General features: G+C 38.8%; 4 protein-coding genes across 5 annotated transcripts; 1 reads left to right on the forward strand and 3 right to left on the reverse strand.

The window, feature by feature from the left end:
• Window positions 1-5521: 5521 nt before the first annotated feature.
• On the reverse strand, window positions 5522-21641 carry LOC311208673 (ADP-ribosyl cyclase/cyclic ADP-ribose hydrolase 2-like). Its single transcript, XM_084285537.1, has 9 exons — window positions 21421-21641; window positions 17638-17767; window positions 16279-16414; window positions 15768-15850; window positions 15076-15152; window positions 12168-12260; window positions 11069-11155; window positions 10543-10602; window positions 5522-6780 (listed from the first exon to the last, which is right to left on the reverse strand). The coding sequence occupies exons 1-9, from the start codon at window positions 21606-21608 to the stop codon at window positions 6666-6668; spliced, it is 969 nt and encodes a 322-aa protein (XP_084141663.1). The 5' UTR covers window positions 21609-21641; the 3' UTR covers window positions 5522-6665.
• Window positions 21642-25608: 3967 nt separating this feature from the next.
• Window positions 25609-61330, forward strand: FBXL5 (F-box and leucine rich repeat protein 5). 2 transcript variants are annotated; one of them, XM_084286094.1, is made up of 11 exons: window positions 25609-25766; window positions 38551-38766; window positions 40545-40640; window positions 42023-42206; window positions 44360-44542; window positions 46966-47091; window positions 48052-48200; window positions 48390-48472; window positions 49935-50657; window positions 52721-52869; window positions 60702-61330. In XM_084286094.1, the coding sequence occupies exons 1-11, from the start codon at window positions 25683-25685 to the stop codon at window positions 60776-60778; spliced, it is 2070 nt and encodes a 689-aa protein (XP_084142220.1). In that variant the 5' UTR covers window positions 25609-25682; the 3' UTR covers window positions 60779-61330. The 2 variants fall into 2 exon arrangements, with proteins under 2 accessions (XP_084142220.1, XP_084142221.1); XM_084286095.1 differs by having other exon boundaries at window positions 42023-42137.
• Window positions 61331-63555: 2225 nt separating this feature from the next.
• CC2D2A (coiled-coil and C2 domain containing 2A) lies at window positions 63556-120027 on the reverse strand (the record flags this gene model as incomplete). Its single annotated transcript, XM_084285882.1, has 35 exons — window positions 119932-120027; window positions 112892-112980; window positions 112289-112387; window positions 110414-110515; window positions 109428-109598; window positions 109102-109252; window positions 107571-107707; window positions 105926-106057; window positions 104385-104594; window positions 102363-102469; window positions 98549-98689; window positions 97998-98154; window positions 96113-96348; window positions 95047-95224; window positions 93614-93770; window positions 92433-92580; window positions 89760-89898; window positions 88908-89111; window positions 86503-86595; window positions 84451-84542; window positions 82712-82879; window positions 81145-81250; window positions 79602-79711; window positions 79384-79480; window positions 78031-78129; window positions 74791-74967; window positions 72583-72603; window positions 71310-71513; window positions 70761-70850; window positions 69324-69437; window positions 68014-68148; window positions 66076-66198; window positions 65357-65415; window positions 64697-64874; window positions 63556-63744 (listed from the first exon to the last, which is right to left on the reverse strand). The coding sequence occupies exons 1-35, from the start codon at window positions 119999-120001 to the stop codon at window positions 63556-63558; spliced, it is 4683 nt and encodes a 1560-aa protein (XP_084142008.1). The 5' UTR covers window positions 120002-120027.
• Window positions 120028-131223: 11196 nt separating this feature from the next.
• On the reverse strand, window positions 131224-132571 carry C1QTNF7 (C1q and TNF related 7; the record flags this gene model as incomplete). Its single annotated transcript, XM_084286190.1, has 2 exons — window positions 131224-131855; window positions 132334-132571. 2 exons carry the CDS (start codon window positions 132569-132571, stop codon window positions 131224-131226), a joined length of 870 nt encoding a protein of 289 aa, XP_084142316.1.
• Between the last annotated feature and the right edge of the window lie 11608 nt (window positions 132572-144179).

Raw genomic sequence — 144179 nt, forward strand, 5'->3', positions numbered from 1 at the left:
AATGATTTCCATTTAAACTGATTTATTAAAGCAGGAATGGTTGTGGGCTCTTCAGTTCCCTTTGAGTCCGAGGATACAATCTCCATCTCACCCTATTCCATCCTTCCAAAAGTCCTTAATCTCAGATGGAAGGTAAAAGAGCAATAACGGAGCCAAATATCTTCCCCTCATCAAGCAAGGAAGATAGGAAGATATTAGTAAGGAAGATAAAACTTTTATCAGTAAGTGATAAATTTTCCTTATTAGCAAATAAGTTTTCCAAACCTTTCTGATTGCCCACATAGGTAAGGTTTGTTTGTCTCTGTATGGGCAATTATTGCTGTTTGTTTTCCTGTGAAGTTCTGCAGTCCAAAGTAATAATTCAGGGATTTTTTTTTAAAGGCTCTTCTAGTTGTAGTTTTGTTAATTTTTAAAAAACCTTTCTAATAAGGAAACTCCTACTAAACACTGCATAGAAAACTAGCTCTGATCTTTTCATGTTATTGTTTCGAAAGAGACTACAGAGATAGCATGAGGGATGAGTGCTTTTCAGGCCTCATAACAGAGCTTAAGATCCTAAAATTAGTGGCTTGCTTTTTCCCTTAGTGTTGTACTCTACCAAAATGGCACTGGAACTACTCAGTTTTAAGCTGCTTCTTCCTAGGACATGATTTATGGACTCTCAGATTTATTCAGGAGCATCAAATATCCAGTGAGATAGGCTGACAAGAATGTAGATGCACTCCGATCTTTCTCAGAAGTCACGGCGTCTGTTCTGCAGCTCCATGTTTCAAACCTTGCTACAGTTTTGACTGCCTTACAAATTAACATCCTTATGATGGGAAGTGCCTTTAAAGCTGACATTCTGGGGAGGAATGTTTGGGGATAGCTATTCTTTAATAACTCGTCATACTCTATTTCCTTTCCCAGTGTGTGATTAGCACTCCTTTCTTTACTTGTTGCTGCGTGAGTTCGCCTGTAGCTGGTTGGAGTCACAGCAGCTGGGGCTGTATGTTCAGGGTGAGGCAGGGTAACAGACACTAATGACCAACATTTTTCCTTGTCTATTGCAATCAAAGGTTTCAAATGGTCTAAAATGTTCTCCCCCTTCAGACCAAGCTTCTTCCTCCCATGTCTGTGCTGGTTTCCCTTGCCAGCTCTCCTGAGTGTCAGGCCATCTGCTCCTTCCCCTTCACTTTGAAAGCTTGGCACTTTTACAGGTGCTTCATAAGCTTTTCTGCTGTCTGAAGAATTTCCTGCTGTCACCAGTGCCGCTTTTCACATTTTTCAGTTTTACAATTTCTTTTGCAGCCAAAATGGCAGGTTTTTAACAAAACAAATTCATTGCTAGGGCTTGTGCAATGCACTAAGAAATCCCCTGCATACATACACATTGCTGGTGGAGTGGACACACAAGCCATGGTAGCTCCAGAACAGCAAGGGAAACAAGTCATTTCATTCTTCTGCATCATCTTCACCTTTTTTTAATAGGGCTTTCTACTTAGCCATGTCAGAAAATAATGGCCTAGATGAATTTTTAAAAAATACATTCAAGAATATAGTCTTTAAAGCACTGATCTGCAGAGTGGGAGACGTAAGTTTAATGAATTGTGCATTCAGCATGAATCAAGCTATCGAGAAAATATTTTTTACCCAATAAATGTTTAATTTATACAAAATGGAACAGCTGCAATATAAGGGATTGCAAGAAAGGGAGAGCTATACTGAAGCTATCATCCAGGAGTTAGGGATCTTCTGATTGCATGAGCAGGCATCAAGCTTGGGGCTACTTAACAGTCTGATGAGCTTGCTGTAATTTTTTTTACTGCTTTTACTTTTCAAAGATTAGGTTAGTGCAGACTGAAGACAAATGCAGTAATCCCACCGACTTTCAAGTGTTTCTTTTCTGGCCAGTACCAATTATTATGCTGCTCACACGCTCTGGCACAAAGTACCCAGCTGGCCACCATCCCACTGAGGCGGCCAACAAAACAAAGCTGATCTAAAGGTATGGTAGGCAGGCACAGGATTGTACACATTGCAGAATTCTCCTAAAAGAACTATAGGGAGTAGGTCTGCCACTTGGAAGGGGTCCATGTGAAAGAAAAACATGAAACCTGAAAAACAAGATCTTTATTGGTTGCCATCTATTTCATAAAATATGCTTTTGTATATATGTGTTTAAATATTTGTCCAGGATTTGATGCTGTGCCTTCCATGTTTATTAGTTATTCTTACTGTGTCTTACTGTAGATTCTTTTTGTATGATGCATGCCACACACTTTGCTTTTAATCACTCTTTCCTTCTTTTATTTAACCTCATGCTTATGGGCAGTGGTGACAAAATGTTCAAGGTGACAGTCAAGTGACTTTATTCTCCTCCAAGGAAATACCAGCTCTTGATTTTCTTGCATCTTTCATTAAACTAGAGGGAAAAGTAAGAAGGAAGCATGACATACATAGTCCAGCATGTCTTACAGTTGTGATTTGAGACCACACGACTAAAATTTGGAAGGAAAAGCTACTTCTGCTCAAAACAGAGTGTGACCTAAGGAGCTTTTCTACATCATTACCATAACTTAGTTAAGAATATGCAACGCCTGCCATTTTCTTAGCACAGCTCTCTTGACTACCTGTTGCAAACAGGAAAAAGTCTTCCTACAATTTGGTGGTCCAGTGTTTGCCAAATTCTTGACTTATCATCCTGGTTTATACCTACAATACCTGACATTCCTTGTTAATTATTAATGGAAGCACTTGTTAGTATCTGATACCAGACCATATCATGTATATTCACTAACAGACACCCAGGAAAACACAATTACTTTGTTAGTTATTGTAACTTATGCTATAACTCAAGTTACTCCAGACATATGGTTCGGGAAGATCCCTTCTGTCTGCACTTTGGGAGCTTACCAAAGCATCGTGTGGAGGTATTCCTAGTCACGAGTAAAGGACTAATACTTTGGTAGCTATTAGCTAAAGGAAATGCATATTATTGAATATAATTTCCTGGTTCTTTTTCCTTTTATAAAATGTCCATTGTCATACATTTTCAGTCATATTCTGCTAAAAATATGAAATAACTGATCTGAACTGAGACCAGATTCACCTTTGCTGCAGATGGCAGGAAAGAGAGCAGAAGGCAGGTGACAAGGGGGCTGCCTGGACAAGGTGGGTGCTCTGGCACGGTGTGAGGGCAGTGTCTGTGCTGGGCTCCGAGGCCACAGTTTCCTCAGCCCCTCTGCCTGCCAGCTTGGGCTGCACTTGAGCTGTAGTGGGGTGACAGAGTTTATTGTGAGCTTGCCTTTGTGATTCACAGGGAACTACAGGAACTCAGCTACCTGCAAAAATTAGCAAATTATATTCTTCATCTCTTAAATACAATGACAAGTACGTTTAGATTGGGCAGAAACTGGAATTAGGAAAAACCTGAATATCAGAAAAACCCCTGCAAGCTGCTTGAACCACCCTAGTATTTGCCTAAATTAAGATGCCGTGCCTCCCTATACTGAGCTATTTTAAACCAAATTTCTTGCCTCTGTTAAAAGCACCCTTCTTCCAACATACACTCCATTGTTGAAGCAGAATACATCAGAATTATTTCTAGCAAATCCAGTTTTAAAGAAAATTATCATAGAAGTTCCCTTCCTCTGAACAACTGAGTACTATGCAACTTCTTGAGGTTTCGGTGGAAGTTTCACTACATTTGAGATTGCTGATCACAAACACAGATGTGTCAGCTGCATATCTCGTCAGGCCAATACGACAAAAATAAACACCAGCAGTATTAAAAGGGCAGAGAGGTGAACAAGTTGTCCTTGCTTTATTCCCATTAGCACTTACTCCAAAGCACTCAAGAGTTTGTATTTAAAAGTAGTCAGAGCGGGCATGAGCAGATGTATATGTGTGCATGCACATACATGCTGAAAAAATAAGTTATTCTGAATTAGAGTTCTGCATTTGTCAGATACAGTGACACGAACACATGCAGCAGAAACAAAAATAGGTTAGTGGAAGGGAGATTATATTTACTTGCATATAGGAATGAAGAGCGTGACATAACTGAGTTTTTGTGGTCCACAAAATGGGTGAAGATATGCAATATTTGTATCAGTAGCTTCCACAGGTCTGTCTGTGTAAGTGCAAAGCACCCCGTAATGCTATGGTGCATGATGCTTTCGTTTGCCAGGAGTAGTTGGGTATTGACAGATCTACACAGAATTGTGGTATCAAATTGTGTTCAAAATGAAATGATACAAATAATGTTTTCCTATGAAACATTTCCCCCTTGAATCATTTTCCCCCTTGAAGCATTTTCCCCCTTGAAATTCAGTTCCAGACCTGAATTCATGTCTTCAGACAGCTGTATTTGCAGTACTGCTAGTACAAATATGAATGATCAAAACATTTTGAATCCATTTTTGATCCACCCTGTTGAGCATTAGCAGGCATTTAGACATGATGCCTCCACATGTGCCACAGCTTTTACAGGAGACATTGCTAATCACAGCATTTACCAAGTGTTAAGGCAGAGCACAGGCAGGGCTCATTCTCACCACATACATGTAAAATATACATGTAAATAGCACTATTTGCATGCTGTGTAGTTGTAGAAATATAAGAGAAAGAAGGGATTCTCTTGCTCACTTTTGTTAGGAAATGACCTTACTGTTTCTCACTTTGCTTTTTGCCCTGCTAGATGCTAGATGCACTGTTCTTTCACACTAATCAAAACAATTTAAGTTAACTCAGAACTGATCCATACTCAGCTTGATATTTGCTGCCTTTGAGATCTTAAGAAGAGTACGTATCTAAAATTCTGCCTTCTTTTCCCAGCTATATTAGTTGGTGAGCTAAAAAACTTTACAGATCTTCCCAAGCTTTTCCTTCAAGCTTGAAGCACTTTATTCAAAAGGTATTGGGAAAAATAAAATGCTGGTTTTGCTGCTGAGTCGACATAATGGGAATAGAGGCAAGAATATTAGAAATAAGAAAATTCTGCAAGAGGTTTCTGGGTATGTTGGTCTCGATATAAGGTTAAACAGTAAATAACCTCAAGTCATTTGCATTGAATCTATCCTGCTGTGCCTCCTGCAAGTTTTAAAACGGAATTATTTATCACTTCCTGCAGTGTGTTCGGTACCATGCATAACTGCCAGTCATGATTGCACTGCTGAAATTGATAGCGTCCGGAGGCTGAAAAGCTCACATGGGCCAGAAAGCAAAAGTAGGCCAGTGGGGACACTTGGCTTGTGGGTGGCAGTTGCCTGAAAGGCATATGCCTTGCTGATGATATTTAGTTACCCTCTGAATCCCCCCCACACCGTGGTACACTGGTCAGTGGACAGGACAACACTAGACCCAAAGGTGGCTCAGGCACCTATCTGTGAGCCTGACGTCAGTCATTTTGCAAGTTTCTGAAACACACAAGAATCCTTTGAGCTGGAGCCCTAATCCAACTCTGACACAGGCAAATGCAGTTCTGTATGTTGTACAAATGAATTTGCACAGGAACTGATTTAAAGATTATTATGGGAATGGAAACCAGACAAATAAGCAACAACAACATATTTTAAATATTATCTTTCAAACATTTAACCTGATATAGTTGTAACAAAGACCGAAAGGATGCAAATCAACTACAAAGTCCTGAATCAGAAACACTCACATAACAGGAACATTCCATCCAAATTTCTTAGCAATCAGCTAACACAAACACAAATAAATAACACAGAAGCTAACAGAGAAAGTGCAACAAAATTCCAATTATTTTCTAAAATAACAACTATTTTTTTTCCGAAGATTTATGTGTCATCTTAGTAGCTGGATGTCCTGCTAGTTTAGATGAACATCCATCTAGAACACTTCGATAACTCGCAGAAGTAACTCAAGAGACCTTCAAGATTACAGCTGCTTTCTTCTCCATATATTCTCAAACACACTGAGTCCACTGAAAGCAGACAAATATCTGACTTGTCAGGTTCTTGTCTGAATTTGATATGCTAACCACATTGTGTTAGAAAACCTGTGGAGCCTTCTAGACCCAGTAATACTGACCGTATTATCCATTATCCAGTGGTAGGGAGATAGCCAGCTGAGGAACAGCTGTGGGGATGATGAAGCAATTGCCAGTCCATGGTAAATATACATGGCTTGTGTATTCTGTAACTATTACGTGTATAACAGTTTCAGTTAAGTTTGGCTCAAGTACTAGACTATGAAAATGAGTTGAAATTTTCCACTGTCTCGCTTATTGTATTTTGCACCAAGTGAGCATCTGAACTCGTACTTCCTGCTCCCACTTCCCCTTCTCAAAGCATAGTTTTCAAGGCCAAAATAGTAGGATTTAGTTGTTTGGGAGATGTATGGTGGGCATTGTTTAGGTTTTCTTTGTGAACTCTATGAACAGAGAGAAAGTATTATTCTCAGTTTCATTCTGGAGGATTTGGATAAGATAAAATAGCAATGGATTTCTTCTGCTCAAGAAAAGGAAATGAAGGGTGAGGCTTTCTAGCAGCAGATTTTTTATGCTATTAGTAGCTGATATCTAGATAGAATTATGCAGGGTTTTAATACGCAAGTTTGCCAGTCCCAGAACTAGGGTGAAATTGTAGTTAGAAATTAATTAAAGCCAAATTTAGAGCCAGCTAAGACAATAGAGAATATGGATTCAGTTGATTATCTCAGTACTCTGAAGCAGATCTGAATAAAAAGCCTACAAGAGAAACAAACATGAGCTTGTTCCAGCTGCCTCCTCTGTCTGAAGATATAGGTCTTCTTTGTGCTGGTGGTGCAGATCTGAAGAAAAGAAAACAAACAGGATGTTCACAGCACAAGGCTGAGTTAGGATTCTTTCAAATACCAGAGGTTTGTTGCCAAAGATGAAGTTTGCAGTCCAAGTGCTAAGCTAGAAGTTTCTTTATAAGCGCTTGCCACCAGATTCCCTTTAGCTGTCATGACTTTATAAATAGGGCATCTGTGTGCAGAACCCTGAGAAATTTCTTTCTACGTTGTTTGTCCATACTACCTCAGCCTCCTTATTGCTCCATGTCCATGTACCATCTCTGGCTTATACCTGAGAAAAGTATAGAGCTCTTCTAGAGAGCAGCAGTCCTAGAAGTCTATATTTTTAAAGTGCTTGATACAACAGTATCTGGAACCATTTCTAAGACTCCCTGACATTGCAAAAATGCAAGTAATAAATACCGCCACTAATAGGTTGCATTAGGCTGCCTCTCTGCTTATGTTTGTAAACCATCTCTGCCATCTAGTGGGCAGTTTTTTATTTGCATGTTTTCTTCAAACCTGGTGTCAAAGTCAAAAAAGGAGTCTGAATTTTGGCTCAGCAGGAATACAGTTCCTGGAGAGGAGTTGAGGGGCACTATCACTACCCAAGAAGCTCCAAGTAAACCACAGCACCTTCTGGGCTATCCCACTGCCACAGGCCTCTCCTTTGGAGCGCCAAGGTAACAGGAGCTGTGGTGACAAAAGTCTTCTGTACAACTGATGCTTCTGAGCTCGGGACATTAAGCTCTAGGGGATGAGAAGCCAGCTATCAGCATTGTAACAAACAGCCATAGTGAAAGGGGATGCAATGAAGCCCGCATGCCTGTGGTCAGTATTTATTGCTGAAGTATGAAAATGTCCTATGTGTACACACAATGCAAAGGAAGCCTCTCCTTAACAGATGTCATAGAACCATAGGATCATAAAGTGATTTGGGTTGGAAAGGACCTTAAAGATCATCAAGTTCCAACCCCTTGCCATGGGCAGGGACAGCTCCCACCAGACGAGGTTGCCCAAAGCCCCATCCAGCCTGGCCTTGAGCACCTCTGGGCAGCCTGTTCCAGGGCCTCACTGCCCTAAGAGTGAAGAATTTCTTCCTAATACCTTATCTAAACCTACCCCCTTTTAGTTTAAAGCCATTACCCCTTGTCCTATCACTACACTCCCTGACCACGAGTCCCTCCCCAACTTTCCTGTAGGCCCTCTTTAGGTACTGGCAGGCCACTATAAAGTCTCCCCGGAGCCTTCTCTTCTCCAGGCTGAACAACCCCAACTCCCTCAGAGAGGTGCTCCAGGCCCTTGGTCATCTTTGTGGCCCTCCTCTGAACTCATTCTCATATGTCCATGTCCTTCTTGTGCTGGGGGCCCAAGAGCTGAATGCAGGGCTCCAGGTGGGTTCCCACGAGAGCAGGGCAGAGGGGAGAATCACCTCCCTTGACCTGCTGGTCACACCACATTTAATGCAGCCAAGGATACAGCTGGCTTTCTAAGCTGCAAGCGCACATTGCCAGCTCATATTGAGTTTGTCATCAACCAACATCCCCAGGTCCTTCTCCTCAGCATGGTACCTTAGCATAGTTTCCAGAAAGATCTGCTCCATGATCTTGCCAAGTACAGAGGTGAGACTGACTGGCCTAGTAGTTCCCTGGGTCTTCCTTTTTTTCCCTGTTTAAAAATGGGGGTTGTTTTACCCCTCTTCCAGTCAGTGGGAACTTCACTGGATTGCCACAACCTATCACTTAGGATGGATAGTGGCTTAGCAACCACATTCACCAGTTCCTTCAGGGCCTGCAGATGTACCTCATCAGGTGCCATGGATTTGTGCACCTTCATATCCCTTAAACATCCTTGTGCTGAGATACATGCTCTTAATAGTAACACCACTACTGACCAAACTGTTCCCATGTCAGCTAACTGAGCATCAGAGAGGGAGAATCCATCTACAGAGAAAACAGATCTAGAAGATAGTCATCAAATAATTTATCTAACACCTGCTTAAGGCTCTTTTGGAAAGGGCAGCTAATTTCAATGAAGATGTTATTTGTTGCAGAGAAGTGATTCGGGGAAGAGTGTAAGTATTCATTCGTGTTAAGTGTTTCAGATACTTAAATTTCAGAGAGCTGCAATAATTTTTAGCATGCAGATTGGGAAGCTCTGTCTTGATCAGGGATAGCATAGATACGAAGTGTATTAAACCTATTGCATTGCCATGCACACGAGAGGGAATGTAAAACTCAGGAAGAAAAGAAGCAGGGAAACTTTTCCTGATGAGGATGAAAACAGCCAAGTCCATGACATCTATGAGCAAAAGCCTTATAATTCACTGACAGGACAAGGAGACCCTGTTTAATCCACTATGCAAGTGGTATACACTAAAAAACAAATGCCTCAACAAGCCAGGAACAGGTTGATTTTAATATCTACTACCTAAAAGGAGTCTAGAGCTCTCAGTGATTTCTAAAATGCTGCTGTTTTCGTTGCATGTTTATAGGTTGGTGCTGGGATATAATTTGGATGTAAATGTTGTCACGTGACAAGACGAGTAAAAATTTTCAGTGACCCACAGAAACAGAAGAGTACTCCTTTTCTGTAGGAGTGTATTAAAAACTGAACGCATTCTATGGGAAGCGATATACATCTCCTTTTTTGTACTAAGTGAAGCACTACTGCCACACAACGTCCATTCAGAGGCAGGCAGAACATATCCAAACCTGAGCACAGGAGTCATGTGCTGCCATAACCAGGGACAGCAAATCAGGTTTTTGATAGCAGAGATAATCATCGCAGTATTACAAGGGTTTTAACATACAAACGATTTGCAAGTGCTTGAATTAGGGTAGAAAGGGCAGTAGAAAAGATGTGGACAAATGTATGGACTGTGAATAAAAATAATACAACTAGAGAACAACTTCTACACATTTATGTATCCTGCAAGTTTCCAAATTGTGAGGAAGTTTTCATATTCAGATGTTCAAGTATCTTATGTGCACCTATACATGTAACAACATACAGTTTAAAACACAAGTGAAAACAGACCTCTTTCCTGTAAAATTAAATGAAATACATAATAAATTAATTTAATGCTTTTTACACAATATATATATATTATACACAATATATATATTGTATATATATATATTATACACAATATATATATTGTATATATTGTATATATATATATATAGGAAGGGTAACAATTAAACCTAGTGGGGGAGTGACGCTTGCTAATTAAAAAAGGTTTATCTTGGATTTAAGCTGCATTTTCTGCAGACAACCTACTGGACCAAAGTAAATGTATTAAAATGTAGAAACTAAGCTTGCATGCAAAATGGAAGATTAAAAAAACTTTCTCAAAATTTGGAACCAAAAGTTCCAGTAGCTGGAGAAGTGTTCTTTAGTTCTATTGTCATTTGACATACAATTTCATTATTTTTGGATGAATATTAATGAAAATAATTCAAAATTTTGAGTATTTTGCATTAGAACACTGATATTTACAAACTTCATTCATACCATTAGTGATACGCAGTGTGATTGTGTGATCAAAGAGAAATGATTAATACCTAATTTGCAACAGCAGGAACTCACTGAGATTTGTGCACAATTTCTAGATAGAAATTATTTACTTAATACAAAGTAAGTAATAAACTTAATAATGCATATTGCTTATGGATGCTATATAGATGGTTGAGATGGAATCTGTTAATTGTTGACTTCTGCATTATTCACTTGGCTGCAATGACACTGGTGATGGATTGAACTTCTTTTACTTACGATGACAGAATACAGTTAGAGTCATCAGGATAATCCACACAGAGCAAGAACAGTACAGGCCTGTGAAGAGATTGTTTTATTTGCATCTTTCAGACAGAACACCAAGGAAAACAAATGAAGAAATGAAACAAACTCCAAAATATTATCATGTCTAAAGCTTCCCTTCAATGATACTCTGAATAACTAGAGCTGTGAATACTGCTGTTAATAATTAGTAATTCTGCAGACATTTAACACTTTTTCAACTATTGCTTAGATTTTTGGTTCAAATACACATTCACTATGAATTGATACATGAGGACATCTTCTGTGTCTAATACTGGGTAAGTATAATGTTTCTCTTAATTATGCAATTCTGCAATAAGATGCAGTGTTTTGCTTAATTCATTGCTGGAAAATGTTAAGTCTGTTGTACTTAGACACTTGTACTTAAGTCTAGCACTTAGACATTTGAAGCTAAGCAATAATTTAATATAGATCATTTGCTTCTGCAGATACACTGTATTTATGAAGGATTTTCACTTACTTGTAATTGTCAGTGCAGGTGACATCATAGCCAAGGGCTTTCAGTCGGTCTTCTAATATCTTTACAGTATTTTTTCCACAGGAATCTCTGTGAGAAAAGATTGTAATATTATTGCATGTCTCTCATCATGCAATTTCTTTTCATTGGACTTGATGGAATTAGTAATATAAATCCCCATTACTTTGTCTCTTCTACGCTCCTTAACATACATAGAAAACTGATGCACATTGCTATTTATAATGCTTCATTTGCTTATAGTTGTTTAACATTTTATATTCAGTTTGCAGAGACCGGAGATTGGTTTCAGCTTCTACAGCATTTGCAGATTCCATTAACCAACACTCCTATGTTTCTGAGATTTCACTACAGAAACAAGAAAAAAAAATAATAAAAAATAATAAAGACTTTAATTTTTAATATTCTTTGTCAGGTGTTTAGCTGGTGATGGAGTCGATGCTGTCTTTACAGAATAAGCTGGTTATAACAAATTTGAATTATTCTTGTTGTTAGAAGCTTGTCCTCTTTCTTGAATACAAAGCAATACTAAAACAGGAGACAGAGAAAAAAAAAAAAACACAAAACAACCCACAAACAGAAATAATCCTAAATGCTGCTTCTATATCTAGCATCATTTTTTTTTTTTTTAATTTGGTCAAATTAGCAAAGAAAGCTTGGCATAGTATAGAACCTACTGAGACCTCTAAAAAGTGAACCAATGTCAAGTAGTAAGGTTTGTCACTTACCCATTGGTCAGTAAATACTCATTACTAAAGAAATCATAGGTTGATCAACAAAATCACTGTGAAAAGCAAAACTGCATGTGCTATGTCATCACTTAAGGTTTGAGATCCACACATACATATCTCAAACTAACTGAGTGGACTCCAGAACTAATATGACAATTTATTTTTATTTTCTCTAATTCTCCTATTTATACAGTCTTTGTGAATGTCGGATTGTTCATTCTGTGTTAGTGAGACCATCTAAAATATTTTTAGTTTAATTGCTATGCAATTGTAATGAAAGAGAAAACTAGGGTAAAATTTTAAAGACTGGTTGAAAAAGGAGAAGTGAGTTGTTTTTAGATGATACAACTTACCTATCTGGTCCTTGAATATCATCCACAACCCAGATGACAATTTTTGAGATCTTATCTTTCTGGAGATTAGGTATTTCATAATCTGCAAAAAATCTGATTCAAAAAAAAACAAATTATTAGAACTATATGGAACAGGAAAAAAAAAAATCCCTTTGCAGTCAAATCTCTTTTGCAATCAAGCCACTGATCCTGCTGTAGCACATGAGCTTCCTTGATTTTACATTTATATCTTCTGATTACAACCAGACTCAACACAGAGTTGAAAAAATCTGATTCACATTCTGAATGTCCAAAAAGTCAAACACTTAATCAGAGGTTTTGTTTTTATATTCTTATTCTTAGAGGGTCTCAGCTGATTAAAGTTGTAACTTAAAGGAGAACCAGAGTGAACTGAACTTTAAAGTGCAAAACCAAACAAAAAAGCATTTGATATTTAGTCAGGAAAGATCATTCTTGTAGTTAATGCTCTTAGAGACAACACAATTCTGTTTAAAATAAAATATAACAACAGCCACGAGACAAATATATTTTTAGATATGAAATCACAGAAAAAAATAACGAGGTATTTGGTCTAGGAATACATAACACTGTAAGGGAGAAACTTCTAGATATGTCTGTCCCTGGCAGGAAGAATCTTCCACTTTATTGCCTTATGTAAATTTACTTTCCTAGGTAGTTGTATAACAATTAAAACAGGATAATAAAATGACAACTAAATCTTCTGACATCAAATGGGAGATGCCAAGTCCAGTGGATTATTTTAATGTCTGTAACTGATTTTCTTGTGAGATGCAGGTATTTAAAAGCCACAGATTTCTAACCCTTCCAGCAAGGATGTATTGTAATGTTTGCTGACCCTTTCATGGTTTTCTTTCCTTCCTCTCACGGAGCTTGTAAGGGCTGTGTTTTCATTGCACATTTGGTGCGAGGCTGAGCCTAGGTGTGTGCCTTTTTTTGCCTACCATTTTAGCATGTTAATTTAAACTTTCAGAGAAGTGGGAGGTGGTTACCAACAGTTGCCAACTTTGGTCACATCTGTGTATGGCTTTGGCTAACCAGAGGTCAGTAGCACCAACAGGAGGTTTGCCCGTCCAAGGTATTCAAGCCTGTCTAAAATACAGAGGGAAAATGTCTCTCTCCCCCCCAAAACAAAACAAAACAAAACAAAACAAAACAAAACAAAACAAAACAAACTTTACAGTTATTTTTTAACTCTTTTGCTCGTTCATGCATATGTGATTGACAGCCAAAAATGCATCTAATGAAGTGAGAAACACATCTTAATTTAAAATGGTTACAGGTGACTTAATGGTGACCTAAAATGATTTAAGAAATGATTTAAGTGTACAAACTAATACAGCATGAACTATTGATGTTCCTTTGAAATAACTGATGGAAAATAGCCCAGAGTGATATTTAGCAAGACAGGCAGATTTATTTTTTTTTTTTTTTTCGAATTACCACCTGCTATTAGTTATTCAACTTTAAGCCTCTTTCAAAAAACACATCTTAAAGAAATTCAGTCATAAATGGTCTGGATAATACATAGCGAAGAACACAGATGGAGTAACTGGCTGTTTGTTATTTTTTTTCTTGGCAGGCTGTGTTCCAGAGGTGGAGATTTCACTGGCCAGAATACCACCAGGTAGGTAACTCAGGGAAATGATGGGAAGAATTAATGCACGTGTAAGAGATTTCTGAAATAGGGTCAGCATCTATAATGGAATCTGGGCATTGGCCTGCTGCCAACTAATATCATCTGCAGAAGATTCAGTTCTGGCTGACCACTTGACCAACTCTAGGGAACCATACAAGTCTTCTTGATTAGCTGAAAGCTGTGTACAGAGGTGGAGCCCTTGGGGGAAAGGGATAAGTAGACAGTAGGTGTTCTGGAACAGGTGGTAGCTCTAAGAACTTCTTGTTTCCTCCTACCTGGAAATAAAATTAACTTTGCAATGACTATCAGTCTTCATGGACATGGTGGAGTCACCATCCCTGGAGGTATTTAAGGAAAGGTTGGACATGTTTCTTAGGGACATGGTTTAGTGAGTGACATTAGTGGTATGGGAATGATTGGACCAGATGATCTTGAATGTCTCTTCCAGCCTTAGTGATTCTATGATTCATTTGGTAAACAGGAGTAGGATATGTTCTGTGCTTTAAGATATTTTTTTTTGATCAGCCTTGAACAGGATGGCTGCTGAGGTAAGGAAGGATGTATATTTCACCAAAGACAGGCAGCCATTACAGCCACATACTCAGTAAAAGTTCTTAGGGACTTATTTACAATAGATCTCAAATACAAGCTTAGATGAACTTCTGCATAGTGATAAACTTGCAAATCAGGTAAAATACATCAATTCTTAATATAAGCAGGGAATAAGAAGAGGGAGTTAATGCTTTCCATTATCCTTCTTATTTTTTCTTACTTCAATGATAAGGAATCTCAAACTACTTTATCTCTGTCACAGAGAAACAGCAGGACCAAGCACTTTCCCTATAGAACTTACCAGTTTGCTCCTAGACCTGGCAATCGCTACACTCCCTATAACAATGTCCTCTCCTAGAAGATATCCCTGATTAAAAAATTTGTAATGCTCATTTTTCTGAAGACACGCAGAGGCTATAATTTTGCTGCAGTAGGTTGCTTGACTTGAATGAATGTGGCTTTCAAAGAGACTTTATCCTACTTGCCATAGCAGCTTCTAAAATGCAAGAGGATTGCTTTCATCCATTTCATGTTGATTCCTACAGCTGGGGATAATTAACAGGTGTCCCCACAACTTAACAGACTTCCAATCCTTGTTGTGGCAGAAGACCCAGACAACTGGGTCAACAAAGGTTGACCTTTCTTTGCATGCATCAGACCTTGAATACATTATTTTGGGTTCACACACAGTTTTCTTACCCTTTGACTGGATAAGCTCCTCCTTCTGCAGAACCATTCAACAAGACATGTATCACCCCAGAACTGTGCTGTGCATACTGCAATACAAAACATTTTTTTTTCACAACTCAGCTTACTGATTTGCTATATGACTTGGTATTGTCTTGCAAGCAAATGATGACCAAGGAGAGCATTTTACCAAGGAGAATACAAGAATTGTGAATATAATATCAAACTAGCATCCTAGGCTGCTCACTTCAGTAGAGAAGACAAGAACTAAACAGCCAATGCCTTAATTCAATGTATCTTCTCAAACTATTTTTTTCAAACCTATAGACAGCTTCTTCAGTATTAGAATAAAGCATTTTGGCACTCCTTGTTGGGCTTGATCTATGAATAAAGGGTTTTCCTCAAAGCTGTCAAATGTCACTTCAGACCTGTATTCTTTAGATATTTAGCATGCTTATTGTGCTTAGTATATGCTTAATATATATTAAGACAGCTAACAGTGAATGTGAACACATTAGCTAGGTAAGATGAAAGAGTTGGATTCCTCTTGCTAAATTATACCCAGCCTAGAAAGGATTATTTATACCAGAGGAAAAAATCTACCCCTATTATAACTTTAAATCTTTTTTTGATCCAGCAATGTTTCTTGAACTTCCCAGGACATACTCACTAATGCACAAAGTGAGCATTAATGCACTATTTACAGTGATTGAAGCCATCCTCCAGAAAGAATCCACTGCATTGTTTTCACATTCTTCCATGGTAGGGCAAGATTCATAGTCCAGTCCTGTAGGAAGGCATGTGATATGTACTGTTAAAGAGATGATAATGGCCATAAAAAGTGACCTTAGAAAGCAATTACTAATAGTCCTGCATTACTCACTGAACATACACGATGATCTGACATAACGCAGGAAGCTGCCAACAGTATTTTTTCTAGCATTTTCCATCCTCTGCAGTTTACACAAAATATGACTCTTTAATTTGGTTAAAGCAACTAATCCATACCTAGGATGCAATGAGCGCCACCAAAGGACCAACGTTTATCTCCTGTGCAGCACTGCTTAGATTTCTCTGTGTTAAATATTCACACCAAATAGGCAAGAATGAGACAGTGAAGCTGCCCTGATTTTTCGTGGGGTAAAATTACCTCCTCCAAAACACAGCAGTCCATTATGGTTATATGGAAAGACGTTTAATATAATATTGTCTTACCAGTGCTGTTGGTCTGCCCACACCAGATTAGAAAATCTGCAACGAAGCCAAAGAGAGCATCACTCAGAGACATGTAGCGACGAGCTCCGCTGGTAAAGCTCTTGACTAGCAGCTGATTATTTTCCCAGAAGAGAGACTAAATAACAAAGGAATACAAAATGCAGAAGAAATGAACCATCACTTGGGTGTGGAAACAATGAGATTATGGGGTGCTGAAAACATTTTAAAACATATTTTGGCATTTCTTTCAAAATCAAGCTACTAATCGGAAATGTTAGCTATCTCTTTACAGGAATGAAGTTTGTTTTTACAGTGGTGTAAGTTCTGATCATTAGAGGCTTGAGGGATATTTTCACCATGCTGAGAATGGAAATAGACCCATATTAAATATAATTAGGCCCAGCTTTGCCCTCCTCGGCAGACATTTAGGAAAATGAAGAAAAGGAGGAAACATTCATAATCCAGATATATCTTAGAGAATTCTCTCATACTACTATGCTGAATTATGATCTGAAAAAAAATCAATGTCTAGCTGTTATTCTTGTGTTTGCAAAATGAGCTCATGAATGAAGTTATGTTGACAGGAACATTTGTTAGTTTAGCTTGTATCACTTAGAGATAAGGAATAATTGTGTGCACAGAAAAACTGCTTTGAAATACAATCTTTTAGAGGAGGCTAAAGCACACATTTAGATGGGATATGATGGCACTGTATCTCAATTCTAGTTATGCTAGTTTTAATATGTTCAACATGTCAAAGTTGAACATTCAGTGCCCTGAGACCTGGTGTGGGAGGACTGGGAGGAGAAGGAAGCAGCCAGCAGAGCTCCTAGCTTGAGGAAAAGTAGCTGTGCAAGTTCAGGGACTGAGACAGAGCTCCTGGCATGGCAGGAAAAACAGGGGACCTTTGTAGCATGAGAAGAAAGTAACACCAGTAAGAAAGGCACACAAATGCCAAGTTTTCACTGCAAAAGGAGTGAGGATGAAGAAATGGTAACATGCATACAGAACCAACGTGCACCAATGTGGAGCTGCTGGTACAGGGGCAGGAAGAGACAAAAACCATCCAGAACACCTGAGGACAGAACTGACACGGGAACAGGGTCTTCTGCACAAAGGCATGGAGTTGTAAAGCAGTACAGAAGGTTACAAAGATTACTGCATGAGCTACTGCACAAAATAAATGAAGAGATACACATTGAAAAGTGCCATCCAGCTTGAGCTTAGTTTGTAAAGTGCAGATGGGCCAAAATAATGAATCCTTATTCAGCCACAGAATGACTCTTGGTCCATTTTGAGCTACTATGTGATAGAAGATCTGCTGGATGTCACAGAACTGTTAACGTTAATAATCATTACCTTGTTAGCTGGAATTGTGTGAAATGCCAGTTTGATAAATAATTCATAGTCCTTAGGTAGAATGTTGCAAGGATCCTTGTTAATAAAAGCATTTCTGAAAGCTTCCCATAACTCCGAGCAATTCTTCTCCCTGCAATCATTGAAACGAACAAATAGCAGAACTGTTTTTTATTTTTATTTTTCAAAGCAGAGCAAGAAACTCATTTGTTGACAATCTCTTTCAATTCAGTCCCCAAATGAAAAACCTCACAAGGCTAAGACAGAAAATTCACAACTCAGGAAGAGCCTATATCTCTTTTCTTTTCCCTGTTTCTTACAGCAGCACCTATCCAAAGAGATTAGGAAGAAATGAAATGCAATGAAAATACTATGATTTACAGTGTGGGATTAGAATTATACGCAATTCGTAAAAACTTTTATAAGGTATTCATAGTGAGGTCTGATATCCAGCACTGTAGAAATGCAGCGTTCTTAGAAATTTGGGGAATTTGAAAAGCCATTTCAATTAAAACATAGCTGAACATGCAGAGCTATTGGAATGTAAATTTACTCTTAAAATGTCAGATTTGAGGCAGAAGGAAATACCAAAAAGTTTTGATGGCAGAATAATGGTTTTGATGAAGAAATGCCTTCCGATTATGCAGGCCCTTGGATTATGGAGCTGTAACTTGCTGGAGTGAGTACAGTGGTTGTATGGGACAAGTACTGTCACTGTGTAGTAGCTGCAAGAACACTGTAAGGATTCAACATTTAAACTGCTCATCAAGACGTGGTGTGAAATGAGATGCTAGGTTGTGCACTTAGTTCTCTTCTGCCGCTTCTGCCTTGGGGACAGTCATCTGCAGAAGGACAGGACTTGTCATCGAGGGATGGAAGTGTCCTAAATCTCTGGATTGGCAGGAGCTCATCTGTGAAAGCTCTGAGCCTGCCTGGAGGAATTAAAAAGTGAACTGCTACTTTCATCACTTTCCCACAGTGCCTTCCCCACTTACACTGTGACAACATCTACGCTGGGAACACTCTGCAGAACAGAATAATGTGTTTTATTTGCATAAAGCATTCCTTGTGTGAGTGGTTGTAATTACAAAGCCGTAGCTTGAACAGGTTATAGTAGTCCCTGTAAGTAAACTAAACCTTGCAATTAGCATTTTGTGCATTGAATGTCATGCATACACAGCAGGCTTTCTGCTGGCACTTCTCCTCATGAGATTCTTTAAGCAGCTGTTTTGCGATGCTGCATGTCCCAGATCATTTAATGCTACAGGACCCCTAATGATGAGCTAAACAGCTCCCATGCAGGAAAGAAACCGCTGAACTTCTCACAGTAATCTCTGCTCATGCTTCTGACACCTAGTTAAAAAATAGCTTTCCAACACCTGTTTAAAAAACAATTTATCTTAAGCAAATACGGGTTCTTGATCTGATAATATTCAGTGGTGCAATATGACCCTTGATCAGCGGTTCCAATATTTAAATAGTCTTACCTGATAACAAGATTTGCACACTATTTCTAATTTCAAGCTCTTTAAATTCTCAAACTTTAAGCTCTCAAACTTTAGCTTCTGACACCTGTATATATTTATGTCTTGTTCTGCTAAAGAGCTGTTTACTGTAAGCACACTCTTCATGTTAGTACTTGTAAATTATCATCAGCTGAAATCTTTGTTGACAGTTAAAACCAGCAGTAATTTTTTGGCTAATTCACTAGCATTTTTTTCCTCATATCATCTCATCTCAGGTTTGAACAGCTAGTAAATCAAAAGGATTATTTCTTAGCTTGCAAAATACTTCTTAAACTACTGAGTGGGAAAGGACTGTAGTTCAGGACAATTCCTTCCAATCTTAATAGACGCTAGTAAGTTGTATTAGATTTATTTCATAGTAGTCAGTTATTTTCCCCCCAAAACTTCCATTATATACTACCTGTAAAAAATATAGAAGAAATGCACTATAGGAACAGTTGTGTTTGTGTAATACAGCATAGTCCTATTAAAAAACTTAAAATATGATTTTCATTCAAATCCCTCACTTTTGTAAAACACCTCTTTTGCAACTTAGTATGTTCTGTTTTAATGTAAGGTTTTCCTTATGTTTATATAAACATTTTTAGGTTTTAATGTTATTGCAGTGTAAAGAGGTGTTTTGCCAGCTTCTTTTTTTGTTAGTAAAGTTTTTTATTTTATTTTATTTTATTTTATTTGCTCATAAATTCAAAAGCAAAAACTATCCAGGTGGCTATGCCTCTCTAAAAGCTAGCCTGGGAGCAATTAAGAAACAGACAGTGAACAGAAAGGATAATAAATAATTAGAGTATCTGTATTGCACCTGTGCTATATGAAATTTCAATATTGTTTAGATTACAGTATTTGCTTATAGACCTAAGGGAAAGAGAGTAAAAACACATAATATGAAATTAATTGTGCAGCTGTTCTTTTTATAAAGCCAATCTGGACCTTAACTCAGGAAAGCAGTGCTAAGGTCCTGCCTTGCTTTATGCTGTTCTAAGTAAGAATATTTCGATGAATGTGTTCAGACTCCTCAAGTTTACAATTTACAATAACTATCCTTTAGGTTGCTCATTTTAGAGTATTCTGTATTATTAATTATGCCTTTCTTCTGATAAAAAGGAAACGACATCTATTAACTGTAATGGGAACTTTACCTATCTAGAGTATACTGCAAGATAAGACTTTAGATATGTAAACAACTGTTAACTGACTTAAGTTTTTGTAGTTTATATTATATTCTAGGTGTGTAGAGATGTACAGTTAAAGTTTACTGGCACCTTCTGCTCTGACGTGTTTATATATTTGCCAAGCTTGAGTTGTTTAGATGAACTTTTAGTACTGTGTTATTTGCATTAGGATGATGGATTCTTTCACGCAGAACTTTGAGCAAAAGGGTTCTGATAGGGTAAGAATGTTATTAGGAGGAAACGTGTCATTTTGCCTTCATTAAAGGTCATAAACCTGTTCTCATGACAAGTCTACATCTTCCGGTTTTGCAGGAGGAACTGAAAATGGGAGGTTGGGGGAAGGTGGTGGCATTTGCTACTATTATGCAACATAATCTAACTTTATATAAGACTACAAATTAACACTGCAGAGACCCAGCCATTCCCCTTCTCCAAATACCTTCAAACTATCAGAAAAAATTTTGGTGACAGAAAAAAGGACTGACCCCAGTGAGACCGCTTGTAGACTTCTCCTTTTTACCAAAGCCAAAACAATGTAAAGAAGAATTAAAAAGTGGTCATTTTAGCATAGTGTGTTACCTCCAATTCTGTGCAGTTGATGAAAAATATGACTATGACAAGATGATGAACAGGTAATAACACTTCACCAGTTGATTTCTACTTGATTTCTCAAGTGGATAAACTAAACAGTTTCTTTCAGTAGCACACGACAGCTATGAAGTGTGGTCCTTTCCCTCTTACTTGACCTGACCTACAACACATGCAAAGTGAAGCTGGTATTCCCAGGAGTATTCCCAGATTTGGTGTTTCAGAAGTAACATCCCCACAGTTTCTGTGCAGCACCTTCCTCACAGAACACTGTATTATTAGGGTAAAAATGCGCAATATGAAGTTGAAACATTAAAAATCTTGCCTTATTTACACCGCTTGTTATTACAACATCTATCAAAGTTCAATTTTTGTTTCTAGAAAGCTACATGAATGTTGGCTTCAATACTTTCATGGCTAGGAATGAAACATCAGACTTTTGATTACTGATCATTTCATACAGAACATAAAAACTAATCCAGAGACATGCCAAAACTTACCCAACAGCAGGATTCACAATTCTGATATAGTCATAACACCTTCCAATGAAAATACTTTCCAAGTTCTGTGTTGTACCTTCACCTTTCCATTTCCTTCCTCGCACTTCTGAAAAGCTGTTCATAAACAGAATAGAGACTAGTAAGAGAGACAAAAAAAGGCTCTTCATCGTGAATTCTTGACAACCCATGTTCTTACAAAAAATAAATTAAAAAAATAAAAAGGAGAGTTAAATGATACAAATTCAGTGGAAACCAGGAGGCTTGACATTTAATGTCTTCAGTAGCGGCTGTAGTTCTCTATACAAATGACAAAGTTGGGCAGAAATCTGAACCTTGTCAGAGAATGTAATTGCACTGTTTCCTGGAATGAATGCAGCAACGGGATACATCACTTCCTTATATCTAAATGTTCTCTACTTCAGAAAACAACTTTTAGGGTTATGATGTTGCCACCTGGTGGTAACTGGGGAGAATTAAATTATACTTCTGAATTCAGGATACATTTATTACATTTTGTATTTACAATGCCTTAGGTTTGTTTTATTGCCATGCTTCAGCTTCCTAAAACACCACAAGTGCTTGCAATTTCATTTATTTCTAAGAAAGGTCTACACTTTTTTTGCATAGATTTCTGTAAAGGCAGAAAATAAATGTTGAAATATGTATCAAGAACAAAGAAATTGAAATACCTAGGTGCTGATCTCCTAAGAACCCAAATTCCAATGTGATCTTGTGTCACACACATGGGTAACATTAGTCACCTCTTTTTCTCCTTCTGCCCAGGGTACTTACAGCAAATTTTTTGATGTGATAATAGTTGTTTTTGAGTCTTCTTTGCGAAGAAAAATGTCTTGCAGGAACAAATATGACAGCCAGGAAGGATTAAGACACTTCCTGTGCCCTGAAGAAATATCTTCAACTTGCGTTTACTTTTATTCTGCCTCCCATTTCTTCTTGCACGAGTACTTTGTTAGAACATCAAGTGGTGTACACGAAAGCACTTTCCATTGTAAATATCCTGTGGTATACACTGCTGTAAATAGAGCCAAATACTTTTTCCTCTCTTTAAAACAATTATTATTATTATTTTTAACTTGAGAGCAATTTTTGTTTTGCAGATTCACGTTTCTGAGAAACGTACCCGTTCTTTTTCTGTTGAGCAGTCTCCATGCCTCAGTGAATACACACACCTTTATTATTTCTGTACTTATTTATATAGTGCTATAGATACATGCTAGTTAAATGTTGATGCACCAGTTCTCACTTAATGTATATTGCTGAAGGCAAAATCTTTCTAATCGTTGAGTAAATTGCTGATGATGGATTTCTCCTGCAAATGTGATAGAGAGATAACAAGTTGGCTTGTTATCTGCAGGAGATTCTTTAGGAAAGCAAGACTTGCCCAGAAATAGATTTGCAATGTTGGGCTTACTATGGTGGAGACACACCAAATGCCGTACTTCACTCCGGTTACTTCTTCAGTGCTTTTCCTCCCTATTTCCCTTCATAACCTCTCTGAAACATGGCCATACTGATGGGGCATGTTAGTCAAATGGTTTAAAGTCTACTGCTTTGGATTCAGGATTAGAGAGAATCCATGGAAGTCAAGGAATTTTTTTTTTCTTTACCATTGATTTCACTGCAGACAAGTTTTGCCCAATAATTTCAGGAGAGGTACCAGAGGCATCACTGATGGGAACTTCTATATAGAAACAAGCCGAAATTCTCAGTAATTTTCCATTAAGACTAAAATTTCTGCTTAGAAATACACAGGTTGACTTGAAAAGATGGATACAGGGTTTTACAGTGGCTCTTCTGCAAGGACACACGAGGTTAGGGCTCAACAACTTCCCTAAGAAAACCTGGGGGCTGCTCAGTGGTGGTGTAAAAAAGAACGTGAACTGTCATAATGTGCCAGAGGGAATGGAAGTGGATTCAGTAATTGCTGGGATCCCCACCTCATCTCCTGCCAAGCTTCCTTTCTTCACTGGCCACTTGCATGAATACAACATCTAGCCAGATGGACTTCTGATCTGCGTCAGCACAGCCATTTCTAATTTATGTTAGCTTTGATTTAAATACTTCATGTGATGGCTGATCTAACACACCTCCAGGGAAATTTTTCCCACAGTTAGATAGCCTTAAGAGTCATACCTTAGCTCTGGCCTGAACTTGTTTACCTTTAGCTTCCAGTCACTGGATCTCATGATGTCTTTTTCTATTATGTTAATGAAGAATCTAACCTCAGAAGTCGTCTCTCCATGTAAAGTCTTGTAGAAAATGACCAAGTCTCCCGTTAAGCTCGTCCATGAAAAATACACATTTTTAATCTTGCCTCCCACACTCTGGCAGTGCACACTGGATGGAGATCACTGTCCCCTGCTCTCCGTCCCTCTCTCCTAGAAGAGAAGTCTGCCCATGAACCAGAGTCAGCAAAATTTACAGCACATCTGCCTTGGAGATAGTCTAGTTCACAAACCAAATATTAACTCAAACTACCATGAAATTCAGCAAATATTTATGTTCTGAATCCCTGGAAGATGAGGAATAGACACGTTCTCTCTTGTTATTTCTGCCACATGGGAGTGGTAGCTTCCAGCAGAAGGGAGGCAAACAGGTGGGAGCGTTAATCCCCTACTATTACTCAGGCATTAACTGCTGGCAGAATAACCCCAATTCTGTGTGATTTCCTGTTTTAGGCTTTGAAATACTACCTTGAAATTGCCCACATTGCAAGCTCCTCTAAGCAACAAAGTTCACAAGCCTCTGTTTCTTGAGGGCTTGCATCTTTGGTTCATAAATTCTACCTACAGCAGTAACCCAAGTCTCTCCCTGCTTTCTTGTGTGCTATGACATGCTTTGCAAGAAACTCACACACCATCTCAAAATCAGAGCTGTGTTTACTAGCCAAGAAGGAAATGCAACCATCTGCTGGCTGGCCAGCTGTACAATGCCTCTGTTTTGCCTTACTTTCTTTCTCTTGTGTAACTGCTATTTTTTTTTTTTTCCCAGAGTTGCACAAATTTAATCTTCCAAGATTTGTGCACCTTTGTCAAATGTGACTAAGTAGGTCAACATGCTCAAAAGTTCTTGGAAGCGGAAAGGATGAATGGAAAAGGAAACACCCAGTGCTGCAATTGCTTAAGCATCGTTTCCGTAGATAAAGAGATAAAAGGATTATGTGTGCTGTGTGATCTAGATAATCCTGAACACGTGATCTCTCCTCATCATCTACGAGTTTTACCAATGATTTCACATTTTATTCCTGAGCATTAGTACAGTGAGGAGTACTGGGCTAAGATGTATGTGTGCCTTTGCTCAAAGTGTTTCAATTTGCTTACAAATAGTTGCTTAGATTTTTAACCTAGCCAGCTTTCAGTCTATCAAACATACGCCACTGACTTTGTATGGAGGAGGTTTCAGCCAGGAAGTTGTGCTGCATGTACTGTATGGCTGAAAATGCATTTTGGGGACGTTGGTTACACGCTGGCAGGTCGTTCAACAGTTATGAACACCTTTTGCTAAATTAACGTGTAATCTCCATTCTGCCCAGCATTCCTGCTTCTTTTGTTTTGATAGCAGTGAACAAGCACCTAAGGCCGGTGCTCCCGCTCCTTTTGCCTCTGACACGAAGCAAGGAGAAGCAAGGACAGCATGGAGGGCTGCGAGCTGGCACCACTGCCAGGGGCTGGGAGAAGCTCCCCACAGCAGCCTGGAGGGGGATACGTCCATCATCTCCCAAAACACCGATTCCTTTGCGGACACTTTTCCTTTCCTTACATACGGACATCTGGTCACCCACTCCATTTTGGGGGGGGGAAAGACGGGGGGGGGGGGGGCATTTTTATTCATCGCATGTCAACGCAGAGTGAAATTTCTCCTGCTCCCCAGTTTAACACAGTGTTTAGCAGGCACTGTGCCTCCAGCACAGGCACCCTGGGGGTGCGGGACAGCCGTGCTGTGCACACAGCTCCCCACACCCCACACACGAACACCCTCCTCAGCCCCCACCACCCCCCATGTAAGGGGCCGGGCTGCGCTCCCCGCCTCACACCGCCGCGCCACCACCACTGCGCATGCGCGCCGCCCACCCCCGAGCAGAGGCAGCAGCGGGGCGGTGGCGGCGGTCACGTGGCACCGGGCCGCTCCCGCCTCTCCCACCACCCTTCACCCTCCCTCCCCGCGCATGCGCGCTGGGGGGGGTGTCGCCGCCGCCGCCGCCGTTAGCGCCGCCGGTGCCGGCGGGGCTCTATGGGGAGAACATGGCTCCCTTCCCCGAGGAGGTGGACGTCTTCTCGGCGCCGCACTGGCGGATGAAGCAGCTCGTCGGGCTCTACTGCGACAAGGTAACGGCGGCGGCGACCGGGCGGGGCCGGCCTCTGCCCTGCTCCGCTCCCCGGAGGGGTTTTTGGAGAGTGCGCAGCTGTCAGCGCGCCGCCTCCCCTCAGCGCCCCCCCCTCACCCCCCTCAGCCCCGTCACGGGGGGTCGGTGCGCGCCCTCGGCGCCTCCGGGGTGCTTCTGGGGTGTGTGGGGGGGGAGAAATAAAAGAGTTTTTCCCCGGGTTTGTTGGTGTTTGTGCGCTTCGTGCTGGGCAGCGCGGGCTGGGGTGGTGCTGGCAGGAGAAGTTTGGTGCTGTGAGGAGCTGGGGGTGTGTGGTGTGGGGAGGAGGGGGCTGAGGGGAGGCCTTGCTGCGCCCGAGGGGAAGGTGTGGGGAGCTGGGGTCGGCCCCTTCTCGCAGGTACCCAGTGACAGGACCAGAGGGAATGGCCTCAAGTTGCGCCAGGGGAGGTTCAGGTTGGAAATGAGGGGATATTTCCTCTCAGAAAGAGCAGTCAGGCGTTGGGACGGGTTGCCCAGGGAGGTGGCGGAATCACCGTCCCTGGGGGTGTTTAGGGGAAGGTTGGACATGGTGCTTGGGGACGTGGGTTAGTGGGTGCTAGTGGTAGAGGGGTGGTTGAACCAGATCATCTTGGAGGGCTTTTCCAAGCCTAAAAATTCGATGAAAGGCTATAGGCAAATACTTCAGAGCCAACACCCCAAGGAAAGAAGTAGTGCCTCCCATCTGTGAGTATAAGTGGCTGTTTGCACACCCAGGTGGGCTAGCAGGCGCTTAAAAAGGAGGCAGCAGTTACACAAGAAGCAGTGCAGCAGTTTACTGCTGCAGGCAGGACGTGGGAGCCCTCCCTTCCCTTTCCCGTGCCCCCCTGTCCTGCCCCGGGGCTCAGCGGGCCCCCCTTTGGGCCTGTTTAGGTTGCTAACTCCGAAGGTGTTTGTGGTCAGGGTTGTTTTGTTGGTTTTGGTTTTAATCTGTGGCTGCACAGAAGTCTGATATCTTAGCAGAGGGGACTTTGCACGAAGGGAAGCGAACACATGGGACTCTTCTCCCCTTGTCCCCTGCTGCAGTATTGAGCATGGTGCTCACAGTGGCTGAACAGGGTTTGCTTGAAGCACCAGGTACTGTAGTCACTTGCTGATACTCTTGGATTTCTGATCCCTAGAGAGGCTTGTCTGCTACTTTGAACCTCCCACAAAGTTTTGATCAAATTTACCATGACGTTTTACTACGTTTTACTTGCTGAAAGTAAAACTACCTGGGCAGGAATTCTAGCTTTCTTAAATATTAGCAAATTTGATAAAACTACCCAGTCTGCAGTAAACATAATCTCTCATCTTTCTAATTTTTTTTAACGTACAGGAGTCTGCTTGCTTCCTTTTTCTTTTCAAGAAGCGTAGCCATGGGGATTTATGTGTGCATGTATATTTTTGAAGTGTTCAATCTTGCATCCTTTAACCCCGTTTCAGAGCTTGAAGGCCATGCCTGGCCCATGACCTCTGTGTTTGAGTAATGCTAGCTTTGCATCAGAAAAAAATCTGTGATCTGTTTGACTTCCCTCGTGTGATTGAGATGATGTAATTAGATGAGACATTAGTTCTGCTTACATGTCAATTATAATCTGTAAAGCCATGCGCTTTGTAAATTTAGTTTGCCCTTGAGTGGTCTTTAATTTTGTGAATTATATATTACCTACCGATCCTCATGTGCCCTGTGTGGTGTTAAATAGTGGCTGTCAGGTTAGTTCTTCAGTGTAGTAAATTCCCCAAAATGTTAATGAGGGTGAGATGGGTGCAGTGGTGCTTTTCAGGGCATCAACTCTAAGGTTTTTGATGGGTAGAGTAACCAGGTGCCTTAAATATTAGGTGAGGAGTGAGAGCTGCAGTTCATTTTGTTCTTCCAGAACTTGGTGTAAGGCAGAAGAGGGAATCAGACACATTAAGAAGTTTGATGTGTCTCTTTAAAAGTTATCCTTGTCTCTTTACTGGTGCTAGCAATGATTTCTTCCTGCTTTTGCTGCATTCCTACATGCCATTTCAGCTGCATTGAACACAGCGCCCAGGACTTGCGTAGTAAGAATAACCAAAATTCTGTTTTGTAAGGAAACCCACAAAGCTCTCGCGTCTGTCACGTGGCCTGGTAGGTCCTTGGGGAAGCACGCCCCTACAGGGAGAGGAGTGCTAGGGTAACAGTCCCTACAGTGAAAATGGTTTTCGTAACGCCTGACATCATCTTTGCTACAAATAGAGCTGATAGTGTTTGCCTATCTCTAGTGAACTGCTCTTTGCTGTCAGGAAGGTAGTTATAAATCGTAGCCACGGCCCCCATCGGAGTTACCTGCTCTCTGGACAGCAGACCGAGGCACCCAGCCGTATGTGGGGCTCATGCTGGCTGCCCCTCAGCGAACTTGTTGCTTTTGTCAGCTCTCCTCGCTGCTGCCCGCGACACTGCAAGCTATCTGGCTGCTGCTGAGGCCGTGCCTCCCTTGCTCCCATCGGCGCTTAGTGACTCACAAAGGCTCTAAGCTGGCAGAAAACATTTTTTTTTTTTTTTTTAAGCAGGGTAATTTTTCTGCTGATGTTGTGTTGCCAGTGAGAGCTTGTCAGATGAGCACTGAAGCCAACGCAAGGCAGAGAGGGTGGGACCGTGGCAGGCAGCAGCTAGATTGGCGTGAGCTACTGGGAAACCTCAGCCTAATTACGTCTACTTCTGCCTGAAATGTGTTGTGCAAAACGAGTTGCTGCTGGTGTTGAGTAGAGCTGATGCGTGTTGGATATGGTGCTCTGCAGTCTTTTCTAATAGCTGCATGCCTGCTTTGGCCTTCCCTGTAACCCCATGCCTGTCTGAGAACTCTCAGATCCGTAGCAGTTTGCAGTTATCCCCATCAGCGTGTTGGTGTCCAGCAGAAACCATTTCTGTGGCTGTGTTATGACCTTGTGGATGCACCACTTGCAGATCATGTTTTTAGCAGCTTTCCCCCTTTCCACGCCGTGGCTGAAAGTATCCTGTCACGAGGCAGCAGAGATCACTGCCGATTAGGTGTTAAAAATCCCATTCTGCTCTAGCTGTAAACATCAGTCGCTGTTTTCAGAGCACTACTGCCAGGTGCTTGAGCTGCCATGCGGTTTCCTGTGCGCTGTGTTAGTTTGCTGAAAGGCTGTAAAGCAAAACAAGCTGCGAAAAATAGAGAAATCATGGCCTGTAATGTGTATCATATCATCTTCCTCCTGAGAAGATTGGTTATCTTACCAAAAGGAAATCAGATTCCGTACTGAAAAAGAATCTGGTTGTTAATTCAAGTTCCAGGCTACTGAAATAGCGACTGGTCTAGATGCACACTTGGAATAAAATTTTGGCTGAGCCTACCCCAGATGAGACACCTGGTATCGCTGGGTGGGATTTCAAACTGTTGTCTCCTGGTGGTTTTGCAGCTGGAGCATGTTTTCTAAGCAGAGGGTGCGTTCAGGCTTTCCTGAGATGAACCTGATAAATAACCCAGCAAACTCAGGCTGTATTAGTGAAAGGAAGCATAGTCATGGCCTGAATGCTGTAATGCCGTGGCACTGATGGGTAACTTGCTCTGAAATCTTTCTCACTGCCTCACAAAATTAGCGTGAGATTCAGTACAGTGAGCAAATGGAGGTGACGGCTAGCTGCTTTGGGAAGGGTTAATTATTGCTTGTCTGGCCCCTTGATGAGCAGCGAGCTCACCCAAGCGAAAGGCAGCTCAGTAAAACTGGCTCGCTAAGAGGTCAGACGAGCTCCAGAGCCAGGTTGGCGGTATGGGAGGAGAGAACAGGGCTCGCCCTTGCAGGAGTAAACATCTGCTCCAGCAGCTCCGCTGCGTTGTGCAACCTTTGGGTGTTGGAGCAGAAACATCTAGGGTTTTTCCTAGGTTTGCCTGACTTCGGTCTTCTGTGATCTGCCCTCTCTGCAGAAGATCTCAGCTGTTACTTCTAATGGTTCAGTAATTGCTTTGGCTGGTTCTTCTGGGAAATTTGGGTCTATTGTTTTGTTCTGCTGAGTTGAATACATAGAACTTATTTCAAGATTTAACTAGTCTTTTTGTTTTCTAGCCTACATTTCTGACCATTTCTTAAAAGTTAGTTTCTGTCAATATAAATATTGTCTGATCTTCCTTCTGAAGGCTACAGCTAAGATGACAGTTTTTCTGTTGTCATCTTTCTGCCTTTCCTGTTAAATCGTATGTTTAAGTGTATAGATGGTATTAATTTTTTAAAATCTGTCTATATTGACATTTTTGCTGTTCTTTTTGTGCCCTCTGCTACTTGTGAGTCCTTATTTATATTGTAAATCCTGTTCTGTTACCAGCGGTGTTATGTTCTTGGCTGGTTTTGTAGGATTCTTTTCTAAACGTCTCTATAGCTAAAAGTTCCTCTCTTCATTTCCTAATAATTATTCCTTTTGATAACTCCAATTTCTTTCACCTTTTGTGTCTGTTTCAATAGCTTTCTACCATGCTTCAGTCACTTCTCTACTTCGCAAGTTTGGGGCTCTGCTGAAGGGAACAAACCGTTTTTAAATGTTGTATTTGTGATGTTCTTACAGTAAGAATATTACAGATAAACCATTTGGGGAGAGGAAAAATACTCCTGGATTAAGTTGAATTGATGTTGTAAAGCATTGATGGGGGAATTAGGTGACCACACAAGACTGTGCTTTTTATGGCAGCAGGGGGGCTGAAACATTAAACAATTAACATTTTGACTTTCCATTTCAAAGCCAGAAAAGTATTTCTGCCAGATATCCCTAAGAACAGAATGACTGTTCCGTGAAGACAAGTCTGTTTCTAATAAAATAATAATAATAGTAAAGCTTTTGGTTTTTCTGAAACACTGAAAAGGGATTTGGATACATTGAAGGAGTGGTGGAAAATGAATGGCAATTAGTGTGTGTTGATTTAGAAATTCACAGTATTCAGTTATTACCAATTAACGTTGTGATGCATTGGGAACCTGCTTTCATTCTTACCTAGATTTAGAACAAGTAAATGGCTAATTAGGATGGTTAGTGTTAATAAGTTGCAAATGGTCAGTTAGCTGGGCCTTGCAGGCAGGTGGAAGGAAATTAAGCCTCCATGTTAGCGTCCAGAGATGTGTGAAAAATTTCCTGTCCATGCCTTGAACTATTTCATCAGACTCCCCCAGCCCTCTTTCTGTCCTAGCTGTTAGATGCTGAATAGTTCGGTAACTTCGTGCTATGTCTACTGGGAAATAACAGCCTCGGTCTAATTCTTCATGCAGAAGAACATTTTGAAGATGGATCTGAAAATGACAATATGTTTTAAATAACTGCTTTTAAAGCAAATGCATTTTAAGTAAAGTGCCAAAGGAGATTTAAATGAGGGACATCTGTGTTTGGAGTTGAAGTGAGTCTTTTCAGGCCTGAATAATTTTACTCCTCTTTTAGATCCTGCTGCTTCATCAAGCCCTTCTATCTCTATTATTTCTTTAGTGAAAAGTTTTTTCTTACCTCTTGGATGCTTCTCCTCTTTATCTCTCTCTTTCGCTATTATAAGCTATCCCCAGATGTTTTCTTATGCCAGACGCAGTAGCAGGTTTTTTCCCCGGGTAATTGCTTAGCACCTATTTTTGCCCTCAAATTGTAAAAGAAAGTTTTCTGTTCACCCTTCATGTGTAGCTCTGATCTTTTGTCCTGTGTTCTAGCCTGCTGTGGAGAACAGCAACAACTCACCTTTGTCCTTCTCTGTTTTAAGCAGCAACAATTTTTTCCTTTTCTATTCTGTGGCATCAAAAAAAGAAAAACAAACAAAAAAAAAACACACCCAACCAAAAAAAAAAAAAAACACAGGAAAAAAAAACACAGAAAACCTCAAACTGATGCCTTAAAAAAGCTAGAAACTGTAATTAGTATGTGCCGGTGTTCATACAGGTGGCATGCACTTACCTGAGGGTATGCTTTATAATTTCTGAAATAGTTGATTAAATATAGTGTAAGCTGTAATTCTTCAGAGAGGGATGGCTCTCCTTGTTTTTGCAGAGTATACCTAAAATGATTTTTTTTTTCAGTGCCAATGTTCGATTGTGTTAGGACATTGCAGTGAGGCTGGTGCAGAGAAGCAAAGGTATTTTTGCTGTGCCTGTGGTTTGAGTTACTGCAGTGAGGGCATGGAGGGGAGCCTTGAGGCTAGCTTTGTTTCACCCTTGGGAGTATCTGAAGTCCCAGACAGACGGACAAAAGGCTGTGGCTAAGTAGGAATCTACCTGTGTGAGAATACAAAAAAGGAAAAATCTTGCAAGAAATATTAAATGTGCATGAGAAATGCTGCTACACAACTGAATAACATCATTGCAGGTGTTGATTGTACTTTCATATGAGGCACATGTGTTTCATGTCTTCACTAGACTTTTCTTTGGTGTTTCTTTGGGTTCATCTCTGCAACCTTGATGAATACCTGAATATCTCATCGTGCCTGGTAGAGCTTCTCTTGCGGAAATTGCTCAGATGATCTTACCTCTGCTTCCCTGGCCATGTGTTCTGCTCGAGTCCCTGAGGAGGTCTGACACTCATAGCAGCTGCCTCATTGAAAATTCTGGTGCAGTGCTGCACAGTTGCTTAGGTCTTTGTGAAAAGTCCTTCATGAGCCCAAAACTTTCCTACAGGTATTCAGTGGCAGAAATTGATTGTGTCTGTAACATGAGAGAGAGGTAGAAGACCTCAATAAAAGTGAAAATGTTTCAGTTTATTTTTTCTAGATCCACTGTTCTCTCATGCTTGGCATTTATCAGCTTGACCACAGCCTTTCAAAATACAGAATATAAGACTTTACCTGTGCCATTGCTAGTGCTCTTGGAGGGGAAAATTATCCATAAAATGACCCTTAATGTTTGTGGTAATGCAGTGGGTCCCCCAAATGCTATTTTAAGGTTTTCTTTAAGCCACAAAACAACTGATGAGATTGCATGGAGGACAGGATTACCTAGAAAACAAGTTAGGAGCTTTTGGAAGTTTTAAATTTCTTCATGAGTCCCTCCACGGGCTGGGCCAGGTCCTGGTCCTGTCCTGCTGTACTGATTACTCTTAATTTGGGTAGACCCACAGCTAAGAAAAGCACCCAGAGTTTAAAAAACAGCAACGAAACCTGTATGAGTCTTCTGATTTAAGGCTTTATACATCAAAAAAGCTGGATTGTGAAGTAGTTTAGCTAAGTTCAAGAACCGAACTCCTTGTGGTCTCAGACAGATGTTGATGTACCTGGATGTCATTGCAGGCTGTCGCTCAGCCTAGAGCCCTGACCAGGTGAGAAAGGAACCTGCTGAAGAGGCACAGTGCGCTGCTGATGGGTAAAGTGATCAGGTTCATCCTGGAGCACATTCCAGGGAAAGGGTAGGGAGGTACGGCTGGAAGCATGGACAAGGCTGCTGCTTCTGGGTGTTTCTTCCTCCATCCCACCCCCTAATTTGTGGTGGATTAAGTATAACCTGAAACCACGTGCTCTGTGTATTGATACAGGCACACCTTGTTCTGGTCTTCGACCCTTCATTTTCTTCCTCATAAAACAGAGATAATATCTCCGCAGAGTCCAAGTTGCTGTCCTTTCAGTTTTAGTGCTATTGCATATGTGAAATGGTAATACCTAAAAATGCAGGAGTGAAAACTTGTGGCTGCCTGGTAATGTTGTGCTGCTCTTTTTTCCCCTATTACTTTTCTGTTTTAAAAATGTTAGCTTTTAAATCAGTGGTCTGTCTGCTGAACAATGAAAATTTTACTATATTTAGTGAGTTTTTAAATCTGAGTGGTAGAAATCTGCTCTGCTTTGATCATCAGGAATATTTACTATTTTTGTATTTCAACACCAGAGCCAATCGGCTGTTTCTATAAGTCTTAAGCACAGCGATTACGCATGAAAATAAAAATGTATGGGAATGGGCTATTAAAAATGCTACTGTGGTGATGCATGAAAAAGGGGAAAAAGACTAAATCATCTCTTTGTTGTTATTCCCAACTGAATTGTTAAGGTTAAAGGTTGTTGAGGAGTTTTGGGTACTGATGGGGAAAGCCTTTGTATGAAACTGTGTTTTGTGAACTTTTAGTTTTAATCTTAGTAGTTCTACCTCAAATGTGTAAAATCTTTGGGCAGAGTAGAAAGGCAATTTGCCCTTTCCTGTTCTTTCTTCATTTTTTTTTAATTTTTTTTTTAATTTTCCAGCCTGTAGTTGAGAATATAGCAAGATACTTGTAACTTGAAAAGTTTGCACAGAATATAGGCTTTGCTTATCATTGGGCTAGTCCGGTAAGAGCAGCGTACTTCTTACTTCTTCCTGTTTGCTACTTTTCTCCTTACCTGTTGATCGTGTGCGTGGATGTTCTTAAGGAAGCAAACCTCTGCTCATTAAACATATTTTTGGCATAAATATTAGGAAATCACTGTTTTAGCTAACTTGCAGTAAATTCACTTCTCAGAAATGTGAATTTTCTTATAGGAAGACACCTTTGTGTATTTATTGATGAATATGTAAAATGCTTTCAGGAGGAAAATAAATACGGTGTTTTGTTCAGTGACAGTTACTGTGCAAATGGAGTGGTTCTGAGCCTATTTATTCCCAAGATCCATCCATTGTGGCTGGAAGTACCTTTGTTTTCATTTGACAAAGTGTTTTTTAGTGAAAACCCTCGAGATACAAAAGAGGTGCAAGAGTTGATTGTTGAATTCCCTTCAGTTGAGTGTTGTGAACATGAAGCTCCGTATAAATAGCAATCACAGTTAAGCTTGCTGGTATCGTCATCTTGTTCTTGGAGCACAAACACGAGATGGCAGCTTACTGCAAGGAAGGGCGTTTGTTTGCTGTGTCTCTGTGTGCTCATCTTGAGTGTGTTAGTGGCTCTGTGGGCTCAGGGAGTCGGACTCTTGCCTAAAATGTGTGCCTGAGGTACAAGGATCTCTACCACGTGTGCGATTCTTTGAGTAATTTAAGGTTTAAAAAATTAGGTTAATTAAGTGATCACATAATTTAGCGTTAATGTCTTCCTGCAAAGGGAGGATGGAGTTACCCGGTCTTGAGTTGATGGCAGGAAGTTTTACATTCTACTTTTTCGTAATCTTAGTACACATCTTTTTCAGCATCGCTGGAAAGCCTGCATTTCTGATTTTATTTCAGTCATTGTTTTAAGTATCTTACATTGTAAAAAAAACATAAATTGACAATTTAGATACAAAGAACTTTAGAGGAGAATACCGCTCTTATGTTAGCATGTCTGTCTCCGTGCTGTGCTGGGATTTGGAACAGATTAAGTCCGTTTTGTGACGCCATGCTTCCTCTCACTGCTGGCACTGCAGCTGCCCTTGAATTACTGATGCATCTTCCACAGTATTCAGGAAACAGAGGTGATAACTTGACAGATCTCTTTTTAAGAGCTTGAAATTAAAAATCAAGTTTGCACTTAGTTTTTAGAGCTGCTGGCTGCTCGTACACTTAGAGCAGAGTGAACTGTAGCAGAGGTGGCAGTGACTGGCACTGTCCCTTGCTTGTCCCAGTGCTCTGGCTGGTGGCTGTCTTCTGGAGCTCCAGGACGAGGCCTTGGGAGGCACCAGGAATTTCTCTTTGGTGTCTGTGATACTGCTCCTGAACTAGCTTGTGTTGCAAACCCCATATCAGACGTGCTGTTGGCTCAGTCTAAGACTTACAAACGTGGACTTGTTTAAATGTAATGTCTTCGGAAGGACAGCAAGCTCCCAGATAACCCTAATACCTGCAGCAGCGCTAATCAGTTTAGTGGTGCAAGTCAGCTCAGGGATCTCACACGTACTGTGCTTTGTATCTTTATCCAGTCAGCAAATATAATACAGGCCATGTCCTCCGCCCTGCTGCTCCCTTAGGATTGTCTGCCTGAGCCTGGGGAGGCAGTTTCCTTCTTGCACTGCACAACTTCTGCACCGCTTTTCCCTCGCCTAGAGCTGGCGAAATGTGGGCCTTGGGGAGGAGCAGCTGCCCTCTGCTAATGCTCTTGGTGCCCCTCGTAAGACTTCATCAGGCCTGGTAATGAAATTGCAGATCTGACCGAGTGACTTTGTTGCTAGGCTACCTGGCCTCTGAAAAGCCAGCTTTCTTCAGCTCCAGCTGACCTTTTTAATGTACCAGTTGCTGATTCAAGTAGAGTCATTAAGCTTTCGACATCCTCTCCATAGTTCTTAATCTCTTGGCTATCTGCTGGAAATCCCGGTAGCAGAGGAGCAGGGTATGCAGGTATTTCACGTTACAGCGGCTTCTCTAACAAGACACTTATGATAGGAACTCTTAAATTGAATGCACAAGTGGATTCTTTGTTTATTCTGAGTTTGCTGATGATGGTGAATAGGTACAGCAGAAGTATTTCTGTTGAAAACGTTTGAGTCAGGAGTACAAGAAGATAACTATTTTGTATCAGAACCAAACTTGTGATTTTTTTTTTTTTTCCTGTACCCACCAGCAAAATCCATTTATCTCTAATCCTCCTGCTGCACACTTCATCAGTCTTGTCTCAGTGTTTACATCAGTCAAAAGGCTAAGCTTTTGGGAACAAGTAAGATTCTTGGGGAAAAGGGTGCTTGGGACTGACTGCAGGTATTGTGCATCCTTAAGGGGTGAATGAACAGTTTGAGACAGTCCTTAGTGAAGGGAAATACTGTATCAGAAAGCAAGCTGCACCATCACTTAAGTCAGAGTGAAAAAATGGCTGAAGGTGAGGAATATATCCAGACACAGCATCACAAACAGAAAGGTCAATCATGACCTGTTGGTAGCTGGTCTGAAAGATACTGAAAAAGATTTAATTTTACCCTATTTTTGATCTCAGCTGAGGCTAAGTCAGTGCATTTTCCTAATGGCTGTTGCTTTACTTGTGTGCAAGTAGAGCACGCAGCAGTGTACGGGCAGCACGACTGCTGGGGCATTGTGTAAGCCCTGGCGGGTTTCCAGCTCTTCCCTGCCACTGCTGTGGCTGCCCGGAGGTGACGCTGTGCTGCCAGAACGGGTCAGTGCCTTCGTTTGGTCTGTTTCCTGAGTGATTGGTGTTTGGGGAGTCACAGCTTATGGTTAGCATTGAGGTATGAAGGTAGTATATGAAAATGTGTGTCTGTTTCCCATTTCCAACAAAAATCTTAATTTTGGGATTTTTTTCTTTTTGTGACCAAAACACTTCTGGAATACTTCAGTTGGTTGTTTTCTGAATTGAATTAAAATATTTTTGCTTGTAGAATGCTTGCTCTGTGTACTGCTCTGGGCTGTGGTTCTTGAAGCCACACACAGAATAAGACATAAGAATGGAAAAATACCAAATATTTTTTTTTTAACGTTCACCAAAGGAAAACACAGTTTGAAAATGCAGTTTATGATGACTGTGTCTGCATGTGTGTATGTAAAAACGGCTACCGTGTAACTTAGGTCTTTGTGCTGTCTTGATCTGTTGGCTCTCAGTCCATGGGAAACCTGTACAAACAGCTAATGCAGTTTTTATGCCCCGGCTAAAACTCAGTCTTCCTTCTGTGCCATACGTAAGGTGAACTCCAGGGCTGATAACAGCCTTATCAGCGAGCACCTGCACACAGACCTCGGGAAGTGGCTGGGCCTTTTGGTTAGCTGCCAGGCTGGGGAGGTTGCCTTGATTTCTGCCAGGAAATCTTCCTACATCTGTTTATTTCAGGGTTTCCCAAGGTTGGTTTATGTTCCTTAAATACAACTCTTGCTTCCTAAAATTAATGCTATAATAACATCGCTCTTTCAAGGATAATCTTCCCTTTTTAAAAGTTACCCTGCTACTTAACTGCAGTCTTAAGCTTTCTGTATCTCTGTGGAATGAGAGGGTTGCCTTCAGCGTTTTTCTGGTTAAATGTAATCTGCTTTTTGGCAATTAGAAACTCTTCTCAAAGTGTACATTATTGCATACATTATGCCTTGTGAAACTTCTGCAGTTATCTTGTAATTAGTTCCTTGTAATGTTTCTGAAGTTTATAGCTTCGTTTTTTTTTTTTTTTTTTTTTTTTTTTCAGAGCCTGTAGTGGGAAATACAATTACGTAGTTGCTGCTGGAAATCAAAGAATTGCACAATTAAATCCCTTAGTTTACTTAACCTTATTCACAGAGCACAACATGGTAGTAAAACCGTTTGGGTAGCTTACTTTGGGAGTTAAGAATTGACTGTGGATGGCTTACTGTTTTAATGAACTGTAAGAAGAAACCTATACGTGAAACAACCATGTGTAATGAGTTTTTGATTTAAAAAAAAAAAAAAAACGAGTTTGAGGGTTTTGCATGAAAATCTTGTCAGTTCTTGTTAAAAAATAAAAATGACAAGTCAGCCATAAAGTTTAAAATACTTAAAAAATTCTCTAAATAGTTCCCAAAGTCATATTAATACATGGATGTTAGAAATCTTTGCTAATCTATTCAAGTACCAGTATTAATTCTGCCTGTGTCTGGAAGAAGTTGTCTTAAATTACATTCTGTTGCAACAATTAGCTAAATTATGGGGAAGTTTTTATTAAAAACGATGTGTTCCTATATATGTACTTGAATATGTGATCTTAATCTCTTGTGCTTGAAGATTGGAAGCTTCAAGAGCATTAATTACCCTAATTTTTGATGTCTTTGAAGTGACTTGCTTGAACTGCTCACTCAAATCTCATTTTTGACATTTTCTTTATAACAGAAGGTTTTCAGCTTTTATGTTGAAAGTAATGGGAGCAATGAATAACAGGATCTAATACCTGTTCTAATGGTTTAACTTGACCTTGATATGTTCTTGTTCGTTGATTTTTATGAGCTCTTCTTTCTCCTAGCTGTCCAAGACCAACTTCTCCAACAACAATGACTTCCGGGCTCTTCTGCAATCCCTCTATGCCACGTTCAAGGAATTCAAAATGCATGAGCAGATTGAAAATGAGTGTATCATTGGCTTGCTTCAGCAACGGAGCCGGACAGTGTACAACGTGCACTCGGACAACAAACTCTCTGAGATGCTCAGCTTGTTTGAGAAAGGGTTAAAGAATGTAAAGGTAAGCAGACTCTAAGAAGGATTTGTCCTAAGGAAAAACGTGCTGTGATTACATGTTAGTTTGCCTCAACTTTTCTTAATTTTCTCTAAAAATAAATTAGGAAGAAAAGAAACACCTGTTATTACTTGATTTTCCACTTGCTGACTGAAATTCTTTTGCCATTTACTGCAGTTACTAAACCTCTAGTAAAAACTATTCTCAGGGATCTATTTTGTGGCATAGAGATAAGTCCATCACTGCATAACTGGAGATACCTTGGAGACAGAGTGAGAGTTTCAAATATGAAGACTGCTCTGCTACTTGGTGCAACAGTTTAACTAGAAACTCTAGTTTTTATTAACTTGTTAGGAAAGCCTGGATATTTTTTCTGGGGGGCACGTAGAACTGTATTATTGTCACAAGTGGAGATCATTACAGGACCTAGGGAGAAAAAAGTGCATTGTTTTATTCTGTTGGCAAGTAATGCACTCCTGCCAGTAATCCGTTGCTCCGTAATGCTGCTGGAGTTCCAGTCCTCGAGTAACTCCACATGTTCCTTCTCCAGCTGGCTTTTTCATGTTGGAATCTGCTGGAGAGGAATTCATCTTGATCATGTTGTATCATTTCTCTAGGGTACACAATTCAACTCCCCCTTCCTTAACTCTAAGAACTACAGTCTCCATTAATAATGTGGTGTTTAGAAATGTATAGATGTTCTGTATTTCAGTAAGCAAAATAGTAAAATGTAATCAATCAACAGCATATTTGATATCCAGAGTGGTTTTTGAACTAGAATCTTGCACATAATTTTTTTCCTTGAATATCAAACGTTAAAATTTGTTTTGTTTCCGTTAATGAATTAGAACATAAAGGAATGTGAAGGAGAAAGAAAATGAACATTTGGATTTGTGTTATAGCCTCTATAATAGGGTGTTAGTGTTATTCTGTTGCTTGTATTGACTTCTTATATGGAAAAAAAGACTTTTTCTAACTTCCTTTAGATATGTTAATTGTCTAACTTTTTTTTCTGCGATTAGTTTGATTTAAAGTCATAGCTTAGGATTTTCCTGTAATAGGGTTTCTTAATGTTGTAGAAGCTTGAAAAGAAAAACTTACAATGTTTACTGTAAGAACTATGAGGAACTTCTGTATGTTGCAATTATGGGACAGGCTAAAGAACCAACTTATTGCTGGCACAAAGAACAAGCTAACAAATTGATAGATGAGGTTGGAAGAAATTTAATATTAAAGTCACATCTCTATTTTGAAGTTCTTTCCACTTCAAAAGTAAATACATGTACGTTTACATGGAAAACCCATAGGACTATAATTTATGATTATAATTTTGAAGCTTGATAGTAGAGTAACTTATGTAAAATATATGCAGTTAGAAGATGAAATGGAATTACTATATTCTGGAAGAATTCTTGGGCAAAATATGCAAATATTTAGATTAGTCTAACTACTTTGAACTTCGAGTTTGACTGTAGATTGGCAGGCTTCAGGTCTTTGCTCTAAAGTGAAAATATGATTAGACAAGCTAATTCATATCTGATAAGAAAATAAACTGGAATCGGGCAGGAAAGGAATACTTTGTTCTGCCTAGAAGCAGATCAATACAGACTGCCAGCTTGTCAAGAAACTTAAAGTTAACGCATTCTTACCACTAAATACAGCAAACAGCATCACAGAACGTACTGCATACATGGTCTTTGTGTTGAAATACCAGTTTGTCTAATAGTTCAACCCCTGAATGGATGGACAGGGTTAGATAAGTTAAATCTTTTCTTTCTTTTCAGAATGAATATGAACAGCTAAACTATGCGAAACAGCTGAAGGAAAGATTGGAAGCCTTTACCAGGGATTTCCTTCCTCATATGAAAGAGGAAGAGGAGGTATGTAGTTCTCAAATAGTACGCTGATCTTCCTTGTGGTTTGAAATGACTGTGCGGAGACAAAGGCCTTAAGAGACTGGCATAATAATTAAAACAGAATTGTGTAAAAAACAAAAACAAAACAAAACTCAATTTGCATTCAGAACTGTGGTGTCATTGTTGTGTTCTGTAAATGGTATGTGACACATTCTAGAACAGTGAATATATTGAAAGTTTATGGTGAAATCCTGGTCCTTCTGAAAGTTGGTAACAAGTCCACTGGGGCTGGAATTTGTTCACAGCAGGTGTAGCTGCTTACCAGGAAGTTACTTGACACATGGTATGCTATTGCCTCCTTTTGACTGATGGTGGTGGATTAAAATACTGCTGAAAAGTTGAAATGATTATATAATGAGAGGGATAATCAAGGTTTGTGTTACATACATATGTATACATGCAATTGTTTTTGTTACAAATAACCTTTAAGCAGGGGTTTGGTTACATGAAGTATCCAGAATATCACAGTAGGGCTCAGGTAAAGAGGAACAGCATCAGTATTAAACATGATATTGCGCTTAATTTGTTTCATGATGTTGTCGTACAGATGGTTTAACAGTATAAAACAATCCATTTATAAGAACAGATGATGTAGTATTAAGGTGCCTGAAAATTGTAAAACTGTGGGAACAATAAGTAAGAGAAACAGAATGCATTATTGTAAGTTTGGTACCATTATTGTGACTTGCTAGACCTGTGAAAATATTAAAAAGAAAAAAAGTCTTCCTTCCCTTTTCTTTAAAAAAAAAAAAAAAAAAAAAAAGGAAAAAAGCTTTAAAATACTATTCGCTCTTAAAATTATGGTACGTGTTTTATAACTTCTAAATGTGAAAGAGTATAAGTCCAAAAGAAAGTGCAATTGTCATATGGCCTAGCAAAACTTAAAAGAAGTCCTACAAACCAGTGCTTCATGACTCAAACTGACACTCCCAAACAGCCTCTGACCTATATTTGAAACATAAAGACTAGTACTGCCAGTCTGATGATTTATGGGTATCCAAAAAGTGGGAAGCATCTTCTGGAGAGAACAAATCTTCCGAGGTCTAAGAGAAATCTTCCCTCATGTTTTTTCTGCCTTGCCACTTTGCATTGCGTGTGAGTACATTGATAAGTTGCTTAGTTTAGTCACTTCCCTTTTCTGTTGGGGAAAACAGGTAAACAGCGTGCCTGAGGCTCTTCAGGGACCCATTGGCAAGCACAGGGTTAGAACTTAAAACTGGAATGAACCTAAGGACAGGACCATCTACGTACGCCATGTTTTGCTTGGGGAGGAATGGAAACAGGAAATTTCTGTCTTGGTAGATCTGTGTCAGCACGGCGCTTTTTTTTTTTTTTTTTTGCTTTAGGTTTTTCAGCCAATGTTGATGGAATACTTTACTTATGAAGAACTGAAAGATATTAAGAAGAAAGTAATTGCACAACACTGCTCACAAAAGGAGGCTGCAGAATTCAGAGGTCTTAGTAAGTGGAATCAAGCTGAAGAGCTTCAGAAGGTCTTTAAGTATTCTGTGGATGAGAAGGCAGATCAAGGTGAAGCATTTAATTAAAGTGAAAGCAGTTTTTGCCTAAAAAGCCACACCAGTGGCATATCTACCAGTACAGTACTTTAGTTAAAATAATTTTTGTAAAATAGAAATTTCTTCAAAACAGTTTTGAAACGTGAAGACTTATTGTATCATACAGGCTTTTGGCAAACGTCACTGTATCTGATACTGTTTATCTTTTCTCAGACTTCTTCCCCTTTCCTCCCTCCCGTGATAATACTTGATACAATAAACAGGTAGAAACAACACTTAAATTTTAATTTCATGCTCTCATAAAAATTATGTTTTCTGTTTGCAGACCCAGCCTTTAATAGTTGTTTTTCAGGCCTGTTTTGTAAGCTTTTTTTTACTGATGGTTTAGTAACAGAGAATAGTTAGTCAACTAACGATATTTACAGTTAATCTGGGGAATCGGAAAGGAAGGAGCTGTGTTTGTGGAGTTAGTGCAAGGGTATGAATCTGTACAGTGTGTGAGTAGGTCAGATGAAATGTGCATTCTGAAAGTGGATGTTTAATTTGCATTCATCTAACTCTACCTTTCCTGATGAAACTTAGAATAAATGCTACTGATGTGCACTTCAGGCTTGTATTCTGACTGTTGAAACAGCCTGCATCCTCCATGCTTACTGTTCTCACTCTTAACAAATGAAGAAGAGTTAATGTACCAAGGAAGAAGGATTAATGTACCAGAAGTGTAATACTGGGGTGAGACTGACAAATAGCTTACTCTTTGGTTTTGATAAGGTGTGGTGCTCTCATCAGAAAAACTCTGTTCTGGAACCATTTCTTTGATGAAACTTGACTTTTGAACTACTGAACCGGTTATTTTCTACCCTTCAGGTCAAGCCTTCAGAAAACGTTGCTGTTTATGGTGTGAAATACTGTTTGAGTCTGAACAACTGAATAGGACAAAAGTAGCTTTATGGCTTTGCTTGCTATTATGTCTAGCTGGAATTGCAGTTTTGAGACAGTACCAACTCTGCAACAGCTGTGTTCTAGACTTTAGGGAAAGTGGAATGTATTTTTCCTTCTTAGAAAAGGAAGAAAATATCACAGCTGTAGTGTGCAGTTGTAGTGGAATTTTAGTGTGAAATTCCCTGTAGTGTCTGCAATGACTTGCCAGGTATCCAGATGAATACATTGATTCATCAATTGAAACTGGAGTTACACATCTTTGTTTTTGAAGTAGTAACAGATTACGATAGGGCAAATTATTTTTGTTATGGTTACCTTTGAAGCTTTTCTGCAAAGAAGAGAAACCTGGTCCGTGTCTCACAGTAAAGTCTTACAAATTAGGACACAAAGTACGTGAAATCTGCTATTTCTAAGGACTCCTAAAAACATTTTGGAAATATTTTTTTTTCTCAAGTAATTTGACTTTGTACAAGGCATTGAAAAATCTCTAAAACAGCAAAAAGAAACAAAAACCCATACCTAGCCAAAGCACTAAATATGTTAGTTTACAGATCTTTAGGTACCGTGGCAATACAGGAGAGCTATTGGAGATGGTTCCTGCTGTTGTCCATTAAAGTATAGGTTATAGTAGTTGATTTTTAGTGTCTGACCTAATATTTAGTGCCACCTTAATTGCTTATATTTCCAGTTAAAGCTTGAAATAAAAAAGACAGCTACAAACAGCTAAGTATGGATTTCTTGCTGTGTCCCAGTCAAGAGGTTGAGTGCTTTCAGTGAGAGTGGGCCCAGCTGGCAGACTTTGTGTGCTGATACTATTTATTGGGAATCTGGCAAAGCAGGTATATATATCATGTATGACATAAGGCATATTTTTAAAGCTTTCCAGTTATGAAAGCAGTATTTGCTATCTTGCTGTGGTAGAGTATGAGCAGTTTATTTTTGTCTAGGGCTTTCTTGGAGTCTTGTGGGATCGGAGTTGCGGGGCGGGGGAAGAACTAGCCAGTTGGGAAAATGGCAAACAGAAAACTAAGCTTTTTTTTTTGAAGGTGGTATTAAAGAGGAAGCTTTTTAAAGACAAAACAACACCTGTTTTCTTCTTTTCTTTTATCAAACAATTGTTTTAAATACTTTAATACGTTTTTCATTGATGTAGTCAAAATGTAGTTACATCGTTATTATTTAAAGCTATGAGGATTTACTTAACACAAACTTTCTATATTTCAGAAACTGAAGTAACAGGGCACACCACAAATATTACTAATCTTCCTCCTGAAGTAATGGTGACCATTTTCAGTTACCTTAACCCCCAAGAGTTATGTCAGTGTAGTCAAGTAAGCACTGAATGGTCACAGTTGGCTAAAACTGGATCTCTTTGGAAGCATCTTTATCCTGTTCGCTGGGCCAGAGGTAAGTTAAATTTAATTATTTCTTTGAAAGCATGTCAATTACAGAGTTTGAGGCAATAGCAAATAATGTTTTATCAGCTGTCATGTCATACAATGATCCTGAAAGCTGAGCGTTTCGGAAAGGTTGCACGCTTTTTGCAGGGGGGCTGTCTTGAAACTTGGTTGAATTAAAAAAACAAACAAGCAGCATCAATAAAAAACAACAACAACAAAAAAACCAGCAAGATGGAGGCATGAAGAAAAGAAACACTGAGTTGGTCATCGCTTATGAATAGCTCTTACATGCAAACTGTTTATTAGTTTTCCTGAGGGTTGTTGTCTTCAGTTAATGTTAACAAGCATGCTCACTAGTACCACATCTTAATTATAGTGTAAGGGGTTTTGAGTTTTAAATACTGCTACTATTTCAGTAATATTTTCATATTATTGTGTTACTAGGTAGAGATAAAATATATTTTTGTCGGTTCCTGACTAGTATGTTTTCCTTGTATGCCTTGTGACTCACACCTAACTGCAGAGTTGAAGTTCAGAACAACAGAGTTGTAGCACTTCATTGTAACCTATTCTTGCTTTTTATATACAAACTTCAAAGAAACTGCATATGCTAGCTTTATTATTGGTTCTTTAAATATCTTACCTTGTACTGCAGTAAGGACTAAGAGGTGGTGTGCTCCAGCTTCTGTTCGTCAGACTTGTGTTCTTTAAAATTTTCCGCTGAGAAACATAATGTTTGCAAAAGCACCTGTTCAAACAGACAAAATACTCTGTATTCTGTTAAGGCCAGTTATGAGAGACATCGGGGTGTATCTGTAGCTTAAAATATAAATATTAGTATTTGTCCAGACGTGTGTGAATATTAAACAATCACTGGAGTATAGCATTGCAGGCTACACAATTGATGCTGTGCCTGTGTTTGAGCTGAATGTGTTTTTTAATAAGCAGTATTTCATGTCTTTTAAGATATTAATAAAGTTAGTTTAAAACTTAAATTATTGACCTAAGAGCTAAGAACTCTTTTTTTTTCTCTCTGTACCTTTATGGCTTCTAAAGTCTGTACAGGGCAGAGAGGAGTTAAATGACTTTCTGTTCGGAATTAATTTTTTTGGCTGAATGAATCTGACTTACAATAATAGATTGGTCCCAGAGCTGGAGCGGGTATGTGGGGGGGGGTTTCAGAGTTCTAATTCGTTGAATTTGCACCTGAATCCTAGTTAACTTTATACTTACATGCCACACAGAAGAGATAATTGGCATCTGCTTAAATTGGCCTGTTCCTGAACCTGGTTTTGGCACAACAGGAAGCCATTCCCATGACGTACTGTCTATACTTGCTAATGCAGTCGTTTGTGGAGAAGTGCTCTAAACTGGGTGGAAGCTTCTCAGATAGGAATTACTGCTGGGAGGGGAGGGGGGTGTTTAAAAAAATATATATTTACAGGCTTGGTTTAATTTTTAACTTTTTTCTCACACAGGCAGGGTTTTTGAGGCTTTCTCTGTATTTATTACGAAGGTGGGATAAAGCAGATGAGAAATGTCACCAAAGCCTTTTCCTTCAGTTGGTTGACAAATAGTTAGGATTTTGTTGTCTGTGTTGTTCGAATAAGAAACTATTAAACAGGGGTTGCTCTTTTTTGTGGGATAATAGGGTTTCCCACTACCTCACTAGTGGGATAAGCTCTTCCTGTCTCAAGTATACCTACACTAAGGGAGGCAGCAGACATACTTATCCCGAGCCCAACACTACAGCATACCCATAGCTTGTGCCTGTGCAGTAGCTCTTGGTGATAATGGGATTCCCTCACAGCTAAAACAGAGCTGTCCTGATACTTGTGTTCATCCAGATGTTCTAGAAAATGATTATCTATTGATTAGTCATATAGATTATAATTGAGTTGTACAGCTGTTGTAAGTAGGCTCCTTCTGGGATTTGGGGTTTGTGCTCATGGAGTTGTCATGTGCAGTGACTAAAAACGGGCTAATAAAATACATTCTGATGGGCTATATGGTTGTGAGTTTCCCAAGGAAAACAGAAATGCCTCAAACCCAGTGCTAAACAAGAAGCTTGTGGTTAATTTAGTGACCATAAAGAACTTAGCACTTGCACAATCCAGATACTCCATAATCATTTTTGTTATTTCTGCAATCATTGGTCCCTTCTAAGGAAATAAGGACAGAAGGCATGTCTCAGGAATAGCATGATAGGCAATGATCTGTGTAATGGTACTGCAGTTGTTTCAGGGATCTCTAGCTTTAAAATATCAACCAAACATGACTTATGTCCAGGGTCAGGCCAACCTTAGTTGAGACAAGTGCAAAATTTTTTTATTTCATATGGTTAGATAAGTCACAGTATACTGAGAAGTTATTGCTGTTTTCTGCTCTAATGAGAAAAGTTTGTGTTCATCTCTCTCTCTTGGTGAGTAGGTGATTGGTATAGTGGTCCTGCAGCAGATACTGAGACAGAACCTGATGAGGAATGGGTGAAAAATAGGAAAGATGAAAGTCGTGCTTTCCAGGAATGGGATGAAGATGCTGACATAGATGAATCTGGTAAGTAAATTCTGATTTTTAAGTTCTGAAGTTCTTAGACCTTAGTTCTTTTCTGAAGTTCTTTTTTTTCTACAGATTACACAGCTATAATAAACTCATAAAATGGAGTCTCCTCGTATAAAATCAATTCCAACTACCATTTTTTTATAGTTGATTCTATGTACATGGAATCAATGACAGATACAGCAACACTTACTTTTTTATCTAGATTAAATGCTTTCTTAGCCAAGTAGATTTATACGGTAAAAAAGAAGTTTTGTCTAGGAACTACTTAGTGTTCCTGAAAGGAGTGCACTTTTTCCCTATTTTCATCCTGACTCTCAGATTGATGAGAATACAGGGGAGACATTGACAACAAAAAGGCAGCTGGTATTGATGTGCTGAAATAGCTCATCTAGGAGGTAGCAACCATGAGCACAGGTGAAAGAAGAGTTATGGGGATACTTCTGGAGTTAGGAAGGAGGTAAAAGACTTTATCTTCTAGAAAGTTTGGGTGAATCATACTGCATCCTAATGTGTTCTAGATTGAAAGTAAAACTTGTCATAAGCTTTTACATCATGGGATGTGAAATGCCCCATGATGTTGTATTTCAATTCATTAATCAAGTCAGTGGAAATAGCTGCCCCAGACTGCTTTGAATAGTTCATAGTCTGTAGTAAATGTTTCTCAGAGTCCTTAAATGTTAATTTTCTGTTAAGTCTTTTACTATTTTTACTTGCTGTTGGTGTTAAAATCTTCAGGATTGTTGGAAAGACCAACAAGATTTTAAAGATGGGGCTGACATATGGAACTAGAATTCAGCAGAAGTTTTGATGTAGGGTACTTTCTGAAACCTAAGCCCTAAGCTTTGTTAGGCTTTCTTTGGTTTTCTGGTAACTTCTGTAACGTAAGCTGACAGTGTAGATTCCAAATGACTTACAATATTAAGTCTTCCTCTTTTTTTTTTTCTAATTTTTCAGAAGAAGCAGCTGAAGATTCACTTGCCATTAATATAGCACAAATGGAAAAACGTTTGCTTCATGGCTTAATTCAAAATGTCCTCCCACATGTAGGCTCCTCAGTGAAGACATTAGTACTAGCCTACAGTTCTGCAGTGTCTAGCAAAATGGTATGTAACTTGAAACCAGCATTTAATAATTGTGGCTGTGCAGCCTGGAATTAATAACCGTTGTGCCCGAGTTTAAAGCACACTGGTTGTGAAAACAAGTTGCAATTCAAAAGAATGTAAATTCATATGTTGTCTCTGACATTGTTTGCAACCTTGGCTAGACTTTGCTGATTATTCTTCCTTTTCCAGGTTAGACAGATCCTGGAGCTTTGTCCCAACTTGGAATATTTGGATCTCACTCAAACTGATATTTCAGACTCTGCATTTGAAAGGTTAGCTAATGGTTGTTTTTTAAAAATAAATAAAAAGGGGGAAGACATTCAAGTGTGTCCTTACTCCATTGCCAGCATGAGACCGAAATAAATCGGTCAGGGTTCACACAGAACAAAGGACTAGACCAGAGCAACAAATGAATGAAACGGCCATTACCAAGTTCTGCTTTGCTATTTACTATCTTGTCTTAACTATTACAAATTTATCAACGTATAGATAACACAAAATTAAATTGTTATGTATAACATTAACAACTTTAATTTTTTCATAGATTTAATTTTGGGAGTTAATTACTGTAGTTTTTGGTCCGATACAGCCAATAGCATTTGGAATACTGCTTTTTAAGTTGCTGATCAAATGGTGGGGAAAGTTCTAGGGCCTAGGTGTATTACTGTGGACTCCTGAGTTTTACAAAAGTCTGCAGAAATTTCATTAAAACCAGTGGGATGATGCATAAATATGGAGCCAGCACAAACGAGTCTTAACGTGATACTGCAACTCAGTGGCTGTTTATGTGCAGCAATTTAATCATACAGTGCTCTCAAGTTGTGTGTGCTAACAACACAAAATGTTACCGGCATGGTAGCTTGTAGAAGATTTAACTGAAATAAAGGCCTTTATGGAATTTGCATGCTTCAGAACTTGATCTTTTTGTGTCAGTCTCCCATGAAATTTAGATTCTCGGTCCCTCCTTATATCTGTATTTCCAGCCTTAAAATGTGTAATTTGAGAAAATGGATTTGGTTTGCTGTAAATGAAAATAATCATATATGGAAAACATTAACTGTGAATAGGCAAAGGTTAAATCAGCTATATACTGTTGTAGTTAATAATGCAGCAATGGTACTGCAGATCTAATTTCAGTTTCAGTTGAAAAATACAAGGCTGAAGGGGTGAGTTTGCATTAATGTCAAGGTCTGTTTCCATAGCAATCTAGGAGTAATCACCTCTATGGGATAATTAATAGCATACACAAAGCATGCTTCAGGAATTCAGCTATTCTTTCTGAAACAAGTGGAAAGTTCTTGAGAGAAAGACATAGGGTCTAAGTGCACTGATACTTGAGTATGGATAAACAGGCAATCTTAAACTCAAATAGGAAAGAAGTATTAAAATACTTTGAACTGAATACTACACCTCACGTTTCTTTTCTTTGTGGATTTTACTAATTCAGTAAGTTAACTTCTTGGAAAGCTGAAAAAAGTGAACTGTATGATCTCTCTAAGTTACTTGGCTCTTGGTACCAGCATTATGCATGGCAGAAACTGCTTTTTGAAGTTGTTGTCCCATATGTGTTTGGTCTGCTGTATTTAAAAAATTACTACATGTTGAACAAATACGGACTTCTTTATCTAATCTGTGAATTAATAAATTATCTCCCTTATTTAATCTTTTTTTGTATATTTATCCATAACAGCTGTTTCTGAGCAAACATAAGTCATTTGTTTCTTCTGATTTCAGTTGGTCTTCACTTGGTTGTTGTCAAAATCTTCGCCACCTTGATCTGTCTGGATGTGAAAAAATCACGGACGTGGCAATAGAGAGGATTTCCAGAGCTCTGGGCATCATATCAACTCACCATAACAGGGGTTTTCTGAAAGGCTGCAGAAACAGGAATGCTAAGACCTTGTGGAAAAACAGAGAGATTACTCTGCAGTCCAGCAAGAAGTATAATTGTTTGCATGAAATCAACAACGAAGACTTTATTGAAGGGAGAGACAGTGAGCATCATTGGACTGACCCTGACAGCTCAGAAAACTTCAGTTCTGCGTATGTGTGGATGCTAGATGCAGATGATTTAGCTGACATCGAAGATGCTGCAGAGTGGAGACACAGAAATGTTGAAGGGTTTTGCCTCATGGAACCAACATCCCCCATTAATTGTTCTGCATCTTGCTGCAGTAGAGACATTTATGGCTTAAGGACTAGAGGGTGGCAGCAGCACTGTGCTTCTACTGACTTGATTTACTGCGGTCACTCATTTTGTTGTGCTGGGACGGCACTAAGAACTATTCAAGCACTTCCAGAGTCCTCTGCACTGTGTAGGAAAACAATAAGGACTAAACAGTCAGAGAAAAAAGACTTAGCATACTCTGGGAGTGAAAAACCAGATGAAGAGACTGCACGAGTTCTTCAGTTTCTCAGTCTGTCTGGGTGTTACCAGATCACAGACCGTGCTCTCAGGTGAAAAGACATTTCTGAGCTATTTCGCTGCAGTAGGGTTTTTATTGGTACTTGTTGCAGTTGGGTTGGTTGCTCTGGGTTATATCGGCCTAGTTTCAGTATAAATATTTTTACTGAAAAAATCTGGTAAGTCTTAAGTGATCTTTGCATCCATTTCAAAATATTTATGGTACCAGACTTGAAAACTTTCTCCAACTTCACCCTTGAGTAAAAGGATTCTAAAAAGCTTTTTTTGACATCTTCCCTGGAATAAAGTACTTTGGTAAATTCATTTGCAGTAGGCAAATGGACAGTATTTATTTATACTTCTGTATTTGATTTGTAGTAATTTCTTGTTAGGAAATTCAGCGTTGGTTCACTCTTTTTCCATTATGTCTGCTAAACTTTTTAATACTCTTGAAACTTTAAAAACAAACTGTAGTAACATCTCATTTAACATGTATGGCTGGTGACATAACTTTTTATGTGCATAAGAACACATAAAACTTCATATAATGTATAAAGCATAGAAATTAGTTGAAGTTAGCTTGAACGTTGAGCCAGCTTCACAAGTCACAAAATTTGCAATGTGTGATATGTAATTGATATTTTACATTGTGTCAGCAAAGTGCAGTTATTGCTTCATAATGAAAATGGGACAAGACTGAAATACTTGAAGTCACTCGCTCAGATGTGTGGTAAATAGCTCTGGGGACTAATTAGAGCTGCTTGGAATGTGAAGGCTTTATGCCTACCTGTACCGTATGCCGTAGTCAACAGAGAATACATGGGGCGCTGCTGGCATTGATTTGCCTCTCCAGAGGCTTCATCCCCATTTGATGAAGAACTCAGAAGTGCCAGCTGTTCAAATGTCTCTTTGCAGCTCTTTTGGTAGTTAAGCTTTCACTTCAGTTAGCTGTGCTTTGTCTTTGAGCCTGATGCTGTCCGAGCACTGGAGCAGCCTGGTGCTGCTGAGTGTGGCTCACTTGATGAGGAGTAGGCAGTGCTGCATGTGGCTGGCCTTCTTTTATGGCTGCATCCTCTTGCACCAAAGTAATACTTGATCCTTGAGTCACAGGAAGGGTTTAGTTGTGGTGCTGGCTTCTCAGTGCTTTTTGGATATGAGGGAATACCAAGAATTGAGACTGTATTCTGCAGCAAGTGTTTGTTGCACTTACCAGGATAATGACATCTCCTAATACTATATTTGCCAGTTCATTTCATATAAACTGCTAGTTGGTTCTGCTATTAGCAGTTCTGTTTCCATCTTCTGATGGGAGAAGGTTGTACACCCGTGCTCTTAGGATGTGAAACTGAAAATGCCTCGGCTTGAATCTGATGCATGTTGGTTCAAGCTTGTGGTGTGGTGGTATTTTTTTTTTTTCAGATTAACTTGCTTAGCTGTCCCGTGAACTCCCAATGAAACAAGCAGGCTGGCACAAAGTGTTTGGTCAGATGTAATATATCTGTGAGGCTGCTTTATCAGCAACCAGTAATTCTTCTTTACTTGGAGGAAGAATAGCAAACTTCATCAGAGTAATGTGGTGGTGTGTTGGCAGACTTAAAAGATTTGGCAGACTTAAGAAAATACAAATTTGGTTTCCAAAATCACTTGAACCAAAAAGTTATACTTAAGCTTTCGGAAGTGTTATGCACCAAAAATTGCGAACATCAATTCTCTATTTCCGTTTTCAGGATGGGTTGAGAAATACACCTCACCTTGGAAGACTCACCAGAAATCAGTAGTGTTTTGGAGAAGCTTGTCATGCCAGTTCTTTGAAATAAGTGGTCATCTCTGGAGTCATTAATGAACAATGAACAAAGTGATTTCCCACTTCAGTCCATTTCTGTCAAAGGAAATTGTTACTTTCTGTAGGGAGTGGTTCATTTTTCAGGCCTGTTGCGCAGCTGCAAGGGTGATGCACCTCATAGGGTGCCAGACTGCCAGATTTAAAGCTAAATCATTCATTAGAGGTGTGCTTTTGTTACAAGCTGCTAGTAAATTGGTGACTGGTGACATAGTGGAGTACAAGTCAGTCTAGTGCTGTGCAAACTCTTAATGCCTCTCTTCTGTCTGTTAACAGGGCGCTGACTCTGGGAGGAGGACTGCCACACTTGGAACACCTCAACCTCTCGGGTTGTCTCACTGTCACTGGGGCAGGCCTGCAGGATTTAGTTGCTGCATGCCCTTCGCTAAACGATGAACACTTTTACTACTGTGACAACATTAACGGTAATGTTTTTCGTGAAGATGTGAGGTTTTTCTGGGGGGTGACCTTTGGTTTAGGGACACTTGAACAGACAAATTCATAGAATCATGGAATTATAGAATGGCCTGGGTTGAAAAGGACCTTAAAGACCATCTAGTTTCAACCCCCACCCCTGCTCTGGGCAGGGTTGCCAACCCACTAGATCAGGCTGCCCAGAGCCGCATCCAGCCTGGCCTTGAATGCCTCCAGGGATGGGGCATCCACAACCTCACTGGGCAAATTAGAAAATGAGACAAAACAAAGAAAAACATGCAAGAAAAAATTAAAAAAAAAAAAAAAAAAACAAACAAAAACAAACAAAACAAAAAAAAAACAAACAAACAAACAAAAAAACAACTTTTTTCTTGGCTGCGTAGCACTGAATTTCAAATATTGATTACAAAATCACAACTGTTAAGTCAGTTTTTTGCTCAAGTCTTTCTAGTACAGTTCTGTATTACCTAGGAGGACACTTCTAGTCCATATATCTCTTAATTCAGGTCAGCATAAGTAACAGAGACTAGAAAGGAAGTCTCTTTATAGCTGATAGACCCTCTTCCTCTCTGTCTTTTTCCTGTAAATCATGTAGTTGTATGTTTTCTTTGTGGCAGTAACTTGAGAAAGAGGCTTAGAATGGCACTAAAATTACTGTTTTTGGGAAAAAATGATGTGTTTTATGTAAACCTCACAAGTTACAGTGGGTTTGGTGTAGAATACCATCATGTGTCCTTGTAGATAATGTAATTTAGTTGTTCTGGTTTTGCTTAACTTACTAACTTAGGGTTGGATCTCAGCTGGAGAAGGATCTGGATAAATGCATAAAATACAGTTATGGTGGAAGGCTTTTCAGTGTTTCCCACACTGGAATTTGGTCTGTTATGTCAGGTCCAGTAAACATTCATAGTGTTAGAGATGGAACCATGGTGTGATTTGTATTCCGTGTGTGAATTTATAACAGGTAAGTGCAACAGAATGGAAAGGAAAAAAAGGATAACTGAGGTGACAGTTTTAAGAACTACAAGAACTAATTGTGTGTAAAACAAAATTATATTTCCCTGATAGTTCATGGTGCTTATCTCAATTTGCATCTATATTGAGCTACAAGCACAGCAGGGTATCCCTGCTATATTAGGATGCTGGAGCTTTGGAACTGCAAAAAATAAAACTTCACTGACATTTGGGAATTCAGTACATTGAAATTGATGTAGGATGACGTGCTTTATTGGATTGGATTCTAACGTTAGAAGTTCAAGTATTAAATCACTTTTGCTTCCATAATTTTTGGACTTCTCTGTGTACTTTTTGGCAGATTTTTATTTCAATGCATTTGTTTTTTTGTTACCTACTTCCATTCTATTTGGACTCTAGCTTTTTAAAACCTCCTTGCATTTCAATATGAAAATTAAGGTTCCTTTTTAAAGTCCTTCTCTGACTCTCCTTCCTGCACCGTGTTGAACTTAACGATGTCTTCAAAGACCAGTTAAAAGCCTTTCGCTTTTACATCTTTATTCTTTGCTATTTTTCTTCTGTTTCCACTTGTCCGTAATACCAGACTCAATATTCTGGTTTGTCTTTAGCTGTTTCTGCCTCTCCCCATTGTTCTAGTCCCTAAAACAGTGTCATCTTAGTTCACAAAGTCAGAATCTCTTGTGCAAGTCCTCCACCACTTTAAAGCTTGTCTGTTCTGTAATATCCCAAAGAAATTATTTGTATTTAAATAGAATAATTTCTGGAATAACTCTGTAAAGGTGTCCTGATCCTCTTCCTGTTTATTTCCTTTCTTTTACTGACTGTTGGAAGCTGTGAGGCTATAAGCTCTGCTCTGTAAAGCATCTTGCATACTTTTGGATGAATGATTCTTCTAGAGAGAAGTCAACAGGAGAGAGAGGATGTAATGGTCCAACTTCCTGTATCTGTTGAGAAGTAGCATCTTTTTTTTTTTTTTTTTTAATGAAAGTCAATAAAAACTTAGAGGTGTCCTAGCAAAATTTGGAAGTGGGAAATACCCTTTCATAACTGAATTCTTTGCAGCTTTATCAGGATACCGTTCTGTGTATTTTCACCCAGGCCTCATGGTGATAGTGCTAAACAAATGCCTTGTTCTCCTCTGTCGGCAAAAGGATTCTCCTTGAACAATTTCTATATTATGTGGAGTATCTAAAGTTATCTGTAGGGAAAGTAAAAGCCATTTTATTTATATCAACCCATATCTGAAGCTGTTTACATTTCTTTGCTCATACATAGATTGTATTATTAAGTGCTGTAAAAGATTTGTAAGGATGTGGAGAATAATTGCATAATTTTCTTTGCCCACCAGCTTATCAGGGATTGTTTTCGGGAAAGCATATTCTGGGATCATGTTGGAAAACCGTCAGTCTTGCGGAACATAAATGGAGCCAACAGCATGGAATTTAGCAGTCTTTGGTTTAATAAATATACCATTTTGTTGTCTTTGACATAGAAGGGCTTTACCTTCACCTACAGCCTGTGTTCAGATTTCTTGTTGTATAAACCCAGAGCCTAACGTGCGTGGCTTCGCTGGATATTCTCTGGAGATCTGGCTGGACTTGTTTGGTAGGCATGTTGGTGACTTTCAGATGTTCAAGTTGGATCAGTCACAGCTGTAGTACAGCAATAACATGCTGCAGATGGTATCTGAGCCCACAAACCTGCACACACCTCCAAATTCATTTTCTATTTGTTTATTGTTAGTATGAGTCCAGTTCTTGGTTTGTGTAGTAATGCTTAGTTCCGAATCTCTGCCTGCTTTGCCCTGCACTGGAGGCTTGAGTTAGGCAACCCTCAGCTGCAGGTGACAGCTCTGGTATACTCCCCTCCTAGTTGCTGGTCTTGTGCAATGGCTGAAACATTTGATGGAAGAACACTAAACTCAGTAAGAAAGTTTAATGTTTAAACTTTAAAAAGTTTAAACTTTAAACTAAATTCTTAAGAGTTACAAACTTCTTAAGTTGCAACAGGTATTTCCCCACAGGCAGCTTAGTCCAACTGTGCTCAGTCTCCTTACTGCACTGCCAGTTTAAAGTCCTGCAATACAGACAGCTCCAGGCTCCCTGCTTCCTGGAGCAGCACATCTTCGCAGCTTTTTAGCATCAATTCAATTTCTAGATTTTTATTTTTTTAAGAGTAGTCCTCAGGTGCGGTAACTAAAGGAATAGGGCATTAATAAAATGAAGTTGTGATCCTGCTTCACTCTTTTCTTCTGAGGTTGGGAACTCATTGTTCACTGTTTGATCTGTCTTCCAGCAATGGAGTTGAGAACTTTGAAATTTTTGGTTAGAGTATGGACTCCCGTGTGCAGATTTATATGGGAGCACCTTGTTGCTTTAAGGGTTTGGACTCTCCCTAGGTTCTCCAGATACACAACAGCCACTCTTTATGAGAGTGTCTTGGTTAACGTCATCAAAGGTTAATAGAGGGTAACACTCAAACAGAGATTTGAAATGTATATTGGCTTTACATGTTTTCAAAGGCAGTGCTTAATTTGATCACTTCTTTGTAATTCCCCTGTAAAGTGCTGCTTTTGCTATGTGGCCATCCAATGTGGTATGTGCTGTTGGGAGTGAAGGAGCCTCTTGCTGAGCTGGAATCCTCAACCTTTACAACTCATTTTCCTTGCTTTGGGCTGTGCCTTCACAGTGGTGGCTATGAAAATGAGCAGTCCTTCCTTCCCTGCTGTCCTTCCTGGTGTTGGTGTTAGCCTTTCTGTTCCTAGTTGATAAACCAAACCAACAACTGGGGGAGCTGAAGGCTTTTTTCGTCTCAGATGGGTTGGGGATCCATTCTGCTGTATATCCACGCGTATTTCTGCTGCCACAGGTGAGAGCTTGAACAAGTGGCTAAAGGGACATGGTGGCAGCAGGCAGGTGTACCGGGCTGAGGGGGCTCTTTCATCATGGTCCTGGTCTTGGTTGGCATGGGTGAAATGCTTAACTGCCTCTGGGAGATCTGTTACGTGTATTAGTGAAACAAAAACTAATGGAGATATCAAATAGCTGTGCTCCTTGCTTAGATTGCCAGCCATGGTTGTATTAATATTTGAAAGCCTTGGAGCTGTTCAGCAGGAGTAAGCAGACCTCTCCTGTGGGTCACCTGAAGTGCCTGAGTAATCAGAACTAGATTTAAAGAGCATTACCATAATCCAGTTTAGAGGTAACCAAGCCAGCAGCGCAGCCTGCGGCAGGTTAGATGAGAATCCGATTAACTCTGCTTCCCCAGGTGAACGACCCCAACACTCACTGAACCCACTTCACTGCCAGCACCGAGCTGTCAGGAGAACAAGAGGGGCCCTTCTGAAAACGTCAGCCCTGCTGTAGGACCTAAAAAGATGATGGCACTCACTGAACTGTATGCAGCTCCCTTGTTACGGTCTCTGTATTGCTTAACCTGGTGCTTCAGCGAGGTGGAATGAATGGGAGCCCTTGAATGTGGAGTCCAAAAAAAGATAATATTTTTCTGGCATTTCCTCTCATTTAATGGCCTCTTTAAATAGAGACGGTTTGGAAACAGAGTCCAGTCTGAGGTCAGCAGCAAAAAGTGGAGAAAACAGAAATTGGGAAGGCAAAGAGTTGTAAGGACAGTCAGATGTAACAACGTTAGGAGAACAAAAATGGTCCCGTGACTGCCAAAAGGAAAGGTAGCGAATGTTGCTGTCTGTGTCAAATGCAAAAGAACAAGCTAAGGAGGACTGGGATACCTACAGAGGAGATGCATGACCAGTGATGGAGGAGATCAATTAACCTTTCAAAACCTAAGAATGAAATGGCAGTCTTAACCAAACAGACTTGCTGTTAAAACAGTTATTGCAAGAAGGTAATAAATATTATTAATAAGCAGAAATATCTTCGAACTGCCTGGATGTGCTCAGAAACAACACAGAGCAGCAGATCTCAGCTGTGCTTTGAAACCCGAGCATTGTTTCGTCAGAGCTCTTTGTTAGAGGCGCTAAAGGAAATGCAGAGTTGTCAGGAGGTTTAGATGTGGGACAGGAAATGCAGCACAGGAGGAAGCTTTCACTGTGATGTGGTTAATGTAACTTGTAAGTCAGTGCCTAATAATTTAGGAGATCGTAAATTTTTGAGATGATGCAGTTTACTTACAAGTTTCAACGTTCTTAAAGCAGTCTTAAAATCATAAACTTGAAGACTGAAAGCTAGTGAAAGGACAGGAAGAAGGGGTAAGGCTTAATGGTCACTGGACAGGATCTGGGAGCCGATGACTCTCCCTTGCCCCCAGGAGCTCTGTGCTGGGTAAGTTCTGTTCAGCACTTGGGTCATTTGGTGCGAGAAATGGAATTACTTCCAAGTTTCGAATGGTACTCAGCTGCCTCTAATATTGATGCTGGTGCTGAAGATTTCCACAAGGACTTCCTGAGATCTTCAGTAGAGCTGTATGTGTGGCCGTATGTCTGGGAGCAGTGCAGTAATCAAACTGATTGCATGGAACTGAATTCAGAGCTGGCAGCTGCAACTGGAGGAGGATTGCAGAGAGCTGTCAGCGCTAATTCTGAGATCTTTCCTGTTTGCAGCAGCAGCCAGAAGAGCCAACGATGTTTTCAACTCTGTGAGATCACAGGGGTGTTGAGAACAAGATAGAGGGTGTCGCTGCTTGTTCCTGGAAGCCTCGGGGCACCCACACTTGGAGCTGTTGCGTGCAGTGTTGATCTTCCTGTCTGGTAAAGTGTAGGGACTGGAGTTTCAGACAATGTGGAAGAGGTCTACTAAGAAGAGTTAGGGGATGGAGCAGTCTTGCAGGGAGATGCTTGAAAGGCTGGAATACTTCAGAACACTTCAGTCCATGAATGAGAAGGCTGAAAGGGAGATGAAGGTCTGTGAAGGCAGTGGATGATGTGAACGTGCAGCAGCTTATTGAACTCTGCAGTACTGCAGCTCAGCGACAGTTGTTACAATGAGTAGGTGGTTGATTTAAAACAGATGCACGATGCAGTGAATTTCTAGAACTTGGTCCTGTGGGGAACTGTGAAAGCAGTTTGTATCAAAGCATTAAAAAGGGGTTAAACAAATTCCTGCACGGAGAGCCATAAACAAATACTGAAGGAAATGAGCTTCAACATCTCGTACCCCAGTACTGAATGCTGTGGGCAACGGGAGAGGTCTGTACAGGGGCTTCTGTGACTGCCCTGGACAACACTTGCTGTTGGCAGTGCCAAGTTGGCGCTGGGTTGGATGGACTGCTGGCCAGCTCTTCTGTTCAGTTGCTAGCACGAGGAGAGCATTCTTGAGGTGAGCAATGAAGTGATGGAAAGCATTATTAGAAGTGTAGTGAGTGACGCTGTGCCTTGGGAAGTTGTGGTTCTGTAAGTTTTGTCACGAGCGTTGTTCCTAGAAGTGGGAGTTGCTTCAGGACTGCTGATGCGCTGCTTAGCTGTGGCAGGGGTGAGGAGATTCAGCCACGGCTTGGGAAGTGCTTCTGCCCACAACGTGCTCTGCGGTGTGCTAAACCACCTTTTCAGAAGCACCAAGTCTCCTATTTGAAGGAGTGTGGAAGAAGCTTTCAAACAAAAGTTTCGAACTCTAGTTCGTAAGCGATGTGGAAGAGCGAAATGTAGCTCAGGTGAATAAAAAGACTTGAAAGGGAAAATAAGTTTTTCACCAAATGAAGACATTGCTGATTTGCATATTGTAACCATTGTCCTCCATTATAGCTTCAGGTTTGTTTTATTCAGTCTCATGCATGTTAATTTAATTATCTTGGAGAATATTGCTCACCGGTATGCAGCACGAAGCAAAAAACTGATTTCCAGAGAGAAAGTCCTGGGAAATTAATTGAATTATGACTTCAAGCTACTATTCAAGGGGGAAAATCAAGCCAGACGTAGCATAGTGCTCTTACTCATTACATTGTTTTGGTAATCTTTTCTAAATGTATTAAAAACACCTTCAATAGTCTTCGATTTACTTGAAGTACAAAGGGGAAAAGATGGCTTGTCCTGGTTAGCTCCTGACCAGCTTGCTGTGGGCAACTGTGAAAGTGTGCTGCTGAGTTACATTGGGTGCCAGAGCTCGGCCAACCTAATGTAAATGTTTGTGTCTCTGAAGCAGGCCTGTGGCTGCAGGAAATAAAATCCTGTACTAATAAATCCAGTAGTTTCTTGTCTTACGATCACTTTAACATTTCAATTGAAAGGGATAACAATGTGAAGGTAAGTGGAGGTGGGTAGAACCACAGCATTGGTTTGTACTGTCTGTGCCTCACAGCTTTCTGTTTTGGATGTCTCCTTTTTAGCCTTACAGCTTCGGGTAATTGTAGGGATAGTAAAGGTGCTTTTCTTTTCAGACTGGATTTCCAGTCAGAGTACAGGAGGTCCAGCCAACTATGAAATGTTCCTGGAAAAAACACTTTACAGGCTAAGAATTGTTTCTACGTAAATAGAAATAAATTTAGAGCTTGTGGCTTTTTTGGTAATACCATGATGTCATCCTCTAAATTTGGAAAATGGGACATAAATGTGCATTGTGAAAATACACCTCGGTTGTGAAAGGTAGCTGTGAGAGCTTTTTAAATCTTGCTGATTTAGTGTTGCTTATCCTACATCTGTGTCATTTTTGAACGTTACATTCATGGGACAAAACTATCAAAAAAACACAAAACCTCTCAAAATAGCTGTTTGAAGTGAGGTGTTAATACAGTGACGTTACCGGCAGCCTTTCAGACTTTCACAGTGCTGAATGAAGCTTTGTGTTTAAAAAAAAGACACTTTCTTCTAACCTGGTAATTCATAATTCTGCACCTAAGCGGCCTATTTTCTTCTTTTCACATTTGTTCTGTTTTTGTGCAGGTCCTCATGCTGAAACCGCCAGTGGATGCCAGAATTTGCAGTGTGGTTTTCGGGCCTGCTGCCGCTCTGGCGAATGACCGCTGACTTCTGATCTTTCAGTCTACTTCATTTAGCTGAGCAGGCTTCCTTTCATGCACTTTACTTACAGTCCGCATCTTGTGTTAACAATCCTTGGAGTGAGATTTGTTATACTAGCCTGACCCTCCCCACGACTTCAACATCTTAATTATGAGTGTACTGTACAGTGTTGTAACAATCTCACAAAATCTCATCTGGTTTGAAGGGTGTTGGGTTTTATCTTACTTAATTTGGGAAGATGGGAAAACATTCAGATTTTTTTTAATGCCACTTTCTTCCAAGTTTGGCACTTAAATATACTTTACTGGATTATTTTGCGTTAAGTGGATGTTTTTTTTGTTTTTAATCCATAAGTACAATATAAAGCTCTGCAGGTAATTTCAAATGTATTGTTTGCATTTGGGTAACAGTAAGACATCTTTAGGAGCCTTGTTTCTCCCCCTTTCCTCTCACCCCAAGTTCTTTATCTGGCAAAATTAGGGTAATTCCCACCTTCCTTTTGCATTTGGTTTTGTATTTGGGCTTGAAAGACGTACTCAAATAAAACATTCCCACCAACAAAGCTTGCTGTAGCAGTTGAGTATATATGCTAGTAAGGTGTGGTATCTGTGTACAATACCAGCAGGCTGCAGAGGTTCGGCGGGGGTTGTATGGTGGTGGCAGAATCTCCCATGTATGCTGTATTTCCCTTCCCTCAACAACTCAATGACTGCGTTAAGATGTATTTTGGAGCAGCTTCCAGGGGAACGAATGATGGTGCTGACTGCAAAAGTGGCTGCGTGGGCAGTGGGCGAGGAGACCATCACAAAAGGGAGGCAGCACTGCAGCCCATGGGGAGTGGGGGACTTGGTGGTCGCCTGCTCCAAGTGTTGTGGCTGTAGGGTTTTCTCTCAGGTGAGTGAAGGGGTGTAGCTGGCAGCCTTGTAGAAGTCAGGCATGTTTTACCCCACCCTGCCTAGTTTTCTAGGCTGTTAAGTCAAACTAGTAATTTTTACCAGTTTTACCACTTAGATACATTCTTTATGTTAAGATTTATTTCAGAGGACAGCAGTCATGGTGTATGTTGCTTTCAAGATTCTTGAGTGGAGGGAGTGAGCTTGTAGGCTTAGCTGGAGATAACTTCCAGTTTGTTGATTACCAGCTTGGCTACCAACTCTTGCAGGGTTTGAGAGCATTTTCTTGTTCCCACCAATACTGACAAGGTAAGGAAAATGGAAAACTCTTGAATTTATATTAGCGCAGATTTGGTTGTTCATGGTCAAAATCTGAACACAGGATCGAGGAAGGATGCGTAATGCTCAGTTGGAAGCCTACAAGAGATGTATGAAAGAATACTGTTGTTTATAGCAATTGTTGCTTCAAGTGAGCTGCATTAAATTTACTTTGGTGCCCAGTGTTTAGGTTATTTATACGTGGCCACTCATGCAGTGCTGGCTAAGGCAAGACGAAAGCAGTAACAAGGTTGGTAGTGGGCTTTTTTCTTGCATTTGTCTTGTTCCAGAACTCTTGTTCCTCAGGAGGTGCAGCAGAGGTTCATCTCCTTGCTAGTAGAAACCGTTTTCTGTGTAGACTGATAGAGGGTTGAATGAGCTGCAGAAAAATGTTTATTTACACCATGTTCTTTTCTACTCCTCCCTGAAAGGATGGTGCCCTTGTGAGATATCATTGTTGAGCAACACATCATGTAATGACAGTGCAGTTACTTGTCGCTTCATAACAATTCTGTAGAGGTGCTGTTTTGTTGATTATAGAGGGGAGTGCTGATTATACCTGTGGCAACCCCTGGCACTAAACCAAAGGTTTTGTCTAGCATTTATTAGATGGAGTGAATCTCCTTTGAGTGAAGCTTAAGAGCCTGAACTTTGATATATGTTCTAGTGAAATATATATATATATTAAAAAAAAAAATCACATCACTATTACTTAAACTTAAATTAGCAAGGTGTCTGCAGAAGATGACATCAGTATTAACAGTTAACACCACTACTTACATATTAATGAGCTAGTTTGATTTTATAGTAAACCGGTTTTTGAATCCTCATCTAGTATGATTACTTGCTTGAAGATTTCACACTCCAAAGTGATGTAATCAAATTCTAATATAAAATAAGTGAAAGCTCATTTAAGTTTTTGGTATAAGTATTTATTACATATGTAGTGTTGAATCTATAAAGAAAATGTCTAAAGGCTCCTGGTGTGATACAGACCTGAAATACAAAGTAACATAGCCTTTAAAAAAATAAAAGGTCTTCAATGGTAGCTCTTTGGTACCTGAACTGTATTCAAGGTCTTTATGCAGGAGCTTGGGTACTAACAAACTAACTATTTTGCATGACTGTGACTGTCTGAGTGACAGTGTCTTTAAAGAGGAAGAAGGGCTGTTGATAAACCAGAGCAACTGGAAAGTTGAAAAGTCAGTCTTTAAGGCATAATTCTGGGAACCAGATTTCACCTCAAACTAAGAACAAACTCTGCGCTTTTAACCTGGTCACTACAGGTGTGCATTTATAATGCTTTTAAAAGTAGAACATCCCTCTGGGAGCTATAAAATACTGTACAAAAATAACAGCTGCTAGAATGTTATAGTGTTGTCTCCTCTTCTGCTGTATCCAGTCTACAACCACTGAAGGTAACTTATTACAACTAATGCATTTGCAGTTACTAAAAATGAGGTTCTCCCTCAGTTTTTGAGCTATGTGAGATAGCTCACATCAGCAGTGTGAGAAAGCTTTCTCCTATGCCAGCAACTTCCTTGAGGTATTGAGAAAATTCTGTGCTACCTATTCCGTACAAGTGAAGCAACGTAAATCCACACAGAGAGAACACTTTGGGGGTAAGGATGAATATACACGGCTAGAGCAAATTCAACATTGGAGACATCAATGGTGTGAACTCCAGTGCTGTGTACAGCTTCTACTAAAGGTCTGACTTCAGAAAAGGGCATGTGAATAGGAAATCCAGAGACCTGGGAAAAGAAGGAAAGAAAAAAACACGGTAACGCAAGAAGGAAAGATAAAGGCAGATCAATAAATGCATCTTAAAATGTTTTATTGTGCCTGTAACTTCATCTCCACTGATGACCTGAGGAGATGCAATGAAAAAGCCCCCTTTATATTTAAGTGCATCTCTCCCTTTCCCTTCAGGTAGGTTTCTGCCATTTATCTCATTGGTTTGGGTTAAGTTCCAAGTGAGGTTGTTTAGAAATCCACTAGAAAAAAACTTATACTACTGAACACTTACAGCATAATATTGCAGCTTTTCTGCACTTACCTAGTTGCAATTCATTGTGTTCTCCTCTCTGTGTTACCTGGGAAGTTGAGGTGGACATAACCTGTCCATAAATACATTTCAGGTCCAATAGGAACTGGAATCTCAACTCCTTATGAAAATTGTCCTATTTGGGTGTAGTATCATTGCGATCTATGTTTTACATGAAGGGCAGAAGGACTTAATTTTGAAAACAGCCTTGAGGAAGAATGCCTGGGTACACTGCTGGCCATGCTCTTAATGACAAGACCTGAGAGCGAAGACCTGAGAGTGAATGTCCCAGTCAGCCCATGAGCAGCTGCTGTTAAACTGTCAAACTTTCTGTTGAAAGCTAAGTGGGGTATATTGTTCTGTACTGCTGTACCCCACCAGTCACTACCTCCACAACAGGAGATTACACTTGTGTTTATATCAATCTCCAACACTTTCACATGAACTGGAACAGACCATTGCTACTTCACCCTGTAAATATTACAGGGGTTCAACATTGGTATAAGATTTACCTTGACTTTTGGGGGGCAGAAGGCATACAGTTCTATGCCAGTGGGGGTGATACTAAAAACGTGTGTGTGACTTAAAGGTCCCTCCAGCTCACTACTATTTCCACTCACTACCATCACAGCACAAGCCATTTATGTTAAAAACTTTACCCTGTAGTCTCCAAGCTGTTTTTGCAGCTCTGCCTGATGGTCATCTTCTACATCTTTGCCTTGGTTTTGTTCCAGCAGGGGCAGGAAGTTACGTAGGGTAGAGGTACAGTATCGGTTCCAGCGAGTTAGGTGCCTGGGTCTCCATTCCATAATCTTTTCTTTTAGTATTTTTTCAATCCTGCAATATAGTACATCCAGTATTTACTGGGCTTCTGACCTGATCTCCCTCAACCCACTTCTTATCACAGCTTCTAGGGAACATAAATGACCTCAGTGAAACTCACCATACCTAAAAGCACAAAATCAATGCCAATGTAGCTATATTGTCTGCATGTTCAGTACCAATGGAAGGCCAGGGGTTTGCACATACTTTTTAAGTTTACATTTTCTCAGCTCCCTTGACCCCTACACTGTTTTGGTTTACTAGAAAACCATACAGCCATGCTTGATCACTTAGAGATTATCATACAAAAGGAACTGTTAAAAGAGAAACAAAGATTCTTCAAACTACCAGTTCTGGTTTAGGCCATTCTCAATTCCTAGCATTCAAGGCATGTTTTGGGACCATAGATAAGAATACACTGGAAAAACACCAGAAGGTGCTCCCCCTGTAGTGAGCAGTCTTCATGTTGACAGCATTTGTTTTAGTGATAGACCTACCTGCCCTGTAGTTCCATTGCAGCAGCCTTGTCTGAATGCTGATACACTAATTCTTCAGGCTAGAATTAAGTAAAACATTTCCATATTAAAAAGCACAATCTCTTCTAGCTGTACAGCAATATAACTGCAGGCATTACTACTCTGGTAGTACGCAAAAAAAAACCCACATAATTATGCTAAAAACATTAGGTAGAGCTTTGTATGTAATGCTGCTGCTTTTTGTTGGTTGGTCGGCCTTTTTTTTTTAGTAAGCTTCAACTGTTTACAAATTTGATTAATTGTAGAGGATTTCCTACTTGTTTACTAAGAACATATGCACAGCTTGAAATGCCACCTTTCTAGCTGTAAGACAAAAGTTGATGTTTTCTTTATAATGTCAAGCTGATTTTTGGAGATGGCTGTGTTAAAGATTTGTCCCAAGTACTTCACCATTGTCCTGAGATCTTAAACAGATACTCAGAGGACCGTGGATGTGCATCGTTCTGTATAAAAAAAAACACAAGTACTTTTCAGTATTCCTGATTTATTTTTTTTTTTAAGGCATGCCTGGGAAGGTTTTATTAAAAGCAGGCCTATTACAGAAATATACGTAATCCTGCTTAATATTACATTAGATAGTCCAAAGCACTTAGTCTCTCTTCCTCTCTACTAGGTCAGTGATCTCTCAACCCCTTAAATTGATTATATATATATGTGTGTGTGTGTGTGTGTGTGAGTACCTGAACACTGCTGAGACCGGGGTATGGCAAGCTTCTTGAGAAGAACGGCTTCCAAAGTTTTGGTTTGCTGATATCAAAACTTATCCTTACTGGGGAGTCGTGCTCTTGGATATTAAACCAAATCTGTAAGAAAGCAAGTTCATTTTAACATATAAACGAAGTTACAGAACACATTTTACTTACATGGCAATAAAATACTACAGAATCTGGACCTCCATCTACGCCAATTACCAGTACGCAGTAACGTGAATCAAGGCACTCCTGTAGCGTTACAGCTAACCTAGGCCATTTTTGCATTCTTGCACCAAAAGGGAGGTTGTTGGGCTATCGTGTTTTATGCTTTTAAGTATGTGCAGCAATCAGTGTATGCCCCAATTACTGTCTGCAGCTGGCACCTTTTCCTGCTGAACTGAACCCACTGCCTACCATGGCAATTTTTCTGCTTTCAGCAGCTTTCTGCCTTCACCATCACTCCAGTACCACACGATGCTGGGTTACAATACAGGCAGTTTCTCCTGCCCTGAGCTGCAATCCCACTCCTTTGGATTACCACACAAGTCTCTGCTGAATTCTGATGAAGTTCTTCCAACAGCACCATGCAGCTGTGGCTGGGGTTGCTGGTAGCCTCCTGCACCCCAGCACCATGGGCATTTCAAGCTTATGATGCAGAATGTAAGTAGGTTGTGCAGCCACTTCACTACTAAATATTAACAAACCTACTTCAGGTTTAGTACTAAATATTAACAAACCAACTTCACCAAGCTCCGAAACACTTTCAATGAGAGAATGAACTGACACTTTCAAAATTAAATATTAAATGTTAAATTTTCTTCCAAATTCATTGTGTTCAGAATTAAACCACAGAAGATAAAACAAATCAACACAACAAAACACACATCAATGCATAACACTTCAAAGGACCTCTCCAGGTATGTTTTTGATACAGAAATAAAAACAAGCATTTACTATATTTTAGTATGTAACGGAAACCTGACTCACTGTTTTCTTATAACAGTTTCAAAAACCTGACAAGCAAGCTTTTAAAATCCTCTAGTTTCAATTCAAATAAAAAAGTTTTGTTTTTTTTTTTTTAAGCTTGTGTTATGTTTCCTCAGTCTGAAAGTTTTGCACATCTCACCTCTCTGCTGTCCCTGCGAGTGTCAGCTTTCAGCCAACCCAGGGAGTGACACTGGCAGCAAAGTGCCCTGGGGTTTCTGTCCCTTCCAACGCAGGCTGAGCCCTGTGTCATTCTGCAACCTTTGGTTCATCTTCCCTGAGCTGAGCAGCAATTCCTGCTGCCTTCTCTCCCCCACTGCTCTCTCCCAGAGTGTTCCCAGTCACACAAGAAATAATGCACCGTGAACATGCACTAGTATTACTCGTAACTTAGACAAAAAATAGACAGGAGGGCTTGATGCCAGGCAGAATATCAATACAGTTGTTAGACCTTGTAGTGCCAGCTCTGTGTTAGGCATGTTGGACCACTGAGGGCTGTACCCACCCTCATGTATGCAATCCAAATGACTCCTGCTATGCTTTACTTTTTCATTTTTAAATTACATTTTAGCTGGAAACCATTAGCTTTGCTGACTTACTGCCCCTCAGCTAAGCAGTGGTAAACTGAACACAGGCTATCCAAGATGGAAAGTAAAACCACGTTAGTTTCAACATGCTTTTGGTAACTAAAACACAGTAACGAATTTTCTATGGACAGATGTCATGATCTACCTAATTCATGATTTAAGAAAAAGGTAAAATCTTTCTATATGTATTTAATTAAAATGGCTGAAAAACCTAACTAAGCTTGAATAGAATCATTAATAACATGACTGCATAAATGTAGTTAAACTGATGAACAAGTGATGCAAAAGGCCAAGAAAAATGTCAAATTATGAACTTTCATGAGTACAGAAATATGAAAAGCCCAGGCACACTTACGTTATCACAGCTGATGAGGCAGTACACATTTTGTAGCGGGCAAAAAGTATCATACTGCCTGTAAAAACTTCCAGTGCTGGGATTCCAAATTACATACTGACTTTGCTCCAAAGTTAATACGTATGCAGTCTGTCCCTATAAAGAAAAAATAGGAGAAAGATGTTTTAAAATGGGCTTCAATGACAGTAGACATTATATTGTTTGGAATTCTGCATTTTTAGTATTGAGATTAGTAGTACATTTTTGGAAAACTGGAAGAATGTACAGGTTCATTGCAATTCAGTCACCTAATGCTTACCTAATAATGTGTGCTCTTCTGTGGCAGAGACATGTTAGACATGCAGCTTTGAGCCATTTTTAAACACAGACCCTGAAAGTCCTCTTAGTTCAGCCAAGAGCTGATGTTAAAGTCCATACACAGGAATATTTAACATTTGCCACCTCAGTATCAGCGTGTGCTACCTGGTGACTGCCATCTAGGCAGCACACCTGGCTCATCCATCAGCCTTCCCTCAGACACACAGAACATAAAAAGATTGCTGGGAAATCCCTAAACTTCTCTTCAACGTGTTATCCCCCCTGTTCTCCAGGTACTTTAACAAATAATCTTTCTCCTCACAGCATGAAGAAGCTGAATGCATTGTTAAGGACCACCCCCACCATCAGCTGTGGAGTGGAAGGCGCGTAACCGAGTGCCTGCTGCTGCGGCTGCACTGTCTGAGAACGTGTTAAGGAAATTAGTCTTGACAGGGGTTTTTACTGAAATTCTCTTCAGCAAAACTTTCCCATGTGCTTGTTAATTGGAGATGCTAATGGTGAAAATTTGCATTATAAACAGTCTTACCCTCTCAAAACAGCAGCATTGATTACTTGGAAATACAAGTGCTTTAATGAGGAAAAAATAAAAGCATCTCCTAATGGGCAAAAGAGTCTCAAAGGTTTAGTTCTTAGCCAGATTACTGCTACAGGGGGCTCACACAGTAGCCTACAGCAATGCATTACTCTTGTAGCTTTGCCATCAACTGGACAGAGAATTTACTTGCTTCAGCAAGCCTCCAACCCTCCCCTGCCACCTCTCAACCTGTGCCAATCCCACCCTAATGCGGCCACAGGCTAAGAATGGACTTTCCCCATGACCTGTTTCCAGGACACCCCATTTATACATGCCCAAGTCCAATCAAGGCTTATACATATTTTGTAACTCATAGGAACCAAAGACTTATACTATACTTATACTGTACCACTGATAGGAACCAAAGACTTCAGAGAATGAAAGTCGATATTCAGGCCAAAAGAAAAAATCCTCTTACCTCAGGAATAGCATTCCCAATGATAAGCCAGGCTTTTTTCCCCATACCAAGGAAATAATTACACAAGAGCACGGCATGTTCTTCCTCATCTCCCGCCAGAAGATCAAGAAATTGCTAATTGAGGGACAAAAAAAGTTTGCATTAGTAAAAAGTTTCCATTTCTAACATTTAATAATATTTTCTAACACTTCTGAAGCAAAAGAATCCTCTTGGATCTTTGTAACTGACCTTTATTGTTTATTAGGCACTGCTTCAACATGCAGAAAGCACATAGCAAGAATGAATGCTGTGAAAATCCATGAAGCAGATCTGAGATTTTTCCCTAAGAACCACGTTTTTTTGAGTTATTCTGATTTTTCCACTGTGCTGGAATAGAGCTTATTTTCTTCCTTGTAGCTGGTATGGTGCCGTGTTTTGGATTTAGTGAGAATACTGCTGATAACACACCGATGTTTTTGTTGTTGCAGAGCAGTGCTTACACGCAGCCAAGGACTTTTCAGCTTCTGATACTGCCCTGGGTGTAAGGAGGCTGGGGGTGCACCAGGAGCTGGGAGGGGACACAGCCAGGACAGCTGGCCCAGGCTGCCCAAAGCGATGTCCTACAACATGTGGTGTGGTCCCATACCATAAAACTGGGGAGGAGGCAGCCACTGCTCAGGGGCATCAGTTGGCTGGTGGTAAGAAATAGCAATACGTATCTTCCCCTCCAGCCCCGCTTCTTATTCTTTCTTTCCCCCCCCTCATTAAGCTGTCTTTATCTCACCCACCAGTTCTCACATGTTTACCTTTTATGATTCTCTCCCATCCCACTGAGGGGGAGCGAGCGAACAGCTGCGTGGTGCTGAGCTGCCTGCTGGTTGCACCACAGCGTGCACAAAGGCTCCGAGATGGTGCAAACATCATCTGGGATTAACCTGATACCTGCTCCTATTCCATGGATCGTATTCGCATCGGGCAGAATGCTACATCTCCCATTACTGCTGACAATTACAAGCAGTGTTTTTCTGTGGTTTCTTACAGTGATCAATTTTAAGTGTAGTTTTAAAGTCTCCATCAGTCAGCATTCTGCCACTTGTGCATGACTAGCTATTTTGGATTGTTTTGTAACTGAAAAAAATGGGAAAAGTTTCAAGGCCTCAGTATTCTTAGGCTCAATTGCAACCTATCAAAGATAAAAGTTTTGGCTCATATTACTATGAGCAACTTTTTTCAAGCACTGGTTTTCCTCTGATAAAGGAATTTTGCATTTTTTGAAATAAATGACTTACAAAAAAAAAAAAAAACAGTCCTCGCAATAATAGAATCACAGAATAATTCAGGTTGGAAGGGACCTCAAGAGCTCATCTAATCTGAACTCCCACCAAAAGCAGGGGCTGGCTGGATGTTGCATCATATACAAGAAGATAAAAAACCCCTCACATTTAATACATTACTTACATCTGATGTACTCCACAAATCACAAATTCCAGCAAATGACACACTATCTGGTAAAAAAGGAATCAAAGCAACATATCGAGCCACCAATTCCTGCAAGGAAACAAAATATAGCCAGTCATATGTCTCTACACAGGCATATAATGAAGGCATTATTATACTAGACTTGCAGCACAGTGCTGTTTCCAAGACACCAATGACAAAACACTGACTAACCCTGTTATAGCAGCAGCTAGCTCGTTTTAGAACTTACACCACAGACTGATACAATTTACTCTCACGAGGCTTGATATAACTTTATATTAATGAGTATTGGCTATCAAAAGACACTTAATTTTCCAGAGAGGACAAATACCCTTTTCCAGCATCACTAAGGGTTCACTTATTGTGTATCACACATAGTCACTACCACTTTATTTCATATCTCCTTAAATAAACAAAGCATAGCTATACAGCAAACACATAAAATGTTACATGCCTACGTGCACGTGCATGAACACACATTCCGAAATCTACATCCCAGAAACTTCGTTATCTTTTTTAAGTACTTACTGCCGTTGTCTGAGAGCTATCAGGGCAGGCATCAAGGAGCTCCTGTGGTGGGTTCAGAGGTTTGACATATCTGGTAATAAAAACTGTTTTCCCATTGAGGTCAATTACGGTTGTTAGGCACTGGCGGCTTGGAAACTTTGATGTACATTCAGCTTCATACTTTTCTGCTGCCTGGAGCAATTTCTCATCTTCCTGGGTATCAAACTTCAAAAGACAGTAGAACTTATATAAAAATAGCTTTATTTATAATTTAGGGTTGTCTTTACTATGTTTGGCCTTATTTCGCCATTTGCTGAAGCATAAAAGGAGTGTAAAATTCCTTCCTAATAGCCCTTTGCACTTTCCTTGCATTATGTACTTTGGCTCAAGGTAATAAAAGCTCAGGGTAATGGAAAAGCAGGCAATTAGATTTACTTATGAATGCACACGGTGACCTGTATCTATAGTTGGCTTTATTAAAGCACTAAAAATGTAGCGAAAGCTATGCCAAACAAAGTGCAGGGATGCCTGTGTAACATCACACATTAAATCAAAGGTGAACAATTATGGTTAGGTACCAAAAGAGTAATCCTACACGCTACTCATGTAACACTCACTCCATTAAAACCACAATCGAGGTTATGCACAAAATCCCAGCAATGTTTATATAAACATTACTGGGACAACCCCGTACAATGCCAAAATATTTGCAGAGAAGGTCCAAGACATTTTTTCAGTGGGTTCTTATTTTTCAGACTTCTCTAAAATTTTAAAGCTTTTAGATGAGCTTTTCCAGATGCAAATCTCGGACTGAAAAGCATACGTTATGTAGGAATGACAATTATTTGCTCCTCTGTCACCTAAGATGTCATCCTTTAAAGGTCTTAGGATCAAAGTAATTTGCATCTACTTAGAATCCCTCGTGTAATTCTAGTGGTGCTGAGAATTAAAGCTCATACTTCATAACACTTATTTCAAACTAAACCACTTCATCACTTGTAATCCTTCTTCTTGAAGTAACCAGAGATAGAATGGCAGCACCTTGTAGCTAGACCTCCAAGTCAGAAGAGAACACTCATAATGGTGACTCTTCTTAACCACAATTAATGGCTGAAATACGAAGCCTCTGGCACTTTTTAAATTTTGTTGTAATAATTCACTGCAAATATTATGCAGAAATAAACAAATATGATGTTAGTCAAAAAGCATAAAGTGCAAAAAGATTGCTGAACCAAGCTAAATCTTAAAACATGGAACAACAAGAATCTCTCAGTTAGCTTAATTAATATTTTACCTTCTTAAGCATTTCATTCATCTATATAGAGATTCAGGAAGGACAGGATGAAAGAGAGGAAAAATAGATAAAGAAAAAAAGATATTGTAACATTAAAATAAAATTACGCTTAGCATCCTGAAACAGTACACAAATATTTCAAATCACTTCGCTACAGCAGGACTGGCTAGGAATAGGAAAAAAGGACAGAAAAAAAAATTTAGTTAATTTTTTTGTCATTTTATGCTGATCAATTTCTACAATAAGTATTTATGCTACACTTGGGGAAGTGCAGCATAGAGTTATTACTTTTCAGCCAAGGTTAGAACACAAGCACTTGCCACTTTAGTACAGATCTCCTTAGAGATACCACCTAAAATAGGACAGCCTCTTAATTAATTTGGTTCTGCTTTACTGAACTTCTAATATGAAATTCTATTTTGTTTTCAATTTATATTGATTTGAAAAAGTGATTATTTGAAAATCCTATACAGTGTTTACTAAAACAATAACTTGGTTTGTCTTAGTATCGAAGGTAAACAAATCGTCTGCTGCTAAGTATAATTTCTAGAAGATACAGAAAAATCTCTAATGTAAAGAGAACGAGAATCAGGCAAAACTCCTACTGATGAACTCACCCCAACTGTTTTTTCACTGTTCCTCAAATTTTATATGAGGAATCATCTGTACCAATAGTTTTCCTACCTCAGTAAGATTTTCCTCATTTTTGGTTTTACTTTTAAGGTACTTCAGTGACAATGCATGCTTTGTTCCAGTTCAGCTTTGGTATGCAGTATTTCGTGCTACTTAGAAGAGGACTCATTTCCCATGTTGTGATTTACTGCACTATGATTCTTTGCTGCATCTTCAGAATGGAAAACACTTTGGTCTCTTTCTAGTTCTTTATGTCTGAATTTTGGTAAGGGGCAGCTACCTACTCCTGTTGTATTTCAAGTGAAATAGAACTTATGACAGATCTATGACTTATGAATAAAATAAGATCTATGACTTTAATAAAATACACTTTTTTTTTCCCCTACCAAACTGTTCAATTCTAAATATAGCTACCAAACTGCATAACTTTACTAAGCATTAATACAATACATAACATTTTGGTAACCAAGCATCAAATTGCATCTAAAAAAATACCTGAATATTTGTTCATTGTTTAAAGAAGTCAAGTTTTGCAACATCCAGTCCATAACACTTCACAGGAATCTTCCCCTTGTTTGAATTTCTATGACTGGTCTTCCAAAGCAGTACATGTCTGTTTCCTTTCAAGTTCAGTACATTTTTTTTCCTAGCAACTAAGTATTGTATGTGAAGGTCGTGAACCTCTTGAATAATGTCTTGTCTACTAAAGATGCTTCAAAGGCTGTTATATGCGTTTTTGTTACTTAAAACCCTAGTGATAATCTTATCATTCAAACTAATTAACTTTAAAAGACATCCATGAATCCACACTGCTCATTTTCTTTGTTTTCAACAGTACTCAGTTGTAAAAACTCCCACAGTATTGCATAAGAGCAGAAAAACCCACCCATATGACTGGGTAATTTCCAAATGACCAATGTAGCACTGATCTGCAAAAACAACTGCTGCTGTTTGTGCATGAAAAACATCCTTACTGAGTAGATCTCAAAATCACTGCAAAATGTGACATAAAACGGCAAGTGGCGTATTCATTTTAACTACACATTGCTGTTAGTGCAAGGCGCTTCTGGTTTAGTAAAATAATCGAAAAAAAATAACAGTTGCTGCTTAGAAGTAATTATCTTCAAGATCTGGAGACATGCACAAAGCACTAAATAATGAATGCTGTATTTGAACACTGTAAACATAAAGGCAAGAATACTGTGGATGCACCTGCCAGCTTCTTTTTTCCTCTGTTCACAAATACTCAAATGAACACTTCATTGTTTACAGAAGTAAATGAGAAAATGATATGCTCATAGGCATTAAATACAAATTTGCTTTGTACTAACCTTAGAACTAGATACCTGGCAGAAATTATTTTTCGAGCATTAAGTGTCCATCTCACTTAATGGTGAATCTAGTTCAATTGAACTGAGCTACATAATGTGAAGTGGAACACTCAGGATGTTATTAATGTCCTTCAGTACTTGTATTTGTGTCCTTCAGTGCAGTAAGCCCAAGTATTTGTATGCATCTCAGGAACTGCACCACGGGAAACAAACAGCAAGAACATGATTAATTACTGGTAGTTACCTTTTCTCTGACAGACTCTCCAGGAATGAGCTGCGGCTCAATGGTAATGAACAGTGTTATATAGGAGCCCTCGCTCAGATTGCGCACAGAATCGTAACCTCTCTCCATTCCCAGGTTCTTCTCTTTGCTGTAGCCAAGCAGCACTGGAGGAATATCCACCTTGAATGTACCATCAATCTACAACACACAGTAGCCCACATATATCAACTGTCTATGATAAAAAAAAACACCAATGAAACAATTCTCATAAAAGCAAGACTTCCTTCTCAGATACGTTTGGTATTGGTATTCAGGTACTTTATTCCTTCGCTTTCTGTATTATTCTGAGCTCCAGAACAGTAATACAAGAGTATGTGACATGTACTTATTGCCTGCGGGGAACCCATGAGACATTTCGTTGTCAAAGGTATTAGTTACTATTTGATTTCAGTCTCTTTTGCTTATTATGGGCGTTAATATTCAATGTAATGGAAATCATACACCCTAGTTCTTAGAGAAAAAGACTGCCAGCCTTTCACTGTTTTGCTTTGAAATATGCATTATTTTATGCATACACACCCCAGAACTCCCCGTGGAACAAGTACTTTAAAAGAAATAAAACATGCAATTTTTTACTTTATTTTTATTTTATTTTTATTTTTTTTTAAGACTAACACCATACAGGAAGGAAAATGTGTACTGTCGTACTGCACTACCCACAAGAAACACTTATCCACAAGCTCCTTCCTCACCAACAGCTAATACATATACTGATGAGGAGGAGTCAACATCTGGTCTCTGTACTGCAATCCTCATTCTTTAAGTCTTTCAAAGCTGCTGAGTGGGGAAATAGAGGACAATAAGGTATGAATGAACATGGCTGTAAACTGTTCTCAAAGAAGACTGACAGGCATGCAATTTTTCAGCTTCAAGTGCTTTTCTCTGTGTATTTTCAGACTGTTGGTAAGACTAAGCAGCAATCTCCACATGGCACTATTGACCTGGAAAACGTGACAAAATGGCAAAATACAGGTTGCAGGACAACCCTTCTGAAGGCAGCATCACACCAATGTGCCTTTGCCTCTGAGCAGGATGTATCTGTGAGATGCTGGAGCACCTTCCATGTAGAAACTGCTGATGTTTCTTGAGTGCAATCGGAACCAGGCCCATTCAGCCAGCTTCTCCATGGAAGAGAGCTCTGGCAGACTCATCATCCCTTTGCACCTCCTTCTGTCACCACAAACAGGAGAAAGCTCTTCCTGAAAGGTCATATCAGAAAAGAGATGGCATGCCCTCCACTTGCTAGAACAAGACTCAAAAAGTACACAGCTCTGAAAGAAAAGCAAGAAGATTAACCTGATTTGAGCAGAATTCAGATATGGCTTTAGGTAAAATTTAATGCTGTTTAGGTTATGCTGTATATGAAGAATTGGCCATAAAGACCTGAGTCTTCCATCCTCCTGGACAGGATGACTGCTGACAGGAAGGACATCTTCCTGATGAAGACGAAGAGATGACTCACTGGGCTGGCTCATCAAACATTTAAGAGCAAAATTAAGTTTTCATGAGGAGAAGACTAAATAAATCACACAATTTCTGCTGCAATATAGCAGAACAGGATGAAGAAATGCTTCATTGGCCACTGCAATTTAATTGCTAGAGGCACCTTGATATAACTGCGGGACTGATCACACTTTTTCAACTTCAGTAAGAAATCCTGCTCATGTGGAAACAATGCTGAGAAGATCTGTGCAGCCATTCACACTGTGCCTCAGGACTCTCAACCAGTAACACCTCCTCCAAAAGAGAGTCAGGAGTGCATCTGACAGCAATCCTGGAGCTAGTCTGGTCCTACAACGGAAAGGCTGACACAACAAGAAGTACCATTATTGTCAGTCAAAGATGGATTATGGGTTGTCTTTCACTACATATTGGTATGCAGTCTGTAAAAATGTCTAAGTCTGTCAGGGCTGTGAGTAGACACACTTCTCAGGTGAACTTCATCCATTTGGTATAGAACATTTTCCTGAGAAGAGTAAAGGATCTTGTTCTTTCCTGTTTGTTGACCTATAACAATAGCGGTCACGTTAAATGACATTGTTTGCACAGGATGTCCCAAGCCTTATGAAAAGGAGGCTGGAAGTTCTTACTACTTACCTTTTCTTTAAGTCAATGAGAACTTCATTCTTTCTACAGGGCAGCACAACCCTCAAGCACGCATATTCATTGATTTGCCTCACAAGTTGATGAAAGCATATTATTAGTGATCTAACAGAAGGAAGTGGACAAACACTACTTAGATATGCACTGTCCAAAACTTGTCAGCAATGAGAAGAATGCCACGCTTTCTTGAATCCCATGACAGTTATGTTCTGTTATGCCTTGCAAGAGGATGGCCCAAGAAAACCCCTTTGAACTCCAAAATTAAATTGAGACCCCTCTACCCAAAGAATCCAAGAGGCTCACAAGATGTTTTAAAGCCTTTATAGTTCTGACAAGTTGTCCATATAGCAAACTAATCTCTGTCATTAGGTATGTAACTGATGCCAGAATCTTCATGAAGTAAGCAACTGAGACTTGTGGCATGACAGCTTGATCTACACATGAAAGCAACTGCCCTGCAGAACAAGAATTCTAAAGCAGGATTATGAAACAAAAAGGCTATTGATGTGAAAAATTAGCTGCTTTAATCTAAGTTCAGGATGGGTGGCTGGACAAATAAAATAATTAAAAAAAGCCTGTCCTCTATGAAGAAATGCATGTTATCCTAACACTCCCATGACTAAGTGCTGATATCTCCTGAAGAAAGCTTCTCTTGAAGTATTCTAAATACAGAGGAAAGAAGGGACTGGGAAAGGCAAAGGTGAAAACATGGTGATTCATCAGACGTCTGAAAAAAGAGTCAGGTCAAATTTCTTTAACAACTATCTAAGCAATGCAGTATCAGAAATCTCAAAAGCCACTGTCAAAACCACCTAAAGAATCTGTGTTAACTTCATTACTGAAGGAAACCAGGCTGTGTTATTAGTGCACAAGTATGCTTGTCTATCTTTTCTCCCTTTGAAATGCTGAACGAACTTACTAACAAATACACACCAAATGTGACAAAGGACAACACTTTCAAAAATATTTTTAGTCAGTTCCATAAAAATAGACTGAGAAGTACAGAGAACATAATTAAATCTGACTACCCTAACCCTAATTCCTTCCCACTTTCCATCTTTTATTTTAGGAGATATCCTCCAAGTTATTGATGCTTACCTTTGCTTGAAAATATATGGTAGTAAATGGAATTTTAACACATCCCAGCCAGCGTCTCTCAACACAAGTGTGGATACCACTTCTTCTGTCACAATCATCCTATTAAGAAGTTGGCCAACATAAGAATTTGTAAGACAATTTCATTTTATTTAAATTCAATCAATGGTTTCATGAAGACAATTATTAAAACAATACAGGATTTTTATCATTTAACTTACTCCAAATGTAAATTCAATTACTACTATGACAATTATTCTGCATGCTTTTCAAGAACACCAGATGCTGAACAAAAATGTCATGGTCCTTGACATGATGAGCTTGCATTTCAGGGTGCAAGTCCTGTATGACTTGTGATGGAGATCTCAAAAATCTGACAAAGAATCTACAGGAGTCTTCCCAGACTAAGTAAATTAAGTGCTCGTCTTCTCATAAAATGTTTTACTCGAATTTCAAAAAAGCCTTTGAAGGTAAAATTGTATGAAAATCTAATAGCTGTGGAATGGAAGCGTTGTTTTCACATGTATTGCCTCAGTGATTTCCAAATCTAGCATGATCAGCCTACAAGCTTAAAAACCAGAAGACTTCTCCAAATGCTTGAGTGACATCTGAGTTTCAAGACTGTGCCTTTTTTCTTCTTTTTGCTTCATCAAATACCATTTCAGTTCTGAGGGCAGAATTCTGTTCTCAATGAAATGTGTGCATTATTTACTTTTTGGTAAAAAAAAAAAGTAAATACTTTTTATTTTTATATTTTTATTTTTTTATTAGTAAACACTGAGGGCTGCTATTTTTATGCATACTGAGTTAACTGGGAAAGCGTTCATTGACTTGAACAGGGAAAGGACTTATGCCAACACAAAGAGCCTACTTTTCACCAAACAGCTTGTAAAACAGGGTAAGACAGAGCATAAAAAGGTTAATAAAAGAATACAGGAACTGGGATAAGTCACCTGGAATTTAGTGCAAAAAAAAAAAAAAAAAAAAGAAAAAGAAGCTGATTAAGTTTAGGAGTAGAATTCAGACTACTATTCATGTGTTGCCTCTCAATTTTATTACCTCAAGTATCATTAAATATCAGTAAAAGATTACATAGACATGTTGAACTCTAGTAGCAGACTATATACTACAACCTTAATTTGTACAAACAAAGGTTAACATTGTAAAGACTGCTCCTTTTTTTGCAACAGTATTGCAATATTGACTAGACATAACAAATGACAAGGTAGAGAAAAGAGAGGCTCAGGAGGGTGAGCCAAAACCAGGACAACTATTACACTGAGAAGTCTTACTCTGACAATTTCAAAAAGTTCACAATATTCTGTAAAGCACACTGACTTTCAATTATGAACTCACCTCTGTAACATCATGAAGTACTTCATCAAAAACATTAATGAACACTTCATCCTTCACTGACTGCAAACTGTGGGTGCTGTAGTCACCATTAGGAGCTCTGAAATTTTGAATAAACACAAAAAACTGTGATTTGAATAGAACCGGGGAAATTGAATAGATCTGTATCCTCAAACTGATTTCTTACTACTCAGAAATAATTTGGTTTCGTATTGCTATACCTAAATGGAAGCTCAAGTTCCTCATTCCAGTTGGGGTTTGGACCTTCTGCTGTTGTTGTCCGGCAGACTGTTCGCTGAAAAGAAACTTCTACAAAAGGACGGACTAAAACCTGTAAAAAAGATATCAAAAGAAAGAAAACAGGCCTCTATAAAATGCCTCATCAGAACATACTAAATTGCATATTTTCATGTATTTAAAGAAAATAAGCATATGCTTCGTGAAGGTCACACTGGTCCAGTCCAGACAAACACTTTTAATATAGCTCAAATATTGCACTTTCCAAGCTTCTCTAAGCATTTAAAAAGCTTTTTTGTTTTGTGTGTTAACATTTTCAAAAAGGTGATGTGTACCCAGAATATGTCATATATTGTATACACTAGGAAAGCCACATTTTCCCCCAAGTCTGTAAAAACTCCTGGCTAACTAATCAAAGAAGGAAATGGAAACAGGTGATCCAGTCACTAGTGCCCTTGTATTCTCTTATCTGTAATCCAAGAATCCTACTGCCACAGCCCTGGCTGTCTCTGAAAATGGTCTCTATTGCAGATAATCAACTTTTACTAGACACAGCAAACCCCTAACGTAATTAAAAATGCATTAACAGAGCATTTCATTAGCATTCAAATGCTCATGTCAGAACCATTTCTACATTTCAAGGAGCTATAATTTTGAAGGAAATCCTAAACAAATAAACAACCCTTCCATACACCACCACCACACAAAAATACCCAGAACAAACAAAAACCCAAACCCAGTGGATTTCCATCTTCATTCAGAAGGATGCTGAACTTAGTTTTCAATAGCAAGCAAATGTAGTTTCAGTATCAGTCATAAGAAAGGCTCTGCTGGTTTAGACAGAGAACACAAGGCCCAAAATTCAGACTGTGAAAATGGCTACGAACAGTCATACAGAAGAGTAAGAACACAGCAGCAGGTACCTATATTTTCTCCTGTTACTCTTTCAGGCTTCAGCTGTCTTCAGACGGAGGGACTTTCCTAAGCCTGTAACAATTTTTCTATTTGACAACTCCCAATAGATCATTCTTCCAAATAATTGTTCAATGTCCACTTCAATGCAAGCAAATCAATTTTGTCCACAATACATACAGGCAACTTCTCTGAGCACATAGGAACTGCCATATCAAGAATTACAAGCTTCTTTTTTGAACCTAGCTTCTACCAGCTTAGTTTGATGACCCCTCATACTACTGAACGAACCAGTGAACAGTCAACTGTTATCCATATCACTCATTGTTTTATGTTTCTCTATCATATTCTTCCTTCTCCCTTACTCCCAGTGACTGCCATTTTGGCAGAAAAGTCCAAACATTTTTCACTGTGCAGTAGCCAGTCTAGATTTCTGACATCTTTATCATCCTTCTCTGAATCTTTTGCAGCTCAACTATCATTTTGGAGATCCAGGAGTGGGCAAGCTAATGTTACTAGTAAGATATCTTTCCGACATGTATGTGAAAAGGGAGAATGCTCATTATTTCATGTTAACAAATGATTGCTATAATTTTCATGAGTTTTACAACATACCTGGTCAAATGCCCAATCTACGCTATCGGTTGGGCTCTGGGCCGATGGAGAGGCTGCAAACATCTCGTTAAATGACCTTGAAGATTTGGATGGCTGTTGAGGTTTGCTATGAGAGGAAACAGACAACATCATCATGAAAAGACAGAGAACCTATTATCAAATATGAATCCTTCACATCATACATTAACCACACAAAGTTCTCAAAATGCTTCTGGTATCTTTATGTTATGACTTTAACCTAGGAAGGATAACTTCTCAGTCAAATAACAAGAAAAAACATGCGAGAGTGGGGTAGCAAGTGTATTGATCTTGTAAGCTTCATTGCAAAAGTGCTGTGTGCCTTGAGGCTCTTCCTTCTGAAGAATTTATAGACCCCATATTTTTATTTTATTTATTTTTTTAAAACTTCCCCTGGACAATCTATTGAGACGCATCCTTTTCAGTTTAAGGAGATGAATCCCCAAAGAATTCATGAACTGTGTAGACTTCATGGTATCTAGGCAAAGCCTCTCTGACAAAATTAAACCCACATGAAGTTTACACTGTCAGCAACTCATCAGTGAAATAAAATAAATGATAAATATGCTTATTTTTATAATGTTTCCAAATAACTTTTTCAGTACTAAGCAACGGTAGATATTATAAAAGGAAAACTATTCACAGAAAAAGCAGCTCAAAATAAGATATCAGATTATCCAAAATATTGGGAGGGTTTTCAGCTATTTTTGTTCTACTGACAGTAAATTCAAATTCTCATCTTTTCCTTCCTGTCAACATATTTCTTATATGAATTGCTTCTTTCTCCATTTGAACTTATTTACAAAAATCCAATAGAACTTTTTTCTTTTTCATTTAAACAATAACCAAAACAAGCAGAAGATCCTAGCAGGATGAAGATATCTCTGATTTAAATGTAATGTATATTCATTTTGGAAGAGCAAGAGCGAGAATGCTGCTGCAATACACCACTTATGAAAGTGCACCAGACTGCTCAGGACACAGCATCATGCAGCACAGGCATTGCCTTAATACGCCTGAAGATCTCACCTTCAAAGTTAGTAAAAGCCAAATAAGGCTCATTCCATTCCCTTAAATGTCCAGTTCACAGAGTGCTTGAGAAGGCCAACAGGCAACCCTCAGGAGATACAGTAGGAATAACTGGAATTTTGTAATATATATGTATTTTTTTTTATATTTAAGATATTATGAATTTAAATTGCCTTGAGTATAACTAGAAGGCTTGTTTCAGATGTAATTAATCCAATATTAACATTGTTATAATGTTGTCAAAGCTACAAGTTATCTTCCAGGTAGCTTTTTCCTCAAGCAGATGTGTAGTTAATAAAAAACTTTTTGAATTTAGCAGGTATTAATAAATGGTTATATTATTCTAAAAGCTTGAAAATAGCATTTTTTATTATTAAATAACAAGATAAATCTATACATGCTTTAAACATGAGGATCAAAACAACACACGACTGAATTTCAACATCAGTTGTTTCAGCTATCCTCAAAACAGTTGAAACTCCAATATGAATCTGGATTGAAAACAAGCATTTAAACATACCTCATCACTGGTTTTCTCACTGGAATATCAAAAGCTCTAATGACATTCACCAACAGTTTTATGTCTCCATCTGATAAATTCTGTGCTGTGACCTTCTTCCTTTCTTTTCTTCTTGGCTTTAATGGTCGTTTTGGTTCTGCCAGTTTAAAGAGGCCAAGTCCCAAAATACTAATAATCAGAAAACAGACATTCAGTCATTTTTGCACAGAATCCAGAATTCCAGTGTCTCCATGACACACATGCTAGTTATGCACTAACAGAAAAAGGAAATACACACTGCTAGTGTCATACAAACCTCTATGAAATGTCAAAATGTTATTACCATTTAGTACTATGCAATCCAGTTGTCTTATATTTCATAAATTCTAACTTCAATGTGCAAAATATTTTTATTTTCTTCCCTCCCTCCCCCCCAAAAAAAATACCTAAGATTTAAATAAGACAACTCAAGATAGATCTATAACTACAGTGCTATAAACAAAGGATCTAGTAGATAACAACCTCTCTATGAAATACGTAAGAGATTACACAGCTATGTACAATTACACAGCTAATTACACAGCTATGTACAATAAACAATAGGCTATAGAAAGAAAGAATAAATATGCCACGACATACCCTGGACCCTCAGAACTTATAACCCAAGGCAAAGCAGAACCAAAGAAAAAAAAACAAAACAGGAAAAGAATAAAAAAGATACATATTTTTGCATATTACTGATATTAACTGCAAAAATACCTTGGTGACAGAAGACATTCCAAAATCTACTTTAAAAACTGATAGCCAATAGCATTACTTCCTTATATATAAAAAACAAATAACCCCTTTAATTACTTTTAAGATAAATCTGAGTTACTGAAATCTCAGTAAGTAGATACCTTATTGGTGTTATTTTAAATTCACTAACTATATTAATTAGCAAATTGTATCCAATTTGAATCCGTATTCATGATAAACAAAAAGCAAACCAAGCATTTAATCTTAAACAATTTCAAAAGCTGATTATAGTCTCAACTGGATTTTTCCCATTCTGAGATGTGAAAACAAACTGAAAACCAGGATGAACCCTGTTTAAGAGAGCAAGTCTCTGTATCTCCAGCAGATGGGACTGTTTAGATTTATACCATTGACTCAGAAAGTGTTAGCTGTACTTCAAGTGTGTCACACTTAGAATGAAGACAAGCAAATTTCTTTTAAAAGAAAGAAAAATATCTACCATTCACAACCTGTTTACTTACACAGATTTCCAGTGAGCAACACTAATTAAGAATCATCTATGTGGTGATGACTCAAATGTCAAAATCAAGAAGTATGAGATTTGGAACAAAAATTCAAAGAAGGTACATAAGGAATAAAACAAATAATAACCGTACAAAAAAAGAGAAAATATTTCCCAAATCAGCAACATTTCTGAAAGTAAACAGCATAGATATTTAGCAACAGCATACAGAAACAGATGAAATGTAAGGTAAACAGAATCATGAAAATATACCATGCTAAAACTTATTTACATGCTATCACGTTATTTCTAGCAAACTTAGCTGTTTTCCTCAAAAAAGTTTTTATATGCTTTGTGTATCAATGCTCTGTCTACACTGGCAGAGGGGTATATGGCGACAGGAAAACAATATATTACACTGAACATCTCCTTGGCTGCTCACATCAGTACAATTTGCAAAAAAGGATCACAGACAAATTTACACAAATTAACTTTGAATCAATAAAGATAACTGCCTTACCCCAGGCTAGGAATCTCCTCTTCATTGACAAGATCAGAGAGAAGGAAATGGTGTTTTGCTATTAGGAAACGGTTTATTACCGATTCTCGAACCTGTGAATGTGGAGAAAGGGAGGGAGAAGAGACAAAATTACACTTTTAATCCCAAACCACTGCAAACACTTGCATTTTGTCTATTAAACACAAACAAAAATTTCAAATATAGATTCTTCATTTTATCCCTCTTTTATATGTCATATCAATGTTCTTTCCACCAGATATTTATTTGGAACATAATATAAATTTATGTTATGAATACAATGATTTTCTAGAAACATATAAGCTAGCCAGATGTAAACATATGAAAACATACATCACAAGAACAGAAAATCAAGTCTTATCTAATTACAGCCCACCATCAGAAACAATCACTACAATAAATGACCCTGACAGATATTTCTTTTGGGCATCTAAATGAAGTTACAGAAAGGACTGTACAGAAATGTATATAGTATTAACTACAGGGACTAAAGGCAACGCTTTGGACTGCCGGACAATCAGCAAGGCCTGTGTTACTACTACCATGACTTAAAACAAATGTTTAAAAATCCTTGGTTTCTTTCATTTCTATGTTGAGGTCACAGACTGATGAAAGACTTCCCTCTTCTCTCAACAGCTATATAAAAGTATAGAAGCAGACTGACTGAGAGCATTGTCTTTTTTTTTTTTTTAATATTTCTTTTTTGTCTCCTACTCAGGCTAGTGATGCCTTTATATGTGCTGTTCTATTACAAGATCAGCTGCAGAAGAGCAATAACAAAGTTTTATACCATACATCTCCTTTCATTATTTGTAAAAGTTTTCATTTAAGTTATGAAATCTTTCACTGTGCTGAGGTGCTAGTCATATAAAGATGACATTTCAGAGTGAAATGAATTGCAGCCCTGATGTGAGCAATCTAATTTTCAAGCACATCTGACAATTTATAGAAGTGTAAAATATCCAAGTGTTATTTTAAAAAAGACTACTTTTATTTCCTGTACAAGAGTGACAAGCAGTTAAATACCATAAGGTATTTAACTCTGTACTACAATTCAGCGCACTGCATAAACTGTATGTTTGTATATGCACATGAATATTATGCAAAGCATATAGGGCCGACACAGATGTGATAGATCTGTTCAAAATAGTTTTTGATATTATCATACTGAATCTGGGTTTTGGTACTTACCAAGACTTGCCTGGAGGATTCAAATATTCTCCATTGTCTTTAATTCTTTTACAAAACATTACTGCTAACAAGCAAGTTGTTTTGTCCTACATCATATCAACCTAATAATCACCCCAGATGTTTTGCTGGCTGGCTGGGATTTTATCTACCTTTGATATTTCCAGTACTAGTAATAAACTGGCAGACATGTGTCTCATTTGTTACTTGCCAAAATACTCCAAAATTGCTAACTTTTATTCCATATTCAACCAATGTGTGTGTCACATACACACACCAAGGATTAAAGAGAATGACACACTAACATTAACAAATAAATAAATAAATCAAGGTAAGGGAATATTACTCTAATGCAACAATGAAGGTAATGTCATATGCCTGCTACCTTTGGCTGCAGGACAAGACTTTTTGTGTATCACATTAAATGATTTTTAACAGTGGTTAGGAACACTTTCATGGAGATAAATTCTTAGTAACACAACTTACAAGAAGGAAAATGGGGAGAAGGAAATCAATGAATACTTGGGACACAACAGTACAGATCTCTGGGACACTGGACCAGAAAAGGATTTATAGTACTCCTCGAAAAATCTGTTTTTGTGGTCATTTTCTATAATGCATCTTTTTGAGGAAATACATCTTTTCAATTAACATTTTATCAGTCATTTACAAACCTCTACTTGTTTTATTAGACCTGTTTCAGGCCTAACTTGGAATTATAAAAACATCTGTAGGTCAAGTTTAGTGCTGAATCATTTTTTAGTATGCCTGGAAACCAAGCATCCAAGTGCAGCAGCAACAAACGGCTTAGAGAAATACGATGGATCCGCATATTTTGCCACTTACCTTTTGTAGATAGTTGGCAACAACTGCTCTGCGTGCATCTAGGTAATGCTTGCTGTCAATCACATTCCTCTCATGTAGTCTTTTCTCATAGTCCTAAAATATTTACTAGAGTTTGTGATTTGATATATAGCCAATGCTTTACTACATACAAGAAAAATGGTAAATATTTCATTAATATTAATGTATGGATCAAAGTAAACCAAAACAGATGTCAGAAGTTCATAAAACTGTTTTTAATGCTAATGTACACAGCAACAGCACTGCACAACTTCCCTGAATAGAGAAAAGAATTCCATTAAGTTCAGGTTCATGTGGTTTAAATTACTACGAATAACTTTATTTCCCTCTCTTCTTTTTAAAGCAGGACTCTGACCTGCTGTTGTAAACTGAAATTCCATTTCTACTGGAATTGGTTTGTGTTGCTGCAGCTGCAATAGGATGAATCCTTTATAAAAAGGAGTGATATGTTATTCATGGAAGACGACCTGATATTTGAACTGCATTTTAAAACATAACTAGTTTTCTTAGTGTCTAACACCAGATGAGCCTATACTTACTTGTAGGTAATTTTGTGAGAAACTATTACTGAGCTATTTTGAATCTGCATTCAAGAAATAAAGTAATTTAATAGTATAATAAAGTCACTAGTTGCACAGTGAGGAAGTGGATGCACTGTTTAAGCATCCAGAGTGTGGAGATTTTGCTTTGCCTGATATTTGATTAAAAAAAAAAAAAAAAGAAAAAAGCCTGTAACACAACTGATGGGCTGAAATGAATACCAGTTGCCCTGTAGACGTTTTGGGAGTTCTTTGCTGGAGTTCTTGGTCCAGTATTTCAGTGTCTTTCTTGCACTGGACAAGAGGTTCAACTTAGTCTGGTGAGGAAAAGATTAATGGGCAATCCATTATCTGCCCACACCTAGCTGAGGGACAGTTACAGAGAAGATAAAGCCAAACTCTTTGTAGTGCCAGACAATATCACAAGGGAGAACAGCCATTAAGAACAACTTGGAAGGTTTGGGTTGGACATGAAAAAACAAACCAACCAAGAAAATAAATCAATCACTGGAAAGGCAGTGCAGGACTGGAACAGGTTATCCAGAATGGGTGTGTAATCTCCTACTTTTCAAGACTTGGCCAGACAAACAACATAGCTGGCCTCACCTAGTTCTGACAACAGCCCCATCACTTCAGTGGAAAGCAGGATCTCAGGAAAGCAGGAAAACATTTCACCTCCAGACAATGTTTTCTGAACAATATTTCCACAATTCTATGAGTTTTCTGATTTCTTTGCCAAATAGCTAGTAAACCAACTATGAAAAATACCACTTTTAAACTTAGTTTTGAAGACCATGTCTTGTAACATGAACTTGGAACAAGCAATTGTGGGTTTATCCAAGTTACCCTTAATGGAGGGAGGAAAAGAAAAGAAAAAGAAAAAGAAAAAAGAAGAAAAAAAAAAAACAGAAAAAACATTTCTTAAACTGTGTTTTTTTGGCTGATAACATGAAATGAACAAAGTTAGTCCATAAAATCAACTGGATCAAAAGCATATATTTAAAGCTCTGGTACATCTTTGATAGCAGATAAAAAAACTAATCTAATATTTGAAAAGGATAAATGTTTACTATGAAGAGCCAGATCTGAGTTAATAAGTGTCTTTTAAAAAGATATAACCCAAAAGGAATGGAAGGAAGGAATTGCTCAAAGAAATTTATACAAGGCATAAAGCAGCAGTTGCCAAAATCTGACATGATTCTGATCCTGAGAAGGCAATGAACACACTGAAATGCTCCTTAAATACACAAATTGCTAAAGAACAAAAGAATGTGTGACTTAACAGTAAGAGTGGAATTGAATATAACTAAAGTATGAACCAAATAACAAATGCACACATTGCATTTTGGTAGGGTAATTAACAGACAAGGACTGGGTAAGCTAACTGGAATATTGTACAGAAATAGAAATAACATAGGCTGTAGTAAAACACTAAAAGGTTTTAATACTCATTAGTGTCATTCCTCCTACCACTCATCACAGAAAAGGTTCAAAAGTTAATAAGCCTAAGCCTTTGCATTACCCTCTGTATTTTAAATCACCTATAAAAAAAATCTCTTAGAAAATTCACATCTACAGCAGCTGTTGTGTTGTATTTTTCCACTTCCATGGCATAGCTGCATAACTGTTTCCTTGCGGGGAAGCTACCTTAATTATACTAAAATAACATCAGAAAAGACTGATGGAAAAATTCTGTTTTTTTTTTTTTTTTTAAATGTCAGTAAACCTGTATGTTCTTGATGAGACTAACTGACTTTACTGCAAGTCAAATATTATCAGCAAAACTAGAAAAGAAATATGATGTTTTACTAGAGCATGCACTCCAAATAATTTCAGATAACAATCTACCTGGAATAGTTTCTCACTGATTTCTCGTTCATGCAAAGGGACTTGCTTGTAGTTTCGGAACTCTGCCACCTCCTCGTTTCTGAGCTGCAAGAGTTGGAATCTCTTTGATCTATTAAATTCTTCATCAGAAACAAAATTGAATTCTTGCTGCAACTGTTCCAATCTGAAGAAATCAGGAACATGTGCCTCGCCACTAGTGGCAACCTAAATTAGATAAAAATTATTAAACTTTTCATACCAAGGAAGAGAAGTCTACAAAGTAACTTTTGTTAAGTCTTAACGGCACATTGCAAGAATGTTCATTTTAGTTCATTTTAAGCAGAAGCAGTTAAAATGGATCAAATTATGATTGAAACATTAAATGTTTTAAAGCAGATTCATGTTGAGCAAAGCGCATGAGAACACTGAATTTTACTGTATTCTTAAGTGTATTCTATCTCCCCTAAACATAAACAAAACATTGAAGAGCAGAAAAATGTGATTCTTTTATGTAACTTCAACTATCTGAATAGCATCTCAATTTGATGTCTAGAAAAGTCCCAACAACAAACTACTTTGTGCAGACATCACTAATGAGCATCTTCCTATTTAATACCATAGGAGTACACTGGGAATAAGCCTGAATTTTAAGGAAAAAAAGAAGTTCAAACTTGTGATTTTTTAATACGTAATTTAATCAGTTTGCATATTCCCTAATACCTTTTTTTTTTTTTTTTACCACTAGAATACTACTGAACTAATGGATTAATAAATCTTACTTTTTAGTAGACATTTACTTCTTAACATTCACCCAAGCATATCCGTGATAAAACACAGCTCCATTAGCCCTACAGCTCCGAAAATAACACTTACCATAATCATCTGCATCAGAGCTGCATTGTTTGGGTCATTTGGATCAAGTTTTGTTTCTGCTGCCCACTTGGCTAGTTTCTTCATGTCATTTAAGCCTGATGTGCCAATGGATGCAATAGCATCAATATTTTTTAAAGCACTAAAGAGACAATAGAAATAACTGATAGCAGATGGTTCTACCAAAAAGAGATTTGTTGTAGCAACATAAAAGAAATTCAAACAATTTTGGAAAAAAAAAAAATAAAATAAAATAAAAAAAATCTGTAACATGGAAAGTAAATTCCACTACACAATTCTCAGTACAAACCTTTTGTTGCAGGAAATATTGCCATCTGCCCCCTCTTTGCTCTTTTCCACCCTTATGCCATTTTTGCCCTCAAAATGAAGCCATTCTTTCTGTCAGCGCACTGCAAAACTGTGGCCTGAACTGAAGTTAATTTAAAAACAAAACCAAACCAAACCACTCTCTTCAAACAGCTGTTATATGGAAGAAGTTAACCTCTCCAAAACCTGCCTGACTTCTGTGATTCTTCTTACAACACATGCATCTCTCCAAATTGCAGTTATGTAACAAAGGAATGATGAATTGCAAAGGAAAGCTGGGGGAAATACAAAGGAACTGCTGAAAGCAAACTCTTATGCAAGCTTTCTCATTGCAGAAAACATGCAGTTACAGACTTCTCTGAAACCCTGAATTTGACCATGTTCCTACAAAGAGAAAACAAGGTTTTGCACGCCTTCCATGAATTAAGTGCTTATTGATTCGAACGTTTATCATACACCTACTCTTTATCCCATGTTTCTGATTATTAAAAGAATGATTTTTACGTTAAATTGCCTCACAGAAAGCAAATTATAGTTTTAACAATACATACTGGAAGGAATTTCCCAGATCCTTACTTGAGCTATGTCTTAAGTCCTGTCTTCAGTCTGTCTCCTGGGTACTGTTTCTGGATGGACTCTGGACCTGACTCATCCTCTCACCCCGTCTGGAACTGCTGCCAGTGCCCTGCTGTGCCTGTTATGTTTGGATCCTGTAGGACTGCGTGCTGGTTGGCACTGAGTGAACTGTGCTGGTTCACTCTTGGCTTCTTCTGTCTTCCATAGCAGCCCTGAAACCCTGGGAGGCCCAGCTCCTAGTCCCATTCCTTATCCTTTGGATGCTCTCACTTATTTGTATTCACAGCAGTCAAATTATGGTAGGTGGTCAGGAGGACATTTGTGCAATGATTTGCTGGCCTGAATATGCAATTTCATTACCCATGTACCACAGACTGTGGATGGTGCCCCTTCTCTCCTTAGGGGTCTGTTCTCTACTTAGAATCTGAGTATTTTCAAGAAAGCTTTAAGAACTCCTGGATATTTCTCAAGCTTGATTAGAACCAGGCAACATATCCAGCAGTTACTGGAGCAGCAGATAAAGCAGTGATATCAAGGCTGTATCTTTAGGCAGTCTTGAACAAACACATATGGAATCACAGTTATGCTGAAAAGCTCATGGGAAAAGACTAACTTTAGGCACAAAAATCATGTCTCGGGCTTTCACAATAGACAACGGAAAGTCACAGATGGTTGTTCATCTCTGGAGGGAGATTCAAAGAAGAGTTTTACATTGGACACCCTTTTGGAATTCCCCATTTTTCCATTTGCTACAGCGAGAGACTACTGTAAGATTAGTCTCCTGAGTCTGAAGTTAACCTTTGGGATTTGCATCCTTATGTTTTTATCTGATGCTATTCTAGTCTCATTGAAGTCAGCAAGTTACTCCTATGCTGATCAGCAAATTACTCTAACGGCTGCAGCTGGAGACAAAAATACTAAAAGGGTGATGTGGGTGCCAATATTTAGTCTCTAAATAAATAAAAATCCAATGAATCCAATCAGTTGGAAGAAGTACTGGCTCTATTTAGTAAGTATGGGGAAACTCTTAAGACTTTACAGTGAAATTACCTGAGGTCATTACAAAAGCAGACTTTGACTTTACTGGAATTATACAAAAGTGATAAATGGACAAATGATCTACAATGTCCAACATGCAGTCACAGGACAAATTAGATCTTTTTTTAATGGAATGATAATGGAATGGAATTTCTTTGGCTCAACAGGCTTCTGATGGAAAAATAATCATTAAAGAATATTATCTCGGAATGATGTCACATATCTGAGTTTTTTACTTCTCAATTCACAAACAGCATTAAGCTCCCATACACGCTTCTAATGTTTTCATACTGTAATTTTTGTCATTAGTTACAGAAAAGGTAACAAAAAAGCATATGTCCCAGTAGCACTTCCCATATGCACTTTGGATAAGAAAAAGCTTCTGTTCTTAGCAAAACAATTACAGAAAAGTTCCTTGCCAATATAAAGCAAAATCTGGACCGTACCTACATCTTCTATTGGAGTACCATAAAAATGAGTTAATCAGCTTGAGCTCTGTTTAACTTCAATATTGTTTATAAATAATAAATAATGTACTAAAAGATTTTCATTAGAAATTCTAAATTTATGAAAAGTGCATACTCTAAGATACCTGCAGAGGGTTAAAATGCAAAATAAAGTATCTAAACTTAAGGAAAAACAGTACAGTAATTCTTTATTATGAAAGTCATCTACTCTTTTAAATACTGGTATAATCACTTTCCCAGGAATCACTGAGAATTCGTATCATATTACCTTGGAATGCCTGTGGTTTGCTGAGATACTGGAGGAATTAGGGGGATTCCTTTTTCTCCAACTGCCCAGGAGACACTGTTGGATACTTTCCCAGAGGTCATTAAAGTCATTTGGTTGCTACCATCAACTTCAAAGGAAAAGGACACATCTATCAGGGGGAAAAAAACAAATTAGTATATTTTTCCATTCAAGCACAGTGTCCAAACCACTTTAAAAATGCTTCCCAAAAGTAAGTAGTCAAATTACCCCTTTAATATAAATGGACAGGTTACACGAAACAAGCTGACTCTGCTGCATGCTGCAGGGAAGGACTTTGCTCTACAACAGAAGTGAAAGATTTTATTCCAACTAAAAAAAGCTTTCCATTTGGGACAAATAAGAAAGGCTACATCTTAAAGGCTATGCCAAGACTTTTTTTTCCCTTCACAGGAGCATACTATTTAACATTTCCAGTAATTTTCAGATTCTGCATATTGCTAATGAGACAGAAAATCAGAGTCAGAATTATGCATGATTGAAAAGTCGGTCTTAAAGCTGTGATACACAACTGGATATACAGTCATCATGGTCAATGACATTTAGACACGAAATGTGTTATAATGATTTTGTTCCACATTATCTTCCTCATCAACTTTTTATCTGTTCTGCTCTATCTGTATTTTACATACTGAAAACTCATGCAAATCAGTTATCTCATAATGCAATTCAAATATTATATAGACTTAAAATATAGACTGTATGCTACAATATATTATTCTTGTTCTCCTTTCCCTACCTCTCTCTCATTTTATTTTTCTGTTTGTAAGTCCCAGGGATAAAATTTTTGACAGAATTTCATCAAAACAAAGATGAGGACAAAAAATTAGTCTGTATATGCATTTATACAGCCAGTTCTTCAGTGGTTTGAAATGTTAAAATCACTGGAACTGTACTGATTAATACCATCTGCTTACTCTGCACTATAAGAGCCCTGATAAAGTACAAAACAAAAGAAAAAAAAAAAACAAAAAACGAAACTCATGACTTCTATAGTTAGTAGAGCTCCAGTAACACTATAAGCCCACTAGTAAATATACTCATTGCTGTTAATTGAATTTACTCTGAAACTTATGCCAGCCTGTTACTTCTACATGGTTTCAGCAAAATAAAAAGCATTGAAGCATTGAATTTAGAGTCCTTACCACTCCCAACTCCTTCGTGGTCCAGTACCACACGCTGATTGCTGCTGAACTCTATTTCTTCCATAGGAGCGCTGCCTGTCAGAACTGTAGTCTCAGGTACAGGTATGAACACTTCAGCCAACAAGGTGGTACTGCTCATACCCGTTGTTTCATAGATCTAGAAAAATCCATGGTAACAGACAGTTAAAAAAAATTAGTTCTTCACAATGTATCGATAAGAAGTTGAAAGCATATTGTAGGGTATTTGGACTAATGGTTTTAAGATGACTTAAGAAATAATTAATTTAAAGCAATTATATTGATTTCCTTTTTAAAATATCTAATTAGCAGACATTTCACCTACTAGCAGATCAGTCTGAGTTCTTAAAAGTAAATCCCCCTCACCCTTCTAATACAGCTATATTAGAATAGTATGACAAACTTCAGGCTTTAAAGAGTACAACATGCAGCTGCTTGTCACAGTGACTGGTGTCGGTGAAGATGCTGGAGGGATTCTGGCTCACTAATTCCCCTTTACCATGAAAGACTGCAAGGCACAGTCCCAGTTCTGGCAGTACAGCCTGCTGCTTTCCTCGTGCCCAGCTAGTTTCAGGCACAAAGTGATTTAAGCAACTTCTCCTCTTAGTCCCTGTTCAAGTGTTTATAATGAAAGCAGATGGTATTTCTTGTGACTTTCAGTTATGTGTTTTGTAAGTGGAGCAGGTTGAGGGGCGTACACCCTCCTCTGAGCTATCTGTGTCATCTAACAGGAAAAGTCAGCTAACAGGAGAAGCAGGATCATGACCATGTTTTCCTCCTAAAAATTTATCTTATTAGCTCTATAAATTTGTCACTCATTCATTAATTCAGATTTTTTTTTTAATTATTTTTTTTTCTCACTTTTGGGCTTACTGCACTTGATTTGATCAACAGTGCAACAATGGAAATTACTAGCACTAAATTTCTTTCCTCTCTCTCCCAACAAACATTATGATGCTATTACTCTGTGGACAAGAACGTTTTAAGAAGAGTATTCTGGCAAGTTTATCTGCAATATAAATCAGTTATTCTAAAATTAAGAGGCTGCCCTACTAAAAAAATTAATCACATCTCAATTAAATAGTCACCCCCATGCAGCTTGTAGTTGTGTTATAGGCTTGTTATAGACATGTATATTATTTGTAAAATGTGCATATGTTAGAACTTTAAGAATAAATGAAAGCAGTATCAGTAAGATAAAATAAAATCTTAGCACAAGTACCAGAGATGTAGCAGCAATGTTGAAAGTTTGCAAACAGAGAAGCAAGGAAGGTGTATAAGATAGTTTGTACAGGGTCCTTCACAGGTTTTTCAGTCTTTACAACGCCAATGTAAAGCAAAACATAAGCATTCTGGGAGGAACCACATTTCACATTATCTTTTTTTAAAAAAAACTATGATAAATCATTATTTACCTGTAACTTCAAACTCTCTGGCCAATTGAATATTTGTAAATTGAAAATCTGTCCAAAGTGCACTCTGAAATCTGAGCTTATTGGTCGGGTAACGGTCCTTGATACTTCCTTGGAGTTAAAAAGGACTTTTATAAATACCGAGCGTTTCTTCACGTCTTCCCGTCGCAAAACCTCTGCCCTGCAAATATGTTAAACAAGTGGTCATATCAGTTTTAATAACATTTGTAATTTTTGGTTATTTTTAATAAGAATCTGATTCCGCAATAGGAAACAAAGGTCAAACAGCAAAAGATATTATTCTAAAAATGTCACTATATAGGAGTGACTTAAGAACTATTATTTAGCAGCTATTTTTATCTTCTCATGGATATAAAATTATTTAAAAACAGGTCAACATGTCCACCTCCATATGAAAGGAACTATTTAGGGAAACAAAATTTCTTTCTATTCCCTTCCACCAAGATACAGGAAATGATACACTGAGTTAAGATTCTTAAGATTTCAGTCATTGGGAATAGAACAGTCAAGCACTATCCTTTGATGAGGCTATTGGCTAAGTAAAGATGAAAGGGAGTTTCTGAATGACTCAAACTTGCTAGATGTACATTAAATTGTGTGTGTAAGTGTGGGAAGTAACACAAAAGAGTATTGACTTTATCCACAGCGAAATCTCCAGTTAACTATGATTTCTTTATTTTCCCTTTCTTTGTTGACTATACCACTTGGTGCAAAGAACTAGCTAGCGAGAGCAGTACCACCAGAAGTGGCCCAGATTTCACCCTAAAAACAGTTTCTTTACATATACTGCTGTCCTATGAATATGCTCAAGACGGTCTATAGTGAATATGTAGTTATGCATTCCCCAAGCCCAGTACATACAAGGTTACATGTGACTTGAAAAAGAATTAAGTTATGTCAGCTTCAGAAGCAGAAGTTTAACATTCTATTACTAAGAATGATGAGTGCACACTTTTGAAGTTGTGCATGTAAGAATCAAATCATAAATAACAGCAGAAGATCACAACAGAAGTGTGTTACAACAAAACAATTACAACATTTATCTTACCGAGGACACAGCTCACTTGGAGTTATGCTGCCTGACAGGACTAGTTCAGGAATTAAAGCAGGCTCTCCAGGTTTCCTTCTGAGGTTGTCAGCTTTTTCTCTAACCTGCTGCTCTATTTCCAGGTTATTGACCATTTTAGGTGGGATAGGCTTTACAGGTTCCTCGCCAAGATCACAATCTTCTACTGAATCTTCTTCTTCTTGAAGGTCTTTTTTCTTCTTTTTCTTTCTGGACTTCTGTATATAAAAATAACAATGCACTATTTCAATCAGTACAGCTTTTTTCCCTTGTTCACTTACAAGTGATAAATGGGTATGGGTAATGACTGTACAATTTTAAAAATCGACATTGAAAGAGTAGATTTTTTCTCATTTTATAGGACTACTTGAGATTGAGAATTTAGCAATGCATTCCATTGATAGGCTTCAAGAATATGATGTGCTTCAAACAAAACATTTATTTAACCTTCCCAACCAACTTACAAAGCAACTGTTTATTGAACATTTTGGCTAGCAGCTGATTCCTCATTCAGAGTTACCACGTGCATTCTCTTAGGACTGATGGAAGATTACTCAACCAGTAGCTACAGTTTTTCAAGATGTATTGTCTGCATGCATGGACAAAGTGAATCCACATGTGCTACAAACTTTTTAGCTTAGCAGTGTCTTTATCAGGACCAGAATGATCCCATCCCTTCCTTTATGCCAAACACAAAAATAAACAAACAACATACAACATGGTTTTCAGTAGTTTCAGTAGACAACTGCAAACAAGTTCCTCCTTCTGCAGACTTACAGATTACTTGAGTGTATTTTGTATTTTAATTCTTACAGATTACTTGGGTGTAGATCTTACTTGGAAGCACCAACCATTCATGAACCACGACATCATTAGCAAAACAGAAGATGAGGAAAGCATACTTTATTCTAACAGAAGTACTTAGCCAAACAACTTGATAACATATTTTTATTAAGAAACATATTTTCTTAATATGCTGCATGTGCATGAAACACTTTCTATAAAAGTATCAGCAGATGCACTAGATTCTTGAAAACTGTATTTTAAGATTTTCTTTGAACTTTATTTTGCTATGATACCTAAAATGACTAATGTTTAAACAGTGCAGTGATTACATTCAAGTAACCATTATCCTGAGGCATGCAGGATGAAGCAACTCTCCGATGATTTTGCTGGCACTGCCACAGGCTATTTCAAAGGTCACAGAATCACAGAATTTCTAGGTTGGAAGAGACCTCAAGATCATCGAGTCCAACCTCTGACCTAACACTAACAAGTCCTCCACTAAAACATATCACTAAGCTAGGTCATCCTGCTGAATTCCATATCACTAAGGTCATCACTAAGGTCATATTCCATATCACTAAGGTCATCCTGCTGAAGTGTATTATTCTAGCTCCTGTTTGCCAATATCTTCTTGAAGCACAACTGGGACCTTAATGGCAGTCCAGATTATTAGTAATAAAGCCTTTCAGAGGTTAAAGGTTCATACATTAACTGTGTTTTTCTGTTTTGGGACATTTCTGAACATAAATTTACAGGAGACATCAACTGCTTGTTCGTCAGAAACAGTCCATAACTATTTAGCTTTACCACTCACACAAACACAAAAGTTAAACTTAACAAAAAAAAAAGGGAACTGAAGAAAATAAATAGCAGAAAGATAACTGCTCCATAAAAAGAAAACCAACAGATTTGTTAATTAATAATTAATTTACTAACACATTCTAAGTAGACAGAATATATCCAAATACATTACAAAATTTATTCATGCCTACCCTGAAATTGATTATTCTGTACTACAAGGACAAACTTTGAATATACTTAGTAATAATGTACTTTTTGTGAAACAATGATTCAAACAAACCTGTGCCTTCCTCCAGGATTTCCACTTTTGTAGCTCAGTTCTGTACTCCTCCATTTTCTTATCATATTCTTCCATATATTCTTCTATTAATTCACTTATCTCAGCCTGGATTTCTGCTTCATATGCTTTTTCATCTGACCTCTGATCAACTTCTTCCCTTCAAAACAATTGTATAAATGTGTTGTATTAATGTGTTAGAATTAAGTTTATAAAATATAGCATACGTCCACTTTTCTATTAATTTATAGCAAAATTACCATTTGCTATAGCAAAAGCACATCCTTTTGAAAAATATTAACATAGTTGACAGCAGATAGCTACCATCCAAAATTAATATTATTACTTTTTATTTACTCATTAGACTTCAGAAATTTCCTTCTGCTACAGTAATTATTTATTTTATCTTTCCTTCCTCCTCATAGTCTGGCAGACTCAACCAGTGCCAGACATTACTCAAATCCTTACGTTTGCACCCTTCATATCCCAAATTGACTAATCTCATTAAAGCTCCCCTACTGGCAAATGAAGTACAAAGAGTTACCAAAACATACTTTCTCAAATAAAGCTTCATGGGTGTGTTGGTAAACTTCTGAAAGTCACGGAGGGATTTCATTTGTTTCCAAACTTTTATAATAGTTTTAAGCAACATTCTGTCTTTCTCTTGTTCAGCATCACGAAGTCTTCTGGTTTGCCTAGAAATATATATATGTATGTACAAAGTCAGAGTTATATAACTCAGTGGAACAATACAGTGAAAAGTTGGGATACCAAAAGCCAGTGATGTGGTTTTCAATTTGATTGACGGCTGCAGTGGTTTAAATCCAAGGCACATAAAACCCAGATGAACTTGAAGATGACAGGATTTGGTCTCCTTCACTATCTGTATTCTAGTCTCTTGAATTTCAGACAATCTGACTTGAATTACGGTTCATTCTCTAGAGATCTGTCTTCTGAAATGCTTATTACAGCTGTACATCATTAAAACATTTTAAAGTCAATGCATGTAAACAACAGCCCAGGAAACCGACACGGCTGCTATGAAGTAATGGTTATTACAATCATACATTACAAAATATGTTTTAAACCTAACATGCTTTTAGCTCCACTAAACAAAACTTGTGAAGATGAAGTAATGTAGTAAAGTATGAAGTAATGCAAAAATTTTGTAGGGTTGTGAAAGGACTTAAACAAAATTAGCAGGGCTCTTTTGCCTCAGAATTAGTATTTCACATTTCTAGTCTCTAATCTGTTTGTAAAACAGATGTTCATTAGCACCTTTAATGACCAACACAGACTTTGATGTCTCGGAGGCAACAACACAGACTGCTTTCAGCAGTGTCCTGGTAGCTAAACATGTCTAGTGAAAATAATGCTATTTAAAAAAAGGAAAGATGAAAACAAAAATATTATTCCTTGTAATATTCAGAGCATGGAAAAAAGGAACATCAAATTACAGCTCAGAGAAGCAATACTTCACACATTGTTTAAAAACACAAGCAGAAGTAGTAAAAACAATAAAGAAAGTTGAAATACAGGCTTTCCAGAAAGTAAGATGAGTAACTTCTTCACTTCATTAGCTAACAGTCTGAATATTAGTTAGCTTAAAAACCTTTTCTTCTTTGTCAAATGAAGCTACAAGATGAGAAGTTTAAATGCAAGAGAAACACGCAGGTCAGTAATTACGCTCATTCAATGCATTCTACTTGGAAGCAAGACCTTTTAGTAGAGAATCACCTCTGCTGAAATACATCACCCAGAAGAGCTAGAAACCTGAAATCCTCAGCATGCATTGATTTCCTCTTCAGCAAATAGGGACAGAAGGTCTGAAATTGCAAATTTACAAAGGTTTTCTGCATTTAGATGACATTCCTTCCTCAAACCAATAGAAAACTACTGCTCTGATATTTAGCAAAGAGAACACAACAATTATGTTATTGGAGGGTGGAGGAAGTAATTAGAAATATTATTTTCCATGCTACACTTCCCTCACATCTGTAATTTCTCATGAGTGTGATACATTGACCATAAGGGAAATGCAATGTTAAAACAGAGACAAGGCAGGTCAGATGTTTTTACCCATATACATGGTCCAAGTTAGGATTAGACACCACGACAGTAAAAATTCTTGCACCTATCTGAGCCTGATATGTAACAGCTTCCAACAACAGAGTTGTAGCCAAGAAGAATTATAGATATGAAAAGCCCTTGAGTAATCCCAGCCAAGCTCATCTCACATTACTTACGCAACACTGATCCCACTGATTTCAGCCAAGTTTCTCCCGATTTGTAACAGTATGACACTAAATTAAAGTATACAAGACCTAGAAAAACACTTAAGATATCCAGGATAACAAAGCAGGCCTTAGGGTTGGTGCCAGAATCCAAGAACCTCCCTTCTACCGTGAGTCCTCTCATTACTATTTATGCTTTCCCTGGTGACAACTCCTGTCTCTGAAGCACTGCATGGTAACTGCACACCTCCTCCATCTAATCCTCCACTAGATGTGTTAAAACATTAATAAAAGTTACTCCTCCTTTGATGGAAGGAAGACACTGTCCTTCAGTAGAAATACCACCTTATAGACATAGCCTAATATGTCCTGCATAGACACCAATACTTGACAAGACAGCATACGTGAAGGATGAAAACCTGAAGAAGCAACTCTCCAACAAGAGCAGTGAGTGAATGTGTAAGTGTAAGCTCCCACAGGTTCCAAGGTTGAGAGTAGAATTTGGATTTTTTTTTTAATTGTATTCTAAACTACTGATGTTACACAGGTTTTCATAAATGACTTGAATAGAGAACTAGAGGGAGTTTTTTGTAAGTTTGCAGATTCCACTACATTGGGAAGAGCTGTTGACTCTCTCAAAGGTGGAAAGGCTGTGCAGAGAGATGTTGACAAATTAGAGAGCTGGACAGCCCCCAACAATATGTTTAACAAGAGCAAGGGAACCGGGAAAGGGGCAACTCTGGCTACATGTACAGACTGGGGATAGAAGGTTGGAGAGCAGCCCAACAGAAAGGGATCTGGGGGTTTTGGTTAAGAGCAAGTTGAACATGAGCCAGCAGTGTGCCCTGGCAGCCAGAAGGGCCAACAGTAGCCTGGGGTGCATCAGACACGACGTGGCTAGTCAGCCAAGGGAAGGGATTGTCCTGCTCTGCACTGGTGCAGCCTCACCTCAAGCACTGTGTGCAGGTTTGGGCACCGGAATATAAGGACATAAAACTATCAGAGAGTGTCCAAAGGAGGGCTACAAAGATGGCAAAGGGTTTACAATAAAGACGCATGGGGAACAGCTGAGGGGAGGCCTGATGACAGTCTGCAGCTCCCTCACAAGGGGAGCGGAGGGGCAGGCACTGAGCTCTGCTCTCTAGGGACAGTGACAGGACCTGAGGGAACAGCATGGAGCTGGGACAGGGCAGGGTCAGGCTGGGTGTTGGGAAAGGTTCTGCACCCAGAGGGTGGTTGGGCACTGGGACAGGCTCCCTAGGGCAGTGGTCATGGTCCTGAGCCTGCCAGAGTTCAAGATGCATTTGGACAACACTTTCAAACATGGGGTCTGATTTTTGGGTGGTCCTGTGCATAGCCAGGTATAGTTGATGATCCCTGTAGGTCCCTTCCAACTTGGGATATTCTATGATTCTATGACCCAGTACATAACTACAGAAGTTAAACTAATTCTCTGTTTATTTAATATACATTGCCCAGTTTCACAGTAAGTATAAACTAGCTAAAAGGCTGTTCAGCTTAGTTTTTATTATACTACTTACACACTTATATTTACAGATCACCATGGTCCATCTGCCAAAATTAATACTAACCTTCTCTACCAAGCCAAAAACAGGAAGATACTTTTACTATCCAGTTACTGTCCAAGAACAATAATGGTAATCTTGTAAAAGAAAATTCTACCATTTTGTATGTATTATCCCATTGGCAAAAACATGACCATCATACCTAAGAACGGGAAGTGAATCAAGACTTCTGATGCCAAGTGTCTTGTGTAATGAGGAAGAGGAAGATAGAAAAAACAAACTTTGTTCAAAAAACTATAACTTGCAGTGTTGTGTCAGTTGACATTTATTAAAACAGTGTTTTATTTAAGCTTTAATTGTTCAAAAACATACAGTTACTAAGCAATAAGTAATCAAATTAGACCAATTTTGAATTAATATTTCTCCCCAACCTCTATTTTCTTCCTTTTTTTTTTTATTACTCCACTTATCAGGAGAAATTCTTCTACGCCTTCAAAATCCAGAGCCATTTACAGCAGAATTTAAAAGCCTGACATGACTTATACGTTGTACCTGCACAGAAAGGAATACAGTTTTGAAAAGCACTGTGTCAATGAATCTGTACCTACCTGATTTCAAACTTGTACTCAGGTATGCTCTGTTGTGCTATAGGACCAGGAGCACCAGCATTACCACCGCCTACTCTACGTTGCACAGCATTCCTCAAAGCATGAAGCTTAAATTAACAGGCAAATAGTTAACAGATAGTGTAGCATTTATAAAGCATACAGTTTAATGCACCTCAATATGAACAAATTAGTTACTACATAACTGAAAAACTCTGAATTGTCTCGCTTCTGTCTTCGCAGGATTATGCTTTTGCCATGTCTGCAAGGGCCACTAGAGATAAGGAAATAAAGGAACAACCAAAATGAGTGGATTTGATGAGTGTGTTCCAGAAGCTAGGCACCTGCACCAACAAATTTAAGCATAACATATAGCATGTTACAATTGGAAGAGAAGGTCTAAGGACACGACCGAGTTCAAATGCACTTCTGAAACCATACTGTAGAGATGAGAGGCCACAGCTTCAACTAACATTAGATGATATACATCAAATGAGTACAAAGATGGACAACTAGTTTAGGAGAATGCAAAAGATATACATGACTGTGAAGGCAAGAGGATAAAAACAAAGAGCAGTATGAAAGGAAACTAAAATGTTAATTATGTTGCTGTGGTTTCTCTAAAGGACAATACTGAATGTAAAATCAGAATAGCTAATGGATCTGCAGGAAATGAAAGCAGCTATATACTAGAAGCAATGAAGTCACAAATCAAGGAATTTTTTTTTTTTTTAAAAAAAAAAACAAAAAACAAACAAACCAATAAAGCTAGTGTTACCATATAACTGGAGAGCACTGAGCATATAGTTGAAAACATACATGAGCAACTACAAAATGAATCTCACTGGTATTTAAAAAAAAGATTTTGAAAGAAATTTTGAAAGAGAGAATAACTGAACCCAAAATGAGGACAGAAAGGATAATTGTTTTAAGATACCAAGAGCAAGCATCAGAAATAGATGACAAGGAGTCCACCAGAGAATGCCAGGGAAGAGAGTGGGAGGAAGAATTGTTAAGGCTGAAGAGCAATCTGGTCACAACAATCTAAATAACATCTGTTAGAAGAGACAGGTTTTAAAATTGCTTGTCAATAGCAGAATGGTGGATAAAAAATATCATTAAAATCACTATGAAAAATGTATCATGCAGTTGCCTACAATATTGTCAAAGTATTCTGGAAACACTCATGAAATCCCTTCCAGGCCTAGTTCCTGTGATGCAGACAGAACATCAATGTCCTATGCCACTGCTTCATGGAAAACTCAAGCCAATCCTTCAAATAACTCCAGACTGGGTATACCAAGGAATTATTTTTATACACTTGTCCAGCATTAAAACTGAAACCTAACACTATATACCAAAATTCATATATATGTATATGTACAACTACAGACCCTAATTACAATATAATAATAATACGAGGATTATTTTTCATTACAATAGCCCTTAAGGTGGAGAATCATCATCACCTTTAAATTATGAAACTCTGAATTTATATCCATGTACTTAACTTCTTAATAGTTAAGAAACTAATTCTTAACAAAGGAACATGGAAATGGTTTGTCAGTTTTTGTAGAATTCTGCAAGTCAAACTGCTTCATCTCACTTTTAACCAACAGCTGAAAATTAAACTTCAGTAACTTCCCTCAAACCGTGAATACAGCTTGCCTGTCAGAACCCCTGTACACGATCCTGTAAAGTCTTATCTGTCATTCACTGGAAAACAGTTTGGATATTCTGCAGAAGTAATAATATATAAAAGTTTTGTTTTCTCTAGTTATTACATTCCCCTTACCTCAAAGCCTATATTGAGTTAATTTTACATAGATTAAAGAAATCCATAATCTTATAAAGACAGTTCTGCACTGATCACACAGCAACATAGATGAAATAATTAAGTTTCTCCTATTCTGACAAAACACTGTACATTACAATTAAAATCTCATCACTCTAAAGAAACAAATTCAGCTTTTACCTTAGACTGTCTTATTATCTCAACGACTTATGATGAAGCAATAGAAATACCTTGTCTGTGAGAAGTTTGGTAAGATTCTTCTGTTTTCTTGCTAAATACTGATCATATAACTGAGCCAGTTTAGCTGCTAACACATGCTCACGGCTAAAACAGGGATGATGGGTGAATATTAGTCCAGAAATATCAATATCCAATTGAAATGGCCCCTGAAAATCTCCAGGTCCAACAAGATACTGATTGGCAGCTGTCATTTTTATTGCCTGAAAGAAAAAAAGAATAAAATGGATTTATTAGCTCCAATAAAGCTACCATGCAAACAAACCCTGTGACAGAAAGTGAACCATTTCGCATTTTCTACATCTAACTACTGAGTCTTGAACTGTAAAGACTTCTGTAGTAACCTCCTTTGCTTTATTGACAAGTGGATGGCATTATACCTCCATAGGCATTCTGCAAAACAGAATTTCTATAGCCCATATGAGACTGATATAGAAAATCATCTGCCTTGCTGAAGATTTTACTTATGCTGAGCTGAGCAAAGATGACATTGCTGTATTGGAACAGGAAAAGCATGCTAGTTGTCTTTTTACCTGTTGCATTGTAATTGCTTTATTATTTCTGAGAATTCAGCTGTAAGAGAAACAGAACAGCTCTCTAAGAACAGCTTTTGTTACAGATAAATTGGACTGCACGGAAGAGGGAATCTGTTCTTTGTTTCTCCATTCTAATGTCAGGGAAATTCACATCAATAAGGCCCCAAAAGAGCTTTTAACGACAAATCTTAGAGACCCTACTTCAACTCTGCAACCTAAAGGCCATCATGGCTCATATCCTCAGGTAACTGCCATCAGGAGGGAGTTTGCCATGCTAGTAGACTGCTCCCCGCCTGATGACTGCTGATCCCTTCTTAGGGCTCTTCAGAACAGGTTTAAATATTCTTATAATGTGAAAAATGAAGTTGTTAGGAATGTGCCGACTGCTGCCCCTTCGTAAGACCTTGAAAAAGGAAGACTGAGTGGGGAGTTCAGCTATTGTATCGCTCTCTTACAGGACTGGTATAAATGCCCATGAAAAACATTCCATCTGATCCTTCAGCAGTTTCTCATCAGATTTTTTTAATGACTTTAATACGACTTTTTTGGAGGACTTTCACCAGGATAAAATAACTATCACTCACATGCTCTTCTATTTTAGTAATGCTGCAGAGAACACATCTGTCCTGATCATTAAGTCTGCCAGCTCATACCACGAGGAACTGTACAGATATGCTAACACAGGGACTACCCTACTTTGGCATGACAATATCCAAGGCTGCTTCACAGTGGCCTTTTAGCGATTCACAGACTTGAAGCAGTTCATCATGCACTGTAACCTCACTATTTCACTAAGAGGCTAAACTCTTCATTCTTCTGTATGTGTTATTTTTATGGAAAAATACAGGTGGAATATGCCTTAAAAAGTGGAACACTTTTAAGGAGCAGTTGTAGAGCCCAAGAAAGCAGCACACACGGCTCTTGCTACAAAGCTCTTCAGCTCATCAGTGCAGAATGGACATATAGTGTCCCAGTAATAACATATTAAATACACCTACCTTTCTATACACTGTTTCAAGTTCTGGTGCAATGCCTTCTTCCAGTGAAAATATTGGAGGCCTAGTAGAAGATTGTTTAATTGGATTAGGCAATGCTAAGATTTTGCCATCATCACCAAACCACTCTTTCCCCTACAAATAAACACAACATTTTATATCGTTTCTTACTTGATACAGAAATGATTTGCAAAATTATAACTCTTATGAGAAACAACTACAAAAGAAAAGGTGACTATGAATTGTTTGTGACTAAACTAAAACTTTAAGACAAAGTGAAATCTTTAAATATATTATAAGTTTTGAAACCACAGGACCACAAGCTTGCTTAAGCTTTAAATACACTTATTACTATAATTGCAAGAATTGTAGTTTTACACTAGACTGCCACCCGTATCTTCAAATTAGATTATAAAAATCATAAAGGAAAGAATTCTAGAGCTAAATGGCAGCTCAGAGAGATCATCTATCTCAACTTAAGTAGTCCACAACCTGAACCAACTAAGAAGATATCTTTGAAAGCAAATGAGGTGTCTTACACACTGATTGCCATCCATGCTTCACAGGTTAAACATTGACTAATTCATCCCTGTGCTCCCATGAACAGGATTTAAGAGTACCTTAAGCCAGCGCAGCTGCTGAAAGATGCTGGGCTGCCCTCTTATGCCCAGACCTGTTTTAAACTAATCCTAGAACCAGAGATGCAGATGTGGTAACACCGAAGAGTAACTGGGTTGAAACTGGCCAGTTGAAAATTTTAGACCTAATCTGATTCACAAAAGTGCCCTTCCCAGCACAGGAGGAAGTCAAAGAACTTCATGAAGAAGTGGTCAGGGCACCACGCCTGCCAGAATTCAAGCAGCGTTAGGATGATGCTCTCAGACATATGGTTTGAATTTTGGGTGGTCCAATGTGGAGCCAGGAACTGGACTTAATTCTTGTCAGTTCCTTCCAACTTGTGATATTCTAGGAACCATAATATAAAGGGCAACTGCTGTATACTAGCTGAAATGTATACTAAACATTACAACTACACACCTTATCGTATGCAGGACAAGAGCATGGTAAAAATATAACCAGAGCACCCTCTCAGCTGTTTCCATAAGCTACTCCTGTAAAGCTGAAAGGATTCTACAAGATCTCCAAATAATCTGTTTCAATATTTAATTATGCCTACATTCTGATCACTACATCTCTGTAAAGTACATTACTTCACATTATCTTCATGGACAGAGATGTCATTTCACATTGCTTACTTTTGTTACGATCCTCTAGTATATGACAGTGCCCAACTCTTATTTTCAGTTTTTACACATGTCACAAGCTCTCTTCTTATGAACAAAGGAGTTATTACCCCTATTCTACTGGAAAATAAACTGTGGCACGGAGAAGTGATTTGTTCCCCAGCAGGCTATGAGTACAGCCAGGAAGAAACACCAGTTTTCTAAGCCCCTGTTTGGTGCTCTAATTATTGGGATACACTAAAACACACACCTATGAAAATACACAGATCTTCAAGTCCAATACTGTTAAACATTTTAAAGACAAAAGACTCATATTACCATGACTGTTCACCTACTTAACTGTAACAAAATACTAATAAATAAGGAGTGAGAAAGAGACAGCCAAGAACATAGGAGTAACTTACTTGCTCCTGTCTGAGAATTCTGTTTTCTACAATATTTTGATTAGATGGTGATACAAAAGGCCTTTCTCCTGTGTAAAGACCCTCATCCTCAAGGTACCTAGGCTGCACATTTCCAGGCATCTTCTGAGAAGTGGGCACTAATGAGAAATAAATATAAAAGCACATAAAATATCTTAAAACTGCAGTTTTAATTTATTAATTCTGTAGTAGCCTATGCTATTCTTGAAACGAAAGGTATTCCGTTTTAAGCATGCTGTCAGCAATATTTTCCAGAAAAGAGAAATTACAAAGTCAGAACAAGTCCTTTTCTTTATCAGGACATATCCTGAGTTTAATTCTATCCTAAGTGTCTCAGATCTTCTAAACAATTAATATTTCCTTACCAAAATAAATAAATTTTTAAATAATTTAGCAGAGTTCAGTATTAATGCTTGCTTGCATAACAGAGTAAAATCCTTGTGATCCTTTAGCAACAACAACTGACTAAATGAATGTTTCTAAGCAAAGCCCATATAAAGCACAACTTCAGTTACCATTACGAGTTTGCTTAAGGCAGTCACGTACAAAATACGGAAACGTATAAAAAGTTATGTTAGTCCAATAGCAGTAGATGGGATTCTTTTTTTCCCCCCACTGGCACATAGGGGCTCAGTACTTTTTAGGGAACGCTCTCCTCCTACATTCAGAGAGTGATTGTACTAATAAATACAGTAACAGTGATCCCCCTGAATCAGAACACAGTGGACCACACTAGAACGAGTAAGAACTCAATTGCAAGATGTAAAAAAGGAGAGGAACCAAACATCAATATTTTGGTATTCCATCCTAAGCTGTCCTGATATCATTCTGGTAACCTACCACTACAAAATTTATTTCTGTTTCTTCCACTTCAAATATTAAATATCAAGTGATATGATAAAGCTTTTATTTTATTTGTATTTATTTTTAAGGGCTTTGCAGTTCTATGGGAAGAAGGCAAAAAAGTCAGAGACATGATCCATGCTGACTATTTCCAATTAAACAAAACGAGTTTTGGGAGAATGGCCCCTTACATCACAGAAATCCTAATGCTACTTACATGACTTTGGCAAACTTGCCATATGGAAAAAATTACAGCTGTGGCCAAGTGAAGAAACATACGTTATATAGTGCATGAATCACTCAGTACCTAAATATGTGTATGCTATAACCTGTTGCATAGGCTAAACAATGTAAGAACTAAATTCCAGTGAAAAAGGGGCCAGCCACCTTGCATTTGCTGCAGAAGGCACTAAGATATACTCCAGAGCAACCAATGTGCCCTGAGTTCACTTGCTAGCATACCAGACTGTGACCTGCTAAGGTATGCATATTGCTACTTAATCCATTTTGTAAGACTTTTTCGGACACAGCCTTAACTGGATGATAAGTGGTGGAGCACAGCAATTAAGTATCTCCGTATTGCCAACCTGATACAAGATTTTTCAAAAGATCAAAGGGTGGCATGCTATGCAAAATCCAGGAAGAAAATGGTTAAGCACAACCTTCATACCTGTTAGCCTGCTGGGGATGAAGAGAAATTCCTTTTCTTTTTGCACTTGTTCAGAGTAGCTTTCACAGTCAGCAGGCTTCATAACTATAAGATCTTCAGCTGTTTGCCCTATATTGAATAAATCATCTTTAACTAGGCGTACATCTTCATCCTATAGTTCAAATGAAAACATCTCTATTAGTTCATCTGTTTCTTAAAGTACAGATCTCTAGAAAGCATACTTCAAGAAATTTTAAGGGAACAAAAGCTGTCATTTCATATTAGATGGTTAAAATTAATTCAAGAAGTCTGACTACGAGTATTAAAATTTTTTCTACAGCTCACACCGTTTCATCTTCCTCTTGTTCTTCCTCATGGGCTTCTACATATTCTTCTGCCTCCTCTTCTTCGTTTAATTCACTTATTTTTTGTGCTCCAGCACCATTCTCTGGTTCAGAGTCAAAATTGAAGGTAAAGAAATTATATGCTTCTTCAGTGGAAGGAAAATCATTCTGGACCTATAAAAAGACACAGATACTTTTATATGACATTTATAATAAATTTAGGGCAAGTCAAAGTATCTTTCCATTAATAATAGGAATAACAGTTAGCATGTACAAACACTTGTCACTGGATATTTCATCTCAAATAGAGCTCACAAATGCTGAAATTAACTGAAACATTTTTAAATGATATAGCAACAAAAAATCTCATATCATTTCATGAAATATTTCTTGCAATGCTTTATAGAAAAGAGTCTAGTTCAACTTTAACCAGCTTATTATTTTAAATAAACAATTTGTGAATGAGAAATGCCAAGGTTTAAGTTCTGGCTGTAATACAAATATCATTATATAACAATAATGCAGATGAATCATATGAGAAGAAATTTATAATAGCATATTATAAATGTGCCTGGTCCCTGAAGGACTTAGGCTCCTTTGAGTGTTAGGATCAATGTTCTAATAGGAGAATTAACAGTAGCATTTTGTGACTCTAAGCATCTTATGCTCCTTTAACTTCCAACTGGTGACATCCAGCTGAGAGGAATTAAATAGAAGGAGCAAGTGTCCTTCTTCAAGTTCCATTAATTGTGTACAGATGGGCTTACATTTTTTTTTTTTTTTTTTTAAAAAGTCACTTATATTTGATGAAGGTTTAATTTTCACATTTCAACTGTAGACATATTCTGTTTATGAATTTTTAAATTAAACAAAACCCTCTTCACTGCTCAAGACTGAAGCCTGCTTGCTTATTCAAGCAGAATCATGAAGCCATATAAAGTTTAAATAAAATTACTATCAGTTACTGAAATGATGGAATTGGTACTTACTGGTGACTTTTGTTTCATTTTTTTGACAGAATCACGAAACTTTACTTTTGATAGTAGGCGGGATTCATCCTCTTGCATCTCTCTAAATTTATCACTATCAGACTGCACAAAAATATGAGTCCGTCAAAAAATAAAGACAAAAGACACAGAGATTAGATGTTGCACTTCCATATTGAAAACTTAAGAAAAAAAGAAAACAATCACCGTGATGACAATTATACTGATTTTGTATTTATGTTAAAAGGATACATTTATTAGTTAATGCCTTTCTCCTTTAATATCGGTCAAGAAATAGACTGCAGAGCATCAAGAAACAGTTCATTGCATAAATGCATACATTCTTCACTACTGATGAGCTCATTTCTGCACTTCTGAAAACAGGCACCACATTCTTATCTCCACAAGGGGGAGAAATGGGGCAGCAATGAGAAATCTTCCAGTCCCAGAAATGAGACAGATGAGAGACTGGCAGACAGCACCAGCCTGGCAGCAGTGACAAGGGTGCTGCTGGCAGACAGTACTGACTGGGAAGGGAATCAAGGAGCCAAGAACAGCTACTTCTATAGTCCCTGCTGAAAACAGGGCAATTATATTTGTATTATTCAAAAAAGGTACTCTCCATTGCTTGGGTGCCTAAATACAGACTTATTTGTTTTGATCTCTCTCAAGTAGTTACTGCTAGGCTGCTCTGAAGTTCCATGGATGATGAAGAAAGGAAATAGCGTGGTTATCCTCTTCCTGTTTTCTGAAGCCTTATCTGTCCCCACAAACAGATAAGACAGATCACTGGTTGAGGTTAAGTGCTTCAGATTGATTTGCATCAGGCTCAGCCAACATAAAGAAACCTAACATTTTGTTTTTGCTCTTTGTAGCACGAATTCTTAAATTAAAGGAAGATTTTTCTTTAGTCAAAGTTTACCTCTAGTCAATTTGAACTTCAAAATATAACAATAAGAAAATCTGGCAAATCCAGCAAAATAAGAAATTCTGTCAATCTGACAGCCACTTATTTAACAAAACAATACTTTATACATGTGTAAATAAGTACAGGAAACAAAACCAGCACGTGGAAGGGTGTAGGTATGCCTTATATGAAATATCCACCTCATTTAAGGACATCCCTTCCATGATTTCCTAATAAAAATGTATTAAAACAATACTACTTAACTGACCACTATGACAACTACTTTTTCTAAGAAAATACTGGCAAAAAGCCTCCCCAAAACCAACGTAGATAGGTACTTCTAGCCCAAACAAGTAATTTAACCAGGCTTAATTCACATTGTTTGCAATTCCAGACAGAGGTGTTACTGCTACATGTTATTTTCTGGGCATACAAGTTCTTTTGAACACATTTGCTAGAGGCAAGCAGTCTCTGTGAATTCTGAAGAATATCCATGCACTAATTCTACAGGCATAGCCCTTGTTATTTATTCAATACAGAATTAATTTTCTAACAAAGAATATGCTTATATTAAAAAAATGAATATAAAATAGTGTCAAGGAAATATAAATACAGTGCAATGAAAAGTTAATATACAGCATTTAGCAATTACACTGTGCAAATTTATATAGAGCAGTCCTTTCTGTTACAGTAACTTAAATGCTCCAGGCATCTTAAACAACACAAGTCATGAACCTGAAAATGATGAGTTTCACATAATGTCTGTACTGTAGGTAAAGAAAATGACTGTTGTTAAATATGTACATTAAAAGCAATAATTGGGGAGGTTCCTGATAACTAAATCAAACAATTATATCATTCTGATCACATTAAAATAAATGAAGCTGATCTTCTGTAGTCTTTGATTTATTTGATGTTTCATATTCAGTCTCACTACCAGGATAGCAAGACCTAGAGTACTTTCTTACCACTTTATCCAGGCTGACTTCTGTTTTTCTTTCTCTGATGTTTTTCAAACGCCTTGGTTGTGGACTGTGGTCATCTTGAGATAAAGTGACTTCTGCTTTTGCCTAGGCAAACAAAAAAAATAATGCTTAACTGTAACATAAATGTAATAGGACCAAAGCTACAGTAAGTCCCAGGAACTCAACATCTTATGTGTGCTTGTATTAAGGACAGAATCTTTTAACTATGTAATCAGCTTAAGTGCTTTTACAGACCTAGATGTTAATACCCCTTATTAAACTGCACAGTTAACTTAATAGCAAATCAATTGATTTCAAAACAGCATGGTAATTTTTTTTGATGAAAACAGAAACATCTTGTAATGATTTTAAATTTTTCTTATAAAAAAGATAAATTTTATAGTACAACACAACTGAAATGTAAACTTCAGGAAAATACAGCATGAGAAAGACACTTGAAAATAACTGTACTGATGAACTGAATTCTGGCATTAGAATTAAAAAAGCAAATATCCCAATCAGGTACACACACCACCAGGAAAACAAAATCAAGCTGTCGGTACTTCTAAGAGTACAGTCAAATGAACAGTATTTTTGAAGGACTCTCACCCTCGCTGCTTTTATTTTCTCTCTCATTCGCTCCCTGACAGAACGTTCTGCAAAGCCTGCCCTTGATGTAGATGGAGCAGGCGGCAAGCCTGAAACAGAGAGAACACAGCAACATGTTTAAATTGTATTGTAAAAGAAACTTAATTATGTAAAATAAGACTATCCCACACAGAATCCCACATCCTAAGAGAATGCATGAGGAACTGTGAAGGAATCAAATGTTTTTTTTTTTTTTTCCTCTTTTGCACAGTTTGAACTTAACATACTATTATTTAAATGCCTTTAGTTGCAGTGGATCTGGCTTTCACAATAAACTCTGAACCACCGTAAGTAATGCACACACATTTTTTTGCTATTAAAATAGAAAAATAATTACCTGGCCTTTAACAAGCACTTAGAGCTTCCAGACCAAATTTTGAGTGGTGATGTGCAATAAATCCTGATACAGATCCTGACTGTAAGAGTACTTACAAACTTGCTTCCTTTTCCAGTTTAGGGCTATCTGCTTTTTGTGGTGACAAACTATTAACTTCACCAGTGGCATTTTTGTGCTATCGTTCTAGCACAACCAAGAGAATGAGGTGAATTTTACCCAGCCCCACGTATGACTGACAGCATCAACTAACCTTCACTAAAAACCATTTCACACACAAGCTACTTGCAGCTCTGCTGGTGCCAACCTTGAATCAACAGATCACCAGCTCTCCAAGCAAAGGAACATGTTGTCCCCAGCTGCAGCAAATCAAGAAAGGAGGCCACATGGATGAAAGAGCTGACCCCAGGAATAAAAAGTTAACTTACAGGAGCTGGAAGCAGTCACAGGTGACCAGAGAGGACCATAGCATTGTCCAAGCACACAGGGTTTAGAAAAGCCAAAACCCACCTGGACTTGAATGGATATGATGTGCAACAAGATGAGAGCTTTTACAGGGGTATTAGCAGCAAAAGGAAGACTAAGAAAATCAGAGACCCACCTCTGAATGGGGCAGAGGACATAGTGACAGGGGCCACAGTGAAAAAGAAACACAAGTAATCAGTGCCTTCTTTATCTCAGCTTTACTGATAAGATTTGCTACCAGGAATACCAGGCTCCAGAGAGTCTGAAATTTACCCTTCATAGAGGAAGATCAACTAAGGCCACATTAAACAAACTGGGTGTACACAAATCCATGGAATGTAAAGGGATGCTCCTGTCAGTGCCAAAGGAGCTGATGTCACCTCAAGGCCACTCTCAATTAAAAGACTATAGTGATTCAGGGAGGTTCCTGGGGACTGGAGTGAACACCACTCCTGTCTTCAGGAAGAATGGAAGCTGGTCAGCCTCACCTTAATGCCTGAGAAAGCAACGGAACAAATAATCCTGAAAAACATTACCAAAAGTATTAAGGACAAGAGGATAGTTAGGAGTCATCATTACGGATTTATGAAGGGAAAAACCAACCAGACAAAACACCTTACACCTGACCTACACAACAACTTTATACGATGAGATAATTGGGTTAGTTGATGAAGGAAAAAATTATTGGATGTTGTTTATCTTGACTTTGAGACTTCCAGCACTGTTTCCTCTTAGTAGTGCTAAGCCCAGCTAGAGGTCATCACCAGAGGGGTATACCCCAGGGGATGATTTAAAACAACCAAACAAAATCACAACCCTACTTCCATTCCCAAGAACTCATCGAAACCCTACATCCTTTAGGATCAAGTATTCTCTGCTGATCCTGTGAAATCTACAAAATTGAGTTTTAAACGACTGGCATACATTTAGATTTCTGAATAGTAACTACCCAGGTTGGGACACCAACCTGGGACTGTGTGGTCATGGACAAGGACAACTACTGCTTGTTGCAGCCTTTAAATTGGTGTTCCCAAAAAGCCCAGGCTTTCTTTTTTTTTCCAAAATTAAAAGTGAATGAGAATTCATATTTAATAATAAGAGTTATCATGATCTCCTTTTCATTTGTTGGATTGATGGCATTCCTTCCCCTTATATCCCAAATTCTCTCAGATTATGATTTCTTCAGGTAGATTCAAACAAATAATGGTAGTGTGACCCCATACACTATTGCATTCCCCAATTCCAAAATAAAAAGGATGAAAATTATTCAGTTCTTCACAAAGAAGCTACAGCATTGGGGGCAAAAACGTAAAGGAGTGGATACCTACAACCTACCTTCCTCTCATAAACTGAAATAAAAAACATTGTGTATATTATGAGTGAGATTGTACATATAAGAAAATGGCAAAACTTCCTCCAGTTTTATGTATTAAACACAATTACATTTGTATTCTGCATAGTACTGTGAGTTGGTACCCATCTTTCTTCTACTGGATTGCATGATCATTGTAAAAGAGTCAAGTTTATCCTCTTTACAAAAGCTTCCAGAAAAAGTTTATCTGAAAACATAGTTTTATATACACCTAGGAGCTTAGAAAGCAATCAGTTAGAATCTTTTCTTATTCAAAGACCTAACTAGTTGTCTCCCCATCTGCACAGATCTCTTCAGTCTCACTGGAGTCCTGGAGCTCACCTGGAAATTCTCAGGAGCTTGCTGAAACACTATTGCATGTATCAGCTATGCAACTTTTTAAAAAGAAATGCTTTATATCCCTTCTCATACATGGAATACTCAGATCTCATTTTGATTTCTTTTCTTTAGAACTTGTTATAGTGACGTTTATTTCCAGAAGGAGCTGTATTGTTCCACATAGGACACATTGGATCTTTTTACTGGAAAAACTGCAAGATATTTAGCAGGAGAAAACCAGCTCTCTTCACATTTGTGTTTTGCAGTGCATGGCTTTTTAATTATTTTTAATCTATGACCACATGACATTCTAAGCAAATAAGTTTTTCTAGTTATCTCTGCTTATATAATTCTAACACTTGTCAGCTCCTTGAGCCAAGCACTGATTTGTTCTTTGTCCTTAGGAAAGAACACTGTTTGCCAAGGTCTAAGTAAAGGGTGATTTCAGGCTTATATAAGGCATTAAATTCATGAAAAGGAGATAAAACAGCAGAGGCTAAGGGCTTAGGAATGGTAATGTCACACAACATACATCACATTGCAGCTGATTTGATGTGATTCTGAGAGCTTTCCTGGTGGCAGAAAACACTGTATTTGGAACATACAACTTAAGCATTTAGAGGCTAGCAACTATACCAGAGTGCAATCTGATTTCTAGGACGACCACTAGGATAATTTCTAGGATAATCCACTGTCATTTAGAAATAAAAAATATTAAGATCAAACTATGCTATCACTGATTCTACTTAGAAACAATGGGCTTAGGTGTATCCTGATCTTTTCAAATCACACAATTTACTGCCTGTATCTGTACAAAGCTTTCGTTGTATCTGGAAACTTTCAAAAGAAAGGAAAAAGCACAAAGTAAGTATCAGTAGCATAAGACCAAGAGAAAAGAAAGCATCCAATGTCCATTTCCTTACTAAGGAGGAATACTAAAGAAAGAAATTAGTAAGCACTCAGCAGAGATGCTAAGAGATGACACACAGGAAAGCCTGCCTGAATTTTACCTTTTCTAAGAAGGAATGCAGTACCAGTAAAAACAGAATGAGAACTAAGAACAAAACAAGATCTACACAGATATTCATTAGACTCAGCTAACTGAAACTCATCATTCCAGAGCATCCAATGGAGTGGCTGAAGTAACATCAGAGCAGTCAGTGATTCTGAGAAATGATGGAGAATGGGCAAGTTCCAAAACCCTGGGCAACTGCCTTTTCTTAAAAAGGGGGAGATAGAAAGAACCACAGAAGCAAGCACAGGTCAGTCTAATTTCAATTCTCCTAATAAATAAAAATCCTATTTGTAAACGTTTAAAAGTCAGCAATAAACAACAGCAGGCCCAGTTTAGCCAAGTTTTCAAGATCTGTCAAGCCAATTTAATGTTCTTCAGCATATATTTCACACAGACTGTTAGCAGTCTGGAAAAGGTATAAGCTTGTGACCAAGTACTACAGGAAGTGTCTCATTAGGAAATATTTTGATGAAATTACAGGAAGGGATAGGAAAAAAAAGAACGCATGCAAGTCACTGGAAAGCCACATTTAGAAACATAAGTAACAGTTAATACATTCAAAACAGATACTGTATAGGTATTTTCAGGCTCTGCCTTAATCTAATAGCTTTACAATACTTATTAATGGTTTGAATGATGATATAATGTATATCCGTGTACAAAATGTGCAAGCAAAGCCTATCAGAAGTCACATTTGGAGAAAGGCTAAGTTTGAAGAGTTTTTGGAATAGAGGAAAAAAATGCATTTCTAACAAATTCAAGCTCGCAAAAGGTCACTGCACAAAGAACAGCACCGTGGGCCTGCTGGAGATGGAAATGATGAACTTGAATTGCTATGAGGAAGGTGGTTACACATTGGAAAAGGCTTTTAATTTCTGGGATCTTCTAGCATTGGACTAGTCCCTGAAGTCAGCCATTCAGTCTTCATCAGTGCAAGCTTTTAAGTTTAAAAAAAAAAAAAAAAAAAAAAAAAAGGTATCAAGATTTAAATTGAGTCGAACCTACTTTAGGGAAGAAGATAGAAGGGAAATCAAAAAGCAACTTATTCTATGACTTTTTTCCTGTCATTGTTTTCCATACAGTTGCTCTGTGAAAACATTCTACTTGACTGGAACATTCAATTTCATTCCAATTTTCTGAAAACTAGAGAACAGATAAGTGTCTGCTTTCAATCTTCTGGAATACTCGACAATTCCTTGTAAATGTTTCCAGACAAGCACAGTGAAAGCAAACTGCGTAAACATGCAAAATTAGCACAGAAAATCTTCCATCACTTTAAGCACCTCCAGAATTGATGCTCATTATGCTGAAGAATTTTTTATGAATGAATTAATTCCTTGTGACATAGGAATGACGCTTTCTATACATAATGAAGAACATATTAAAGCTTTAATAGTTGTGGTAGAATTAATTCAATGCATCAATTACTGTGGGATCCTGTCATTACTTGAAAAGAAGGACCACTTAATTATTTTTTACTGCTTTACTTCTCTTCTGTTTATGCAGCCAAGTAATTTATGCTTAACTTCAAGATATATATATGGAGTAGAATACAAGAGACATCCCTGAGAGCACTACTTCGCAGGATCACCCCTTCAGGCCTGTATAAAAGCAGCTCACACCACATTTTATGTGGGAAGCATCATTATCCTGCAATGTCTCTGTAGTTTACTTCAGGCAGACACAATGAGCTATCTGGATAGTTAAAATGAAATTAAGCAGAACTGAGAACCTACAAACATCATCTAATAAATTTGTCCCTCAATTTCCTCTGAACCTGGTCTCTGCACTTACGCAGACCCTAAACTGCTGCAAGCATCTTGACACCCACCCCATACATGAACAGGATGCAGAAGCCAGGCACGAGGTAAAGCACACAGACCAATGCTTATGCCATGACCAAGCACCAGTGGTACCTAAAATAGGGAATGACAACTTCCACCATGGGTGCTAGAAACACCTTTGTGTTTTTCATGGAAACTGCAACACTGTACTTGTCCTGGCATCTCACTGTAGTAAGTATCAGATGCAGGCTTTTTTTTTTAAGAAAATCATTTTTTGCAATTCTTATTTGTTATTCTGACTGACACAGTGCCAAATCTTTGGATTTAAGTAAGGTCTAGAAGCATCTAAGCACACACGTACAGCTATCAAAGGAAAACAGTACTGTTCTGCTATCAGAGTGCATAAAAACGGGTAAAGACTGACCGAGCCTGACTGAACACTTGAAGACTAATGGGGAAAAGCAACATCTGCTGTGATTATGAAGCAAAGAAATAGCTAATGGATGTGTTTCAAGATAAGCTTGCCATACTGGGACCAGAATGAGAAAGTGAACACAACGCGACATGAAAGAAACCAAGCATTTGAGGGACATCACAAACTGAAAATGCCAAAAATGTTACTTACTTCCCACTTGTATTTAAATAGTTCTCTTTTCATAGGCGCGTGCATGCGTCTGTGTGTATTTTTCACACCACATATTTGTTGTGAACAATGAACTAATACAGTGACAACCATGAGAAATTAAAGAGGCATTGGAATAGAGGCAATGTATTAGCACAGGTACTAAAACAAAACCCAAGCATGCTAGCTATGCAGAACTTCTTTACTGAAAGGGCTGTGAGGCATTGGAATGGGCTGCCCAGGGAAGTGGTGAAGTCACCATCCCTGGAGGTCTTTAAAAGACATTTAGATGTAGACCTTAGGGATATGGTTTAGTGGAGGACTGGTTAGTGTTAGGTCAGAGGTTGGACTAGGTGATCTTGAGGTCTCTTCCAACCTAGACGATTCTGTGGTCCAAAAGCTTTGTATATACAAAATTGTATATATTGTTCTTTTCTCAAAGCACTGCATCACTGCCCTGTTTATCCTTGGGAAGGGAGCTGCTGTGAAGGAAACCTGCCATCACTAGCAGGTGTCTCCTGATTTCCCCATGAGACCCCCTCTGAAAGGTGCTGGAGTCAGCCAAGTGCGTATCACCCCGGAGCACGAGCAGGCACAGTAAGGCTCGAAAAAAAAGGAAAAGAAAGGCACAAAGATCTTGTGAGCACTGGGAACATCTCTAAATTGTGGATGTCGAGAAAAAACAAGTAGTGTTTTGAGAAAACGAGCTTACGGACAATACAAATTTCGCTTGGATTCTGGTGAAAACCCGAATGTGTCTGGTGTGTTTGGGGTTTATTGCCCGTTTAACCCTACAAATTCGCTCTTTTTCGCCCGGTGCAGCTGAGCCCCCGGAGCCGCGCAGCTGGGCCAGCGACCTCCTTCCCCCTAAACGTGCCGCTAGGCCTCTGCTTCCGACACCACACCCCCAGTAGCAAACCCACGCCCAGATTTCCCAAAAAAATGATAGTTTTGGGCAAAACCAGCCGGCAGTTAGCTGCCAGGACCTCGCTCACTGCACCCCCCCCCCCCCCCCCCCCTCCTCCTCAGGTCCCGCCCCCCGCCATGACACCCGCCCCCTCAGGCGGGCCCCGCCCCTTGGGGCCACTCACTGCGCGGCGGCCGCGGGGAGGCGGCGGCGGGCAGCGGTTCCGCCATGTGGGGCCGGGTCCGTTCCTCCATCCGGGAGGGCTCCGGCAGACCGGGGAGGGTCCGGGGGGCTCCGGGCAGGGCTCCGGGGGTGGCAGGGCGGCGGCGAGGCGAGGCGGGGCCCGAATTTATCGTGGCGGGAGGGAGCGCGGATGCGCAGTGCTGCCCGCGGGGTTGTGCGCGCATGCGCGGTGCTGCTTAAGGGGGGGGGGATTGTGAGGGGGCTGCCGTTGGGTGCGCGGCTCTGGTCCTGTGAAGGGTCCGGTGAAGTGATGGCTCCTCACGATTTAAACACTGTTTCTGAAGGAGTTCTGCAGGTGGAAGAGAGGGCAACCGTGTTTTCCTAAGCTACTCGAGTCGAGCTGTTTTAGCTAGGAATTCGGAGAATGTAATCAGCTAACTCGCCTCAAAGTAAAATAGAATTAAAAAACATTTAAAGTACATACTTAACAACATACGGTATCTGTATGCAATGTATTTGCACAGAAATAATAACCATGCCCACCTGTGTTATCACAGAATCATTAAGGTTGGAAAAGCCCTCCAAGATCATCTGGTCCAGCCATCCCCAATGTCACCCACTGAACCATGTCCCCAAGCACCAGGTCCAGCCTTTCCTTGAACACCCCCAGGAACGGTGATGCCACCACCTCCCTGGGCAACCCGTCCCAATGCCTGACTGCTCTTTCTGAGAAGAAATGTCTTAACCACAGTGCCTATATGGATCTAGGGAATAACACAAGGCTACCAGACACTCCAGTTATTTATACTTTTCTGTTACACATAGGAGTAATTCCCATAATTCTGTGAAAAATGACAATAACTGTTTTCTTCTCCACTAAGTGGACACTGACCTCCATGATTATCATTTGGGGCTCCACACTGAAGTTCATCTGCTCAAAGGCTGGCATCTGGCTGTCACAGGCAACGCAGGAATTACTTTTAGGCAGTTACTGTACGAAGGGAAAGGTTTTAATATGTGCACACTGATCAGGAGATACATCCATGTAACCTTTGCACCCTGAATGCTCAAACAAGATACCCCTTAACATAGAGTCCTATTATTATTTTTTATATTGAATGAGTCAAAATATATGTATCTGTTTAATTATTCCATGTAACTGAATGATGTAGGCCAGTATACACTGCATGAAGAATACATTGCATTTTAAATACATATATAAATAATCCACCCACAGTCCATAAAGTAAGCATCAAGGTTCGGATCACAAAGACACATTCAATCCCTTTTTTCACTCTCAGTGTTGGCTTTGGTTGGCTGGAATCTACCAAATCACTTCAGCTTTGTTTCCACTATGAGGTTGCAGTATTTGATTACAAATGTTTGGGGAATTTTCAGAGTTAAATGATTCATTTCTACTCTTACTTCAGGTTCCTGCCTTTCTTTACCTTTAATTGTCAGGACAATAAATGCAGCTCTATGTGTTCCCTACAAAAAGCTTGCACCAGCAGTGCTGCACCAGTGCAAAGCACTCACAACAGCATAATTTGTTCTGGATTTTAAAATTCCTGTGAAGCAATTCACAGGAATAAAACGCTTTTCCACACCTTGCTACACCTCCTTTAGCAAGAGCGCTAACTGAGGCCTGCACAAATCATCCTATTTCCCCATCAGCTCTTTGTGCTGGGTAATGGCTCCTGTGTACTTGCCTTAAAGACTGCTTCCAGCCCAGGAAGGAGTGATCTCCACATCCCTCTTTAGCTCTTCGAAGACACCTATTGCAAAAACACAACAAGCAGAGGAGGAATAACTTTGTTATCGCCTGCCTAGGATTAGTCCTTACTCTCCCCAAAGGATTTTCAGGTTGCTGAACAGCTTCCTCAGGTTGCACAGAGAAGTGAACTTGCCCTAAACAAGTGGTTTTAGACAAACGTGACTGTCTCCCAAACCACCTTTGCATTCACCTCAGCACCTGTTCCCCAATATCCTGCACTAGCCCTAAGGATGACGTGCCCGGGAACTGCAGCATTTCCTGGCTGCATGCAAGTTTCATCAAATACCAGCTTCATGACACACACACAAAAAAACATGCTGCAGCTTCTTGCAACGTTATATTACTCAGCACATAAAACTCTTTTTCATATTAAACTTTATGTATCACATTTCAACAGTCTTTCCTACAGGCAAACGAAAATGGAGAGTGCTGGCAACAAACCAAACAGCCCTTATGGCCACTTTCTTTAACAATTTGCTAGCATTTCTTGAAATTAAGTAGTAGGGCAGGCACTAAAACAAGGTAATAAACAACTGAGCGCTAAAGCTCTCCATGAGCTCAGAGGCTGGCTGTTTCCAAAGCACTAAAACCCCAAAACAAACACAGGGAAGTTTCTTCCAACTCCTCTTCACAAAACAAATTATGTCAAAAATACATGGGACGTCATTTTAAGGGCCTTGGATTCTTAAATTTGTCTCATCCGTGAACACATGCAGAACACAGTGACATTTAAACAGGCCTGAAGGAAAATATTTGTTTCCTACCTGGGCTTTCTGTTGCAGCAGCTTTAGGACTGCAGGCAGCAGCCTCCCCTAGCAACAGGCTGCCCAGGGAGCCTCTGCCTCTGGGTGTTAAAGAGACAGATTCTCCTCCTTAAGCTGCTAAAGCTGTCCTGTAAGATTTTTTATTTATTTATTTTAACAGTTTCTTTTACATAACAGGGAAAGGAAAGTCGCGAATTATCTGCAGGAAAGATAAGAAGTGATTGCACCTCCCGTAGATAGCAACTTACCCCAAGTACTGCAGTGACTTGAGAAAGGAATATCCATTGCATGTTCTTGCAGGATCATGAATGGTTATTTCAGATTGAAATACAATAAAGACAGTCACTCTCCCTAACTTTCAGTACTGAGCTTTGCTAAATAATCAGATCGATTTCTGTGTACTTCCTCTGTAACTAGAGGAGAGGCACAGATGCTCCTTGGGCCATGTAAGACTCAGAGCAGTGAAGTTATATTCCTGACTCCCTCCCTCTGAGGACTAAAGAGATATCCTAAACCTCTAATTTAGCCTATATGCCAACATTCAAACAAGTAAAACGTTTTTAGATGAGTTCCACTCTTAAAAAATCCCCGACATTGGTCATGTAGGGATAAATCCTTTAAGTGAGCCAGTTATTTTCCAGGCTCTGTTCTCCAGTGCATGAAAGTTCTCAGAGTATTAACCAAAGCTATATCGATGGGATGACAATGTATTATCCTTTACAGATGGTCTTTACAAATAACAGAAGCTTCAGCAAACTTCTTAGCATGTAACTTTTGAGAAAAGTAGTGGGAAACAGCACAGTAAAAAATAAAGTGTCACCTCTCAGCAGCTGTAATTTTCAGAAAGGCTTTTTATTTCATTTTTTGTTTTGTTTTATGGTTTTGTTTGTTTTGATTTTTATTTATTTATTTATTTATTTTCACCAGTCCATGAATAGAATAGGCATCAGTTCCAAGTCTGAAGAAGGCAGATTGTGAAACTGCAGTAAGAACACAAACCATAACTTTATTTAAGAAGTTACCATTATACTTTAATACTTCTGTAGCAGAACAGAAGAGGCTGCATTATCAAGGCTGCATTAAGATTGTTCTAGAGACTGCTAGAAGGGAAATACAGCCTTAACCCCTGGCTGGAGAGGCAGCAGAGGGATGACTTATCTGCTTGTTAAATGCTCACAACCAGCTTGTCTGGATAATTGGAATGGCAGAAATCTGTCAGCAATTCAGTCAGTTTGTAAAAATGTGGATTGTCTTATATACAGTTCGTAATTTTTATAGGAACGAGGCAATTTATAGTATTGCTATCAAATCTGAGGAGGTCTTTGCTGCTGCACCAAATTGCTAAAAAGTAATTTTGTATGTTAGCATTTGTATCAGTACCTTAAGTACAACCAGAATAAACAACATTGCTGGTACTAAATGGAGTTGTTACTAGACCAATTTATAATTGTTCCCGTATAAACAGCCCCTATAACATCTGAAGGTCTGTTACTGCAGCATTTTAATAGCTGGAATCACATGAAAAGAGATGGCTGAATTGTTTCCTATATCTGAACACTGTTATAAAAAGGAGATCATGGGAAGAAGTAAACAGTCACAGAAGATAAAAAGATTGGGAGTATGCATGTTTGATTAAATTAAGAGGAACTATCACGGATGGAAAGCACTGACACGACAACAGCTTTCAAGAACGGGGCAGAAGTGTTACCAGAAGCGAGTTTTCTGGAGGTGACACATAGGGTACACAGTCGCTGGTATCTGCTAAGTCTCATCGTATCTGCGACTGTGGAAATAAGCGATTGGGCGGGTGAGCCTTCGTACATACTTTGGCAATGATTCAGGCTGAACATCTTGTTTTGCTAATAAGCCTGTGTCCCAGCAATCTCTCCCAGTCTCAGGAACAGTTGTGCAAACAGCTGAAATGATGGACAAATACGAGCTGCGTTATGGAAGGAGCGTTAGTATCGTACCCTAAAGGAGCAGTGGGGGGCCTCTGCTTAACAGGATGGAAAGCTGCAGGATGTGAAAACACATGTCAGGACAAGACTACACTCACAGGAGAGAGACAAAATTTAAGCCGTATATGTTTTCTGCAGCAGAAAGCAACACATTTGTCTCAGTCGGTGTTGTAAAAACAACTACAAGCCCAGTGTCTTTGAGTGCACTGGACAGCAGATAAGATGATATGAGAAACTCCCCTTCTGTAGGTGCCATGCTGTCACCGCTGGGCATCAGCTCTTAGTTGGTCAAGGATGGCCTTTGGTGCAGGCAAGGTAGCTCCAAAACTCTGTATCTTACAAGATATGCACAACTTCTACAAAATAGAAGTACTTGTGTCTGTATGATTAGAATAACAATTTCAACTGCTTTATGCAGCTCTGCATCGATCTCAATTTCAGAGAGCTTAGAAAGAAGGGAGAACATACTCTGCTCAGCTTAATTATTTTAAACTGATTGCAACTACTCCAGCATGACAGAATTCACAAATAAAATCCCGTGAAATTTGTCACACATGGAGGGGAAATCAGTGTTCACTTACCAGAACATCTGCAAGAAGATGGGTAAATGTCGGTGGTGTGGAAAGGAGGAAAGCCTGCTGCTTCGACATCAGCATCAGTGATAGACACACTTTCAGATGATTAAAGAGGTTGTTTTTCAGCCCAGAGTTATAAATTCTTTCCACTGTCTTCCAAACCTAGGAATAACAGTTGATTGAAAGTACAGAATGAAAAAGCGCTGCTGGTAAATTTCCTTCATGCAATTCACTCAGTTCTAGAAATCTCATCTGCTTCTTGCTAAGAGTTCACATTTAAAGCCTCCTGAGAAACATAATTTGTTTGTGTCTTTCAAGAATTCAATATTTCTTGTGCCTTTGTTAACATGACAGAAGCAGGGCTATTATTTGACAGAAACAATTTTTTGAACATGATGTTATGTCTTATATTGTGTTTAAGATTCTGACAGGTGCTTTAAAGTTCCAACAAATTTGTCATTTATTCGTAATTCTTAAAAATCCTTAAATATGTTGAATCTGGGGACATGTGTGAGTTATCTAGCCCACCTTCAGATACCGTAAAATCTTCTGGAGGGCAGCCAAGTTATTGCAGTGGAGGTTGTCCCAGGAGGACCTGGAGCAATACTTTAGGAAAGGTCTGACAGAAAGTCACCTGCATTATTTTATGAGTACTTCTATGTTCTTCTCATCAATCCGCACCTTCCAATTGTGAGGCATATAAATCTCCATATTAAATTACACCAATTCTTCGACTAACAGCAGAAGTCATACCTAGTTTTTGCCATCTCAAAGTTAAATGCTAACCTAAGTTAGTCACATAGTTACGGATAACGTGAAGAGACAGGTACCTCCGGATCTTCTTAAAGCAGGTGTCACATACATTGTCCAAACTGAAATTTACCCCACCTAATTTCTTTGTACTGATGGCAGAAAAGCTAACAACTAATTTAGGCTAGGCAATGAGCTTTTAGAGATTAATGTCAGGTAAGATAAATTTCACACTAATGCCTGCTGCTGCAGGAACAGTCTCCATATAGGAAAGACTTCTTTGCAGGTCTTCCAGCAAGTAGCTCCGCATTGTACCAAAATAATTACATGTGGAATTGAGGAATATATATCAAATGCCAAGTAATCCAAGGTACCTTTTTCTTTGTATGTATTTACTATTAAAATATGAATGTCTTATATATCTCCTTATTTTTTCTTTTGCTTTAGGTAGTAACTTTGATGAATTGATCTGATGTGTGGACAAAACCAAGTGTCCGAGAAACCAAGAATTTCAGCAAAATGCTTTGATCTTTCTTTGTGCCAGTGTCAGGAAGAATCATGCCTCTGAAATTCAGAAATACTGACATAACCTTGGTTTGGACTGCTGACTTAAGGAGCTACATGGAAATGAATATAACCTCTAAAAGCTCTGTAAGCTGGAGTCTAAATGGTTTGCACTGAAATGAATAAATTGCTTCTTGAAAGCAGTGTATTACTCATTGAGAAAGATATACCTATTGAATGAAGCAGCAGCAGTGCAGCTCAGCAGGTGAAATATCATCAGGCTGTTGTGATACATTGCTTTCTCAACTCTATTTATCTTCTATTTACTCTCATGTATTATTTCTTGGATGGAATTCATCACCTACAGAAATAAATATATTAAATAAGCCGCATTTCCACATAAAACTAAAGTTCCTACTGACTAAATTGCCTAGTGTATCAGTGTGGTTATCCTGAGTATGAACTACGTGCCAGTGGATAAATTAAACAGATTAGTGAAAAGTGAATGTTTCAGTAAATGTCTTAGTGAATGAATATGATCTGAACCTAGCGGGTGACCTGTGGAAGGTAAGTAAAAATAAAATATTATATGAACTGCACCAACAATGGAAACAGACTCAGTAGGGAATGAAATAAGCTGCTTTTCAGATTTTTGTATCTTTGCCTATCACCAAAACACAGAAATGCTTTTAGGCAGATTTATGAAGATTTGAGGAATGTAGATAATACTTTGAATCCTGACATCCATTAGTAACTTTTTCCTTTGTATTGTGTGAGAATTGTGAAAAATTATTTAGGACTAGTTTTACTTATTGCCTCTGAAATGAATTTATAGTAATGTAAACCATATGAAAACCAGTAATGAGAAAAGTGAAGGTATTTATTCAAAGAAACGTACTCATATCAGTTTGAAGATGAAGTTTTCAACACAACTAAAATATTTAGTTAGTTATCTTTGTTAAAAGTGTTCAACAGTGGAACATGAAACTGACTTTGTCACTCTACCAGGTCTAAAGAAATTTTGAGAGATTGTGGGGGCTATTTTGTTTCAAATAACTTTATTTTTATTTCTGTATATTTACATACATACATACCAAGTAATTTTATTTATTTATATATGTAAATATTTATATACATATTTATATATCTTATGAGTCTCATGAACACCAATCTTCTTAATGTTGTTTGAGGGCTTCCTTGTGGTATCAGGTTTGTATGAGTTCTTGCATCCTCCTTCAGAAAGCCCAAGAGCTGGTGCTGCAATAAAGACATGCTTTCTCCTGGCAATTTCTCCTGGTGATACTAATATCTCTTTGCTGACGGTAGACAAAGTGTAGCTGATTAACTTAGTCCAGATGCCTAACTTCATGTGCCACTATAGCATGTATGGAATGCCATATATACTGTATAGAAATCTGATTAATTTCAAATTTAATCCTAAAAAGATTCTGGTCTTTGTTATCCTACAACATCTTGAAACCAAACCAAAGCAACCCCCACCTTATGGTGTAAATACTGGAAAGACTTCAGCCCAAGATATTTTCACTATAAATTCAATTTTAGTCAGAGGGAATACACCTAATGAAACATCATGTCATCGAAGTTGATCTATTTTCAAGTAAAATAGCAGTAATAGCAATGATTTATTTAGGAAAAAGTCTTGAGATCCTGAATGAGGGCAGGGACATACGCTACTTGTATACATACATTGTCCATACATGCAGTAAAAAGATTCTTCTTGCCAAAACCTATAGAAATAATTCATCAGAATTATTTGTTTTTAACAGTTCCTGCCAAAATATTAAACTGTTCAAATTGCTACATAATCCAAATGGGAAAACTTAGGCAAGCTAAAATGACTTTTCTATGACTGTACAAAAATAAATCTAAAATTATTAAGTAGAGGGAGGCAATAACTCTTGGTTTACTTATTCCCATGATGTCATTTTCAACATAGGTGTGGTTAAAATATCTCCTTTATTTTTCATTCATTTTTACTAAATTATTGCAGGGAAGCAGCTTGATTTAAGTTAGGATGGTAGCCAGTAGCTTTTCATTACAATGCCCCATTTTTCTCTATTCAATGGTGAAAAATTAGTTTTGTCTGAAAATTTCCAGATTTATGATAAGCCACAAGTATGTTTCTCTAGAGCCTGAAGAAAATCAGTCATGCTGTTTTCTCAAGTATAGTTTATAGGAAATTTTCTAACTTGAAGATGTGAAATATTTATGAGTGTTGCCGTAATAAAAACTGATTTGTTAGTCCTAATATAAGCTCCAATATGAAGTCCAATGTTGTAAACCTATTTCTATGTTATTTTCTTAAATTAAATATGTAATGAAATACTTTTATTACTTGTGTTTGTTGCATAATGCATGTTATGGGCCCGATCCCACATCTATTGTGTGTCCTGGATGTTACGGGCCTGCTGTGATCCTCTGCTCTCTCCTGTGGAAATTCCCTGCGGGTAGCAGTGAGCACTGCTGAAGGCCTTCGTTTGTGCCTTGTGCTGTCACTGCTGGCTGTGAGGAACTGGAATAAATCATTGGTATAAAATGGTGATTGGGCAGAATTTTGCACTCATTTCGTGCTTGATTTGCAGATGTATAAATGGTTGTACAGCACAATGATGAACTGAATCTTTAAGTGTTTTCTTCCCTATTTTTCATGGGAAGCAGCCCTTGTATAAAACTAATAAATTTGATGTCTAGTTAGAAAAATAATCCCCTTTAGTCTTCCACCACACCATGAAATAAAGTGAGGGTTATACAGGCGTTGCCACTTTGATTTGTGGGCAGAACTGTACACCTGTTCACTGCATAAAGCAGCAATCACGTACTCAAAGACACACGTTAATGCATGGGGAAATGAGGGATCAGATGCAGGGGATGTAGATTAATATTCCATATATAACTGTACTGCTAACATTTCTTCATTTTGCAATCTCAGCAGTATTTTTGTGAAATTTTGTTTGATTGCAACTTTCTTAACTAAATCAAGAAAACAAAAAAAAACAAACCAAACCAAAACAGGACTGAAATTTCCCCCACTTTGTTCATCAAAGAAGTGGGAGTAGGGATTGTGTAACACAGACCACTAGCATTTGAAATTCTTTGCGTAACTGCTAGAAATAACAGATTTCTGTGTATCTGGATCTAATAAAAGCAGACTGTAATTTCTTGCAAAATAAGTGCATCTCTAAACGTGAAATAGAAGGTGGCCAGTCTTGACTTGAAGGTGTTGAATATTGAAGGAGGTACCCCTAGTTAATTTTTACAGTCCTTGATTACCACCATTGGTTAAAGGTGTTCCTCATTTCCAGTGGGAATTTTACAGTTTCTAAGTAGCGGGTCTTGCCATGCCCTTATCTGATGGAACAAAGTACCAGCTACTACCAGAAATTTGCAGACTGTGATCAGCTCACCTCTTAACCTTCCCATTGACAGGAAAACCAAACTGACATCGTTAGATCTCCTGTGGAAGAACTGCATCTCCATGGGTAGAACTGCAACCATTTTTTTTTTAAAGAATTTTCCAGTATGCTTGTGAAACCTTGACATAAGTAGTAAGTTTCATAAGTAATAAGTTTCATAAGTAATGCTGCTCCTTATACCTACTTGTATTTCCAGTGGTCATACATCCAAAGCACTGTAGCAACAGCCTACTCTTATGACTCACATTAACTGATTATCCATGATGTCCCATGTATCTTTTCCAAGTTCTCTGATTTCCTGAATGCAATCTTCCATCTCGGATTTGACCTACATTTATTTTATTGCATTTGGCCATATTAGAATACAAGTAAGCCTACTTTAGTGATGTGACTCAGTTTGTTCCATATAATTTACTCTCATTACTGGTTACTGCTCTATCAGGCTTTTGGCATCCATAATTTTTCTAGCAAAAAGTTTTTATTTTCTTCCACATCTTTCACAAAGACATTGGATGGCATTGAAATAATAACAAAACCACTTGGAATTACATTGAAAATACCCAACAACATACTGATTCTTTATCTGCAAGTTTTCAGTTCTCTCAGTTTTCAATTATTTTATATGCTTAGCAACTTTGTTCTGTTCTTTTAAGACTGTGATCAGGCAGTCCTCAGCTAGTACAAATCTGCAGGCACTTTTTAGGAGGTTAATTGCTTAGGACTAGAGGGAATGGCCTCAAGTTGTGCCAGGGGAGCTTTGGGTTGGAAATCAGGAGACATTTCTTCTCAGAAAGAGCAGTCAGGCATTGGGACAGGTTGCCCAGGGAAGTGGTGGAGTCACTTTCAAGGAAAGGTTGGATGTGGTGCTTAAGGACATGGTTTAGTGGGTGACATTGGTGGTAGGGGGATAGTTGGAGCAGATGATCTTGGAGGGCTTTTCCAACCATAATGATTCTGTGATTCTATGAATGTCTTTTGTTGGTGTAAATATCAGATGAGAATGTGCTTGTGACCTGTTCAGCTGAATTCTGAAGCAGACATTCCTATTTTATTCCTTTAAAAAAAAATCTATATATATTTATGTATATATATATAAAAAATATATATTTTTTTTCTGTTTTTAATGCATTTTCTGTCTTAAAATGACCAAAGATGATATTGCTGTCAATTGTTCAATTTTATTTTAATATCATATACAAAATATCCATTCTACATTCCAACTTTATATATTTTATATAAAATCCAATGTACAGTATCTTAAATTTGTTTAAATATTATTATCAACTAACTTTTGAGAGCAGTCAGTCCTGGAGCGATGCAGTCTTTTATTAATTATTGTTCCTTTAGATATCCCTGCTGTTTGGTAAAGAATCCAGCTTAGATTCTAGAAACATCCATCTGAACTCAGATATGGTTCCTGTCAAAGCAAAAATCAACTCTCAGATTGGTCCTTCTCAGCTTTGTGTCCCACACCTGGCTAGATAAAATCCTGTGCTGAAGTGTCCAGTTTGCGTGTGATTCGATGTCATCTGATTCAGAGGTCATCTTCGTCTGATAAAGCATCAAGATAATCTGTATCGACATATAAGAGAAATCCAGAAAACAAGCTGTCTGCCCATGTCGGATCTGAAAAGAGACCGTTTTGGTCAGCATAGAAGATCTCGAGCCATACTTCATCTTCTGGCTGAAGGTAGATGACCGTAGATCCAGAAGCCACATCGTGGTTTCCTGTGTTGGCATCGAATGTCTTTATCCGGTACTTCCCATTGTGAACCAGCCCGATCGCAAGGTGCTTGTTTGCCAAGGTGATATCATAAGAAAAATAATAAATCCCTGGGATGGCACAAATAAACTTCCCCGTGGAAGGGTTGTAATGCTCACCCTCATTGAAGAGGACTTTATTGAACACGATCGGTAATCTTTCCTCGGGGTAGCTGGTGGTGATGCCAACAGAAAAGGCAGATTTCAGCACGATCTGTCCACACTTACAGACCCCCGGTGCACCTGGCTCTCCTCGGTCTCCTTTATCTCCCTTAGGTCCTGGTGGTCCAGCTGGACCTACTTCACCTTTGGCACCAGCCAGTCCTCCAGGTCCTTTTTTACCAGACTGGCCTTGGTCTCCTTTCTCTCCAGCTGGTCCTAATAGCCCAGTTTTTCCTCTTAAACCTTCAAAAACATTTCAAGTTAGTTAATCATTGCACATATCATCTCAGTAGGTGATTGTGTGGGCTACTGGGTTTGTCTGGACAAGCCAAAAAAACAGGGTCAGAATTTCAAAATACTCCAAAAATACTTTCAAAATCTTCTAATAAGTTTGTGAAAGGAACAACAGGTTGGAACAGAGCAATGGACCCCACAGCCCAGGAGCCCCTTTTTTTTCTATACACATCCTTCATTTTTCCCAATTTTGTTTTAGTATCCATGCATAGGAAAGTTATGCCTTTACATTTATTTGCACATATCTCACTATATGCATATTTGGCATATCTAAAATATATCTTTTCTTTCTCTCAACACATATACATGCATCACACTTAAGCCCACACAGGCACGTGCACCCACTCATCACATGCACATATAACAGTGATGGGGAAAGGGTTTATTTTGTTGTACTACGGTGGTAGTTTACACAAATATTCAATACCTGCACTCCCTTTTTCACCTTTTTCTCCCTTCCTGCCATCTCTACCGTCTCTTCCAGGAAGACCAATGCGTCCGTGTGGCCCTGGGGATCCGTTAGCTCCGGGGGGACCCACGGGGCCTGGCAACCCGGGGATGCTACAAATGTATTTGGTGTAGTAATTCTCTCCTTTGAACTGGCTTTGAAGAGGTTGTTCGCTTGTGTAGATGGCAAAGCTTGTAACGTAAAGCAACACAAACATCCTTGGATCTGGAAAAAATGCATATGTGTAAGAGTTTGTGCACATCATGGCTCTCTGATCGCAGTCAGATGCTCTGAGTGTGCTAACAAGCATCACACAGTGATGCATTATGCGCATGTACATGCACAGGGAACAAACGGGCATTTCCAAGTCAGCAGGATCCATGTGCAAGGCAAGAGGGAAAGCCTGCCATGCTGAACATTTTTCTGCTCACAGTATATGCTACTCTATGTCTTCCAAGTAGCCTGTAGGCTGACATAGTGTAACTTGCAAACACCAGCTTTTTGGACCAAATTTTGACATTTACAAAAAAAGAATCTTGATTTTTCAATGCCAAGCCCTTTGCTGGCATGTTTTATTTTGTCTTTGTGTATTTTGACCTGTATGTTGTGTGTTTATATATTACAGAGAATATAAGTCCTGCCGGAGGGAGCTGTACCTATGCCAGAAGGATATGCCAGTGGGAACAGCCTTTTCGAGTGAGGACAAAGCTTGCACCTTCATTTCATTTTGAAGCCCGTGAGATTATAAATGGATCTCCAGCCTGATTACCCATAGCAGAAACTCGCTAAGTCTGCAGAAGGGGCACCAGTAAGGGATTACAGCTTCAGTGCTTGGTTGTACACCCTGGTGCAGTCGGTCAGGCGGAACCAGACAGCTGCCCTGTGCAGAGCAGCTGCAAAGGGGATGCCAGCCAGGTTTTCTCTTTAAGCCTGGCTTGGGCTGTCACATGACACAAACTGAGTCACAATATCTTAAAATAAAATTCTTTGAAGTATTCCATATTGTGGTTGGATGTTTTCACAAATGACTCGGAGTAAATTGGATTTCTCTGTTGCACAGTATACACTGAGGGAATAAAGAAAAAGCTCTGTACATATAGGAATGTGCTGAGGAGTGGCAGTACCTGATACACAAAGGTGTTTGAAGTTAGTGTTGCACTAGCTGAGACTCAGTCATGGGTCAGGTGCGATTTTGTGAGTCAAGCTGTTTCTTCTAGCTCACTGTCTGGATTCTCAGAATGCGTCTGTGGGGGGTTTTGTTTGGGTTGTCCATTCCTTCAGAGCTAATTTACAGCACAGAAGCAAATCAGAGTCCACTGGTTTCTGTGGGATGAAAAAGAAGATAGAGAGTGGGGGACTCAGAAAAATATCTTTGTGAAATGCCACCTACCTTTATTTTACAGTGAAGATCAGATTCATTCTCAAACTCATTGTTTAAGAAATTACAAAATGATTCAATAAAGTAATTCTTCACAGCCCCTTCTCAGTTATATGATTGGCACTGACTGATTGATTTAAACAAAACAAAACAAAACAAAAACATAAACAGATAGATTTGCTTGCAGTTCATGATATTTCCTTGGCCATGACATAATATATGGCATGGCCAAATCTATTCAGCACAGCAAAAAAACAGCATATTCACACTCACATGCACATACACACTCTTTACCAAGAACAGGAAATGTGAGGCTGCATCTTGATATTGAAGCAGAAAAAAAAGCATGAAAAGATTGTTGTTGAAGAGAAGTAAGTGATGCTCCGAAATTATCTTCAGTGGTTTATATTCTGCTTTTCATATTAAGCATCTTGTATCAAACTAGCAGAAACCAAGCTATTAATTTTGCCATCATTTGATAAAGGCTCACAATACAGGCAGGCACAACAGCTTCCAAGAGTGGATTAACATATGAATGTGTAACATTACAGGAGAAGAGCAAATGATAACTCCAAGGCAGTAGTTAGCTATAAGCACAAACTTCACAGCAACATTTGCTCTGATGTTCTACTGAGGGTACCCAAATAAAGCTCATGGATTTTCATGGGACTTAAATTGGGGACAACAAAGCTCTTTGCAGAGAAGAGTAATTTAAAGCAGTTAGACAGGAGGGAGCAGGTTGGAGGGAGCTGATGCCTTAGGCTGCCTGTGGATTTTACACAGAGCTGATGGATAAGAAGCAGACACAACCTAAGGATCAAGGGCTGGAACAAAAATTGCCCTTTGCCAGATGAAAGTCTGAATCAACAGGCTTGATGTTCTCACATCGTGTTGTATATAAGCCAGGCAAAAATAATATCAACAGCTGCTGGGTTTGCCTAATTCCAGGGTATTCTACAAACCAGAATGGGAGCTTGCACACAGCTGCTTGTCCCTGGCTGGCCAGGAGCTTCCTGATGTGAGAAGCTGTCTCCAGCTCCCAGACCTTTCCACCTGTTCTTCTCATGTGCCTACAAGAAATTAATTAGTCTGGGACACGTGTCTGCTAAGGCCATGGAAATAATGTACTTTGGGAAGGGTTTTGGAAAACCCCTCCCAGATCACTTTTTCAGGAGTCACCTATATTGCAACAAAGCACTTTATCACATAGAGTTAACTGATAGGCTGAAAATGAGTCAAATATTAGACTTTGCTTCTTGTTTCTGGTTGTTCTTTTCAAAAATAGACACTTTTGTCTGTAAGCTGGAATAGGAAACAATGTCATTTATATGTGCCAAATACTTTTTGTTCAAAGAAAAACAACTTTTTGAGGAGTTCATTCTTTTATCCAAATCACAAAGCCAGAATAAGCAGATGGTATTCTTGTTAACAGCAATAACAATCATCTTCACTAGAGTCAGCACCAAAGATAATAATGATATGATTCTAACACAGGATTAGAACAATGTTCCTCCAGGTTTAGAAAGTAGCATTTCAATAGGTACCAAATCCAGTAGGCAGAGTAAGAGAGCTCGCCAAAGCTTTCACCGGAAGACTATAGACATGCTCATCACTTTTAACATACAGCAATTTCTGGAACAGCTTTATTAAATGAAGGTGGCATGAGCAGCATGATCACAGCCCTTGTCCATGAACCTAAAAGATCATTTAATTTTTTTCAATATCAGAAAAATATTTTCAAAGTTATTCTGGACCTAATATGCTACAAATCTGTTGACATGACAGATCTACATTGGAAAATTGCTCCATTCATTGCATTCCTATCAAAGCTACATACTGGGTAACAGGGTCGTTAGCATCAAGCCTCTAGAAAATCTCGCTGCATTTTCAACACACTCAGACTGTACTCATTAACATTTTTTTAAGCTTAAGAATTAAGGGGTATGTAGCAAATTCCCAGTTTTGAGACTTCCTGGTATATGACCTAATTGTCCTCCCTTGTCCAGCTATGCACATCTTAATTTTAAAATTTACTAATTGGCATTGTTATGAAACAATCACAAAAGATTTCCCATCAATCTTTTATAAATAAAAGCTGGGTCAAAAGCCAGTAATTGTTAGTCACAAGCTATCCTGGCTGTATTCCTGCAAGCTCTGAGTTCACTTCCAGCACATATGCACAAACATCTGAGAAGGAGGGGAAAATGTATTTAACTTCCTTGTGAAAAAAAGATGTAGATGAGAAGTATTAATACTCCTGGTCGCTTTCTATCTGCAGCATTGGTGATGGCAATGGCATTGGCAATGGCTTAGCAGTGCAGAACATAGTAGTGTGTACATATTGTGCCTCTCGAATAGCAAAGGCCCATACTGCTTCACATCACTGCACCTTGCATCCCCACTGGGGGATGTCCAGGCCTTCTCCAGCTCTCCATCCACAGGAGATCTGTGGTAGAAATGAGGCAGAGAAGGAGGTAATAAGTCAGGATGTGAAGGAAAGAGAGATACTCTTGACAATTAGCTTGGATAGACAAGCAACTGTGCTTGTCTTTTTCTGGTCCACATTTCCCCCCAAGCCAGTTGTGTCTTCATGTTCAGACTACCCTATAACTGCCCTATATAGCTTCAGAAACCGTGTCATGGAGTCTAGGATGCCAAGCACTGCTTTTTTTTTGCATGGAATGATTTTTATGTTATCTAAAACAAAAGTCTTCCCTGTTTGTTTGTTTGTTTGTTTGTTTTTTTGTCTAGCCATTTTATGTTGGCCATTCACCTCCAGTTGAGCACAGGCTTAGGGATTTGCCAGTTTTGTTTTGTGTGACAGAGACTGTGCTGGACTTCCAGAGCTCCACAAGTGCCTTGCAAAACAAGAATCAAGCCCACAGGTGGCCGTTGCCACGCTCGATGGGTTAGTTTCACAATCCAGCAATCCTCACGTAGTTTCACATTGTCTTTATTTCCCTTAAGGGGGATAGAGTGACCTGAAACTTTCTGAGCACTCTGAACTTTTGATTCCCAGTCCTAGAATGACTGATCATGCCCAAAGGGATCAGCTAGTGGAAAAGAACATTAGCTAAATATTTCTGAGAAAACAATCCATAAAGGCCTTATTAGCAGTGCTGACATTTAATGGTCTCATTTGCTTCAGTGTGCACTCAGTCATGTTTGAACAGCCTCCTTCATAACCACGTTGAGTGCAGTCAGATTCTTCAACCATGTCTTCACAAAAAAATAGAGAGCTTATAATCAAGACCAGAAGTTCAATGCGTTTGATTTTTAAAATATCAGAGCAGTGAGAGTCATTTCATTTCTCAGTCTCTGACTTGAAACATACTGTCCCTTTCTGGTTCCAGCATTTCTTATTATTTACAAGGTTGTTTTTACTAAAAATGCCCTAGAATCTGATCAAGGCATGTATCAGTGAGATAGCCTGCCTCAGCTGGGGGGAATTTTCACATGCGGGCTGGCAAGCGAAGCAATTTTGCCACTAACTGCACCAGAACACAGAATGAGATAAATGAAACCTGACAGAATTTATCTTGACAGGCAGCTGAGAAGTTAGGCCATTTGCTTACAGTTTGCAGTGTGGGGACAATAAGTTTGCTTGCAATTTCTTTCTTACTGAAAAATGATCAGTATTTCACTCTGGAAGACTCAGGATCCTTACACCTAGGCTACAGACCTTTTCAAAAGGTTCCTTTATTTCCCTAAAAAAAGAGAGAGAGAGAGAGAGAGAGAGGAGCCATAAATCACAATAGGCTGGCTTCAGGGATCACTTGCAGTTTGCAGGTTTAATTATGAATCTGATCTGGAGTCAAGATGTGGATGTTTGTAGGCATCTAAAGATGTGGATGGAAGCCTAGAGCACTGTCCATTTCCTGGGGAGGTCCCTTCAGTTCAGGCAGGCTTCCTTGTACTGATTCCTCCCCAGTTTTGTCAGAGTTGATGACAATTTCCATCTCCTATCTTAGATCATTCAGATTTCCAACCTTGTGATGACAAAAGTGAAATGGAGAACAGACTGGGCAACCATTTTGGATGGCATGGAAGAGCTAAAATAGCCAAAAAAAGAAAATGTCAGACTGCTGGGCACATAAGGACAAACAATGACAAAATTCATAGATTATTGCCACACATCATAGGGGACTTACTTCCACTGCCTTGTGCTCACTTTCCTTCACACCTGGCTTTTGTGAATGAAAAGTGCATAAAAAGTGCCCAGGGGTGAATGACAGCTGGCAAAGTGAGCTCAGGACACAGAGAGCAAGCCCAAGTTAGGGCACTTCACTGGATTTCTGGCTAAATGGTTTCTAGACCCTGGGCACAGCTTAATTCTCACCCACTCAGGTAAATGTCATTTGTTACACACAGGCACCTCTGAAGTCTACTTCTCCTTCACCCAGTTGCTCCCTCGGTGACAGCATATTGTACCAAAGAGCAGTGTTCACCGTCTCATCCAGAGAAGGAAGCTTCCAGACCCCAAAATGGACACTCCTCCCCCAGCACATCATTGCCTTCTGGAAGCCCATCAGATGATATCACCCAGGCACGAAGCCTTTCCGGGAACCCTGCGGAAAAGCAGGCACCCAGCCAGGGACATCTCTACATCAAGCCCAGCAAAGATTGAAGGAGCAATTTAATTGCTTGGTCAGAGCTAATCCAACTGATTTGCCCTAAATTGGTCAGGGGAAGGCTCACACAAACTTGTCTGCTGGAGGAACAGTGGAAACCATGGTCTGGGGCAGGGAGCAGCCGAAAGTGGTGATCTCCTCCCCCTGTTGTGCTCTATATGGAAGAGGTCACCTGTACAGGGCTTGACAGGAATGATTTATTTTTATTTTTTTTCACACTGCAAACGCTTACAGTTATGGTAGCAATATTTAAGTGTACAGAGGGTCCCTCTGTGCTGCTGTTATAACACAGCAAGGCATTCACTTTTCCAAGAGGAGAACTGGAAACTTTGCCAACATGGGCAAATCCCCAACTAATGCTGGCATGGCAGAAATGGCTTGCTAAACACTATTTGTTGTGGTCCCTTGATTTCATGTGATATTGTAAATGGTCTCTAACACACTGGTAAGTGCAAAGGTATTACAAAGTCTCCTTTCCCTTCTCTGTAGAATTAAATTGTGACACCTTAATTTTCTAACTCAAAAATTTGGATAAGTATGCATGTCTGACAAGACAATTGAAGACTGATTACTTTTTATTTATATGACACTTAGAAGATGGAAGACATTGCAAAGTTCCTACAGTCTCAAAATTTTATTCCTGAGAGTGTATGTGTAGCCACACAAAAGCAGGAATTTCTGGAGTGCTCCATGCTGGGATACAAGGCGGGTGCTGCCAAGCTGTGCTCCCATGAATGCAGAATGGTGCATACCAGCAGGGCTCAGACAATACAAGCCCTGAAAAAATCTCATTACAGCTCTCAGGTTTCTGCTTGAGAACCTTCACAAGGTAACTACAGCATCGTGTGTTTGAAAACAGATGTAGCAAACCTGTATTCTGGAATTAGATGTTCCTGAGTAAGAAGTAACTTCGAGGTGCTGAGACCTTTGGGCTCATTTATGAAAGTTCCCCGAAGTTCCAGTTTATAAAAAGCCTATGTCAGACCCAGGCTGCACAGGCTCACAGAGCTCAGTGCCTGAGCAACGTGTAGCCTCTGAATGCTGCTAGATTTCTTGCAGGACTAAGTCTGCAGGGCACTACATCATCCACTGCCCAGACTTAGCCACACTGTCTCCATCTTCTGACCTTTGGTGCACCATTGTCATAGCGTCATAGAATCAGAACATCCCAAGTTGGAAGGGACCAAAAGGATCAACAAGTCCAACTCCTGGCTCTGCACAGGACCACCCAAAAGTCAGACCAGACGTCTGAGAGTGTTGTCCAAATGCTTCTTGAACTCAATGCTCAGGAACACCAAAGGGAGAGTCTCAACATGAAACTTACTTAAGCATGACTTTACGGAGAGGTGGTGGCTGTGAAGCTGAACCTCTCAAAGATGCTTGTCTCAGGAGGCCATGTCTCATCTACAGAAATGATAGATGCATTTAAAAGCTTAAGCCTTGCTCTAAACCAGTGGGGCTAGAACTTCTGAAAGACTAAGGAATTTTGAAAATGGCACCAGTGCTTTGTAACCTTAGGTGCTTTTCAAAACACCACCCTGCAACCTGAGTGAAATCTCCTGACATAGGATCATGTTAACAGGTGTCCAAGCCTCTGAGACTGCCAGGCTGCCACATTCTGTGCACCCTGAAGGTCTGACATGGGACTTGTCAATGTGTGAGATAAAATCCTGGCCTGGAGATCAGCGTAGTTTCCTGACAATTAGTGGCTGTGTGCAGAAAAATCCTGGTCTCGTGGAGTGAGCCTACCTCAAAGCTATTACTTCAACAGCATTACTCCTATATTTACACTGGAAAAGAAAAAGGGGAACTTGGCCTGTTTCAGTCGCATTTGTGATTGTTATGGTTAATGTCAGATCCCGGAGATAGGAGCCAGGAAGATATAAAAATAGAATGAAATTTATGTAATGTCTGCTTTTGGGTAATAGCATGTTTTTTAATTACACTTCTTCCTGATTAAATCAAATCTTTAAATAACAAGTTGATTTTCAGTGAGATTAACATCTTTGTCTGTGAGACTGAAGGACACGCATGTTAGAAAGATATCTCTAAACAGTTTTGAGCCATAAAATAAATTAAATGTCAACCCTATATGGCGTAGTGCATTCTATTGAAACAAAGGCTTGTGTTTCTGTACAAGAGCAGAGAGGATGATGCATCGTGCTTCCCATCACGCTTCACAGAAACACCAGCTCCAGCCAAGCCCACCCTCTGGCACCCACACAGCGCCTGCATTTCTAGTTTATGGGCCCGATTTTCAACAACCAGTTGAATCCAGTGTAGGTGTGTGTATCAGGGGAGGGCTGGCTGCTCCCCTGGGAACACTGGGGGCTGCCCACAACCCCAGCAGGGAGCAGGCTGTCAGGAATCGCTGTGGGGTTGTGTGAGGCCTAACTGGGACATCAGCCCATGGGTAGTGGTCAGCTGGGCTGAACTGGGTCCTGGGCCATGGCAGGGTGGGGGACAATCCATCCCATTACTGCCCTCCTGGCTCTGGAAGCAAATTGGAAAAAAAATAAAGCGTTATGATCCTGATCTGGCAGCTTGAGCCCACTCTACACAGAGGGAAATTATAATTTTCAGCAGAAGGCACGTAGAGATCTGTTTAATTCCGTATGGATCCGTGCCCCTCTCCCTGCTGCGGCATTCACCGTGCTGCATGGCCGACTGCTGCCCTTCAAGGTTTGCTCTTTCTTTCATCAGCCTCCTGAGGAGAACCATTTTTGTGGGCTGTTTGGATTTCCAGGCCCTCAGTCTGAATTATTATTATTATTTCTGAATGTACAAACTGCTATGTAATGTGAAGATGTAAGTGTCAAGCTTGTTGATTTGAAGACACGTTTGGATTGTTCCTACAGCACATTGAAAATTTTCAAATCCATTAGAAGAGCTTTTTGCTTACTGTATTTCTAACAATGAAACTAATATTTTTCCCTCTGTATTTCTGACTTGGACATTTCAGGCAGGCAGTTTTAAATCTCCAAGAAAAAAATATTATGAAGAAAAAATTTGTATTATTTCATTTATGTGTTTTATAATTTACACAGATCTTGAAAGGGACAAACTAATGCTGTTGTATAGAGCATGAGTCTATCAATCTGTTTTGCCAACTGTTATAATCTAATATAGATCCTAATTAAAAGATGTTCTAACAACCCTTTAGAAATATTTTTACAAGCAGAAGATACTGAAAAGGAGAAAAAAGGGGAGAAGAGGAGAGGAAAGCAGAGCAGAGCAGAGCAGAGCAGAGGAATGATGAATGCACTTAAAAAAATGAAATTTTACTGTGAGATGACAACTTCAATTTGGTACACATAATCATTTGTCAGCCTGATTCTGTACACACTGAAATCAAATGGAAGTCTTACTGAAGGTGTTGGATCAGATTCACAGAGAGGAAGAAAGAAAACACACCACAGATTTTTCTTTCAGGAGATCTAATTTCTATTTCTTGATCAGCTGAATGTCTATTCTGTGGCAATTATTTAGGTTTATGTGCTTTTTTTTTTCTTCATTGGTAAAACAACAGCATCGATAATAACAGAGATAATATTGCTCTGGTGATGTAAAAGCAGGTTATTTCAAAAGCACTTTTCAGATTCTTCCTTTCCTAAGTAATTGGGAACTGACGTTTCATATTTCAGATCAGTTCTCTCATGGGAGATTAAAATGGATAAAATCAGCATAATTCTTGCGGTTTCTTCAGTGCTGTGCGGATGAGGTCTAGTGTCTGAGAGTTGGTCAATTTTTACTTCATAACAGAGCATCAGCCGTACCCCTGCTTGTCACTAAGAACAAAATTCAGCCTCACGGAGCTAGGCATAGCTGCATCAAAACTGAGTGTCTTGTCTGGCCTCAAAAGTGTGTTCTCACTTAAGTTCTTACAGTAATAGTTTTACTGTTTTTTGACATTCATCCTATCTGAGAGGTGTTTGTTTCCCTAGGTTCTCCCCGGGGATATCATGAAGATGGTGCAGCTGTCAGCCACCTTGACACTCGTTGGAAGGAAAGGCTGACCTTGGGCTGCTGAGCAGGGGGTTTTACCTCAGCTGTGTTCTTCATGTGAATGATGCCTGTGTGACCTCAACAGGTTCTATGTGGGACATAAGTGGGCATTCCTGGGTGGCCAGAGGTTCTCAGTGTTTGGCAACCAATTTCATTTCATTTCACTTGAACTTGCCCTGATCTCAGCCTGCCAACAAAAGTCCCACCTAGCCCTGAGTCACAGGGTGTTAGAGCCATCCTAGGAAGACCCTGTTCCATCCTGTCTTCTCCACATTGATCAAGTTGCCACCATGTGGCAGCCAGCATGGATGGAGACTTCTTACTCAAATGAAGAATATTGAATATATTCTTCACATTGAATCTCCATATATTGAATGTAGATTTAGTGGACCAAAGTCCATGTGGTACACTGTGCTCTGAGTGTACCAGCTGGATTGGCTGAAGACTGTGAGAAAAATCTCAAATAATTTTCTTCAGACAGGATCTTCTGTGAAGCTGTTATGACAGCTGTGTGCCATAAGCATTTTTGCATTTTAAATAGCAACATTGATTTAAATGTATTATTTATCTCATAAGGAATTCTTTTTACTCTAAAACAAACAGTATGCCAAAGTCACTTCTAGTGAACTGTCACCCAGAACTATCTTTACAATTCCATTATAAAAAGAAAGAAAGAGTCATCAAGGCTTAGAGCATATTCACTTCAAGTTTCCATGGGGGTAAAGAGTTCTGCAGTTTCCACTTAGATGACAACCTGTAAAGATCCAAAATGTATTTACTTGCAAGTAAAGCTGAAAATAGAAAAAGCATGGCCAAGATTTCTGTTGCCGTGATTAAAATGACCATTTCTTTCAGCAGTAAAAATTATTATGGAATGGAATTAAGATACACAGCTGAAAAAATTCTTAATTTTATTTATTTATTTCTAACTTAAGTTCTTTCAGATGAATTCAGGAAGTTATTATCCCTCAGCCAGGACATAATTTGATCTTAATCAAGTGTGTGTATGCATGCATGTGTGTGCCCATGCACACATAGACTCATATACCTTTACACAGCCAAAGATGTTCTGATTCTCACTTAGCTTTTCTTCAAGGCCCTGGAGCATGGTGGATGCATTTTGTGTCAGGTCTATTATTAAAGTTTTTTTTGCTGTTTGACTTTGACTGATAGAGTTAATTTTCTTTAATACAGATCTATTCTCTGATGGCCTGAATTAACGATCTCCTTAGATTTGTTTCCAGCTGATAAACAGCAGTAAGCTGGCATGTAATAAGCTGTTTTGTTATTTTTATCGTTGTGATAGGTATCTTCACTGGGCATTGCAGAGAGTCCTATTTTGATATTTGCAATTTTGTTTTTTGCTTAAAATACACATTATGCCTTGAACAGGATAATTGCAGCTGAAAAGCCTCCTATGTTCAAACATTGTGTCTTTCCTGCTTAAAATTCCCACTTTCTTTCTGTGAGATGCTCTGATGTGTTATGAGGCTTCTGGCTTTCCTCATTCTCTGGGAAAGTTTAAATTCATGTACGTGTACATATGCACACACACATTGAAAAATTAAAAAAAATGTTTTATAAACTTATCAGCTTGTGGGGGAAAATGTGGAAAAACTATTTGGAGACAATTTTATCGATGCTGCTTCTGTCTTATAGATTTATTTTTTTATTCTCCTTACTATATTAATACATGAAAGTAGGTTACTGTAGAAGTTCATAAGCTACTGCTCTTCCTTCTCCATAAAATTAATTGGTGTCCCAGTTTGTTCTCTTGGGGCAATTAAGAAGTCATCCATAACAGTCATTTC

The sequence above is a fragment of the Netta rufina genome (genome assembly GCF_964035555.1).
Source record: "Netta rufina genome assembly, chromosome: 4".
Classification (NCBI taxonomy): domain Eukaryota; kingdom Metazoa; phylum Chordata; class Aves; order Anseriformes; family Anatidae; genus Netta; species Netta rufina.

Bases quoted from the DNA above. Each gene is read 5' to 3' on its own strand.
- FBXL5 (XM_084286094.1), top strand. From the start codon at position 25,683: ATGGCTCCCTTCCCCGAGGAGGTGGACGTCTTCTCGGCGCCGCACTGG. The intron at 25,767-38,550 runs GTAACGGCGGCG...TCTTTCTCCTAG, and splicing joins TCGGGCTCTACTGCGACAAG to CTGTCCAAGACCAACTTCTC. The intron at 44,543-46,965 runs GTAAGTTAAATT...CTTGGTGAGTAG, and splicing joins TCCTGTTCGCTGGGCCAGAG to GTGATTGGTATAGTGGTCCT.
- LOC311208673 (XM_084285537.1), bottom strand. From the start codon at position 21,608: ATGGGTTGTCAAGAATTCACGATGAAGAGCCTTTTTTTGTCTCTCTTA. The intron at 12,261-15,075 runs GTAAGAAAACTG...TTTTTGAATCAG, and splicing joins GGAGCTTATCCAGTCAAAGG to ATTTTTTGCAGATTATGAAA. The intron at 10,603-11,068 runs GTAAGTGAAAAT...ATCTCTTCACAG, and splicing joins ACCTGCACTGACAATTACAA to GCCTGTACTGTTCTTGCTCT.